We start from the raw sequence: 144,179 nt of genomic DNA on the forward strand, positions 1-144,179 counted from the left end.
CAACATGAACCAGAGACCTACATCATCCTGAGACCAGAAGAACTAGTTGGTGCCCGGCCACAATCGATGACTGCCCTGACAGGGAGCACAACAGAGAACCCCTGAGGGAGCAGGAGATCAGTGGGATGCAGACCCCAAATTCTCATAAAAAGACCATACTTAATGGTCTGACTGAGACTAGAGGAATCCCGGCGGCCATGGTCCCCAAACCTTCTGTTGGCACAGGATGGGAACCATCCCCAAAGACAATTCATCAGACATGAAAGAGACTGGACAGTGGGTGGGAGAGAGATGTTGATGAAGAGTGAGCTAATAATATCAGGTGGACACTTGAGATTGTGTTGGCATCTCCTGTCTGGAGGGGGATGGGAGGATAGAGAGAGTGGGAAGCTGGCAAAACTGTCACGAAAGGAGAGACTGGAAGGGCTGACTCATTAGGGGGAGAGCAAGTGGGAGTATGGAGTAAGATGTATGTAAACTTATACGTGACAGACTGACTTGAATTGTAAACGTTCACTTGAAGCTCAATAAAAGTTAAAAAAAAAAAGTGCCCCCAAGCAGAAAGCCATGATGAATGTGGAACTCACCTTATATGTTTCACTTTTCAGCAATCATAGCCCTATAGTGTTTTTTTTAATAATTTTTATTGTGCTTTAAGTGAAAGTTTACAAATCAAGTCAGTCTGTCACATATGAGCTTATATACACCTTATTACATACTCCCATTTACTCTCCCCCTAATGAGTTAGCCCGCTCCCTTCTTTCAGTCTCTCCTTTCATGACAGTTTTGCGGGTTTCTAACCCTCTCTACCCTCCCATCAGCATCTCTCTCCAACCCATTGTCCAGTCGCTTCCAAGTCTGATGAGCAGTCTTCTGGAATGCTTCCTGTCCTGGGCCAAGAGAAGGTTTGGGGACCATGACTGCTGGGATTCATCTAGTCTCAGTCAGACCATTAAGTCTGGTCTTTTTATGAGAATTTGGGGTCTGCATCCCACTGTTCTCCTGCTCCCTCAGGAGTTCTCTGTTGTGCTCCCTGTCAGGGCAGTCATCGGTTGTGGCTGAGCACCATCTACTTCTTCTGGTCTCAGGATGATGTAAGTCTCTAGTTCATGTGGCCCTTTCTGTCTTGGGCTCATAGTTATCGTGTGACCTTGATGTTCTTCATTTTCCTTTGATCCAGGTGGGTTGAGTCCAAGTGATGCATCTTAGATGGCCGCTTGTTAGCATTTAAGACCCCAGACGCCACATTTCAAAGTGGGATGCAGAATGTTTTCATAATAGAATTATTTTGCCAATTGACTTAGAAGTCCCCTTAAGCCATAGTCCCCAAACCCCCACTCCTGCTCCGCTGACCTTCGAAGCATTCAGTTTATCCCGGAAACTTCTTTGCTTTTGGTCCAGTCCAGTTGAGCTGACCTTCCGTGTACTGAGTATTGTCCTTCCCTTCACCTAAAGTAGTTCTTACCTACTAACTAATGAGTAAATAACCCTCTCCCACCCTCCCTCCCTCCCCTCATAACCACGAAAGTATCTGTTCTTCTCAGTTTATACTATTTCTCAAGATCTTATAATAGTGGTCTTATACAATATTTGTCCTTTTGCCTCTGACTAATTTTACTCAGCATAATGCCTTCCAGGTTCCTCCATGTTATGAAATGTTTCACAGATTCCTCACTGTTCTTTATCGATGCGTAGTATTCCATTGTGTGAATATACCACAATTTATTTAACCTTTCATCCGTTGATGGATGCCTTGGTTGCTTCCAGCTTTTTGCTATTGTAAACAGAGCTGCAATAAACATGGGTGTGCATATATCTGTTTGTGTGAAGGCTCTTATTTCTCTAGGGTATATTCCGAGGAGTGGGATTTCTGGGTTGTATGGTAGTTCTATTTCTAACTGTTTAAGAAAACGCTAGATAGATTTCCAAAGTGGTTGTACCATTTGACATTCCCACCAGCAGTGTATAAGAGTTCCAATCTCTCCGCAGCCTCTCCAACATTTATTATTTTGTGTTTTTTGGATTAATGCCAGCCTTGGTGGAGTGAGATGGAATCTCATCGTAGTTTTAATTTGCATTTCTCTAACGGCTAATGATCGAGAGCATTTTCTCATGTGTCTGTTAGCTGCCTGAATATCTTCTTTAGTGAAGTGCGTGTTCATATCCTTTGCCCACTTTTTGATTGGGTTGTTTGTCTTTTTGTGGTTGAGTTTTAACAGAATCATATAGATCTTAGAGATCAGGCGCTGGTCGGAGATGTCATAGCTGAAAATTCTTTCCCAATCTGTAGGTGGTCTTTTTACTCTTTTGGTGAAGTCTTTTTTTTTTTTTTTTTTAGATGAGCATAGGTGTCTGATTTTTAGGAGCTCCCAGTTATCTGGTTTCTCTTCGTCATTTTTGGTAATGTTTTGTATTCTGTTTATGCCTTGTATTAGGGCTGCTAACGTTGTCCCGATTTTTTCTTCCATGATCTTTATCATTTTAGTCTTTATGTTTTGGTCTTCAATCCACTTGGAGTTAGTTTTTGTGCATGGTGTGAGGTATGGGTCCTGTTTCATTTTTTTGCAAATGGATATCCAGTTATGCCAGCACCATTTGTTAAAAAGACTATCTTTTCCCCCAATTAACTGACACTGGGCCTTTGTCAAATATCAGCAGCTCATATGTGGATGGATTTATATCTGGGTTCTCAATTCTGTTCCATTGGTGTATGTGTCTGTTGTACCAGTACCAGGCTGTTTTGACCACTGTGGCTGTATAATGTGTTCTGAAATCAGGTAGAGTGAGGCCTCCCACTTTCTTCTTCTTTTTCAGTAATGCTTTACTTATCTGGGGCTTCTTTCCCTTCCATATGAAGTTGGTGATTTGTTTCTCCATCAGTTTAAAAAATGTCATTGGAATTTGGATCAGAAGTGCATTGTACGTATAGATGGCTTTTGGTAGGATAGACATTTTTACTATGTTAAGTCTTCCTATCCATGAGCAGGGTATGTTTTTCCACTTATGTAGGTCCTTTTTAGTTTCTTGCACTAGTACTTTGTAGTTTTCTTGTATAGGTCTTTGACATCTTTGGTAAGATTTATTCCTAAGTATTTTATCTTCTTGAGGGCTGCTGTGAATGGTATTGATTTGGTGATTTCCTCTTCAATGTTGATGTTCTTTTTGTTGATGTAGAGGAATCCAAGTGATTTTTGTATGTTTATCTTATAACCTGAGACTCTGCTGAACTCTTCTATTAGTTTCAGTAGTTTTCTGGAGGATTCCTTAGGGTTTTCTGTGTATGAAATCATGTCATCTGCAAATAGAGATAATTTTACTTCTTCCTTGCCTATCCAAATGCCCTTTATTTCTTTGTCTAGCCTATTTGCTCTGGCTAGGACCTCTAGCAAAATGTTGAATAAGAGTGGTGATAAAGGGCATCCTTGTCTGGTTCCCGTTCTTAAGGGAAATGCTTTCAGGCTCTCTCCATTTAGAATGATGTTGGCTGTTGGCTTTGTATAAAAAAATTAAAAAAAAAAAAAATTAGATGCCCTTTATTATGTTGAGGAATTTTCCTTCAATTCCTATTTTGCTGAGAGTTTTTATCATGAATGGGTGTTGGACTTTGTCAAATGAAATGCCTTTTCTGCATAAATTCATAAGATAATGTGGTTTTTGTCTTTTGTTTTATTTATATGGTGAATTACATTAATGGTTTTTCTAATATTAAACCAGCCTTGCATACGTGGTATAAATCCCAGTTGGTCGTGGTAGATTATTTTTTTGATATGTTGTTGAATTCTATTGGCTAGAATTTTGTTGAGGATTTTTGCATCTATGTTCACGAGGGATATAGGTCTGTAATTTTCTTTTTTTGTGGTGTCTTTACCTGGTTTTGGTATCAGGGATATGTGGCTTCATAGAATGAGTTAGGTATTATTTCATAATTTTCTATGCTTTGAAATAGCTTTAGTAGTAGTGGTGTTAACTCTTCTCTGAAAGTTTGGTAGAACTCTGCAGTGAAGCCATCGGGCTGGGGCTTTTTTTTCCTGGGAGTTCTTTGATTACCTTATCAATCTCTTTTTTTGTTATGGGTCTATTTAGTTGTTCTACTTCTGATTGTGTTAGTTTAAGTAGGTAGTGTTTTTCTAGGAATTCATCCATTTCTTCTAGGTTTGCAAATTTGTTAGAGTACAATTTTTCGTAATAATCTGATATGATTCTTTTAATTTCAGTTGGGTCTGTTGTGATGTGGCCCATCTCGTCTCCTATTTGGGTTATTTGTTTCCTTTCCTGTATTTCTTTAGTCAGTCTGGCCAATGGTTTACCAATTTTGTTAATTTTTTCAAAGAACCATCCTTTGGTCTTGTTAATTCTTTCAATTGTTTTTCTGTTCTCTATTTCATTTAGTTCAGCTCTAATTTTTATTATTTGTTTTCTTCTGGTGCCTGATGGATTCTTTTGTTGCTCACTTTCTATTTGTTCAAGTTGTAGGGACAGTTCTCTGATTTTGGCTCTTTCTTCTTTTTGTATGTGTGCATTTATCAATATAAATTGACCTCTGAGCACTGCTTTTGCTGTGTCCCAGAGGTCTTGATAGGAAGTGTTTTCATTCTCGTTGCATTCTATGAATTTCTTTATTCCCTCCTTAATGTCTTCTATAACCCAGTCTTTTTTCAGCAGGGTATTGTTCAGTTTCCAATTATTTGATTTCTTTTCCCTGATTTTTCTGTTATTGATTTCCACTTTTATTGCCTTGTGGTCTGAGAAGATGCTTTGTAATATTTCGAAGTTTTGGATTCTGCAAAGGTTTGTTTTATGACCTAATATGTGATCTATTCTAGAGAATGTTCCATGTGCACTAGAAAAAAAAAGTATACTTTGCAGCTGTTGGGTGGAGTGTTCTGTATAGGTCTATGAGGTCAAGTTGGTTGATTGTAGCAATTAGGTCTTCCGTGTCTCTCTTGAGCTTCTTATTGGAAGTCCTGTCCTTCTCTGAAAGTGGTGTGTTGAAGTCTCCTACTATAATTGTGGAGGTGTCTATCTCACTTTTCAGTTCTGTTAAAGTTTGTTTTATGTATCTTGCAGCCCTGTCATTGGGTGCATAAATATTTAATATGGTTATGTCTTCCTGATCATTTGTCCCTTTAATCATTATGTAGTGTCCTTCTTTATCCTTTGTGGTGGATTTAACTTTGAAGTCTATTTTGTCAGAAATTAATATTGCTACTCCTGCTCCTTTTTGGTTGTTGTTTGCTTGATATATTTTTTTCCATCCTTTGAGTTTTAGTTCGTTTGTGTCTCTAAGTCTAAGGTGTGTCTCTTGTAGGCAGCATATAGACGAATCGTGTTTCTTTATCCAGTCTGAGACTCTCTGTCTCTTTATTGGTACATTTAGTCCATTTACATTCAGTGTAATTATAGATAAGAATGTGTTTAGTGCTGTCATTTTGATGCCTTTTTGTGTGTGTTGTTGACAATTTCATTTTTCCACTTACTTTTTTGTGCTGAGACGTTTTTCTTTGTAAATTTTGTGTTCCTCATTTTCATAGTAGTCGAATTTATGTTTGCTGAGTCGTTATGTTTTTCTTGGTTTTTATTTTGAGTTATGGAATTGTTAGACCTTTTTGTGGTTACCTTAATATTTACACCTATTTTTCTAAGTAAAAACCTAACTCGTATTGTCCTATATCGCCTTGTTTCCCTCTCCATATGGCAGTTCTATGCCTCCTTTATTTAGTCCCCATTTTTGATTATTGTGATCTTTTACATAATGACTTCAATGATTCCCTGTTTTGAGCATTTTTTTTCTTTTCAAAATTAATCTTAATTTGTTTTTGTGATTTCCTTATTTGAGTTGATATCAGGATGTTCTGTTCTGTGACCTTGTGTTGTGTTGTTATCTGATGTTATTGATTTTCTGACCAAACAATTTCCTTTAGTATTTCTTTGTTTTTTGTAGCTTTGGTTTGGTTTTTTCAAATTCTCTAAGCTTGTGTTTATCTCTAAATGTTTTAATTTCACCTTCATATTTGAGAGAGAGTTTTGCTGGATAAATGATCCTTGGCTGGCAGTTTTTTTTTTTTCCTTCAGTGCTCTATATATGTCATCCCATTGCCTCTTGACTTCATGGTTTCTGTTAAGTAGTCTGAACTTATTGATTCTCCTTTGTAAGAGACCTGTCTTTTATCACTGGCTGCTTTTAAAATTTTTCTCTTTATCTTTGGTTTTGGCAAGTTTGATAATAATATGTCTTGGTGATTTTCTTTTTGGATCAATCTTAAATGGGGTTCGATGAGCATCTTGGATAGATATCCTTTTGTCTTTCATGATGTCAGGTAAGTTTTCTGCCAACAGATCTTCAACTATTCTCTCTCTATTTTCTGTTATCCCTCCCTGTTCTGGGACTCCAATCACACACAAGTTAATCTTCTTGATAGAGTCCCATATGATTCTTAGGGTTTCTTCATTTTTTTAAATTCTTTTATCTGATTTTTCTTCAACTATATTGGTGTCAATTGCTTTATCCTCCAACTCCCCCACTCTGCATTCCAAGTGCTCGAGTCTTTTCCTCTGCCTTTCTACTGAGTTGTCTAATTCTGTAATTTTACTGTTAATCTTTTGGATTTCTGAGTGCTGTCTCTCTATGGATTCTTGTAGCTTATTAATTTTTCCACTATTTTCTTGAATAATCTTTTTTATTTCTTCAACTACTTTATCAGTGTGTTCCTTGGCTTTTTTTCTATAGACTGCCTTATTTCATTTTTGAGGTCATCCCTGATGTCTTGAAGCATTCTGTAAATTAGTTTTTTATATTCTGCATCTGGCAATTCCAGGATTGTATCTTCGTTTGGGAAAGATTTTGATTCTTTAATTTGGGGAGTTGTAGAAGCAATCATGGTCTGCTTCTTTTTGTGGTTTGATATCGACTGCTGTCTCCGAGCCATCTATAAGATATTGTAATGATTTATTTTATATTTGCTCACCGAGTCTTATCTTGTTTTGTTTTCTTTCAATATACATAGATGGGCTACTAGATTGTGCTGTCTTGATTGTTGTAGACTTTGAACCACTTATGTCCTCTTACCAGCTGGTTTGGGCTGTTACCAGATATATAAGCCTAAGAGTCCATTCACTATGCTTGAGTAGAATCTGATTTTGGGTCACCAAGTGTGTGGGGTAGACTGTCACCTATTTGCTTAGAGGAGTAGTGGTGATAGTTGTGTGCACCGGATTCTAGTAGCAGCAGGGTTTCACACTCCAGGGGGGGCAGGATGCTGACAGGCTTCCCCGAAGTGCCAGTGAGGTAGGTGTGTCTCTATTCCTAAAGCACTTTGGTGGGTGGGCTCTGCAGCTGTACTTTAGGCACCCAATGCATGTACCCCTACAGATTGGTAGATGTCACTATCCTCAGACCCCTATGGCAGGAGGTTAGGTGGTTTGGGTGGCACTTCAGCCCTCAGGTCTCCGTTATGCGTCAGTGATGGCTCTGTTTAATAGGTAGAGATATCAGACCTGGAAAACTTGTCTTTCCAGTAATCCGCTAAAACAATTACAGTCAGGTCACTATCAGAATTGCCTTTGCATTATAATAGCCACCTTGTTCTCTGTAGGGATGAAAGCCGAAGACTGTGGATCTTGTATGCTTGGCTTGAGCTGGTTCTGTATTTTTAGTTCGATTTCAGGAAGTCAGGGAAGGATTCTTGGTCCCTGGGTTTATTGTAGCTGCTTCTCTCAGGCCAGGAGAATGGGTTGGGAAAAGACAAAACAAACAAACAAAACGCAGAGCACTTCACTCTCTAGCCCAGGAAATTACAATGTTAATGAAGCCTCCTGGGAAGGGGAAGGGAGGGATCAGATAGATAGGAGAGAGTACACCCAGGAATATAGACAAAGTTACTTATCTCGCTTGGTGAGGATTGTTTTATCTGAGATTCCTGAGGGACGGGTAGCCTGTGTGCGTTGGCTGGGTCTAGATTGCCCCCGGAGGTCAGGCCCGCGTCCTGTGTATGTGCTGTCTCCGAAGCCGTGGTCAGTTCCTCCTCTCCCAGTCCAAAGCCCAGTGCCACGGTTCCCCGGCTGGGATGCTGCACTCCCGACTCCAAAACCAGTCACTGCCTCCCGGTGACTTCTCCTCCTGTCAGCTGCATCACTGCGTTGCCTGCGTGCACTGGCTGGGCTTCCCCCGAGGTCATTTCAGGGGGCTAGGGCTGCGTCCCGTAGATGCGCCGTCTCAGGATGCCATGCTCAGCTCCCCTGCGCCCAGTCCAAAACCCGGCGCCAACGTTTTCTGACTGGGACGCTGGCTCCAGGCTCCGAAAACAGTCACTGCTTCCCTGTGGTTGCTCGTTCGTTCTCTCCTTAGCCATGTCAGTGTGCCGCCTGCTTGCACTGGCTGAGTCTCTACAGAGGTTACCCCAGGGGGCTAGGGGTTAGGGCTGTGTCCCGTGCCTCCCCACCTCAGCAAGTCGCTATCAGCTCCGCCACTCGGCACCAGGGAACCACAAGGGCTCAAGGCTGTGGAGCGGGTCACGGGTTCCAGAAACAGTCACTGGTTCAGGGCACAGCTTTTCGCTCACCTGTCACTCAGGTCAACTCTTTAGATCTGTGTTTGATGGTCAGGGTTCGTAGATTGTCATGTATGTGATCGATTCACTTGTTTTTCCGAGTCTTTGTTGCAAGAGGGATCCTAGGTAGCATCTACCTATCAGCCATCTTGGCCCTGTCCCCTCCATAGTGTTTTTTATCCAATGCCTGAAAGCAGTTGCTTCACGTATTTTTTTCCAGGTGTATAGTATTTTGTTGTGAGAGGATAAGTCCAATACGTGTTATTTAATTTTGACCAGAGCTAAAGCCCTCGAGAATATTTTGAGAATATTTTGAGAACAGGGTGTCTAATACACAATTTGAAGTTGTTTGCATTTTTGTGATATAAATTCCTCCTTCTCAACTTCCCACTTCTTCATGAAGTCTATTACAGTTACAGACACCGTACTGAGGTTTTGTGGAAGGGATGGATTGAGGAAAAGACAGCATTTCATGACTCAGTGAGGTATGGAACAGAGCAGCAGATACCTGGGGTAAAGATCTGACCTCAAGAACAAAAGCCCCCTGGACCTTGCTAGAACATTTGGGGAGAATTTCCTAGAAATTTGGACTTCCAGAGGGCAGAGAAGAGGTAGAGTCAACTTACCTTCCCTTGACTCTCAGAAATGAAGAAATCCTGCTGACACCTGTGCTACATTGGCATTTCCTGTATCACCTAACAGGGCCTCCTGCTTAGTAAATGATAAGAAGTTCATTAAACATAATGACTCATCCAATAAAATAATTAAGTTTACGTTCTCACTTCAATGGAGAATAATTTCCTAAGTATTTTTCTAAGTGTTAAGGCTAATATTAAATTCTGATATCAAGCTCTTTTATATCTGACAGTTCTTTCCCTATGCCATGCTTTTTCTTTCTGAAGAAGCTTCTACATGTCAGGTCAGTCTGACTGCCTGGATTTAGGTCATTAAGCAGTCTGGAGCTGCTGCCCCTGACAGGACCAGAGATATCTGAGCCTTCTCTCCCCCTTTCCTTGGACAGGGCAGCTGCTATGAGCCTTTATTTGTAGAAAAGGGACTGAGGGGGCAGGGAGGAGAGAAAGGAAAATGACTGCACAGAATGGAATCTGCAATTTGTCTCCAAGTTTCTGCTGCTCTGAACCAAAGCCTTTTAGTATCTGCCAGTCTGAGGACTGAGCCCTGTGAGAGTGGAACCCGAGGAGTGCCTACCATGGCATTTCCATCTCTGGTCTGAGCATCCACAGGAGCCAGGCTTGGGGAGGGAGAAGAGAGAGGAGAGGCTGGGCTAATCCTGGCATGGGGAGCAGGCCCTGGTACTTCTTGGTCTTCCCCAGTTTCTTTTCATTGGCCTTTCTCAGTGCCTTCTCTCAGCTCCTCTCTCCTTCCCTTTCTAGGAGGTCAGGTGGGGAGGTACACTGTGGCCAGAGGTGGGACCTGTGCAGCAGCCCCAGATTTGGCTAATTTGAAGAGGTAGAGCCAGGCTATGCCACCACCTCCCTGCTGGGACAGGTCTTGGGATAGGGGACAGGACGGAGGAGCCTGTCAACCACTGCCCAGACCAACACAGGGGAGATAGCACAAAGAAAGAGGGAGCCTGGGCTCATAGAAAGGAGATACACATGTGGGAATCTCCTTCCGTGCCTCTTGCCAGTTGTTACCATGGCGATCCTAAAACCAGTGTCTTCACCTCTGAGGAAGCCATTAGAGGAGAAATTAACTGCATATGTGTTTCAATGTTACACATTAGGTTGGTTGTAGGAGAGTTCATAGCTCTCACTGTCAAATCCTACTACTCGGTGGTGTGTTGGAGAGAAGGAAGCAAGAAGTCGGTAGGTCTTCACTAAGTGGCTCTGGGTTGATAGACAGCAAACATGACATCATACAAACAGAGGAAGCTTAAAATGAATAAAAACCACAGACATCTGAACACTGGGGGCTCTTGGCTAAATAATAGTAGAACTTCTCTCTCCTCTTTTTTATTGCTGTGCTTACTCAGCCTGCAAGCCAGGACGGTACAGTGGAAAGAGCGTGAGACTTGAAGCGTGGCCAGTGTGGACTTAATACCTGGCTTAAAAAAACAAAACAAGCAAACAACAACAACAAAATATTCTTGCCCTTGAGTAGATTCTGACTCATAGTGACCCTATATGACAGAGTAGAACTGCCCCATAGGGTTTCCAAGGAGCGGCTGGTGGATTTGAACCACCGACCTTTTGGATAGCAGCCAAGCTCTTAATCACTGTGCTGCCAGGGCTCTGAAACCTGGCTGATAGCTTCTGTTTTGTGAGCATCACTTTGGGCCTGGCATTGGGCTGAGTATATTACAAAGGTAATTCCAGGACGGTGCCAAGTGTGGGGGAAGTGCCTGAAATAGAACTCTCTTCCTATCAGGTACTCACGCAACAGAGTATCCTGCAGGCTGTCAGGCTGAGGTCATCGATCAGAGTTTGCAGGAACCAGGAAATCCTTTGTGATTCCAGCGCATCCACAGGTGTGAGCCCAACTGAATCAGACTCTTGGGGGTGAGAGCCAGCAACAGCATTTTTTCTTTTTCAAAATTGTTTTGGCTCTTCTAGGACTTCTGCATTTCCAAGTAAAATTTAGAATCAGACTGTCATTTTCTGCATAAAGCCTGCTGGGAATTTTGGGATTATATTGAATCTATGTATCACTTTTAGAAGAATAAACTCCTAACTATTGATTCTTCTGGTTCCTGAACAAGATACAGCTGTTTATTTAGATCACTTTTAATTTTTCTCATCAACGTTTTACAGTTTTCAGCCTGGCCTTTCACATTTTTCATTAAATGTATCCCTACGTATCTTATGCATTTTGATAGAGTTTTTCCTTTCATTTTCCAGTGAAAACCTGACTCCATGGCAGCTGTCATGGGTTGAATTGTGTCTCCCCAAAAAATATGTGTCAACTTGGTTAGGCCTTGATTCCCAGTATTCTGTGGTTGTCCTCCATTTTGTGATTGCAGTTTTATGAAAAGATTAGGGATTGTAACACCACCCTTACTCAGGTCATCTCCCTATCCAAGGTAAAGGGAGTTTCCCTGGGGTAGGGCCTGCACCACCTTTTCTCTCTCAAGAGATAAACGGAAACGGAAGCAAGCAGACAGTTGGGGACCTCATACCACCAAGAAAGCAGCACCAGGAGCAGAGCTCGTCCTTTGGACACAGGGTCACTGTACTTGAGAAGCTCTTCAACCAGGTGAAGATTGAGGACAAGGACCTTCCTCCAGAGACAATAGAGAGAAAGCCTTCCCCTGGAGCTGACACCTTGAATTTGGGCTTTTAGCCTACTTTACTGTGAAGAAATAACTTTCTCTTTGTTAAACCCTGGTGGTGTAGTGGTTAAGTGCTACGGCTGCTAACCAAAGGGTCGGCAGTTTAAATCCGCCAGGCGCTCCTTGGGAACTCTATGCGGCAGTTCTACTCTGTCCTATAGGGTCACTATGAGTTGGAATCAACTCGACGGCACTGGGTTTGGGTTGTTAAAGCCATCCACTCGTGGTATTTCTGTTATAGCAGCACTAGATGACAGAGACAGCAGCTAACAGTACAACACAGAAGTATAATTTTTGTCTACAGAACTTGCATCCTGCAACCTTGATAAAACTTATTAATTCTAGTATTTATATTTTCATTTCTCAGAATCTTCTATATTGATAGTCATGTCTGCAGAGACAATTCTTTTCTCCTTCCAGCCTTTTATTTTTGATATTTTGTCATCATAGATATTTTGCATTAATTGTTTTTTTAAACATATATTGTGTTAACATATTGTTGATCTTGACTAATGTTTCTTCGTGCCTCCTTAAATTTTGTGCCCAAGGTGAGTGCCTCGCCCGCCTCACCCTCGTCCTGCCTCTGTCTTTGGGACCTAGCTTGGGGAAGTGATCGGCATTCGAGGTAGGTTTGTTTGGTTTTGATGGAAAAACCCAGAAACCTGCCCTCTCAAGAGTTTACTGAGGGAACAGTGACTAGAAAAATTACACAGGAACTTTAGGGGGCAGTGAATTTATGTTAATGGGGGAGGACCAACTCAGAGGAGGGTGCAATGGTTATACAACTTGAAAAACGCAATCAGTATCACAAAACTGTACACGTAGAAATGGTTAAATTGGTGTCTGTTTTGCTGTATATATTCTTAACAACAAAAATAATGTTATAAAAATAAAAGTTTCCTGAGAGGCCACAGAGAGACTCTTCAAATGGAGAAACATGAAGACTCCAGGCAGCTGACATGGAATGACTGTTCTCATGGCACATGTGCCCAAGATGAGAGAACACAGGAACTGGGGGACCTTGAGGACGGGTAGCAATAGCAGCCAGGTGGAAGAAGACAGAGCCCAAGAAGACAGATCTTAAAAGGGCCAGTGCAGAGGAAGAAGGGACGGCTCGGGCAGGGGCAGAAGTCAAAGACAGGAGGGGGTAAGGGATACATCAGAGGACAAGACAGACTTCCTACATCTGCAGATGCTGAGTCCTAGAAGGGGAGGAGGTCACTGGCCTGGAGGAGCGGATAGGAAAGGCGGCCAGGAGCCTCTGCCACAGGCCTGGTAGCATCGGACCTGGGCCTGGTGGCCGGACAAGGATGTTCACGGGATGTCCTCCAGCTTGGTGACCTGGGAGGGGTGGGGAGCCTGTATTAGTTTCTTGTTGCTCTGTAACAAATTATCGCAACCTTGGTGACTTAAAACGACAGAAAATTATTCTCTCAGTTTTGGAAGCCAAAGCCTGAAATAAGTATCACTGGGCCAAAATCACGGAGCTCTGGTGGCGCAGCGGTTAAGGGCTATGACTGCTAACCAAAAGGTCAGCAGTTTCAATCCACCAATCACTCCCTGGAAATCCTCTGGGGCAGTTCTACTCTGTCCTGTAGGGTTGCTATGAGCTGGAACCGACTTGATGGCATGTAACAAGAGGGGGAGGGGAAGATCATCCCTTGCTTCTTTCAGCTTTTTTCCCTTTTATAGGGATACATGTGCCCATCCAGAAAATCCAGGATCATCTCTATTTTAAGGTCCTTAACTTAATCACATCTGTGAAGACCTTTCTTTCCCAAGTAATACAGCAACAGGTTTTATGTCCAAAATATTATTTCAATTTAAAATCCACATAAAAATCATTGAGATGCATTACACTCTTTTTTTCATACTAATGGGACTTCTAGACCAGCCACATTTCAAGCACTCAGTGGTTACATGTAGCTAATTGCACCTGGCTGAGGCTCATTTTATATATAAACACCAAGTATCACTTGAATTTTCCAAGAAGGCCATCACCGTGAATTGAGAGGTTTGACTGTATTTTATTTTCTCCTGAACTTTAGCAAGAGCTGTTCACTGATTTAGAAAGTCACATCATCCAACAGTGTGGTGTTGGGATCCCCAACAGGACACATAGCTGTATTAGGTCCATTAGGCACTGTCGCTTGCATGGTGATTCTATCTGTGGAGAAGAGCATTGAGCATTTCAATGTCATGTTGTGATATCTTCTAGTTTATGTGTCTTGAGTATCTGTTTTTGAAATACACACTATTCTATAATCCATTATTTTTAGGAGTTGCTGGTGGTGCAAAAGGAGCCCTGCTGGCACAGTGGTTAAAGCGCTGAGCTGCTAAACAGAAGGTTGGCAGTTCGAGCCCACCAGCCGCTCCTCAGGAGAAAGGTGTGGCAGTCTGTTTCCATAAAGATTTACAGCCTTGGAAACCAGATGGTGCAGTTTCACTCTGTCCTGTAGGGTTGCTATGAGTCAGAATCAACTCGATGGCAAAGGGTTTGGTTTTGGTTTTGGGGTGGTGCAAACGGTTAAGTGCTCAACTACCAGCTGAAAGGTTGGTGATCCAAACCCATCCAGAGGCATCTTGGAAGACAGGCCTGGTGATCTGCTTCTGAAAGTTCACAACCTTGAAAACCCAATGGAGCACACTTCTACCCTGCCATACAGGGGGTCACCATGAGCTGGAATTAACTCGACAGCATTTTCCTTCCATTTCTTCTTTATGTCATAGCTTTATATTGATTTTTTAAAACTTATGTGTGTAGGTAGCTTATATTATCTATAAATTTTATAACCAGTTATTATAGAAGGTATTTTAAAATACTATTGTTAATCATAAAAGTACTAACTAGTGATACATAAATATATAAGCAATACTAGTTATAAAGAGGGACACTGTGTCCCACTGATGAGGCAGAGGAAAGCCCCCAAAGGACATTAAATAGGGGCAGGGAACCCTGACTTAAGTCCTAAGTTTCTCCCTTTCTGGAAACAGAATAGAAACCAGAACCTAAGTGATCCAGATGACCCCAATAATTACAGGGCTGGAGAGAAAGGGACAGATAATTTTATTAGTTTTACTTGAAAACCTCACCAAAAAAAGTCTTCTGTAGAAAACTCTAGAATGCCTTCTGATTACAAAGTAAAGCCCTTCCCAGAAAATATTTCCTAATGCGGAAGATGACTTTTTAAATATCGTTTTTTCTTACTAAACCAAATATTTTCTTTAAAATATCAGGACTTATTTTCATCCTCTCATCTTGGAATTCATTTCCTGGTCTTAATATAATTACATCTACCACATCTTATGAGTTTCCTCAGTAGAGAAATCTCATCTAGATTCTTTAAAGTTGAGTGAACCATGAATGGCTTTGTGAAGATCCCAAGCGCGTCATGCAATGAAATCACTTTGTCTCTTGCCATGTAACACGCTTTATAGGAACACGTATTTTATGGTATTGCATTTTTTCTCAATAGCAATAAAAGGAAACTGTGAGTGTGGATGTAGTTAGTAGTAAAGCAAAATGAAAATTTATTTTTGGGTTATTACAAACTTAAATTCAGAAATTCTAAGGCCCTCTGCATTTCTCCTGGCTCCTGTCATTCTCTGGTTTGCTTATCTGTTCTTAAAGCAAGTTGCTCATGAAAACAAGGTTGCTTGACCACAGGGTCTCAGTCCCCAGCACAGCACCTGCCCCCATGGCCAGCGAGTAATACATATTTGGTGATTAAATTGCTGTTTGTACCTGGCCCTTCCTTCTTTATCTGGAGGGAATAATAATGGCTACCAGTTACCCAGCACTTTCCATGGGCCAGGCCCTGTGCCAGGCATTTTAATCCTCAGGATAACCTTTTAAGGTCAGAATTATTGTCCATATTTTACAGATGAGGAAAGACTTATCTTCCTATTCACCACATAAGCAAACCTGGGGGTTTACATGCAATCACTAACTAAATATAGGTTGAACTAAATTAGATTTTAACCTCATCTGTTTTTCAAAACAATGGCCTATTCAGCTGTACTAACCACAGGTTGATGACCTCATTAGCACTTCTTCAGGCCTTGCTTCTCAGTCTCTTTGATCAGCAAACATTTGTGGAGCACCTGCTCTAGAAGGTCTGGAGCTGGGAGTTGTAAAGAAGTCACTCTGTAAAGAAGTTGCTCCAGCTCAGCTAAGTGTGAGGAGGGCCTAGAGGGGTGGGAGGCCTTACTCCCCTGAATTCTTGCTCCGTATCTGAGGGTAAGTCACAGAGCTGGTTAGAAAGCACTGTCCTCCATGACTGAAGCTCACACACAGCAGTGGTCCTCCAACTGGCTGCAGGCTGCCATCACCTGGGAAGCATTAACCACCCACACCCAAGTTCTAGCCCAGCAAGTGTGGAGTACTTGGTCAACTGGTGGCCAGGCTTTTAAAAGCTCCCTCCCCGCTCCCCCCAGCCTCTATGGCTGAGAACGAGGGTTCCCAGTGGCTAAAGGTTTGCAGATGTTTGCCATCGGACAACTGAATGAATCACAAGCAAGCCGGCCTGGAAAAGCATGGCTGTGAAGAGCCTGGGTAAACTACTGGGGCCTGGTTTCTTCCCTCCATGTGGTCAGGGTCTTTTCAGAGAGTAACAGTGGCTTAAGAGCAGGGGCTGCAACACCCACTGCTGGGTAACCTTACTTATCTCTACCCGGGGTTGACGTGAGAATCAGATGAGTAAGGCATGTAAAGATTACAGACAAGAAAACCCTGGGGGGCAGTTCTACACTGTCACATGGGGCCACTAATGAGTCGGAATCAACAGCATCCAACAACACATGATGCCCTCAGAACAGTGCCTGGCATGTGCTAATTGCCAGGTAAGTATGACAAATATGTCTGACAGGCACAGAGATTCCATCTCTCATACCTTTGGATACCCCTCCACTCCCCCCCGCCCCCGCCAAAAGAAAATTGACAGCCTTCCTTATCCACCTTCTCTCCTAGCTCCACAGGCTTCACATGGACACGGATGTTTGTGCCTGGTGCGGAGGGCACCAGCAGTCACGGAGTTAGGTGAGATGGCCGAGGCTAAAACACATGAGGGCCTTCTTGGAGTCGTCCCCAGGACTCTCTGGGTTCAATCGGCTACTCTTCTTCACAGAGCTCGCTGATTTTTCCAGCTTTGTTTTTTACGTATTCTCTGAGTCTTCCGTTTTCTTTTGTTTTAGGTTCAGGTAAATCCCACAATGAACTGTGTATGTTGGTAAAGAGTGAATATCATGTATAACGTAAAAATTATCGAAGCGTATTTTCTGTACATTAAAATTTTTATGGATCCTTGTATTTTTTCTTAATCTGTATCATATGCATATATACATACGTGTGTGCATCTCTGTATATGCCATAGGTGGTCCTAAGGGGTGGTGCAAATGGTTACGCACTCAGCCTCTAACCAAAAGCTTGGTGATTCCAACCCACCCAGAGGTGCCTCAGAAGACAGGCCTGGTGATTTGCTTCCAAAAGGTCACAGCTAGGAAAACCCTATGGTATACAGTTCTACTCTGACACACACGGGGTCGCCATGAGTTGGAATTGACTGGACAGCAACTGGTTTGGTTTTTTTGGTCATAGGATTGCTATGACAAATGGTAGTATGTGCCTAGACCTCAAAATAGGGTCTGATCTAGAATAACAACTAACACGTAGCTCTATCGTTAGACCAAAATCTGTATCTGGTATCTATTAATGCCTCAGCAACTTAAAACTGAGCTCTCCTGAGCAGAAGAAACTTCTGTCTCATACATCTGAAAGGCGAGAGTTTGGCCTCACTTAAAGTGGCACTTCCTAGTAAGTTTCAAGGATAATTTGGCCATCAGCACTAGATAGCAGCACAGCTCCAATAACCTACACTCCCCTGAGCCTGCTGAACCTCTCCTTCCTAAACCGTAGGGAGAGATTTCAGCTGTCATTAACAGAATTTACTTTTGGTATTGACATTTCTCTCAGGTAAAGCTGTTAAGTATTCTTTTAACTGACTTAATACTGAATGGGAGTGAAAATGGCCCATTTTCCCCTTCTACTCTGCACACTCAAGTTTTACTCAGTAGGGTGTGTCCAGGGCTGCCAAGGAGAGCTGGGTAGACATCCTGCCCTGGAACTTGACCAGCTGGGGACCTGGGCAAGGTACTGGACCTCTGAGTCTTCTGGAAGCTGAGTCTTGGTTCAGGGGGTGGTCATGAAGATGAAGTGAGCTATTTACTTGTCCTACGGTCCTTGGGTGACCTGGGATAACAAAGGTAGGGGCCCGTAGGCACTGAGTGGGAATCCCCCCCACCCCCGTGCTAACTCTAGGGTAAAGGCTGAGCTAATGGAACCAAGAAATCCAGCAATATAATGGCTTAAAGACAAGTTAATTTCTCTCTTGTAACCCCAAACAGCACTGGGAGGCGTTCTGCTCACACATTCAGGGATGACCGAGTTTTTCTGCTTTCCCTTCTCTGCCATTCCCAGGATGCCATCCTCCCCAGTGTGGACCATGCTGGGACACAAGCACCCTCGTGTTTGGTTGTGGGAACATGCCCAGCCAACTGTTCAGGGGCCAAGCCCTGTGTGGGCCATGCCCTCCCTGGTTGCATGCTACTGGGAGAATGCAGTCACATGACCAGCAGAACTGCAAAGGATTCTGGGAAATAAGTACCTATCTTGGAGCCCTGGGGCCCACAGAAATACAACTCTACATCTGCAAAAAGAAGGGAAAGTCAGAACAGGGCTTGGGGAGGGCACTGGCCATCAGCTCTAGCCCTTCAATCAGCATGTGGTGGTAATCTTAGCCCGATACTTTTTGGAAGAGCAATGTGGGCTCAGACACAGGAATTATGAGGCTCCAGCAGTGAAAGCAGAAATGGCTTCAAAGTCCACTTCCCCATCATCACCTAGGGATCTTGTTAAAATATAGATTCTGATTCAGTATATCTGGGATAGAAAGGCAAACTCTCAGCAGGGGGTTGAACCAGAATGCCTCAAACCAACAATTTGGCAGGGACTCTTATCTGCAGTTCAGGCCTAATGGACCTGAGGCAGAGGTTAAATAGCTTAACCAAAGACATACGGCTATTAGCAGCGATAGGTTATCCAACAGGCAAGGTAAGCAATACAGGTGATCTGCTCACAGATCATATATAATGACAGCTTCACATTTTTTTCCACATCAAAGGTTCTGCTTCTAGGTATGGCTGGCATCTGTCTGTCTCCCAAACCCACTGAACCGTCCTACACAATCGAAGCCACTTTTCAAAGTTACAGTCCCTGAGTGGGGGGTAGAAGACCCAGTAGGCAAGGTAAGCACAGGTACATGAAACCCACGTGCAATTGTCCACTACGGACTAGTAAGCACAAGTGAGCCCATGCTGACCTTGCTTAACGGATAATCCTCCCCTGATCAGTAGAGGGGCTGCGGCTCAAACCAGGCAGTCTGGATCCAGAAGCCATGCTCTCAGTCACCCGCCATGTACTTAGGTCCCATTTCTGCTGAAATAATTAGAGCTGAGAGCCAAAATGTATTCCTGTTGAAACAGGCATTTCCAAAAAAGGTATTTTCTGATTCAGTTCTCAGACTCTTTCCTTTGCCTCCCTTACCTTTCCTTTCTTCTAGGTCTAACCAACTGGAGAACTTAGTCTGATAACCTTGAGCCTAAGAAGGTGGGACATCCCAGCTCCATCCAACCAAAGCAGTGTCACGACGGTTGAGGTCCGAGATATTCAAACATCTGAGTCTCCCTTAATAATCAGTCATGGAAATGTCACGCCACAAAGGAGAAGGAAATGGCCAAACTGAGGCCCTAATCTGGGCCACTCAGGGTTGGATGAATTGAGAGATAGCTGGGTGGCTGGCAGCTCTGAAGGTAATAATTTTTCTCCTCACAGGAGAACGCTCACGTATTTATCATCATAAAATCAGTTTACTGAAGAAATTGTACAGCAATATAAATCCAAAAATTTTTCTCAAAATTTTCATTTAGTTTTTTTTAATTAAAAATGATTTCTATCCTAGAAATTTCCCAGAAAGTGCTGCCTCTTCATTTTCTGCTACTCTAAATATATAAACAAGGAAGAGTATTGTCATGTGAACACAACAGGAAATTTATAAACCAGTAATGTATTCTTTGGGAGCCAACTATTAAGTGACTCAGTTGATAAGTTTTACCAACTTCACTGGTAAAGCCCTAGAATAAGGCAGGGCCCAAGTCAGGTTTACTTTTCCTCAGCACACATACACCACACTGTTAAGGGGTGGTGGGAAGCACAGCCTGCGAGGCCTTGAGCACAAGTTGGTCTGGCCCAGGCCTACTGAGGAAGAGTGCCAGGGGAAGGCCAGTCGGCATGCAAAGTGGTATTACTTATTTTTGTGGTCTTGTTATTTGTGAACCAGCAGAAGCACGGGCTGGATCTGAAGGAAGAAACGGGTCGCACCAGACTCACCACACGCTAACAACGACATTGAGAGGCTAAGTCAAAATGGCTCCAGGCCCCAAACCCCTGGCTCAAAGCATAGGTGGCCTTAGGCAGGCCTGAGACCAGCCAAGTTCACCAAGTCTCTGGCATTTTCCTGAGATCACCTCATGCAGAGGGCTCCACCTGCTGCACTGGGAGCGGGTTTCCTGCCATTCAGAACTCACACAACAAACACACTATCAGACACGGGACACAACCTCGTGTTTAAGTGTCTTCTGGGAATATGGCAACCTGAGATTTTACACCAGCTCCCAGGACTTCAGAAACGCTCCAGCACCAGCCATCACTACCTAACCCCTAACTCCTGTGACAGCAAGAATGACGTCCGTCCCAGTTCCCTAAAGGCATGATGCCACAGTGGAAAGTATGATAAAAAGGACTACAGAATAGATGAAACACACGCTACGCATGTCCAGTGGCTGCCACTTTGCACTCCTCCCATAGGGTGTCCACAGCTTCATCGGCAGCCAGTCCACTTGGCTGCTCAGCAGTGGCCGTAGGCCCTTTTCTGCCAAGAGTTCCATCAGCAGGTTGTGAAGAAGTCTCCTTTTCACGGTCTCACTTTGCAGCAACACTCCGACTGCTGTCAGAAACAGCTTCATTCTACCTCAGAGGAACAGGTAAGTCAGGAATAACAGGGGAAATGACATTAAGAAACTCCTGTTGCATTTCAAAGAAAAGGTCTGCCCATGGGGCGCCCACTAGAAGCAGAAGGCTCGAGGAAATGAGAGTGAGGTGATTATACTTTGAGGAGTCAGATTCATTTCTGACACAGAATAATCACAAAAACGAGAATGTGCCGCAGCCCGTGGCTTCCTGTAAGTCTGGCAACCAGCTGGATGTCCCCTCGGTTACGCCTGTTTCCCACGCGCCCCTCGTGGGCTACATCCTGCAGAGCTTCAGTGGGAAGTTCTCTGTGATGAGGTGATCGGCGTGAAGCAGCACAACGATGTTGACCTCAAATTCTGAAAAGAGAAGAGAGAGGCTTTCTGTTCACTCGCACCAAACACGAACTAGACTAAAATGAAAAACCCGATGCTGTCAATTCTGACTCATAGCGACACTGGTGGTGCAGTGGTTAAGCACTCAGCTGCCAACTGAAAGTTCGGTGCTTTGAACCAATCAGCCACTCCACGGGAGAAAGATGTGGCAGTCTGCTTCCGTAAAGATTGTCTCTGGGTGCTGTTGAGTTGATTCTGACTCACAGTGATCCTATATGACAGAGGAGAACTGCCCCATAGGGTTTCCTAGGGTGTAATCTTTTTTTTTTTAATCTTTACAGGAGCAGATCGCTGTATCTTTTCTCCCACGGAGCCGCTAGTGGGTTCGAGCCACCGATCTTTTGTTTAGCAGCCTAGTGTTTAACCACTGTGCCACCAGGGCTCCTTCCCATAAAGATTACAGCCTTGGAAACCTTATGGGGCAGTTTTACTCTGTCCTATACGGTTGCTATGAACAAACTCAACTATAGAAGCAGAAAGTTCTAAAAAGTAATCGGTACATCTTGGTGCCCTTGTAGGTTTCCATATTTACCTGTCCCAAGGAAAACCAATGAAGACGACTGTATTGATGTCTGACCATCTTTTGTAAACTTTCTCTAAATATATTTCTAAATCTCATGGAATAGTAAGCCATGAGATTACCAAAACCACTTTCCTTGTCCTTTGTCTTTACTAAACAGAATCTTCTAGAATCCTTTCCATTTCATTTTTACATTTTTTTAATGGACTATCACAGCCTACAAACTGACCTGCAGCTGTCTGTGTACACATCTCACATCCCCAAGGAGAAATGATGGTCAGAAACAGCACACAGTGTACTTGGTGTTCCTCTGGATACTGGCTAATTTATCTGAAACATCTGTTTCGACCCATTTCTCTTCCTTTCAGCAAACAGGATTCCTTCTCCGCCATCTCTTTAGCTACAGTGGGTAAGCCTTGCTGATCACAAGATAAAAGGGTGTGTGAAGAGGGAGCTCCCTGAAGAAGATAAATCCCCCATTTCCTTTTCCAAAGTGAAGGGGGGGTAGAAACAGGTGCTCTGTGTAGGCTGAGAAGCAGCTGGGAAGGGTGAACGCCCAGCAACACATTGCAGAGCTCAGCTGTGAAAGGTGCTTTGGGGCCACCTCATCCAATGCTGACCTTGAGGCTGGAGTCCCGTCTACACCGTCCTGTACGTGATTGTCATACCAGAACAGGCATCAGGTGTGACAGGTGCCCCGAGAGCATCTGTTTGGTTGCTTTCCTGCCTCGGGTAATTACCACAGTACTAGAAGGTTCCTCGGGGCCCTTCTGGGCACCACTCTCTCCCACTGTTCCTCCACTCACCTAGTTGTTCTCCTCAGGAGGGACCAGGATGGCTGGGGCAAAGCAGACAGGGATGCCCATCAGTACAGAGACCCACGTCAGGGGCTGGGGCTGCAAGAAGGCCTCAGGCTTACCAAGCACGTGAAGTCAGCACCAACAAAGGTCAAGTGTCACAGCACATAGACACCGCTCTTAATGCAGGACTCAGTGCTTGCTCCCACCTCCCAACCTGGAGGCACCCTAGTCCCCTGCGAGCCAAGGCCCCTCTCCCCGAGACTCTGAGCCCAGCCTCTCCGGCCATGCCCCACAGCCAGGGCGCCCACACCAGCTCTCCACAGGTGCAGAAGGGGCAGTGCGACACCTGGGCAGGCACCACTGTTCTTCCTCCAGACTCCTGTCCACTGCCAATGGGCACCGCAACTCCAGGGCTGGGGCCGCTCAAACAGCTATTAAATGTCACCGACTTTCCTGGAAAGACACCTGTCATTCCACAAGCCCTGGACCAGACGAAGCCCAACATCAAGCATGGGAACGCATGTGCTGTATTACTGCTACCTGGACGACAGGCTGAGGGCATCACCTATACGGCGGAGTCAGAGGAACTACACTGAACGTTACATGCAGACTAGCACAGTTGTACGTTTTCAGCAAAATGCTGGAAAATCTGATAAAAAATAACATGGAAAAAAAAATGGAGGCGCTTCATTTATAGCATAGCAGGAAAAAATTATTTTTGTACCTTTCTGAAGTATATGTAGGAAAACCAAGTTGAGAGAACACAACCTTTGGAATAACGTGTGCAGGGTGCCACTCAGTATACAAAGGGAAACGCCCACGGTGCTTGCTGAGGTGGGGCGCACCCCCACTGTGACACCCCGGAGACTGGCGAGAGGTGCGGAGCTCTGGATGTGGAAACTGGGCGGTCACGTGAGAGGGAATTCACCCTTCACTCTGTGCCCCTTGCTACCTTTGGGTTTTACGCTGTTGCTGTGTCCCACTGGGAAACCCTGGTGGTGGTTAAGAGCTACGGCTGCTAACCAAGAGGTCAGCAGTTCGAATCTGCCAGGCGCTCCTTGGAAGCTCTATGGGGCAGTTCTACTCTTTCCTATAGGGTCGCTATGAGTCTGAATCAACTCGACAGCAGTGGGTTTGGCTTTAGGTTTTGGTGTGCTGTTGAGTCATTCTGACTCACAGCAACCCTATAGGACAGAGCAGAACTGCCCCATAAGGTTTCCAAGGAGTGCCTGGTGGATATAACTGCCAATCGTTTGGTTAGCAGCCTGAGCTCTTAACCACTTCGCCACCAGGGCTCTTTACGCCACAGGCATATTTTAACCAGTTACCATCCGGTTGGATTCGGACTCATGGCGACCCCAAGTCTGTCAGAGTAGAACTGTGCTCCACGGGGTTTTCAGTGGCTGGTTTTTTGGAAGTAGATCACCAAGCCTTTCTTCTGAGGTGCCTCTAAGTGGATTCAGTGGGTAGAAGTATTCAAAATGAGGAGTAAAAAGATATTAAAATTACCTGGCAACTTTTGGATTAGCAGCTGAGCATGTTAACTGTTTGCACCACCTGGGGACTTTGGGTGTATATTACCTATTCAATAATAACTGTAAACATGCTTTTGTGAGAAAATTCATTGTACCTTAGCCTGGGTCAGGTTTGATTCTCAAGCATCTTTTGGCAAGCGTCGCCGTCCTTGTATGTGTGTTTGGCTGAGTCTCTGTCCCATGCTAGACACGCTCTTGCTACAACTTACCATTTTACAGACAGCATGCGGGGAACTCCACAAATGCTGCCTTGTGCTCTGGCCCGCTGGGCGAGCCCCACGCTAGGACTCATGGTCCACAGCAGCCACAGGAAGGTCAGAGGTCTCCTGGTGACCCGGGAGCAGATCAACACACTCTTGACACTCTTAACCCAGACAACACAAGTTAGCTCTGATGAGATTGTACATCCTTAAATTTTAAATTGCATTATTTAGACTATTTAAAGTAAAACCATGGTGTTATTACAAACACGAAGTTTCTTACCGGACTAACTATGCACGTTAAAAGATTTAGGGGGAACAGGACATTAATAAAAATGTATGGCCTTGGGGAATAAGCTCCCTGTTCACAATAAAACATGTGTAATAACAGAAGGCAGTCCCTGGGTCGTGCGAATGGTTAACATGCTGGCTGCTAACCAAAAGGATGGTGGTTGAGTCCACCCAGAGATGCCTTGGAAGAAAGGCGTCGCGGTCTACTTCTGAAAACTCAGCCACTGAAAACCCTGTGGAGCATGGTTCTGTTCTGAGACACATGTGGTCGCCATGAGTCACAATCTATTAGACATCAACTGGTTTTTTTTAAAAAAAAATAACAGAAGCAAGTTCTAGAAGCCCCGTATCCCATATACTTAGCAATGTACCTCAGGCACGGCTCAGAAGGGCGTCCCCGGAAAGCCTGGGGGACGCTCCTTTTACGATCTTTCCAGTCAGTATACAGAAAATGGTGTCATTTAGGACCAAAGCCACGCACAGTCCCTTCCTGTTGAGTTTTTGTTCTACTTCTGCATAGTGTGGGGTCATTTCTCAGTGGAACTCCATAAACATGATCCTCATTAGGATGGATGTACCATTAAAACATTTTATAAAACTATTCAAAAACACTGAACATGGTTTTAAATGGTGTCATTTAATACGAAATAATGTTATGGGAAAAAAGCAGGATATAAAATGGTGTATCCTGATTCCGACTTTGTGGTTATCATCTATATCTATATATATATACACATACACACACACTTATATCCATGAGAAATGACTAAAAAAAAAAAAAAAAAACCGTTGCCACCGAGTCAATTCCGACTCATAGTGACCCTGAAGGACAGAGTAGAATTGCCCCATAGGATTTCTAAGGAGCACCTGATAGATTCGAACTGTTGACCTTTTGGTTAGTAGCCGCATCTCTTAACCACTACACCACCAGGGTTTCCTGAGAAACAATTAGAGAGCCCTAAAGAGGAGGAGTCCAGAGCTTTCACAAGGATAATCACTCACAGTGGGATTTTCACAAGTTTTATTCTCTGCTCAAATGTCCCCTATCAGGGAGGCCTTCCATCTAATGGCTGCCCTCTGCTCCCTAGCCCCTCACTCACGATAGTTTTCTGCCCCGTCGTCACCGCCATCTGATCTACTCTACAGCTGCGCGTTTACTGGGTCTCCTTGCCTTACTGTGTAAGTTCCACCTGAACGGGGGGGCTTGTTCCAGACTGTCCACCGCCGTACCCTTAGCACTGACACAGTGGCTTCCCCATGAGCTCCGCTGGGCGATTCTGAGCTGGAGCTGTCTCCAGCAAGCCACAGGCCCATCTGTTCCGGGCCCTGGAAGGCCTTCCTGTGACCACATCCTTCACCAGAAGAATCCCAAACGTCCTCCGAAGGGTGGAGAGTGAGCTCAGCTTACCTACTTTGAAGTTGGTGGTCTCCAGTGTAGGGCACGTGAATAGCCTGGGGAAAACCATGTGTATGGGTACAGAGAGGCCCCGGCAAACGTCCCCGTCGGCAATCTGGATGTTCTGAATCTCTGTGGCATCTCGCGCATACCCTTCTGCACACCCTGGAGAAAGAAGAGAACATCACATGGTCAGAAAAGGTCAAACGTCAACACGAGCTGATACAGACCTTCTGTGAGAATCTGCATTGGCATGCACACTCGTGTCTCCAGCATGCTCTACAGGATTCCCGGGAGGCTCCTGCCCGTCTACATTTCACGTTCCACAAACATGTATTTATTGGAGTCAAGAGACACTCTTATTTTTGATGTAACCCATATCATCCTAATTGCTGAACACACAAGGGCCACAGGACAAGCCTGTAGCAGAGTCCGCCTACCACAGGTCTCCATGTCGAGGGGGCGTTACCACAGGTCTCCCTGTCGAGGGGGCCCTACCACAGGTCTCCCTGTCAAGGGGGCCCTACCACAGGTCTCCCTGTCAAGGGGGCCCTACCACAAGTCTCCACACGGACCAGCTGCAGCTCTATGCTCCTGATGGCTGCTTCTGAGTGCTCAACCACCAGTTCTCCTGTCAGTGGCTGTGTGATAACACAGTTAGTTGAGTTGAGATGTCCTCTAATAAGAAATTTGGGCAGCAAGGCTCTCTAAAACAAAATAAAAACAAATACATCAGGAATGGAAGGAGCAAGGAAATATTACTCGACAGTTACCTTGGTACAAATTAAAACATAAAACAGAGTTGGGTAATTGTTATAAAACACTGGAATCCTGTTTTGCAGAATAAGAAAAAAGGGACAATGCTACTTACATCTTCTTTCAACGTGGACATTAACAGACTGAATTATTCAACTCTTATATACACATACCACCACCCATCTTTCAGTCTGTCATACTGGGGTGGCTTGCGTATTGGTATGATACTGGAAACTATGTCACTAGTGTTCCAAATACCAGCAAAATCACACATGGTGGACAGGTTTCAGTGGAGCTTCCAGACTAAGACAGACTAGGGAGAAAGACCTGGCAATCTATTTCCAAAAACTGGCCAACAGAATACTGTCTGATACAGTGCTGAAAGCTGAGCCCTTAGGTTGGAAGGCACTCAAAATACTACAACAATGGACTCCAAGATACCAACAATTGTGAAGACTACGCAGGACTGGGCAACGTTTCTTTCTGTTGAACATGGGGTCACCATGTGCTGGAGCGGACTTGATGGCAACTAACAACAACAACATACATAAGCACCTCACTGGCACCACCAGAATGAACAGCTATCTCACAGGATGGTCCTAACTGCCTCGATTCAGACCTGGAAGACTCCTTACCAAGTGAGAAGATAAAAAATGTCTGAGGCTGGAGGGACCTCAGAGGTCATGGCCCCCGGCCTCTCTGTTAGCCCAAAACTAAAACCATTCCCAAAGCCAACTCTTCAGACAAAGATTAGACTATAAGGCATAAAATGATACTGGTGAGAAGTATGCTTCTTAGCTCAAGGAGACACACGAGACTACGTGGACAGCTCCAGTCTGGAGGCGAGGTAAGAAGGCAGAGGGGAACAGGAGCTGGCTGAATGGACACGGGAAATATGGGCTGCAGAAGAGGAGTGTGCTGTCACATTGTAGGGAGAGCAACGAGGGTCACATAACAGCATGTATATAAGTTTTTGTATGAGAAACTGACTCGAATTGTAAATTTTCACCTAAAGCACAATTAAAAAAAAAAGTCTGAGGAAGTTGCCAAGGGTGTGTGAGGATAACCAGTCACTAAAATAATTTAAGAGATTAAAAAAAAACAAAAAACTTTCTTTTAAATCTCAGTTTTGCAATTATGAAAAGCCAAGAAAAATATTTTATTATAAGGGTATTTACAGGGAACAATTTTCTTGAATGCGTGACTAATGCCTAAGGGCCGTTATTTACTCTGTGGATTTAGGAAACTCGTCAATGGTGATTGACGTTCTTGTGGGAAAAACAGATCTAAAAAGTTAGTGATGATTGTTCTAATAGTCTTCACCTCTGGCTGCTTCCCAGGTACCGAAGATAATTCAGAGTTTAGAACGCCACTGTCCAAGAGAAATATGATGCAAGCCACAAAATGTGACCACATGTAATTTTAAATTTTCTAGTAGCCACATTAAAAAAAACTAAAAAGAAACTTGAAATTAACCAATATATTAAAAACATCATCATTTCCACATGCGATCAATGCAAAAAATTATGGATGATTGTATTTCACATTCTCTTTTTCATCCTAGGAGCCCTGGTGGCACAGTGGTTAAAAGATCGGCTGCTAATCAAGAGGTCAGCAGTTCGAATCCACCAGCCGCTCCCTGGAAATCCTATGGCGCAGTTCTACTCTGTCCTATAGGGTCGCTTGAACTGTTGGATTGAACTGTGTCCCCCCAAAAACGTGTGTATCAATTTGGCTGGGCCATGATTTCCAGCATTGTGTGGTAGTCCTCCATTCTGTGATTGTAATTTTATTAGAGTGGGATTGTAACACCCTTACCAGGTCACATCCCTGATCGAATGTAAAGGGAATTTCCCCAGGGTGTGGCCTACACCACTTCTTCTCTTTCAAAAGATAAAAAGGAAAGGAAGCGAGCAGAGAGTGGGGGACCTCATACCACCAAGAAAGCAGCACCAGGAGCAGAGCATGTCCTTTGGACCCGGGGTCCCTGTACCTGAGAAGTTGCTCGACCAGGGGAAGACTGATGACAAGGAATCTTCCTCCAGAGCCAACAGAGAGAGAAAGGCTTCCCCTGGAGCCGACACCTTGAATTTGGACTTGTAACCTACTCAACTATAAGAAAATAACTTTCTCTTTGTTGAAGCCATCCACTTGTGGTACTTCTGTTATAGCAGCATCAGATGACTAAGGCAGTCAGTACAAGCAGGAATCGGCCTGACGGTAACGGGTTTGGCTTCTTTTTTTCATACTAAGTCTTTGAAATCGGTCATTATTATACACTGATAACACACCTCAATTCAGACTCCCATGTTTTAAGCGTCAACAGTCACATATGGCTGGTGGACCCGCACTGGATGGGCAGGTTTAGAACTGAAGCACACTTGGGGCCACTATGGTACAGAACTCTAAAACAAGTCCTGATTCAAGACTGAGTTTTAAAATCAACCCAAAATAAAATATGTTGCTGTTAGGTGCTGTCGAGTTAATTCCGACTCATGGCAACTCCAAGTGACAGAGTAGAGCTGCCTCACAGGGTTTTCTAGGCTGTAATCTTTAAGGAGGCAGATTGCCAGGTCTTTCTCCCATAGAGCTGCTGAGTGAGTTTGAAATGCCAACCTTCTGGTTAGCAGCCACGTGCTTAACCACTGTGCTAACAGGGCTTTGCTTAGAAAAATCAAAAGCAGTAGCACTTCACTTTAAAACTCTGGAGGAACTGATGAAAAAAGAAAAGCTTTCAATTTTCAGCTCAAAATACTAACTAAACACTCATTTTACCTGATACTAACATCTACAAATAAAAATACATCTAGAGCTAAAAAGGACATCGAATTTGGCAAAGTAGAGGGCCAGTGAAAACGGGGGAAACTCTCAACAAGATGGATTGGCACAGCAGCCAAAAGATGAGCTCAAGCATACCAACGATCATGAAGATGGAGCAGGACTGGGCAATGTTTTTTCTCTTATACGTAAGGTCACTGTGAGCTAGAGCCGACGCAGCAGCAACCAACAACAAACCGAACCCGATCTGCTGCCTTTGAATCCGTTCTGACGCATTCCTGGGAGGGTGGCTGACTTTGAGGTTAGCAGTGGAGCGCTTAACCACTGCATCACCACAGCTCCTTGCAATTAACAACAGCAGCTGCTAAAAACCTATGAGGAATGCCAGCCACAGACTGCCCTAGGGAGGAATTTCTAAGATAAACAGTGGACTGACAAGAAAGCTTAGAAGAGTTTAGGAGACCACAGGCTGAAACAGAGAACTCTGGGAGTGAGCTCTCCCAGAAGAGCCCTGAGAGAACCCTAGGTCACAGGCAGTGGGGGCATGAGAGGGGGACAGCTGGGGGGCAGTCCTGGACAGCTGCAGGGCACTTCATCAAAGGGGGTAAAACCACTGCAGCGTGAGGCCTCTAGAGTTAGCATTAGCCCCGGGCTGGTGCTACAGCTTTTCTCAAGGGGGACCTCCCACCCAGGAGACCCCCAAGGTAGGCTCACAGCAAGGCAGGCCGAGTGTCGCAAGTCATTTAGGGCCACAGTGGAGGACAGCAGGGCTGGTGCCCACAAGACATACTACCTGCACGTCCTACAGTAAAACACGTGGCGAATGTCCTTCCTTTCCCTGCACAGTGCTGAAGGCAAAGGTACCTCCAGTCAGAGTGTGAGTTCATAATCAGAACAGTCTCTCTTTTGGGCTGAGGAGCCGCAGGTAGTCTAGTTAACAATACCATACCAACTAGATCCTCAGCCATAAATATGAATTGACAACCAAGAATCCATAAACATTTGGGGAAAGTAAAGCAAGAAAAAGAAGCACACACTCAACAAACAGAAGAAATGGTTCCTAAGGAAGAGAATCAATAGGAGAAACAGATAAAAGGGCACTGAAGCCGTAAGAAAAAAAGATGCTATCCTGAAAATGCCACAGTACTTAGAAATGAATCGTATTATCGCTGCAGTAAACATCTCAATAGATGGGCTAAATAGTACCTGAAGAGCAACAGTGAGCTGAAAGACTGGACCGAGAGTTTCTCCTTTGATGGTTCTAATAAATAACATTAGAAAGCTTCACAAGGTTGAAGGAAGGTTCAAGCCTTCAAAATGAAAGAGACCACCAAAGGCCAGGTACGCTGACTAAAACAAGATCCACACCTGGGAAGGCCTTGTGAAATTTTAGAACACTAAGCGTGAGGAGACCTTGGAAATTTTCAGGGAGGGGTAAGAGAGGAAAAGAGAAGAAGAAACAGATTAGCTCGCACACATTCGAGAACCAACATCATTAGGTGTTCGAAGACCAGAGAGCTGTTTTTCATAGTTCTGAGGGCAAGTGAAATTAAAGCTAGAATTTTCTACCTAGACAACTAGGATTCAAATATGAGGACAAAGCAAAATATTATTTTGTACCTAAGTTCATGCCCCCCCCACGTTGCCTGTCAGTTTGTCATACTGTGGGGGCTTGGGTGTTGCTGTGATGCTGGAAGCTATGCCACTAGTATTCAGATACCAGCAGGGTCACCCATGGAGGACAGGTTTCAGCTGAGCTTCCAGACTAAGGCAGACTAGGAAGAAGGACCCGGCAGTCTACTTCTGAAAAGCATTAGCCAGTGAGAACCTTATGAATAGCAGCGGAACACTGTCTGATATAGTGCTAGAAGATGAGCCCCCCAGGTTGGAAGGCACTCAAATGATGACTAGGGAGGAGCTGCCTCCTCAGAGTAGAGTCAACCTTAATGATGTGGATGGAGTAAAGCTTTCGGGACCTTCATATGCTGATGTGGCACAACTCAAAATGAAAATAAACAGCTGCAAACATCCATTAATAATCGGAACCTGGAATGTACGAAGTATGAATCTAGGAAAATTGGAAATCATCAAAAATGAAATGGAACGCATAAACATCGATATCCTAGGCATCAGTGAGCTGAAATGGACTGGTATTGGCCATTCTGAATCATATAGTCTACTATGCTGGGAATGACAACTCAGAGAGGAATGGTGTTGCATTTATCGTCAAAAAGAACATTTTAAGATCTATCCTGAAGTACAATGCTGTCAGTCATAGGATAATATCTATACGCCTACAAGGAAGACCAGTTAATACAATTATTATTCAAATTTATGCACCAACCACTAGGGCCAAAGATGAAGAAATAGAAGATTTTTATCAGCTGCTGCAGTCTGAAATTGATGGAACATGCAATCAAGATGCATTGATAATTACTGGTGATTGGAATGCGAAAGTTGGAAACGAAGAAGGATCAGTAGTTGGAAAATATGGCCTTGGTGATAGAGGCAATGCCGGAGATCGAATGATAGAATTTTCCAAGACCAACAACTTCTTCATTGCAAATACCTTCTTTCACCAACATAAACGGCGACTGTACACATGGACCTTGCCAGATGGAACACACAGAAATCAAACTGACTACATCTGTGGAAAAAGACGATGGCAAAGCTCAATATCATCAGTCAGAATAAAGCCAGGGGCCGACTGTGGAACAGACCATCAATTACTCATACGAAAGTTCAAGCTGAAACTGAAGAAAATCAGAACAAGTCTACAAGAGCAAAAATATGACCATGAGTATATTCCACCTGAATTTAGAGACCATCTGAAGAATAGGTTTGACGCATTGAACACTAGTGACCACAGACCAGATGAGTTGTGGAATGACGTCAAGGACATCATCCATGAAGAAAGCAAGAGGTTACTGAAAAGACAGGAAAGAAAGAAAAGACCAAGGTGGATGTCAGAGGAGACTCTGAAACTTGCTCTTGAGCGTCGAGCAGCTAAAGCCAAAGGACGAATTGAAGAAGTAAAAGAACTCAACAGAAGATTTCAAATGGCCTCTCGAGAAGACAAAGTAAAGTATTATAATGACACGTGCAAAGAGCTGGAGATGGAAATCCAAAAGGGAAGAACACGCTCGGCGTTCCTCAAGTTGAAAGAACTGAAGAAAAAATTCAAGCCTCGAGTTGCAATAGTGAAGGATTCCATGGGGAAAATATTAAATGATGCAGGAAGCATCAAAAGAAGATGGAAGGAATACATAGAGTCATTACACCAAAAAGAATTAGTCGGTATTCAACCATTTCAAGAGGTGGCATATGATCAGGAACCGATGGTGCTGAAGGAAGAAGTCCAAGGTGCTCTGAAGGCATTGGCGAAAAACAAGGCTCCAGGAATTGATGGAATATCAATTGAGATGTTTCAAAAAACAGATGCAGCGCTGGAGGCGCTCACTCGTCTATGCCAAGAAATACGGAAGACAGCTTCCTGGCCAACTGATTGGAAGAGATCCATATTTATGCCTATTCGCAAGAAAGGTGATCCAACCGAATGTGGAAATTATAGAACAATACCATTAATATCACACACAAGCAAAATTCTGCTGAAGATCATTCAAGAACGGCTGCAGCAGTACATCGACAAGGAACTGCCAGAAATTCAGGCCTGTTTCAAAAGAGGACGTGGAACCAGGGATATCATTGCTGATGTCAGATGGATCCTGGCTGAAGGCAGAGAATACCAGAAGGTTGTCTACCTGTGTTTTATTGATTATGAAAGGCATTTGACTGTGTAGATCATAACAAACTATGGATAATACTGCGAAGAACAGAAATTCCAGAACACTTAATTGTGCTCATGAGGAACCTTTCATAGATGAAGAAGCAGTTATTCGGACAGAACAAGGGGATACTCATTGGTTCAAAGTCAGGAAAGATGTGTGTCAGGGTTGTATTCTTTCACCATACCTATTTAATCTGTATGCTGAACAAATAATACGAGAAGCTGGACTATATGAAGAACAACGGGGTATCAGGATTGGAGGAAGACTCATTAACAACCTGCGTTATGCAGATGACACAACCTTGCTTGCTGAAAGTGAAGAGGACTTGAAGCACTTACTAATGAAGATCAAAGACCACACAGCCTTCAGTATGGATTACACCTCATCATAAAGAAAAGAAAAATTCTCACAACTGGACCAATGAGAAACATCATGATAAACGGAGAAAAGATTGAAGTTGTCAAGGATTTCGTTTTACTTGGGTCCACAATCAGTGCCCATGGAAGCAGCAGTCATGAAATCAAAAGATGCATTGCATCAGGCAAATCTGTGCAAAGGACCTCTTCAAAGTGTTGAAGAGCAAAAATGTCACCCTGAAGACTAAGGTGTGCCTGACCCAAGCCATGGTATTTTCAATCGCATCATATGCATGTGAAAGCTGGAGAATGAATAAGGAAGGCCGAAGAAGAGTTGATGCCTTTGAATTGTGGTGTTGGCAAAGAATATTGAATATGCCATGGACTTCCAAAAGAACAAACAAATCTGTCTTAGAAGAAGTACCAGAATGCTCCTCAGAAGCAAGGATGGCGAGAGTGCATCTTAATACTTTGGATATGTTGTCAGGAGGGATCAGTCCTTGGAGAAGGACATCATGCTTGGCAGAGTACAGGGTCAGCGGAAGAGAGGAAGACCGTCAACGAGGTGGATTGACACAGTGGCTGCAACAATGAGCTCAAGCATAACAACGATTGTAAGGATGGTGCAGGACCAGGCAGTGTTTCGTTCTGTTGTGCGTAGGGTTGCTATGAGTCGGAACCGACTCGACGGCACCTAACGACAACAACAATAAGTTCATGCCTCACCCTTTCTGAAAAAATGATTCTAGGATGTATTCCAAGAAACAAAATACAGCTTGAAGAAAGAAAACACAAGACGGTTGAAAGAACGGTGACTAAGGAACATGGTTAAACTTCAAAGTTAAGGCTAAATAATGTAGCTGGAACCCTTGAGGCAACTATTAACAAATGAATCCTAAGTTTCACTTCTACTAGGCTGGCTAAGATTTAAAAAAAGGAAAATAACAAGTGTTAGAGGGAAGTAGAGAAACTGGAACCCTTATCCATTACTGGTAGGAATACAAAATGGTACAACCGTTGTTGGAAACAGTCTGGCAGTTTCTGGAAAACTAGAGGTAGATCTGCCATATGACCTAGCAATTCCACTCCTAGGGATCTTAGAAGTGACAAATGGATGAATGGATAAGTAATATGTGGTACATAAATACAATGGAATACTACTTAATGACAAAGAAAAATGAGTTCCCCAAACATCTTACAATGTGGATGAACCTGGAGAACGTTATGTTGAACGAAATAAGTCACACACACAAACAAAAATAAACCATGCATGTTCTCACTTTCATGAAATGACAAGAACAGGTAAATATACAGAAACTAATGCTCATTAATGGTTACCAGGAACTTGGGGGTGGGGGAATAATCCTTAGATAGTAGTCACTTTTTGTTTATAGAAATGAGAAAGGTGGCACTGAAGATGAAGTTTGCACAGCATGACCCATGTAACTGATGTCAATAAGGTGTACAGGAGAGAAAAGGGATGAATGGACAAATGCTAGGTTGTGTATTATTTTGTAATAACAAAAAAAGGTGGGGAGGCTAAAGATGCTGATACAAATTAGACATAACCAATCACCTCATGAGATTAATTTTGTTGGTTTGTGGGCTTAGGGCTGTTGTCTCATGGGACGATCGAGTCAATTGGTACAATATAGTCCTGTTTATTTTTACTTTGTTGTTGTTGAGAATACACACAGCAAACATACACCACCAATTCAACTGTTTCTACACAATCAAGTCAGTGACACTGATTACATTCTTTGAGTTGTGCAGCCATTCTCATCCTCCTTTTCTGAGCTGTTCCTTCCGCATTAACATAAGCTCACTGCCCTCCTAAGGTTCCTATCTAATCTTCAGTTGCTGTTGTCACTTTGATCCTGTATAGATAGTTCTTAAAAGAGCATAATAATGTCCAAGGCAGACATTTTTTACTAGCTGTTGTTAGGTGCTATTAAGTTGGTTCTGATTCACAGCAACCCTATGTACAACAGAACGAAACACTGCCTGGTCCTGCACCATCCTCATAATCAATCGTTGCTACGTTTGAGCCCATTGTTGCAGCCACTGTATCAATCTATCTTGCTGAGGATCTTCCTCTTTTTCGCTGACCCTCTACTTTACCAAGCATGATGTCCTTCTCCAGGGACTGGTCCCTTCTGATAACATGTCCAAAGTAAGTAAGATGAAATTTCACCATTCTCGCTTCTAAGGAACATTCTGGATGTACTCCTTCCAAGACAGATTTGTTCATTCTTTGACAGACCATGGTATATTCAATACTCTTTGCCAACACCATAATTCAAAGGCATCGATTCTTCTTCAGTCTCCTTTTTCATTGCTCAGCTTTTGCATGCCTATAAGACAACTGAAAATACCATGGCTTGGGTCAGGCACACTTTAGTCCTCAAAGTGACATCTTTGCTTTTTAACACTTTAAAGAGAGGTCTTTTGCAGTAGATGTGCCCCGTGGGATAGGTTGTTTTATTCTTGACTATTGCTTCCTTGGGCGTTGATTGTGGAACCGAGTAAAATGAAATCCTTGACAACTTCTATCTTTCATCCATTTATCACGATATTGCTTATTGGTCCAGTTCTGAGGATTTTTGTTTTATGTTGAGGTGTAATCCATACTGAAGGCTGTATGATCCGTATTAGTAAGTGCTTCAAGTCTTCTACACATTCAGCAAGCAAGGTTGTATCATCTGCATACTACATGTTGTTAATGAGTCTTCCTCTAATTCTGATGCTGTGTTCTTCATACAGTCCAGCTTGAATTATCTGCTCATCATATAGACTGAATAAGTAAGGTGAAAGGATACAGCTCTGACATACACCTTTCCTGATTTTAAACTAGCAGTATCCCCCTGTTCTGTTAAAACAACTACCTCCTGCATGAGCACAATTAAGTGTTCTGGAATTCCTATTCTTTGAGATGTTATCTATAGTTAGTTATGATCCACGCAGCTGAATGCCTTTGCATAGTCAATAAAACACAGGTAAACATTTTTCTGGTATTCTCTGCTTTCAGTCAAGATCCCTCTGACATCAGCAATGATATCCCTCATTTCACATCCTCTTCTGAATCTGGCTTGTATTTCTGGCAGCTCCCTGTCGATGTACCGCTGCAATCGTTTTTTAATTATTTTCAGAAAATTTTACTTGTGTATGATATTAATGATATTCAATAATTTCTGCATTCTGATGGAATACCAATTGAGACGTTATGTAAATGAGGCAGGGCTAGGGTGTGTCAGTGAGGATCAAGTTATTTTATTATGTTAACGAGGTAGGATTAGGGTACATATTCAGTCAATCTCTTTTGAGATATAAAAGAGACGAAAAAAGCAGGCAAGTGAAGCAGAGATGGGGAAGACAGATGCCAAGCCACATGAAGATCAACCAGGAGCAGAAGCTCAAAGACACAAGGACCCTCCTCAGAGCCGACAGAAGAAAGCCTTCTCCTAGAGCTGGTGCTCTGATTTTGAGCTTTCAGCCTCCTAAACTGTGAGAAAATAAATTTGTTTGTTAAAGCCATCCACTTGTGGTATTTCTGCTTGGCAATACTAGATACCTAAGAGAATTTGAGATGTTTTCAACAAATGGATGCAACACTGGAAGTGCTCACTTTTCAATGCCAAGAAATTTGGAAGACAGCTACCTGGCCAACCGACGAAGAGATCCATGTTTTTGCCCATTCCAAATAAAGGTGATCTAACAGAAGGCAGAAAATTTTACTAGTTAAGCTAGACTATTGTTTGGTTTTCAGAAGACTTCAGGGAATATCTTTGGTTTAAGGTTTAAAGATTATCCTCGGGCAATAATTTCAGGGTTCACCCAGCCTCCATTGCTACAGCAAGTCTGGAGTCCCTGAGAATTTGAAATTCTGTTCTGCTTCCCCCGCTCCCCCACTTTTGATCTAGATTCTTCCGAGAATATCTGATCTAAATGTTCAGTAATGCTAGCCAAGGTTCAAATTCCTGAGAGAGAAAACCCTGACTGGCCCACAGGGGGTCATGCGCTCTCAAGAAAATGGAGAAGGGAGAGATGTTAAATGGCCTAAAGGAATGGCCCAGCTCTTCCTAAACCTTTCTGAAAGACTCCCTACCACAGAACCCTGCCTCAGTTAGTTATGCCTCCCGAGGGATGAGGTCAATTATTACTCGTCCAATCCTCATTGGTTGTTGTTGGCTGCTACTGAGTTGGTCAACTCATGGTGATCCCATGCACAATGGGATCAGACTGTTGTGCTCCATAGGGTTTTCAATGGCTGATTTTTTTTTTAAGACTCGGGGGGAATGTAGATTGCCAGGCCTTTTTTCTATTCTCACTGGTACTCACCCTTAAGCAGACTCTGATCAATATGGTCCAGAGAGCAAAATGTAGAATTCAAGTAAACAAGAAAAGTTATTCCCAGAAAGAACTCTGGGAATTCACTGCTTTCTTCAAGACAAATAAAAAAAAGAAAAAAATCTGGGGAAAATACATGCCAAATGTATGACCAAGGACACCAGAGCCTAATTTTGAACTGGGCCAAACTGACTTCTCTGTACACATAACTCCACTGCACAATTCAGGCAACTAGCTGTGGCTCTACTGGGGCCCATCATGAGAAGCCAGACAGCCCTTGGCAGACACTGGATACCATATGCTGCTGGCTCTGCCAGGCTTCCATGCCCTTCTATGTCTGCCCCTGCTGGTAGGAATCAACTGCTGGAATCTTTAAAAAGCACTATTCTGACTGTTGTCTGTCAGATATGAACACTGGTGGGAGAAAGTACGAACTAATTATTGGTAAAGGCTGGGAGCAGAACAGGGCCAAGCCCCCACAGTGAATGACTACATCAAATTAGGGCTGTGGCTCCCATAACAGGGTATGTTGGTGCGGGGTGGTCAAGGAATAGAGACTCTGACCATAAACGCAGTAAAATGGGGAGAGGGCAGCAAATGGTAATAAACACATACCTTCCTGGAGAAACTTAAAAAAGCATTTTTCTAAATAGTTGACTTTAAAAAGACATCAGTTACTGTGACAGAAAATCTGGCAATGGATATTGGTGATGGTAACACAACTTGATTAATATAACTGATGCCGCTAAATTGTACGTGTGAAGAACACTAAATTGGCAAATGTTATGCTGTATATATATTTTTTTATAACAATGACAACAAAAAGACATCAAAATGGGAAATACAGACTAATTTGGACAGGGACAAACATCAGGAATTTCCTCCTGCTGATGACTTGATACCCAGGTAAAGAATAACTAAGCAATAGTTTATCAGTGGGATCCAGTTACTCAGAAAATATCCATTGCATGAGAGATAAGAAACACGTTACCTCTTTGACATTCTGCAAGGTTTCCGGGGTGATTGTGAAGTCCACAGGACTTGGAGTCAGTTTCCCCTTCTGAGGCTAAAATGGGAAAGAAAACCAGCATCAGGGGGTTGAAGGCAACGGTCTGCAGGCCACATTCCCCTTTTCCTTTTAAAGAATGAATGGCAGCAGAAAGAACTTGGCACCAGAAGGCAGGCCATCTGGGTTCCAAACAAAGTTCTGCCAAAAACCAATGTTCTTTTTGCCAAATTTTCTCATTCCCCTGTGACTCAGTTTCCTCATATGCAAAAAAAGGGGATAGATGTCTTAGTTTCTAAGGTCCCTTTCAGGTCCAGAATTTGAAAATTTGACCCAAGAAACAGAGCAGTATCACTGGGAAGACATTTATTTTAAACATCTTAGAATAAGAGCTAAGACTTGAGGGTCTATGATGTGTCACGGACTCAGTGCAATGACCCTGTGGGGAACTGTTACTATCACTAGTCCCACTTTACAGATGAGGAAGATGAGGCACAGAGAGGTTAAATGGCTTGCTTAAGTGGTAGAGCTAAGATTCAAACCCAGGTAGGCTGGCTCCAACACCGGCACTGTTAGCCACTGAAATATACAGCTGTCCACCTGGACCAATTATACCTATAAAATTTTAATCATAAATATTACCATAAATAATGAACAATGATCATCCCCAAATTACACAGCTGTAGAATCCATCTATACAGCCAAGCTTCATTAGTGCCTGCCTGACATCTACTCAGGGGCCAGGCCCAAAAGGTCTGTCAGCGCCCACAGCCAGCGAGCTGCAGTGGGGAAACGGCACTAACCAATTCACCAAGCTTACTCATTTACCAGAAACTTATTTTAAGAAATATTCTTCCTGAATATATTCTTGTAATTAATAGGCCCATGAACATATTCCTTAGCAAAGATTTTCTTCCCTGTGGCATTTAAAGTATTTAACTGGCTATAAATGACAGGTCACAGCACAGGTCACAAAGAGCACAATTATTGAAAGCACAGAATCGATAACTTGTCCTGGAGCAGTGGAGAAAGACCTTGAAGCAGCACTGGCCTTTGAAAGGGCTTTAGAATCATTTGTGGGTGGGCTGAGGAAGCCTAGCCCCTCTGAGTCCCTCTAAGCTCAGCAGTGGGCAAGGTGCTGAATTTGGGTTCAGTCTGCTTCAACGACTGAAGGCTGTTCTTCGTAAGAACATAAAAGGGTTTTTTCTAAAGAAAATAATCATATTTTAAACTTATTTGCTTCAATTTGAAGACCCACAATAGAAAAAAAGGATAAAGAGCCCTGGTGACACAGTGCTTGGCTATTAACTGCAAGGTTGGCAGTCTGAACCCACCCAGCAGCTATGCAGGAGAAAAGACCTGGCAAATTGCTTCCCAAAAGATCATGGCCTAGAAAACCCTATGAGGCAGATCTACTCTGTTACATGCATGGGTCGCTATGAGTCAGAATTAACTCGATGGCACCCAACAAGAAAGGACAAAAGGAAAATATCCATCTAAAGCATGTAACAAAAAGGTAAGAAATTTTTTTTTGTCATTTTTTATTGTACTTTAGATGAAGGTTTACAGAGTGAACTAGATTCTCATTAAGAATTAATATACATACTGTTTTGTAACACTGGTTGCCAATCCCATGTGTCAACACTCTACCCTTCTCAACCTGGTGTTCCCTGTTACCAGCTTTCCTGTCCCCTCCTGCCTTCTTGTCTTTGCCCCTGAACCGGTGTGCCCCTTTGGTCTCGTTTTCTTTCATGGGCCTGTCTAATCTTAGGCTGAAGGGTGAACCTCAGGAGTGACTTCCTTACTGAGCTAAAAGGGTATCCAGGGGCCATAATTCTCCGGATTTTGCCAGTCTCTGTCAGATCAGATAAGTCTGGTCTTTTTTTGTGAGTTAGAGTTTTGTTCTAATTTTTCTCCAGCTCTGTCCAGGACCCTCTATTGTGATCCCTGCCTGAGCAGTTGGTGGTGGTAGCCTGGCACCATCTAGTTGTGCTGGACTCAGGAACATAAAGTTGGATCAGTCTGAGTTTATAGATATGGGCCCAGTAAACACAGATTTTTATTTCAATGTTTCAGCTTGAAAGGTTAGGAAAGAATCTAATAGTTCATTTGGTTGGCTTGAAGAAATATGGATTATGCAGTGGGCTACACTAAATCGAGTATAAGTACTAGACCTACTTTGGTATATTGTAGAAGAAGGTATCCAAAGGCTTAGGGAAATTAGCATGATAAACTGGATTTATCAGGTTAGACCCACACAGGGAGTGTCCAGAGAACACACCTTTTACCACAACTGTGAGGAACAAGATTGCGAAGGGAGCCCCAGCATCCTTGAAGACTGTTGTGATTGCTGTATTACGTAAGTCAGATCTGACAGTGGAAACTGCCCTGACTGAATTAACTAGAGTGGGGCTGATTAGACCATGTGGGGATAGGGGCCAAGTGATGGCACTCAGTCAACAAAGACAAGGTGGGGAAGGTTACTGTAATAGACAGCAGAGTCAAAGCCAGTAATCAGAATGGTCTGACTTGTATGGACTTACGGCACTGGCTACTTAGTCATGGTGTTCCTAGGAGTAAAAGAGATGGGAAATTTAGCAAATATTTACTTGATCTGTAGAAGCAGAAGAACTCCAGGTCAAGTGAATGGAAGTCCAACTCGAATTGCCAGAATTGAAAGTCACGGTCCTTCAGTCAATTCCCAGACTTGGAAGAGTTTACAGACCCACAACCTCTTGAATGAAGGGAGGGTCCCCTTGAGGGAGGATCACTACACTGCCAAAAAATTTTACTGTTATTCCTTCTCTCAGCCTTCCCCAAAGGGATCTACAGCCTTTTAAGAGAGCAACTGTTCATTGGGGAAAGAGAAATAACCAGACTTTTGAGTGATTACAGAATACTGGCTCCAAACTGACTAATTCCAGGAGACCAAAATGTCATTGTGACCCACCAGTCAGAGTGGGGGCATACGGAGGTCTGGTTATTAATGGAGTCTCAGCTCAGGTTTGTCTTGCAGTAGCTCCTGCGGGTCCCCGGACCCATCCTGCAGTGATTTCCCTAGTTCCAGAATGCGTAATTGGAATAGATTTACTCAGCAAGTGGCAGAACCCCCACACTGGATTCCTGACAAATGGGATAAGAGCTATTATGTAAGAAAAGCCAAGGGGAAACCATCAGAACTGCCCCTATCTAGAAAAATAGTAAACTGAAAGTAATACCACATTCCTGGAGGGACTGCAGAGATTACTGCCATCATCAAGAGCTTGAAGGACGCAGGGACGGTGATCACTACCCACATCTCCATTCAACATGCCTATCTGGCCTGTGCAAAAAACAGATGGCTCTTGGAGAATGACAGTGGATGATCATAAACTTAACCAAATGTGACTCCTATTGCAGTTGCTATTCCAGATGTGGTTTTATCGCTTGAGCGAATTAATACATCTCCTGGGACCTGGTATGCAGCTACTGATCTGGCCAATGCCTTTTTCTTGATCCTAGTTTTGAAGGATCATCAGAAGCAGTTTGCCTTCAGCTGGCAAGCCCAGCAATAGACCTCAATTGTCCTACTTCAGGGGTGCTTGATGAAGGTAAAGGGAATATGGAATGGGTGGTTGAAGAAAGTAGTTAAATACCAGTTATGACCATGTGATCAGCTGCAGAAACGAGGGCTGTAATTGCTGTGAGGATTTGTTCACTGTATGTGTGCATCAAATATTTTTGTTTCTTCACTTATTTATTTATTTTTTTTCACTTATAAGATGTAAACAGGGCCAGTGTATTTTAGGTTGTATGCATGTTAATTGTACTACCTTAGGTGTTAAGTATGACTTTGTAACTGTATTTATTTAGAGACTGTGTATGGTTTAAGAAGATGTGTACAAGTACCCAGCTAACAAGGGGTGGACTGTAATGGTTAAAGTTGGGTGTCAACTTGGCTAGGCGATGATTTACAGTGGTTTGGCAGTTATATAATGATGTAATCTGGCAGTTATGTAATGTAGTCATCATTCATGATGTGATCAGCCAATCAGTTGTAACGGGAGTTTCCTCAGGGGTATAGCCTGCATCCAATATATATATGGATGTAATGATGAAGCTCGCTGCTTTCTCGCTCTGGATCCTTGTCTGGCTCATCATCATCTGACCTCCAGTTCTTGGAACTTGAGCTAGTGGCCTTCTGTATTGCCTGCTGCTCTAGGGGTTCATTAGCTTCCGCAGCCTGTGAGCCAGTGGCTTGCCATCTGACCTGCAAATCTTGGATTTGTCAGCCCCTGCAGCTACATGAAGAAGCCTCCAGCCTGACACCTGATCCACAGACTTGGGACTTTCTAGCCTCTACAGTTGCATGAGCCTTTTCCTTGAGATAAATCTCACTCTGTGTGTGTATGCTTCACTAGTTTTGCTTTTCTAGTACCTAACCTAAGACAGTTGCCACTGAATTCCGACTCATGGCAACCACACCCATGTGTGCACAGTGGAACTGCTCCATAGGGTTTTCAATTGCTGTGACCTTTCAGAAGCAGATATCCAGGCCTGACTTCTGAGGCATCTCTAGGTGGGTTCAAACTGCCAACATTTTCGCTAGCAGTCGAGTGCTCAACTGTTTGCATAACACCAAAAGACACCCATGGACAAAAGCAATGCAGTAATCACAAATTTCCCACAAAAAATGAACTGTGCCCTGATGGTTTCTCGCTCTCATTTATTGTGGCATGTGGCAAAGACTGTGGGGTGGGAAGGGCTCCTGGGTGCTGGGCTCTACTCAATGCCAGCAACGCTACTCACTATACCAAGTAAGCGAGTCAAGAAGAGCTAGTGGTCCTGCTGCTTGTCTGGCTCTTAGTGGCTTCTTGGCATGCTGTTCCAACCCCAGAGAATCCATACCTTTGGTATACAGGCCTCTTCTAGCTCCTGGGTCCTCAGAAGTGATGTTCCCAGGCAGCCAGGGCTAATGCCTACCACTTGCTCTCAGGCCTACCACTTTGAGGCTCTCCTGATACCTGGGCTCCTCCAGGAACCCAGTGTTTTGCTAAATTCTGTCTGTGAACTGAAGTCCCTGAGTGGTGCCAATGGTTAAATGCACTTGACTGCTAACCAAAGGGTTGGTGGCGGTTTGAGTTCACCCAGAGGCTCCTTAGAACAAAGTCCCAGTGACCCATTTCTGAAAAATCAGCCGTTGAAAACCCTGTGGAGCACAATTCTACTCTGACACATGGGACCACCATGAACTGGAATTGACTCTACAGCAATGAGTGGTGGTGGTCCCTGAACTACTCAAAATCAAACCAAAGCCAGAATGTACCAGACTGCTGAGTCTAGGTAGCTTTTCCAGAAGAGAGCTAGGCTACAGGAGGACCCAGGAAAGAGGGGAAAGGGTGTGAGTGCTATAGCATGGGAAGGGAGGGATGGAGTGGGAAGGGGGGAGGCAGGGCCACCTCTTTGTGATATAGGACTGAGACAACCAAGGGAATCCAATGACATGGGCATGAGTATCCGTCACCATATGTCACACCTTGGGCAGGGCTGACAGTCACTGCTACATTCTCCATGGTCAAGGAGTAAGCTTTATGTGACCTGTGGAGGACTCCTCCAAGAACTCATCTGGAGTCACTGCAACAGTGGTGGAGGGGGAGCCAGCTTACTATGTTTGCACACGGAAGGAATCTCTTAAGAAAATTTTGTACTGTAAAGTATTAGCAGAACAGGAAGGTGCTAGAGGCAATCCCCCACTGCTCTGAGCATCCAGGCACATTCTGCTGGGTATGCCAAGAATGCAAGGTTCTGATCTATCTTTACTCAGGCCATTTCTCAGCTGTATTTGCCAAGAGCAACCTAGAAGGATGAGGTGATGTCTCCCCCTGAGACAAAGAGCAGGCTTGCCCACTGCTTACTATAAAAGCACCAGGTTCCCCAAGCCCAGTGTTCCTTGGCTGCAACAAAATCCTACTATAGGTACAGTATCCATCTGGGCTCATGGTGTCACCTCTGTGGGACCCGGGACCAAGGAACAACACATATGCTGATGCTCATGCTGCCTGATCTATGTGAGAAACATAGTCCTTCATCTCTGACCTGGAAGTCTACCAACATCTATGAACAGTAACAGGCTAACTTACTAGCTTTTTAAAGAGTAGAATTCCAAACTCGACAGAAGATTCCTATTATTAAACCTATGATGGTTAAGACTGTGTATCAACTTGGCTGGGCCATGATTCTTAAGTGCTTTGGCAGTTGTATAATGTGATCACTTCCCTGTTGAAATGTGATACGTGATCACCCCCATGATAGAATCTGCTGAGTGGCACTGGTAGGGGTGGGGCCTGTGGTGGCTCACCACCCCCTCAGCCTTCATCTCTCCACCTTCCACCGCCTACTTCCTTTCTGCTCACCTTGCAAAGATTGTTGGCTTATTCTGGATCCAGCAGCTGTCTCGTCTGAACTCTGGTTGTTGGGACCTAAGCTAGCAGCTTACCTGTCCATCTTGAGATTCGCTGATCTTCACAGCCTGCGAGCAAGAGTCCTGCTCCCCCACCTGCCTATCGTGGGTTCAACAGCCCCTGCAGCTACGTGAATCAGGAGAAACCTTGCGGTCTTGCCTGCCAACTTTGGGGATTCCTTAACTTTCACAGCCCGTGAGTGGGAGGCCTGCTCTCTGACCTGCTCATCTTGGGTTCGCCAGCTTCTGCGGCTCTGATCTCAAGGACTTGGGACATTCCAACCCCTACAATTGTGTGAGCTGTTTCCTTGATATAAATCTATATATATTTATAAACCTTACCGGTTTGCTTCTCTAAAGAACCCAGCCTAAAACAAAGCCCCAGAGCCCCAAGAAAAGCTTACAGCAGAGTGAACGATGAATTCACAGGTCTTGGTCAAGTCCTTGGCCAACAAAGACCGCCTCATGTCACAGCGCAGTGTGTACTGGAGGGAAAGTCAGAAAAGAAAATGCCATTTTAGTGTATTTGCTCCCATCTTAAAATTACATCAAAAAGACAAGTGATTCAACATATTTTAGGGAAACTTTGTCTAACTAATGCATTATATAAAATAAATGTAATTTTTGTTGTTGTTGTTAGCTGCAAGTCAACCCCCAACTCATAGTGACCCCGTGTACAACAGATCAGACTGCTGTGATCTATAGGGTTTCCACTGGTTGATTTTCAGAAGCAGATCACCAGGACTTTCTTCCTAGTCTTAGTCTGGAAGCTCTGCTGAAACCTCTCCAGCATCGTAGCAACACACAAGCCTCCACTGACAGACGGGTGATTGCTGTGCCTGAGGCGCACTGGCGGGGACCAACCCCAGGTCTCCCACACGGAAAGCGAGAATTCTGCCACGGAACCAAAGCTGCCCTCTTATATAAATAAAAGGGGGAGTTAATGCTCAAGATAAAACCATTTTTACCGGAAAAGCCAAACAAAACACTTTGTTTTTCTTCAGCCTATTTCCACAACCATCCTGATTGGATTTTGGACCCATTGGAAAACAGTTACATCGACTTACCTATAATATAGGGAAAGACCAGACTAGTAGGACTGAAGGAGCAACACACTTAGAGGGAGAAACTAATTACATGTCTCACTGTGTGACCCAGACAAGAACCACAACTCTTCTAAGCTTCAGTTTCCCCCCTCTGTGAAATGGATATGTTAACACCTACCTGCAGTGAGAATCAAATGAGATAATGTGTGATGGACACTCAGTACAGGGCCTGACACACAGCCATCAAACCCACTCTGACTCAGGGCAACCCTATGTGTGTCAAAGAAGAAATGTGTTCCACTGGGTTTTGAAATGGCTGATTTTTTGGGAAGCAGATAACCAGGCCTTTCTTCCAATGCACCTCCGGGTGGATTGAACCTCCAACCTTTTGGTAGCAGGGACGACACATGCTGATGTTGTGGTGCCTGCTGTGCACGAGAAACGAAGGCCCTTTTCTCTGACCCAGAAGCCTCATGTTTTCTACTAACATCCATGAACAATAACAGGCTAACTTACTAGCTTGTGAGTAGAGTAAAATCTCAGGCCCGAGCGAAAATTCCTACAATTAGTTGTTTGTACCACCCAGGGGCAGTAAAACAGTAGCTATCTTGTAGTAAGGCCTAGAAACTTCTGGAATAGCATGTAGCACTTTGTAGACCAACACAGGCAAGTTGCTTTCCACCCCTTCATTTACTTGCTTAGCAAGCACCCACTGTGTGTACGCAGCAGTAGGTACCGGGGCCATGCCGAAGGTCACAACCGTACCCTCAAGCAGCTTACAGTTTTCTGAAGAGTATTCACCTTTTAGTAACATGTAGCAATAGTGTTAAAACACTCAGGACTCTCGAGGATTTTAAAATAGTTCCTTATATTTTAACCTTAAGGAGGAATAGAGAAGGTAAAGTCTTTTTAAAATTTTTATTTTGGGAAACTTTAAACATACGAAAGTAAAGAGAAGAGTACTATGGAGCCCTACATATCCATCGACCAACTTCTACAACTGTCAACTCCTGGCTGATCTTTACTTCTACTTCTTCTCAGCCTCCCCTCTCTGCTAACTCACAGGTATATCCTCCATGCAAAATAAAGTGGGAAGAAAAGGAATACGGCATCACATGTGCCTTTAACACACCCAAATTCAACTTCTCTGTCACCCTCCTATTGTTTTTCTAAAAGTCCCTGAGGGAGTACCCTGCCTATTGAGCTTAAAGCTTGGCTTTGAATCGGAAGTGTCCTTCACATCCCTGAACTGAGTGGCTGTTTGGACAATTATCCTGTAACAAAATTCTACAGCAGCAGCACTACCTTAATGCTAGTCTTAAAAAAAAAAAAAAAAAAAACCTATACCCATGTTTAATGAAGTTAATAAAGTTAGCTAATGTTTTCATCATCCAGGAAAAACTTCAGGATTATGTAAAAAAATAATTTTCATAAATGGGGCTATGTGCATAGCTAAATCAAGAAGCTATGTTCTTATGAACAATCTATCTGCATTGAACAAGAAGTTTCTATATATTTAAGTGCTACTGGGGAGATGAAAACATTTTTGTCAAATGTCTGCAAGGATCGATCAATTTATTGATCTATCATACACATCAATAGAATATCCACAGATATCTATAGATACATATATATGCACTTGCCAACAAGATTTCAATCTGTTCTTGCAAGCAGACCAGGTCACCGAGGGCTGGCATGACGTGTACCATCGTTCTCCCGTACAGCCCCACGCTGTCTTCTACAGCCCTGGGGTGCACTCTGATTCTTTTCCCAGTGGGAACTTTCTCTTCCTCATTTTTCAGTCTCGGGGTGTGGGTGGGGCTGACCCCTCCCTACCTGGGTCCAGAGTAGGCAGTGAGCAGGGACTGCTGCTGGGGACTATGGACACAATCCTCTTTCTGCTGAGGTCGCCAACCCCGGTAACTACAGACAGCCAGCACAGCCATTGTAGGAGGAGAGCCTGCCTGAGGCGGGAGCCTTCCAGTGGGGACACCACAGGAGTCAGTCCTGCAATCCAACCTGTCCCAGACGTTTTCCTGGAATTGCTAGTCTGGTGATCCAATATCCCTTTTTTTGGCTTAAGTCAGTTTGAGTTGGATTTCCATAACTTGTAAATCAAAGGGTGCAAATGAAAGGAATAAACTTTTGGTCAGTAAATATGTGTTACGTGTGAAAGCAATAACTAGCAATATAATCTGGTCAATAAGTATCACCAGTGTAGAAATATTAATATAATTTGGTCACTAAATATTTGCTAAGTGTGAAAGCCACAGCTGGTAATAGAAGGCTGTGGGTGATAGTGGGGAGGGGAGAAAGGTGGAGAAAAAGGAAAATGCTGTTATGTTCTAGGAATTGTTCTTTTACCTGCACTCAGAACACCCACTGCCTTGTGAGAATTAATTGAGTTACCTGCACTATCTCAATTAATTCTCACAACATCAGTATAGAATGTTACAGCAACAGGTTTTTTGGATTGAACTGTGTTCCCCAGACAGATATGCTGAAATCCTAAACCCTGTACCTGTGAAAGTGACCTTGTTTGAAAAACAAGGTTTTTCTTTTTCTATCAGTTGGGTCAAGTGAGGTCACACGGGAGCAGGGTAGGTCTTAGCCTCACAGCAGGAGAGACACTATGTGACCATAGAGGCAGATGCGTCTGTGAGCACCAACGGACGCCAGGGGCTACTGGGAGCCCCCAGGAGCCGAGACAGAAGCATGGGACAGTTCCTCCATCATAGCCCGCAGAAGGAATCAACACGGCTGACACCCTGATTTAGACAGTTATCTCCAGAACTGGGAGACAATGAAGTCCTGTTCTTATAAGCCACCTACTTTGTGATACTTTGTGATAGCAGCTGTAAGAGACTATGACATTCAGATCGTTAGGATAATATTAGGACAGTCATCATTAGTTCATCTATTCAACCATTCAGCAACTTTCCACTGCACAATGTCTATGTGCCAGGCACCCTGCTCAGCACATTCTCATTCTCTCATTTAATCCCCCAGAAGGAGAGGTAGGGAAAGCTGATCAGAGCCACAGAGGGAGGACAGAAACTTCCATCTGCCGGTTGCCAAAACTCATGCTCCGAATCCTTACGCTACAGTGAGGCAGAGTGCTAATTCAAGCCCAGACCTGTCTGCCGCAAACCCCTTGCCTTCCCCAAGTACCGAGGAGCGATCTAGGGATGTGAGCTACAGGAGGTCAGGAGGGTCAAGACGACAGACTGGACAGGGCATGGAAAGGGAGGTACGAGATTTGATCTTATCTGACAGCTGAGAAACACAACATCCACATGAATAAAGAGAGTCTCTGACACCTGTCAACTGACTTAAAGCAGACTCCTAAAAAGAGTATCTGTAACTGTGAAAGGGTAACGGTAAACTCTACACATTAATTCTGAATAGACAATTTCACAGACATGTTGGTACTGCTATATTTTGCTTTATAATCTCAAATCCTAAGCAGGGCCACAAGAGTAAAACAATCTTGCCTACAATTTAAAGAATTTTTAAAAGAAAAAGTAGCTGCGCAAAAAAAAAAATAATAATAATTTTTTTTTTTTTTTTTAAGGACAGTGAAAAAACCCTGAGAGATTCTCTTATGTGGTATTTAATAATGAAGAAAAACGACCTAAACATAACTGACAAAAACAACAAGAGCAAAAATAATCAAGCCCTGTGTCTAGGAAATAACAGATAAATGAAACCCTGCAAGTTAGGGACAAATACTGGCTAAATTCTAAATCTTTTACTCTGTCTTCTGATTTTTACTATTTTTACATTATGTTGTTAGCTGCCACTGTTGGCCCCTGCCTTGTTGTGACCCCATGCACAAAGTGGCAAAACACTGCCTGGTCCTACGCCATCCCCATGATCAGTTGTGCATCAGAGAGTGGTGATCCATGGGGTGTGTCTTGTGATCTAATGGTGCTATAAGAGAAATAGCACAGGTGGATCGTTTCAACAAAGGGAAAGTTATTCGCTCACAGTCTAGGAGGCTGAAAGTCCAAATTCAGGGGGTCAGCTCCAGGGTAAGGCTTTCTCTATTGGCTCTGGAGAAAGGTCCTTGTCGTCAGTCTTGCCCTGGACTAGGAGCTTCTACGCGCAGGAACCCCAGGTCCAAAGGAAGCACTCTGCTCCCCGCATGGCTTTCTTGGTGTTATGAGGTCCCCATGCCTCTCTGCTCGCTTCTCTTTTACATCTCAAAAGAGATTGGCTTAAGATTTTACCTAATCTTGTGGAGCTCATCAATATAACTGCCACTAATACATCTCATAACATCATAGTGATAGGATTTACAACACACAGGGAAATCACATCAGATAAAAAAATGGTAGACAATCATACAATACTGGGAATCAGGACTTAGCTAACTTCTCAGATACTTAATCCATGGCAGGGTTTTCACTGGCTGATTCTCAGAATTAGATCACAAGGCCTTTCTTCCTCGTCCATCTTAGTCTGGAAGCTCTGCTGAAGCCTGTTTGGCGTTACAGCAACACCCCGGCCTCCGCTAACAGACAGGTGGTGGCTGTGCATGAGGTACACAGGCTAGGAATCCAACCTGGGTCTCCTCTCCGGAAGGCGAGAGAATTCTACCACTGAAGCACTTTCAATTCCAGAAGTGATATGGGTATAAAAAATACTAAGACAAATTAGAATGAAAAATTTCTTTGTGCCTATGATAATTTGAGGAAGATGGTATCAGGAGTTAACAACGTAACTGTCTACTTCAGAGTAACTGGTTAAGCCATGAGCACCAGGGAGAGGGCCCCGTGGGCTCCTGCGCCGAAGTCTGCCTGCGACCACATGTTGTCACTGTCTCTCTGGGCAGCACTGGCCCTCCCGTGGAACGAGGAGGCTAGAAGAAGACCTGTCTAGAAACTGAATGAACAAAAATAGATACAGCAAAATCTCATAATCCCAGTTTCTCTCAAGACGTATATTTTCTCAAAAGAAGCTATGATGAATTTGAATATGAATTAGGAATCAGATAATATTTGGGAAATTTAAAAATTTTGAATGGTGTGAAAACAGTAACAGCGGTTACACAGAGGAATGTCCCTAGGTTTTAGAGATGCGTATTACTTAGAGATGAGGTATCAAGATTTTGTGACTAACTCTGAAATGATTCAGAAAAAACAAATACAGATGAAACAAATTTGGCAAAATATTAATAAATGCTGAATCTAGGTGACAGGTATAACAGTGATTTAAAAAAAAAACAAAAACTAAACCTGTTGCCATCAAGTCGATTCTCATAGCTCGCCTCTTCATTTTTAGATATTTGTGAGACATCTGGGGAGACATAGAGTCCCCAGTTTCAGTATTCTGGGATTAACCCTTAACTAGTAAAAATCAGATGACAAAAAAGGGAGAAGTAGGGACATTGGTGGTTTAGCAGTAGAATTCTTGCCTTCCATGCAGGAGACCTGGGTTCGATTCCTGGCCGAGACACCTCAAGCGCAGCCACCACCTGTCTGTCAGTAGAGGCTTGTATGTTGCTATGATGCTGAACAGGTTGTAGTGCAGCTTCCAAACTAAGAAAGACTAGGAAGAAAAGCCTGGCAATCTACTTCTGAAAATCAGCCAATGAAAACTGTATGAATCACAACAGTCTGATCCACAACCTTTCATGGGAATGGTGCGAGACTGGGCAGCATTTTCGGTCTGTTGTGCACAGGGTCGCATGAGTTGGGACAGACTTGACTGCAGCTAACAACAGGGGTGAATATTCGATTTACAGAAGAATTCACCATGTTAACTCTCTTACTTCATTTTAAATAGTTTCCAATTTACATACAGCTGTGCAAGAACACAAGTATACAAGTTTTAGATGTACATTTGTATCTCTTTCTTGGCAACATCTGGAGAAAGATGAGGTTTCCAATTTCTTTTTAAACAAGTGCATCTTGTTTTAACAGGTAATGATAAAAACAGGAAAAAATAACAAGAAGTATGACCAGTGAAAACCTGATGTTATTGCAGTAAGTTTCTAATCAACATATCCTTATATTATTAAATAAACAGTATTAAAGAACTACTATGTGGGTAAGTGTCACGGATTGAACTGTGTCCCCCAAAAATGTACGTCAACTTGGCTGGGCCATGATTCCCAGTGTTGTGTGACTGTCCACCATTTTGTCATCTGATGTGATTTTTCTATGTGGTTTAATCCTACCTCAGTGATGTTAATGAAGCAGAATTGGAGGCAGTTATGTTAACGAGGCAGGACTCAATTTACAAGATTAGGCAGTATCTTCAGTCAAACTCTTTTGAGATATAAAAGAGAAAAGTCAGCAGAGGGACAGGGGGATCTCCTACCATCAAAAATGAAGAACCAGAAGGGGAGCATGTCCTTTGGACCTGGGGCCCCTGTACTGAGAAGCTCCTAGACTAGGGGAATATTGATGACGAGGACCTTCCCCCAGAGCCAACAGAGAGAGAAAGCCTTTCCCTGAAGTTGGCACCCTGAATTCGGATTTCTAGCCTCCAAGACTGGGAGAGAATAAATTTCTATTTGTTAAAGCCATCCTCTTGTGGTATTTCTGTTATAGCAGCACTAGGTAACTGAGACAGAGCTTCGTGACGGAGCTCTTAGGCAATTCATAAAACTCACAAACTTTGGTGAAACCTTCACAAGTGTTTTGAGGATTTTTATTTTAAAGGTGCCATATGTCCTCACCAATGCCAAATCACCAACTAAAATCTAATTGCATTTTTTAAATGCCTAACTTTCAGCCTCTTTTGCACATTCATAAAACAAAACAGTTTTGTCTCATCTAGCAAGGGAACTGCTGCAAGACTGGTATCACAAAAGTACCTTTCTTTCCACCGACTAAAGGAAAGGCTCTCTTTCTCTCACTGTGAGTCATGACTCCAAACAGCCCCTGAGACAACAATAGCAACTCTGAAAGACATCCTTAACTAGCAGAGGTAGACGGGAAGTCATAAATTCACTTCCCCTCATTTATAAGGTTCATTCAGTAAAGAATACAAGTCTATGTTAGAGTCATAGCCTTTGGATATTAAACAAAGAGATGTTTATAAGTACGAAAGAGACAAGTAAGTTAGTGCTGGTGCCAGAAAGAAGCTAGGGCATATCTATCACCAAACCGTAAGCGCACCCCGTTACAGTGTCAGCGTGCCCTGAAAGAGCCCAAGAGAAACAAAAGAATTTTAAAATAGTTACGACATGGTTCCTCTACGATTCCTATAAAAAATAATGGTCACATATGGAATTTACTGTGGCACAGGTAAGCACTCAGCTACCAACCAAAAGACTGGAAGTTTGAATCTACCCAGGGGTGCCTCAGAAGAAAGGCCTGACGATCTACTTCTGGAAAATCAGCATTGAAAACCCTATGCAGCACCGTTCTGCTCTGACGCACATGGGGTCGCCATGAGTCAGAACTGACTCGATGGCAACTGGTACAGGTTTTTATGAAACGTATTCTGCAGGGCAAAATGAGCAATCAATACAGAACACACATGAGAGGTCTCAGCAATAAATACAGTATTAAATTCTTGGGTCCACCTATGGACTCTTGATGGAAGACAGGGATGCTTTTCGGGAGAAACGTTAGGAAGCCAACAACGTGGGGTTAGGAAGCTCTCACCTGGATGTTGACAAACACGCCATGGTAAGTCTCATACAGAACTTTGTTACCCTTCACGTGCAGAGGAAATTCAAAAGGAATTTCTGTCTTGCCGCTGGGGAATTTTCCTGGCTTCACCATTTCTATGGTGCTGGTGATAATCTGCACAGGCTGTAAACAAAAACCCATGTAATACACTTTTAGAGGTACTCTCAAACTACAGTTTATTAATAACCTCCTTAAAGACTCAACACTCGAAATCTTGGATGCTATCCACAAGTGTTTTGGGCAACACGGTGGTAGGTCTGGAGATGAACAGAGATCTGGTTCCACTTCCTAAGTCTCTGGCATGATGGTCGGTTACCGTGCCTGGGACACAGTAGGAACTGGACAGATGTTTCCCTCTCTCTTCCCCAAATAACTCATTTAACTGTCACAGTAACTCTCTGTGTTCACCTGGCTAGGCTATGGTGCCTTTGGCCCAATACTAGTCTAGATGTTTCTGTGAAGCAGATACTTGTGATTAACGTTTACAATCAGCTGACCCGATAATGTAGGTGAACCTCACCCAATGAGGTGAAGATCTTAAGAGCAAAAACTGCGGTTTCTGAAGGGAGAAGGATTTTGCCTTAATACTGTAACATAAACATCCTGCTGGAGTTTCTAGTCGGATGCCAGGCCTACAGATTTTGGGCACAAGACTCCTGGAGTTTTCAGCCTGTCACTTGTCCTGTGGATTTTGGCAAAGCAGGTAGAAAAGTTTTTGAAGCTTTGGTTTAGCATCGGTCTGAGAAAGTCTGTACCTTATGAAATAAGTCTCTAAGTGCTAATGGGTTAAAATAAGAAAATTGTGGAAAAACAGGTCAAGGCCCGAAATCTCAATACTGTTAATACTAATATTCACCCTTCTTTCTTCTTAACTCTTTCCCCCTCAAAACTTAAAGAGTTAATATGTCCTTCAGGAAAACAAAGCTCTAAGTACAGATCAAGAGTTTACTTTCGGGAATACGTAGCTCTACCTTAAATGACAAAAAGAAATGAATGGCTACTTGCTCCATTTGGATCTTAACCTTAACGTTAAATCCAAAACCAACAACTTACAACGTTAACCAAATACCATTTCTGCTTTAGGATGTCAAGGACCACCATAAGCCAAAGGCACAAATTCTCTTTATTGGCTAAAATTAATTTATTTATAGTTCTAATCCTATTTATTAAATAGGAACAAATACGATCACACTTTGGATAATAAGATACTTAGAAACAAAATATCTAAATACGTCTTCAATTTGATCATTAATTACTAAAAGTACAACCATCACCACTCTTTGCAGAATAATGAGGTTGTTGGGTGCTGTCCAGTCAGTTCTGACTTATAATGACCCTATGTACGACAGAACGAAATACTACCTGGTCCTACTCCATCCTCATAATTTTCATTATACCCGAGCCCACTGTTGCAGTCAATTTATCAAACCATGCTGTTGAGGGTCTTCCTCTTTTTCTCTGACCTTCTACTTCACCAAGCATGATAGTCCTTCTCCAGGGACTGGTCCCTCCTGATAGCATGTCCGAGGTATGTGAAATGAAGTCTCACCATCCTTGCTTCTAAGGAACATTCTGGCTATACTTTTTCCAAGATAGATTTGTTAATTCTTCCGGCAGTCCATGGTATATTTAACATTCTTCGCCAACACCATAATGCAAAGGCACCAATTCTTCTTCAGTCTTCATTATTCATCGTCCAGGTTTTGCACGTATATAAGACAACTGAAAACACCATGGCTTGGGTCAGGTGGACCTTAGTCCTCAAGTGACATCTTTGCTTTTCAACACTTTTCAACACCAGTGCGATGTGTTGTCTGATTTCTTGACTGCTGCTTCCATGGGTGACTGTGGATCCTAGTAAGATGAAATCCTTGACAACTTCGATATTTTCTCTGTTTATCATTTTGCTGCTTACTGGTCTAGTTGTTAGGGTTTTTGTTTTATGGTGAGGTGTAATCCACACTGAAGGCTGTAGTCTTTGATCTTCATCAGTAAGTGTTTTAAGTCTTCTTTGCTTTCAGCAAGCAAGGTTGTGTCACCTGCATGTTGCAGGTTGTTAAGGAGTCTTCCTCCAATCCTGATGCCCTTTTTCCTCATACAGTCCAGCTTCTTGGGTTATTTGCTTAGCATACAGATTGAGTAAGTATGATCAAAGGATACAACCCTGACATACACCTTTCCTGACTTTAAACCACACAGTATCCCCTTGTTCTGCTCAAACAATTGTCTACATACAGGTCCCTCATGAGCACAATTAAGTGTTCTGGAATTCCCATTCTTCCCAACATTATCCATAATTTGTTATGATCCACACAGTTGAATGCCTTTGCATAGTTAATAAAACACAGATAAACATCCTTCTGGTATTCTCTGCTTTTAGCCAAGATTCATCTGACATCAGCAATGATATCCCTCGTTCCACGTCTTCTTCTGAATTCAGCTTGAATTTCTGGCAGTTCCCTGTTGATGTACTGTTGCAACTGTTTTTGAATGATCTTCAGCAAAATAGATTACATTAATGATAGATTACAACAATAAAGACAGACAGCATATAAAACCACCATAGATGTTTGAATAGCAAATGAAACATCTAAAATCTAAGCATTCTTACCTTAACGGAATTATAAAAAGCTTCAAACACACCCACACTTTTGGCACTGAGCTGGAGATTTACAGTTCCTTCCATTGTCAGAGATACTCCCTGATGCTGGACTGAATCCTTACTAGTTATGGCCACCACACCGGAGAGTATTTCCTAGAAGACAGAAGACAGCCACCAATTAAATTAATGTACCACTTTCATTCACCTCATTTATGAGCAAAAGTAAGTCCACTTAACAATCAATTCGTTCAAAAACTCAGAGTCTCATTGAGTACTAGTAGTTATTACAGAACAGACTCCAGAGCACCAAGATGGAGAAGGCCAGGGGCCCACCGACAACGCAGGGCTGTGCATGCTCACAGGGAAGCATCCCGGAGGAGGGTGCAACAAATCTCATCCTACCTGCCTTTCAGACACATCTTCCTTCATGGACTGGTAGAACCCCAACAAATATTGATTTTAAAAGGGCAAAGAGAAGGGTCTGGGCAAACACAGGTTCTGAACTACCTCACACACGATACAGACAATGACTGCTTCAGAAGAGGCACAACATGACAGAGCTCTTGCCCTTGGGCTCTTTTTCAACTACGCTGACTGAAATGACCACACAACTTAAAATTTCTGAGTGAGGTAACACAGCTGACAGTCAGCCTGGTGTCCCTGTTGCCCAGAAAACCTCAATACTAAACACACGCAGGCAACACTCCACTTTCCCCTAAGCCCTTCCCAGCCCCTCGTGTTCTGGGTCACATCAGGGGTCATTCCAGCCTGGAGTTCCTGGTTCATAAATCACTTAAGGACTTCACAACAGCTCTTCTATTCATTTATCTGCAGATAATGAGCGAGTAACAGAATATGCACATTAACTACATTCTTTACTGCACAGCAGTTTCTTCCTGTCGCCACAGAACATGAGAGTTTCAATTTGTTACGGGGGTTTAAGTGGAAAAGGAAGTTCAGGGGATTAAATAGCATCAACCAAAGCAGAAAGAGAACCCACAATAAACACACAACAATATGTTTCTAACATGACCTTCAGGGATGTAACACAACTCTCGTCATATGTAATATGATGGCAAAAAATGGTTGACGATAAACGAAAACCAAAGCCAACAACAATGGCCTGCAGATCAAAACATAAAAAAAATTCTGTCCCATTAGTATTCAAACTGCTCATCTCTTACTTCCTGTCACCATCCAGTAAAAAAAACAGTCAAGTTCTTAATTATGTGGAATGTTGGGAGCAGAAATAAGTCTACGTCCCCACACGTGCTAAGGAGTCCCCGGGTGGGGCAAATGGTTAATGCGCTTAGCTGCTAACTGAAAGGCTGGAGGTTCGAATCCACCCAGGGGTACCTCAGTAGAACTGTTTTGACAATTCTAAAAAATCAGCCACTGAAAACTCTATGGATCACAGTTCCACTCTACATACATGAAGTCGCCATGAATCAGAATCATCTCGAGCACATGGATTTTAAATGTGCTAAGCATTCTGTCTTTGTTCCCCAGCGCCCACCCCAAAGCACAGAAGTCTCGATTAAAACAAATACAATTGACTCCATTTCAAGCAGAATTCAAGTAGAACTCATTTTGTTCCTAAGAACACATAAACCTCCTAAACAAATTTAAATGAAAATTCCTCTGAAATAATCTATTGTTTTTGTATAATGTAAATAAAATTGAAATCTAATTCGAAAACATTTAAGTTCACTAGTACATTTTTTTTAATGCACTTGACTAGTATTTCCCAACAATAAAATGAGACAAAATAATTTCATGAATGTTATCAATTAAATAATAGTGCTGGAGGATAGCTGGGTTCCTGTTTAATTTTAACACTTTCAGTTAATCTCATGGGCACAGGATCTACACTGACCACTAACTGGTGTATTATAATCATGGCATTTAATAGAAACTCTTCCTTATTTAATCCCTGTGGCATAAGAAAGAAAAAGCAGTGAAGTATCTGGGAAATAAGCAAATATTTTATGTCCCGAAGGACTCTTTTTGTCATTCTTTGATTTGATTAAGAAACAATATAGTAATACAAAATTAATAAGATACTTATAGATAAATTAGGCACACACAGAGACACACACAGAGTTGTATACATACGCAGTTTTATTCAATTTGTCTCGCTTACTTTGGACATGTTATCAGGAGGGACCAGTTCCTGGAGAAGGACATCATGCTTGAAAAAGTACAGGGTCAGTGAAAAAGAGGAAGGCCCTCAACAAGATGGACTGACACACTGGCTTCAACAACGGGCTCAAACGTACCAACAATTGTGAGGATGGTACAGAACCGAGCAACATTCTGTTTTGTTATACATGAGGTCACTATGAGTTGGAGCCGCCCTGACAGCACCCAACAACAAAATTCAATTCCTACCAATATAAGGAGGATACAGATTAGAACAAGTGTCGCCCGAGAAGTCAAGGATTTTAGAAACCGAAGATGTTTCAGCAAAGAGTTAAGACCCAAGGCAGTGAAAAAGTAAAAAAATTCTGATAAAGGAGGGCAGAATACAGTTGAAGAACAGAAATTAAGGAAAACCCAAGACCTTGCTGGAAATTTTCCCCTCAGACTTTTGTCTTGAATCTCAACAAGGAGCAAATAAGGTTTATGACTCTGGATGGTGCCAACTCCCCCCACCCCACAACCCATGTAGCAAAAAGGGGTTTGTCATCTCAGGATGGCCTTCAGGATGGCAACGGACTCAGAAACAATCTACAAAAAATCATACGCACGTAAGCTATTGTTTTAAGGAGAGGAGCCAAAGCTTTTGTCATATCATCAAGGAGGGCCTTGACCTGAAAAAGATTCAGACACAGATAAGAGATGTAGACCCCTCACTTGTATGCAAGTAGAAGACACAGGGGTGATGGGCCCCAACACTTCAGATGGCAGATCTCGCCCTCTCATGGGTTTGCAATTGCGCTATTCAACAAAGTCAGCAGCAAAGACCCCTCAGATCCCACCAGCATCACGGAAATCTTCCCTCTGAGTGAATGAGGTGATGTGTTCACAGCAACCGTACTACACAGAGCCTGCTATATGCAAGTTCAAGCCCCTGCCCTGGGGGAGCTAAGTCTAAGAAAAAGGCCCAACATAGCTCATCTACAACCACAACCCAAGAGAGAAGACTAGAAACAAAGAAAGAAAGAAGCCACCGGTCACACTTTGGTCTTCTCAGTCATGCCTGCTTTCCCAGCGGAAACCACTACCACACTTGTCCACCAGTACCTGTTGCCTTCAAGTTGATTCTGACTTGTGGCAACCTCATGTGTGTCAGAGCAGAACTGTGCGCCATACAGTTTTCAACAGCTGATTTTTCAGAAGTAGATTGTCGGATCTTTCTTCTGAAGTGCCTCTGGGTAGACTTGAACCTCCAACTTTTTGGTTAGCAGACGAGTGTGTTCACCATTTGCACCACCCAGGGACTTTCACATTTGTCCAAAGGGTGATAAAAAAAGACTACATTTCCCAACCTGGTCTTCTCAAAACGTAAAAGGCCACTATGAAACCCATACTTTATCTCTCTCTCTTTTAAAAATTTTACTATGGTAAAATATATATACGTTTCCACTGTAACTACTTGTAAGTGTACAATTCCGTGGCATTAATTCGATCCACAATCTTGTGCAACTATCACCACCATTTGTTTCCAAAGCTTTTTCATCACCCCAAACAGAAACTCTGTGCCCATTAAGCAGTTTCTCTCCATTCTCCCCTTTTCTCAGCCCCTGGTAACCTCTAATCTACATTCTGTCTCTCTGCATTTGCCTACTCTAGGTTTTTTTCTCTTTTTTTGTTCTCTGGAATAAAATACCAAAACCACAATTGGGATTCTGGGTTTGAAGACGATGGCGTCAAGTCAGCATTCCGCCTCTGCTTCCTGGAAATCATCCCAAAGGGCAAGGAACGAAACCACCGACTTCATTTTTGGTGAAGCAAGGAGACAGTGAATACCACGAGAGAGGTCGAAGAGCTGCCAAAAGAAGCGACGACCCAACAGGGGTGCCTGCAGCAAAAAACTGGAAGAAGGCCACATGGCTGTGGAGTTCAGAAAGGGCGAGCAAAAAGCTTCTGGAAGGTGTGGTACACGGGGGCTGCTGCACTGGCTGGCCACTGAAGCTCTGCTGGAGCTGGTCAGGTTCTAAGGAACAGAGGAGGCGAATGAGGGAGGGCACAAATATGCTGTTTGGAGGAAGCAGTCCTTTTGGGCAGTGGAGGCAATGGGCTCCTCTGCACTGTGAAAATCAATGCAGCTCGACAGCTGAAGAGACATTCAAGAAACTCACACAGAAAACCTCAGGCCATTAGAAAACTCTCGGCCAGCCTGATTTAGGAATAAACTCATCACCTGTAAGAACGAGACCTTACATAGAACAAGCAGAGGAACATATGACAGCAGAGGAGATTAAAAAATTAAAGAGAAAGAAAAGAAAAACCCAAATGGCAGGTGGTGGATACACAAAAGATCAAGTCACTCTTCAACTTGAAAGAACCCCACCCCGCTCTCCATCTCATTCAGGGTAAAAGCCCAGGTCATTACGGTGGCCTACAAAAGGGGGTCTGCTCCCTCCCTTAACCTGTCTCCCCTCACTCACTGGGCTCCCACCTCACTGGCCTCCTTGCTGTTCCTTTAACAGGCTGGCACATTCCAGCCGCAGGGCATTTGCACCTGCGCCTCTCTCTGCCTGGAAGCTCTTCCCTCACACAGCCACAAGCCTGGCTCCCTCATCTCCATCAGGTCATTGCTCACACAACACCATTCTGTGAGGACTTCCCTGACCACCCTATTTAAAACTACAGTCGCCCCTCCCAACACACACTCATTCTTCCCCTCCTTTACTTTTCCTCTGTAGCACTAATCACCCTCTAAAATACTACACATCTACGTATTTGTTTTACTGATTGTCTATCCCCCACCCACTGGGATGTAAACTTCACTTGGGTAGAGTGACTGACAACAGTAAGCACTCAGTGAGTTATTTACTGAATGAATAAATGATCATTCACCAGAAAAAACGGTGCCACCAAGCAGATGAAAATTGTGACCCATAAATTTTTTAAATGTAATGAAACAATTGCCTCTATAAAGGGCAAACACAACAGAAGCCTATAAGAGCTCAGGGATGAAATGGTGAGGCAACAGAAGGCAGAAAAACATAAGAAGAGCTCAGAAAAGAAGTGAAAGAAAAAAAAATTTCAGGAAAAGAGGTGAATTTGGAAAGGGCACAAAATACCTCCAGGACAGAAGTGAGAAAATTCAAACAAAGTAGAGAATTCAAAAAAGAATTGAAAAGAATCACAGAGAAAAGGATAAGTATGAAGGCCAAGTGAGGAATATCCAACACAGGCACAATGTAGTTCCCAAAGAAGAAAACTGAAATAGCGTAACAGAACAAATACTTACTGATATAATTCAACACTAGTGAAAGGGCAAATAAAGTAACAACAGTCAACGAGAGGACAGACTCCAGTAAAATTATTTTACTTCAAAAATAAAAGAATCCTTCAGGCAGTTAGGCGAAAAAAATAAGTCACTTATAAGAGGGAAAAATCGGATTTCTCCACAGCCAAATATAATCCAAAGTGACACCAGGGCAATAACCACAAAAATGTTCAAGAAAACGTGTGACCCTAGAATCTCATACACATCCAAATAGTCATTCAAATATTAAAGAAGCAAACAGCTTAAAACATGTTAAAAAAAAAAAAAACACCAAGGACGCTATGTAAAATTCCTTCTTCAGGAATTTACTAGATAGTCATCTTTAATCATCCAGGAGATGGCTAGAAAAACTATGTTAAAAGAGCCACTTATGAGGGTTGCATCTATTTAACTATAAAGATAAGACTAAAAGACATGTGCTGATTGTGGTGAAAACAGAATGCAAAGTATTAAGTCCCGACAGCACGGAAATTATTTAAAAAACATCAGGTGGGCGTGCAGGGATCAGCGGCGGCTCAGTGGCAGAATTCTTTCCTTCCATGCAGGAGACCAGGGTTCAATTCCGAGCCGATGCGTCTAAAGCACAACCACCACCCATCTGTCACCGGAGGTTTGTGTGTTGCTACGATGCCGAACGGCATTCAGTGGAGCTTCCAGACCAAGACAGACTAGGAAGAAAGGCCTGGTGATCTGCTTCTGAAAATCAGTCAGTTAAAACCCTACGGATCATGAAGGTGTGATTCCATTACGCATGGGGTCACCGTGACTCAGGAGGTGAACTGGTAGCCATTAACAACAACAAAGTTGGGGGAGCGGAAGCACAAGAACATGGGAGGTAGTATCGTCTACACAGTTTCCTTATCTTTGACAAGTGGAGTTCAAAAGGTATCATGGAAACTGTGCTTTCCAATAAGGTAGCCACTAAACATATGTGGCTATTTAAATTTAAATTTATAATAGTTAATACTGAATAAAACTTAAAATTCAGGTCCTTAGTTACACTAATCACATTTCAAATACTTAGTACCCACATTACGGCTAGTGGCTATCATACTGGATAGTGCAGATAAACAACATTCCCATCATCACATCGTCAATAGAAAGTTATACTGGCAAGTGCTGACTTACAGTTAAAAAATCAGATAATATAGTACCAATAAACTTAACAAAGGTAAATGCCAAAAAAGATATTTATAAATTACTAAGATCAGGTGGTAGAAGAAGGGGAGAAGGAAAGGAAAAATACACTAATTTCATCATTGTTCATTAAAAAAGTATAGTAGGGAATTAATCAATAACATCTAAAACAGATATAAATCATACAAACAACATAAACAAGGAAAATAAACTGCAGGGTGAAAAATATTTTTAAAACTCAACAAAGCAGCAATGAAGAATTAATGCCAAACATATGTCATATCAATAAATGGGTGAAAGTAATGCCTATTAAAAGCAGACATTCAGATTGCATCACAAAGCAAAACCCAATCTTTTACTGCATGAAAGAGGGGCACCTAAAAACGGCAGGTGTGGAGGGGGGGCAGATTTGGAAAGGTTGAAGAAGAAAGGATAAGCAATGAATATGAAGCAAATGCAAAGAAATAAATCATAGACTGTAATCTTAATATCAGACAAGGTTGAATTCAAAGAATGAAGTGTTAAACAAGACAAAGAAGGGTACTTTACAATTCTAAAGGGTGTAACACAGTGAAGACATGAGGTATTATAATCCATGAATCAAATAACATAGCATCAACCCTCAAAAACAAAAATTACAGGGAGTTCAAGGAAAAACGGAGTAAAACACCTCAGTTATATAAAAAAAAAATTTTTTTTGAGACGTTAATTCAATTCTCTCTGATCATGCAGATAAAGTAGACAAAAAGGAAGAAAGACACAGAAGACTTAAATTACTGTCAGTAAGGATAACTAATTGGCATATACTGAACCCTACACTCTGAAAACTGAAAATACACTCTTTCCAATGTCCATGGCATATTCACAAAAATTGACTATATTAACCCACAAAGAAAACTAGTAAGTTCAAAAGCTATTTCTTTAGGAAAAAAAGAAGAGGAAAGCAAATTACTAACTAGATCTTCTAGATCAAGAGAAAAAAGAGAGGAAAAATCCCCAAAATAAGGGGGAAATAACCAGAGACAGTTAAAAGAATAATAAGAGAATATATTGTTCAACTGTTTATAAGTAAATTTGAAAAACTGATAAAGCAGATTATTTTTCTAGGAAAACATAATTTAACCCAAGGTACTCCAAAGGAGATATAAAATCTAAGCAAATCAACCACCAAAGAAGAAATGGAAAAGTTATAAATAAGGCCTCCAAAAAAGCACCGGGCCAAGAGTTTCACAAGTGATCATTCCCAAATGTGTAAAGAACAGAAAATTCCAATATTAAGCTATTCCAGGATGTACAAAAAGAAGGAACATTTTTTATAAAGCAACCTTGATACCAAAGTCAGACAAAAACTGCACACACACACACACAAGCAAAATAAACTATAAAGTATATGAGACCAAATGGGTAACACCTGCCCAAAAGCAGAGACAAAAAGGCAGGAAGGGACAGGAAACCTGGACGAGTGGACACAGAGAAGGGGAAGGAGGGGGGAACGACACTGCTAACACACTGCAGGGGATTGCAGCCAATAACCCAAAACAATTTGTGTATACGTTAATTGAGAAACTAATCTGCACTGTAAACTTTTACCTAAAATGTAGTAAAATTAAAAAATAAATACAGAAAGCTTATAGATCATTCTCACTTACAAATACCAATGCAAAGGTGCTAAATATTATGAAATACAACCCGATAATGACTTAAAGAAATTTTATACCATAAACAAGTAGGATTTAGCCAGGTATATAAAGATAGTTTAATACTGAATAAAATTATTAACATTACTATATACTCATTCACTATATTACAACTCACTACATTAACAGTTCTCAAGAGAAAAACAATATAATCATCTCCATAGATGCTGAAAGGTACGTGATAAATACCTTTAATGGATAAATTTAATATTCATTCCTGATAACATTCTTAGTAAAATAAAAATAGATATTACCTTAACACAACAAAATATATCTTACTTAAAAGTCAGTATCAAGCTTAATGGAAAAATGGGATACAGTACATTCCATTTAAATCAGGAATAAAACAAGATGTCCACTATCACCATTACTGTACTGTAAAAACCAGACGCATTGCCGTCGAGCCGATTTCAACTCAAATCAACCCTATGGGACAGAGTAGAACTGCCCCGTAGGGTTTCCAAGGAGGGGCTACTGGATTTGAACTGATGACCTTTTGGTTAGCAGCCTGAGCTCTTAACCACTGTGCCACCAGGGCTCCCACTATACTGTAAGAACTAGTTAATTCAATGAAACTAGAGAAAAAAATAAGTATAAAATAAGTATGAAAATTGGAAAAGAGGAGGTAAAATGATAATTATGTGCAGATGACTATGACTGCACATTAGAAAAAAAAATCCAAGACAATCCTCTGAAAAACTATCAAGAAAATTCCAGAAAGGGAGGTAGCAGTGTCAAAATTAATATACAGAAATCAACAGGTGTCATGTATAAAACAACAATCAGTGAGAAGATACACTGGAAGAAAAGACTCTATTTACAAGAGCAACTAAGCTAAAATACTTCTAAATCAATTTAACAGTAAAGGTCTAAAGCTCCAATTTGTAGAAAACCTGAAACATGCCTGAAGGGTACAAAAGAAAACGTGAACAAACGGAAAACCATACCATGTGTTTGGGTAGGAAGATTTAATATCCTCAGTATTTATCTACTTTCCCTGACGTAGGGAAACGTTTCTTTTTTTTGGGGGGGTGTGGTGGGGGTGGGACAGGCTGGACAAGCTGATTCTAAAGTTCATATGGAATAATAAATACGCAATTCCAAAAAGAATAGAAATGAGGGGCAACTAGCCCTATGGGAAATTATAATGTTACCATAATTTACAAAGTGTGGCACAGGTGAAACGTACGGGCTGAAATATCAACAGAAGAGAATGGAAAGTAAAGGAGACCCAAACAGTATGGAAATTTAATATATGATAAAGGTGGCATTTTAAATCCATAGAGAAAAGATAGAATATACTCAATAAATGACACTGGGACACCTGGTTAGATGACTGGAAAAAAATTAAGTTGGAGCCATACCATAAATTTCTGTATGTGAAAAATTCTAAATCAATCAAAAATTTAAATGTAAAACCTAGAATACTAAAAGTTTTAAAAGAAACAAGAGAATGATTTTTATCATTTCAGAGTCGGGAAAGTCTAAGAACGACTCAAAACTCTGAATAAATACGACTAAATATAAAGAATTTCTGTTTGATGAAAATGATTTAGGGGAGTATATGCAACTTAAAATAACAGGCAAAGGGCTGACTCCCCAAACATTTTAAGAACTCCCTAAAAAAAATCAATGGAAAACACAACAGAAAAATTAAAAAATGGGCAAATGATACGAACAAAGAGTTTACAAAGGGAAAATACAAACTGTTCCTAAACCTAAGAAAAAATGCTAAGTATCAAGATAATTTAATTTAAAAAATAATTAAAACTACCCTACGAGTGACTTTCCACCTACCAGCTTAACAAAGTCAGAAAGTTTGACCACAGTGCTGGTAAGGATGGGGAGAGTGGCAGGTGCTCTTATGCACTGCTGGGGAGAGTCTAAAATACTACAAACTCCTAAGGGCCGTTTGGTAATACCAAAAACACTTTACCAGCTCAGGTACTCGGCAATCCCACTTGGAGGAATTTTCCTCAGATATGTTTGTACATGTGAAATGACTTATGAACAGTCATTCCCTGCAACATCATTTGTAATAAAAAAAGATTGTAAACAACCTAAGTTTCAACAATAGGAAGCTGGTGACTTTTTTTAAACAATATTTCTGGGAGATCATTCATATTCGTACATAAAGAGACTACGTGTTTTGTTTTCGTTTTTTAAGGTTGCGTATCGCACCACTTGTGGAAGAGGGGTAGAAAAAGAACAGTTGTACATATTTATTTGTATCTGCACAAAATATCTTTGAAAGGAATCACAATAAATTGGACAGGTTGGCTACAGAGGTAGGGGTAGATGGGATCCACATTAAACTATTAAGTGTTGAACCATGTGAACTGATTACCTACTAAGATAAAAAATCAATTTTCTTTTTTTATGTATTGTATTGTACTTTAGATGAAGGTTTACAGAACAAACTAGTTTCTCATGGAACAATTAGTACACATATTGTTCTCTGACATTGGTTACCAACCCCACGACATGTCAACACTCTAGTCTTCTCCACCCTGGGTTCTCTATTGCTAGCTTTCCTGTCCCCTCTCCTGCCTTCTAATCCTTGCCCCTGGCCTGGTGTGCCCCTTTAGTCTTGTTTTGTTTTATGGGCCTGTCTAATCTTTGGCTGAAGGGTGAACCTCAGGGGTGACTTCATTACTGAGCTAAAAGGGTATCTGGGGGCCACACTCTCAGGAGTTCTCCAGTCTCTGTCAGACCAGAGTCTGGTCTTTTCTGTGTGTATGAGTTAGAATTTTGTTCAACATTTTTCTCCAGCTCTGTCCAGGACCCTCTATTGTGATCCCAGTCAGAGCAGTTGGTGGTGGTAGCTGGGCACCATCTAGTTGTGCTGGACTCAGTCTGGTGGAGGCTGTGGTAGCTGTGGTCCATTTGTCCTTTGGACTAATCTTTCCCTTGTATCTTTGATTTTCTTCATTTTCCCTTGTTCCAGATGGAGTGAGACCAGTGAAGTATCTTAGATGCTCGTTCACAAGTTTTTAAGGTCCCAGACACTACTTACCAAAGCAGAATGTAGAACATTTTCTTTATAAACTGTTATGCCAGTTGAGCTAGATGTTCCCCAAGACCATGGTCCCCACAGTCCTCAGCCCAGTAATTTCGGTCCCTCAGGGAGTTTGGATGTGTCTATGGAGCTTCCATGACGTTGCTTCGGACAAGTTGGGCTGGCTTCCCCAGTATTGTGTACTGTCTTACTCTTCACCAAAGTTACCACTTAACTATTGTCTATTTAGTGCTTTTCCATCCCCACTCCTCCCGTCTCGTAGCCTTCAAAGATTGTTTTTTTGTGTGTGTGTAAACCCTTTCATGACTTTTTATAGTGGTGGTCTCATACAGTATTTGTCCTTTTGTGATTAACTTATTTCACTCAGCATAATGCCCTCCAGATTCATCCATGTTGTGTGATGCTGCCCAGATTCATCATTGTTCTTTATCACTGTGTAGTACTCCACCGTGTGTATGTAGCATAGTTTGTTTATCCGTTCATCTGTGGATGGATATCTAGGTTGTTTCCATTTTTTTGCTACTGTGAACAATGCTGCAATGAACACGGGTGTGCATATGTCTATTCGTATGACAGCTCTTATTTCTCTAGGATATATTCCTAGGAGTGGGATTGTTGGATCATGTGGTATTTCTATTTCTAGCTTTTTAAGGAAGTACCACATCGTTTTCCAAAATGGTTGTACCCTTTCGCATTTTCACCAGCAGTGCATAAGAGTTCCAACCTCCCCACAGCCTCTCCAACATTTGTTATTTTCTGTTTTTTTTTATTCATGCCAGTAATGCCAGGGTTAAGATGGTATCTTATTGTGGTTTTGATTTGCCATTTGTCTAATGGCTAGAGATCGTGAGCATTTCCTCATGTGTCCGTAGGCCGCTTGAATGTCTTCTTTGGTGAAGTGTCTGTTCATTTCCTTTGCCCATTAAAAAATCAATTTTTAAATAAGATGAAATCTCAGAATGGATAGTCTCTAGACATAAATGCACAAGGTTCTAATCTCCTCATGTTTTGGTAATTCAAGGGCATAGTTACCTTCCTAAAGATTTCATGCTAAAAAATCACTTATTTTTGGAGCGTCCCTTACTTTTCACTTGAATGCAACTGCCAGAGAAGTAAAAGCCTTTTAGTTAAATGCCTCAGCCTTTTTCTCTCCATTATCCTTCCTCTGATGGGGTGGCACCATGATAGGCCATGGCAGGCCATAAATGTTCCCAAGAGTCCTCTGTGTACTTCAACAAGTCCATCCTTCCTAAAATTTCAGTAATACCCTTAAAGCCTTGGATTCTCACATCACATTTGGTCTAGAGATCTTGTACACCACCAGTGAGTTGCCCTTCTATCTACCAGCAGGGAATCACATGCACTAAGTCGTTAATTAACGAGAAAAAAAAATCATAAAGTCACTGAGTTGGGTAGAAAACAAGAGTCTAGACAAGTAACTGCTTGCTGAAACACCCTTTCTTACTAGCACTCAGAGACCCATTTTGGTTGGAAAATGGAAATCAGAAACATTAAGGAGAATTCAACTTCTTAGGTATCTGTATCTCCAGTATTCTGTATAACAAAACTGTTTCCCATCTTGCTTGGAAAACAGAATAAACAATCACTAGATTTCTCCACCTAGTAAATAATGGTCAACATTATGTGGTGTTTACCGAAGCTCCAGAAAGGAAAATTTTGAAGGGGATATGTCATCTCCCATCTATCATTAAAACTGAGATAATGCTCCTAGCAATTCCATTCCTAAATTTTACCCAAGTGAAATGGAAGTGCACGTCCACACAAAAACCTATACATCACTGTTTTCAGCAGCTTCATTCCTAATCACCTAATGTCCTTCAATGACAGAACGGCAAAACAAACTGTGGTACATCCGTACCAGAGGAGACTCAGCAATAAAGAGGAACTACTGATACACACGACTTGGATGAATCTCAAATGCATCGTGCTAAGTGAAAAAGCCAGATTCAAAGGCTACATGTTGTAAAATAATATTTATGACATCTCCGAAAAGGCAAACTACAGGGACTGAAAACAGATTAGCGCTTGGAAGGGGCACAAGAGAAGGAGGGGTTGAGCACAAAGGTGTCCGAGGCAATTCTGGGGGGTGAGGGAGACATTCTGTATCTTGACTGTGACGATTACAGTCTCAAAGACCTCTATGCTGGAAAGTATGATTCTTGTACGCTGTTATACCTCAACTTAAAAAAATGCTAAGATAATCGACTATAAACAGAAATAGTTATTCTAGTTTCTTGACAATCACATCATATTCTAAAAGTGAGTAATATTTACACAAAAAACTACAAAAATCAGTCAGTTCACTAACAATGGAACTATAACAAAATACTAAGGTTATCAATTAGCATGGCTTGTATATACTTACTGCCAAAATACCAGAAATATCTTCATTCATTCAATAAACAGTTTTGGCATGCCTGTCATGTGTCAGACTAGGTACAGGGTAGTGAGCAAGACAGACAATATACGTCCACACTCAGGAGGGTTACACTCTACTATCACGTTCTAATGCAGTATCAATATGACGGAAGAGCAGGTTTCTTCTAAGGAATGCAGAACTCCAAAGGCCATAACAACTTTAACTGAGAGAAAGAATGGTTCAATGGTATGAAAGTAAATGCCACACATGTATGTTTTTAAAGTCACAGTCACCAATTCAAGAATCTAGAATTCAAATGAGTATCAACCCATGGTCATCTTTAAAAAAAAAAAAAAACTGCCAAATACGAAAATGAATGTGGTTCAGTGGTAAATGTGGCCAAAGGATGAGAAACTGTTGTTTTCCTACCAGCTAAGAAGAGTTTCCTGACAGCAGGGGTGGGTTCAGTGGTAGAATTCTTGCTTTTCATGTGGGAGACCCAGGTTTGACTCCTGCCAAATGAACCTCAAGGACAGTAACCACCTATCTGTCAGTGGGGCTTGAGTGTTGCTGGGTTGCTATGATGCTGAGCTGGTTTTCTCAGAATTTCTAGACTCAGACAGACTAGGAAGAAAGGCCTGGTGATCCATCTCTGAAAATCAACCAATGAAAACTTATGAATTACAATGGTCCAATTCCATTGTGCGTGGGATTGCCATGAATCAGGGCTAACTCAACTGAAGCTAACAACAAAGTTTAGTGAAGTCCTTGGGTGGTCCAAACAAAGTACTCAGCTGCTAACCAAAAGGCTGGAGGTTTAAGTCCACCCACGGGCTCCTCAGAAGAAAGGCCTGGTGATCTACTTCTGAAAAATCAGCCACTGAAAACCCTGTGGATCGCAGTTCTACTGTCACACACGTGCAGTCACCGGCAACTGGTTTTTAAGAGTTTGCTACTTCAAAAACTCAAAATAGACAGCAGGAGCAGCAAGGTAAAGTGAGGAGGCTGCTTCTAGGCAGAGGCCACACTACGAGCAAAAGATGCAGGATGGTCCATTTGGGTAATGACAGTAATTCGGGGCTGAGGGGGAATCTGTAATATGGGTATGGGTTGGGGGGTTGGCAGGGGAGGGAGAATAGGAAGGTGGTGAGAAACCATTTCAGCTCCATTTAGGGGCAGGACAGGAGTCAGAGATGCCAGCAAGGAGGCCTCTGACATGATCCAGAGGAAGAACGGCAAAGGTCTGAAGGATGGAGGAGAAAAGGGGACAGAATGGAAAAATAATAAGGCTGTGCCAAACCTTAAGTTACTGTCACAATCAACTGTAGCCACCTCTGTAAGAACACTTGCCATGGAGTCAATTCCAACTCATGGAGACCCCACATGTGTTAGAGTAAAATGGTGTCCCATAGGGTTTTCAACAGCTGATTTTTCGGAAGTAGATTGCCAGACCTTTCTTCCAAGGCACCTGTGGGTAGACTTGAACTGCCAAACTTTTGGTCAGCAGCTAAGTGCTCACTTGTGTGTACTGCTCAGGGACTCCAACAACCTTTATATTGTTGCCAGGTGCTGTCAAGTCGATTCCAACTCACAGTGACTCCATGTGACGGAACAGAACTGCCCCATAGGGTCTTTTAGGCTGTAATCTTTACAGGAGCAGATTGCCAGGTCTTTCTCCAACAGAGATGCTGGGTGGGCTCAAACTGCCAACCTTTTGATTAGCAGCTGAGCGCTTAACCATTGCACCATCAACCCAAAAAATCAAACCTGTTACCACTGAGTCAATCCTGACTCACAGTGACTTTACAGGACAGAGCAGAACTGCCCCACAGGGTTTTCAAGGCTTTCATCTTTACGGAAGCAGACTGCCACATCTTTCTCCTACAGAGTAGCTGGTGGGTTCAACCTGTCAACCTTTCAGTTAGCAGCTGAGTTCTTAACCACTGCACTACCAGAACTCCTTAAACACTCTACAAGAGTGCGCACTGTGAGATCTGAATGAAGGGGAAACGATGGAAACTGTGTTTAGACAAAATGGGAAAGGGCGAATCCTCTACGAACCAGGAAAGGCTTGAAGAAGGAAGGAGTCGTGCAGGAACCTGCTCTGTTTCTCAGTGGCAATACTACAGCCAATCCAAGGCTGGAAGAAGGCAGGGCGCTGCAGCACAGCTCAGAGGTCAGAACAGGGAAGACGGATTTGGCACCAACACGAAGGAAACACTCTTGGGGATGCTGCTGGAGAACGAATGTGGTGACGATTTTGCTCCTTAACCCCTTGCCGAAGATCTCCATGCCTTCTGTAGGAACAACGAACCTCAGAGACTTGGGATCCAGACAGAGCTTAGCCACCACTAAAAAAAACTCATCACTAGCCACGTGATAATGGCGAGCCCCAAACCTTCACAGGAGTTGGGGCCAGACGACCCCTCCAAAGACCTTTCCAACTCTAAAATTCAAATCCTCAACCTGCAGTCAATCTATGCCAAAACCACCCCAAAACTTACTGGGCAAAAACAACCATTCCATTGTTTTGTGGATCTGAAATTTTGTGGTTCAGAAACTCAGGAAGGGCTGGTTGGGCAGTACCATCTCTGATTCGCATAGCATCAGCTGGGGTGGCTGGGACTGGCAGATCCACTTCCAAGATGGCTTCCTCATTCACATGTCTGGCCCTTCAATGCTCGTTGGCCTCTCTCCACAAGGATCTCATGGCCCTTGGCCTCCCTCTAAATGTGGCACCTTGTGCTCCTTGGTCTCTCTTGCCACATGGATCTTAGTCTGTGGCCTCTCTCTCTACATAGAAACTCAACAGGTCTTCAAAAAATAAATTTATAAGCATCATTATCTCCCTAACTTCCTGCTCAATGACTTTTCTCTCAACTGGACTGGTTGAACCTTGAATCGCCTTCTTCTAAGGGATAAAAAAAAAAGAAATGAAAATCACTGTGACATTAAAATTTGTAGCTCAAAATAAACTTTTCCTCGAAGTGCCTTCTGGTGTATAAAATACGCATAGCAGATCATCAGCTACCTCGCACTCTAGTTTCTGACTTGGTGGCCACCCCAATTGAAGATGCAATATCATCTTTTTCACACAACCAGTAGAGTTGTCAACTAAACCTACAAAAGACTCTCCATATGAGGGTTGGGGTGATGTATGCAGAGCTAATTTACCCTCCCCCCTAGAGCTGACTTCCTTACCCTGCCTCAAAGAGTACACAGATGAAAAGGAAGAGGAAAAGTGGCCTCACTTCCTAACCTCTAAAAACAGGAGAACAATGGTACTAAAGTCAAAAAATTGTTGTGAACATTAAATTAGATCATCAGTGCAGAACGCTTATGGTGGTGTTTGGTATTGAGTAAAAGCTCAATAAATGAAAACCAATAATGGGCACCAACTGGAGAGAAGAGGAATGAGATACTGAAGCCTATAGCAGGCAAGGATTATCGGAGTCCCCCTTTCAAAAGAGCCTCCCTTGAAATCTTATCAATTAAAATCAATTTCCTTAACCAGATCTTCTCTCAAAAGACCAACTATCTCAAGGGGAAGTTGCAGCTAAGCGCCAGTTGTTTACTTCTTCATGCCAGTAATTTAAAAGACATAATCCGAAAGAATGAATCCCATCATCAGCAAGTTTAGATCAGTAGCTCTTCGGGGGTTTCCAGTAAGCCCAGACAAAGAGGAGGACACTGAACAGAGACAAAGGACCGTGGCACACTCACAACTGAAGGACAAGGAGAGGAAGGATGGCTTAGGGTCCAGTTCAAACATGGTCCTGTGTTGTTTGTTGGCTCTTTTATAGCATAGTGGTGGACGTCAAAGCCAAGGCCCACCCTGTAGGTCCAGTGCCCTTGTAACCAAGAGAAGGGATATGTAAGAGAACCTCATGAGGTGCATGAGTCAATGTGACAACGGATTGGTGTCTGGGACAGGCTTTTCCTGTGTGAGGACCCTGAAATTGGGAAAGGCCTTGGAGAACACCCCCTCAGTGTATGGGTGAGGACACCAAGACACGACAGGCTAAATTTAATTAAACAACCAGAGATTTTACTTTAAATGTGGTACAGGTGTAAATACCAAGTAAAAAGGGCCAATGAAAAGCAAGGCTATCATCAAATGGTGATACCTGGAATTTCTGGTTTTGAAACTTTTCTGAGAGCCAGGAAAAGAACTTGAGCCACTGAGTTAAAGTTTAGAAAGAAAGGAGCAAAAAGACTGTGAATACTATTCATAAAAAGTAGAAATTAATAAAAGTTAAACAGGCACCCTTCACACAGGAGTTTTAAATTCTAATCTTGGTGTGTCATGTGGTTTCAAGGGTTAGATACTACATATTAGCAGGATTATGAGCTAATAATTATTTGATTTCAGAGTTCAAAAACATTAAAACTCACAAAAGGTTTGGAACTTTGACAATGGTTTGGAACTACTGGCATAAAGTAAGCATAAAGACTCCAGACTATAAACCACTATAAACCAAATGTTTAGGAGGGCGCCAATTACAGAGGAGTCTGGGAGCTGGCATAATCACATGTCTGAGTAATGACAAGGGAATATAGGGAGCTGACCGAAGAAAACGCTTTGTATAGCAAGCCTGAAGTTACATACAGGCATACCCACTACCCACTGCCGTCGAGTTGATTCTGACTCATGGCAACCTTACAGGACAGAGTAGAACTGCTCAGAGGGTTTCCAAGGAGTGGCTGATGGATTCAAACTGCTGAACTCTTGGCCAGCAGCCAAGCTCTTAACCACTGCACCACTGGGCATACCTCAGAGATACTGTGGGTTTGGTCCAGACCACTGCAATAAAGTGAATACTGCAGTAAAGCAAGTCACGCATTTTTTGGTTTCCCAGTGCATATAAAAGTTATGTTTCTACCATACAGTAGTCTGTTAAGTGTGCAATAGCGTTACGTCTAAAAAAACAATGTACACACCTTAACTAAAAAATACTTTATTGCTAAAATATGTTAACCATCATCTGAGCTTTCAGCTAGTTGTCATCTTTTTGCCAGCAAAGTGTCATGCCTGAAGGCTGGGGTGGCTGTGGCAATTTCTTAAAATAAGGCAACGATGAAGTTTGCCACATTGATTGGCTCTTTCTTTCACAAAAGATTTCTCTGTAGCATGCGATGTCGTTTGATAGCATTTTACACACAGTGCAGCTTCTCAAGCCCTGCCGCTGCTTTATCAACTAAGCTTATGTAATATTCTAAATCCTTTGTTGTCATTTCAACAATGCTCACAGCGTCTTCACCAGGAGCAGATTCCATCTCAAGAAACCACTTTCTTTGCTCATCCATAAGAAGCAACTCCTCATCCACTACAGTTTTATCATGAGATTGGCAGCAATTCAGTCACATCTTCAGGCTCCACTTCTAATTCTAGTTCTCTTGCTATTTCTACCATATCTGCAGTTACATCTTGAACCCCTCAAAATCATCTGTGAGGGCTGGACTCAATTTCTTCCAAACTCCTGTTAATGTTGATATTTTGACCTCTTCCCGTGAATCACGAATGTTCTTAATGGCATCGAGAAAGGTGAATCCTTTCCAGAAGGTTTTCAATTTACTTTGCCCAGATCCATCAGAGGAATCACCATCTATGGCAGCTATAGCCTTGTAAAATGTATTTCTTAAATAATAAGACTTGAAAGTCAAAATTACTCATTGATCCATGGGCTGCAGAATGGATGTAGCGTTAGCAGGCATGAAAACAACATTAATCTCCCTGTACATCTCCATCAGAGCTCTCGGGTGACCACCTGCACTGCCAATGTGCAGTCATATTCTGAAAAGAATATTTTTTTTCTGAGCAGTAGGTCTCAACAGTGGGCTTAAAATATTCAGTAAACCATGTAAACAGATGTGCTGTCATGTAGGTTTTGTTCTATTTACACAGCACAGGCAAAGTACATTTAGCATAATCCTTAAAGGTTCTAGGATTTTTGGAATGGTAAATGAGCACTGACTTCAATTTAAAGTCACCAGCTGCATTAGCCCCCTAACACAAGAGTCATCCTGTCCTTTGAAGCTTCGAAGCCAGGCATTGACTTCTCTCTAGCTATGAAAGTCCTAGATGGCATCTTCTTCCAATGCAAGGCTGTTCCGTCTACATGGAAGATCTGTGGTTTAGTGTAGCCGCCTTCATCAGTATCTCAGCTAGATCTTCTGGAGAACCTGCCGCAGCCTCTAGATCAGCACTTGGTGCTGCACCTTGCACTTGTGTGTTATGAAAATGGTTTCTTTCTCTAAACCTCATCAACCAACCTCTGCTAACTTCAAATTTTTCTTCTGCAGCTTCCTCACCTCTCTCAGCCTTCACAGAAATGAAGAAAGTTAGGGCCTTGCTCTGGATTAGGCTTTGACTTAGGGGAATGTTGTGGCTGGTTTGATCTTCTATCCAAACCACTAAAACTTTCTTCATATTAGCAACAAGGCTGTTTCACTTTCTCATCATTCGTGTGTTCACTGGAGCAGCACTTCTCATTTCCTTCAAGAACTTTTCCTTCACACTCACAATTTGGCTGTTTGGCACAAGACACCTGGCTTTCAGCCAGTCTTGGCTTTCGACACACCTTCCTCACTAGCTTAATCGTTTCTGCTTTTGATTTAAAGTGAGAGATGGGCGACTCTTTCACTTCAACACTTAGAGGCCATTGTTGGGTTATTAACTGACCTAATTTCAATACTGTCATGTCTCAGGGAATAGGGCGGCTTGAGGACAAGGAAGAAACGAGGAACGGACAGTCAGAGCAATCGGAACACACACAAGATTTATTTCTCGATTGAGTTCGCTGTCTTATACGGGCGTCGTTCACAGCACCCCGAAACAATTACAACAGTAATATTAAAGGTCACTGATCACAGATCACCATAACATATATAATGAAAAGAGTTTGAAATATTGCAAGAATTACCAAACCCTGACACAGACACATGAAGTGAGTACATGCTACTGGAAAAATGGCTCAGATAAACTTACTCAACACAGGGTTGCCACAAACCTTCAATTTGTGAAAACGCACTATCTGTGAAGCACAATAAAGCGGAACACAATAAAATGAGATATGCCTGTAATGAACAACACGAACAGCCATGGAATTGAAATCCTGGTCAGGATCAAATCATGTATGAGTGATAGGCAATCTTGTATCATCCAAATCCAAGCTGAGTAGAGAATGCAGGTGAAGTTCAGGAACAGAGGAAAAGAGAGGAAGCCAGCAGCAAATAAGGCTAATAACCCCTAAAGGGCTGTGGGCATAAAGCAAGAGCTCAGAAAATGAGGACTGGAAGGCAGATCACACCTTATACAAAGTGGTTCAAGGGTTCTCTCTCCCTGCCTTAGGTTAATCCACGCAAGTCTGATCCCTGGTCAGATCCCCTATGGTAACTGTAAGAACCCACTGTGGAGAGCTTGGGAATGTAATGTGGATAATTCTGGGGAATGTTTAAGGGGTGGGGGAAGAGGAGACGCAGAAGAATTTTACTTTTCATTCGAAATTATTTTGTATTACTTTAATTTTCTAAGCCAGAAAATTATGTATTTAATATACTTAAAATTTACAAAACTAGTTTAAATCATGTGTTCTGGGTATTTCATGTATAACGTGGGAAAGTAATAAAGTTTGAATACATTAGAAGAAAGAAGAGTGTAAGGAAATAGAGTTTGCATAAAGTACGGGCAGGATCACAAACCGGTGTAAACTTTGAGAAGGGTGATGCATCAATGCTCACACATCATTGGTAAGATACACACCAGAAGTTAGCGTTTTACATTTTCTTGAATATTTATTCAGTCTCATAAAAGAAATATTTTTACTTTTTGGCCTAAAGATTTTTGGACATTGTAAAATTGAACACTCGTCAGTATTTAAATGCCTACTGCTATCCGACAGCACTGGGTTTTTGTTTTTGTTTTTGTTTTTTAATTATATTTCTACACAATTTCCTAACATTTAAGCATTGCATTTAAAAAAGACTGGATGGCCTACATGTCCCTCAGGCAGCCTTCCATAAAAATACCACTGCTTGTAAAGTTCTGGGTAAGAACTGGACAATAGACTCAGTGGCGATATTCTCTAACAGGAACCTGAAGTCCAGATGTTCTATGATGAGGAACAAACCTAATGCTTTATCAAAATTGTCGCTGTTAGCTGCCACGGAGTTGGCTCCCAACTCACGGTGACCCCATGTCACAAGTGAACAATACACTGCCTGATCCTGTGCCATCCCCATGATTAAGTTGTGGATTGGACTGTTGTGACTCACAGGGTTTTCACTGGCTGATTTGCAGAAGTAAATCGCTAGCCCTTTCTTCCTACTCTTAGTCTAGAAGCTCTACTGAAACCTGTTCAGCGCCATAACCAAAAACCAAAAATTCCATTGCTGTAGTCGATTCCAACTCACAGTGATCCTGCAGGACAGAGTAGACTGCCCTACAGGGTTTCCAAGGAGCGGCTGGTGGATTCGAACTACCGACCTTTTGATTAGCGCCAAGCTCTTAACCACTGGGTCACTAGGGCTCCTTCAGCATCATCAATAAAAAGAACCAAACCCATGGCCCTCGAGTCAATTCCACCTCATAGTGACTGTACCGGACAAGGTAGAACTGCCCAGTTTCCAAGGAGTAGCTTGGTGGATTCAAACTGCTAACCTTTTGGTTAGCAGCCATACTTCTTAACCACTATGCCACGCATCATAAAAAAATAGCAACATGCAAATCTCCACTTACAGATTGGTGGTAACCACATGTGAGGTGCACTGACCGAGAATTGAACCCAGGTAGCCTACTTGGAAGGCAAGAATTCTACCACTAAACTCCCATAGTTCTCATAACAAAATTAAGAGCTCTAACTGAGGAGACTGCCCCATCACCTACACAGAGGTGGACCAAGTGGTTGCCTATGATAGACCCAAACCTCTGGCTGCAAAGTTTTGAGTCTACTCTAGCACAAGAATGAATGGAAGCTGAAAACTCATACAACTTCTACTTTTAAGCAATGAAGCTTCCTGATAAAGCCTCCAAGAAAATGTAGTTGTAAACTGTACTCTTAAGCAACTGAATGATTTAATCAGCGAAACTGAATGTTTGGATTTAAGTCAACAACTGTTGGGGAATACGCATCAAAGATGATGATCTGGGTTTTGTACATGTGTGTGTGCTTTAGGTGAAAGTTTACAGTGCAAATTAGCTTCTCAATCAAAATTTTTACACAAATTGTTTTGTGACATTGGTTGCAACTGATTTGGGTTTTACAGTAATTATCTTACAATCCTGACAATACAAAGTGTCTTAGGCTGGGTTCTCTAGAGAAGAAAAACAAGTAAACCTTATAAATACACATAGGGAGAGAGATTTATACCAAGGAAATGGCTTGCACAGTTGTAGAGGCTGCAACGTCCCAAGTCCACAGTCAGAAGAGAGGCTTCTCCTGATTCACACAGTCGCGGGGGCTGGTGAACCCAAGATTGGCAGGTTAGAGAGCAGGGCTCTTGCTCACAGGCTGTGAAGACAGATGAACCCCAAGACCGGCAGGCAAGGCTAGGTAAGCTGGTACCTCAAGTCCCAAGAACCGGGGGTCAGACAAACGGGAGCCAGCTACAGGGTCCAGAACGAAAAAAAGCCCTCAAGCCCCACCAGAACATCCACCCACACTTGATGCAGGCCACACGCCCAAGGAAACTCCCCTTCAACCGACTGGCTACTCCCAGCAGATCTCATTATGGGGGTGATGACATAGCAAATCTCAACAGGGGAGTGACCACAACATCTCACGACTGCCAAAACACTGAGAATCACGGCCCATCACACAAAGGAAGGGCCAACTTTTGGTGGATGTCTTTCCTGGTACATGAGAGTAAAAGTAAAAATAAGAATATTATCATGGGGGGAGGAGCAGTGAAGATTAATGGACAAGTGATCCAACTTTGTATACCACTAGAGATTGGCCCAAAGGCTCAGAGGACAGCCGGTGTAACCTTTCCAGAGTTACTCAGAGGCCAAGTTCTATCCGAGCACCAGTAACCTGGGTCAGTATAGCTTAATCAAGTAGAGGTTCCTATCAACAGAGTCAAAGGTTACAAGTTAGAGGAGTACAATGGGGAATGCATTGCAAATGTGGTGCACGGAACTGCTTTTAATATGGTTTTTCTAGCCATGGTCTTGTAACCCACAAAATGATTGAGTGGGACTATGCAAATAAGGTGCCTGTGGCCCACCAAGGAACTGGTCAGTTTTGCCATGCTGGTAGGTTTAAAAAAAGCCAATCCCAGAGAGCAAGTGGGGACCTCACTACCATCAAGAGACAAGAGTTGAGCAACTCCTCTGGACCACGTTGAGCGCTGAGAACCTCCTAGACCCAGAAGACAGAGCTGTAACATGTGGAAACCGATGAGAAGGCTAGAGGTGGCAACAAGCACAGCAGAGTCCAGCGACAGCGGAACCAGGAGACCAGTCAACCTTCAGGTTAGCAGCCAATCACAAACTGCTTGCGCCACTCAGAGATAGGAGGTTAAAAATTCCTGTTGTTGTTGTTAGTTGCCATGGAGTCAACTCCTTTTGGAAGCAGATCATCAGGCCTGTCTTCCAAGGCACCTGTGAGTGAGTTTGAACCACCAAACTTTCAGCTAGTGGTTGAGTGCTTAACTGTTTGCGCCAGTACATTTGAAATGAAAATGGAAACCTGGCTTCAAAGTAAAACTTTTCCACAATCTATCTGTGCTAAGAGGTAAGATCTTGACAAGCAAGGGCAGGGCAGAGGAATGGAGAATAAGGGAGCGGAGGAGTAGAGAGCAGAATGGAGGAGAATGAGGGGGCAGAGGAATGAGGATGTGGGGGCAGAGGAGCAGAGGAAAGCAGAATGGAGAAAAAGGAGGCAGAGGAGTAGAGGAGAGCAGAATGGAGGGGAGAATGAGGGGGCAGAGGAATAGAGAAGGACAGAATGGAGGAGGATGTGGGGGCAGAGAAGCAGAGGAAAGCAGAATTGAGAAAAAGGAGGCAGAGGAGTAGAGGACAGCAGAATGGAGCAAAGTGAGGAGGCAGAGTAGAGGCGAGAAGAATGAGAGGGGCAGAGAAGTAGAGGAGAGGAGAATGAGGAAGCAGATGAGTAGAGGAGAGCAGAATGGGGAATGAGGGGGCAGAGGAGTAGAGGAGAGGAGAATGAGGGGGCAGAGGACAGGAGAGCTGAATGGAGAAGAATGAGGGGGCAGAGGAGAATGAGGAGGAGGCAGAGGAGCAGAGTTGAATGGAGGAGAATGAGGGGGCAGAGGAGAGCTGAATAGAGGGGAATGAGGGGGCAGAGAAGCAGAGGAGAGCAGAATGAAGGAGAATGAGGGGGCAGAGGAGTAGAGGAGAGGAGAATGAGGGGGCAGAGGACAGGAGAGCTGAATGGAGGAGAATGAGGAGGCAGAGAAGAGTAGAATGAGGAGGCAGAGGGGAGGAGAGCTGAAGAGAGGGGAATGATGGGGCAGGGGAGTAGAGGAGAGGAGAATGAGGAGGTAGAGGACAGGAGAGCTGAATGGAGGAGAATGAGGGGGAGAGGAGAATGAGGAGGAGGCAGAGGAGCAGAGTTGAATGGAGGAGAATGAGGGGGCAGAGGAGAGCTGAATAGAGGGGAATGAGGGGGCAGAGGAGTAGAGGAGAGCAGAATGGAGAATGAGGAAGCAGATAAGTAGAGGAGAGCAGAATGGAGAATGAGGGGGCAGAGAAGAGTAGAATGAGGAGGCAGAGGAGAGGAGAGCTGAGTAGAGGAGAGGACAATGAGGTACAGGAGCAGAGGAATGCAGAATGGAGGAGAATGGGGGGCAGAGGAGTAGAGAAGAATGGGGGAGAATGAGGGAACAGAGGAGCACAGAAGAGCAGAATGGAAAATGAGGAGGCAGAGGAGTAGAGAAGAACGGAGGAGAATGAGGGAGCAGTGAGTGACATGAGTACAAGGGAGGCCACAGACAGGACAGTGAGGAGAAAGCTGCATCCTGGGTCAGCTCAGCCCAAGAGAAGGAATACAAAGACGTGGAGGAAAGTGGGAGTTGGAGGGCGCCTGTTTTAGGAAGGTGCACGAGGACAGAACGGGCAGTGTCTTAGTCATCTAGTGCTGTTATAACAGAAATACCAAAAGTGCATGGCTTTAACCAAGAGAAATTTATTTCTTCACAGTAAAGTAGGCTAGAAGTCCAAATTCAGGGCGTCCGCTCTAGCGGAAGGCTTTCTGTGGGCCTTCTCATCAATCTTCCCCAGGACTAGGAGCTTCTGCATGCAGGGACCCCGGGTGCTCTGCTCCGGGCACTGCTTTCTTGGTGGTATGATGTCCTACCTCTCTGCTTGCTTCCCTTTCCTTTTTCTCTTTTTTTTTGTTTGTTTTTTTATTGTGCTTTAAGTGAAAGTTTACAAATCAAGTCAGTCTCTCATACAAAAACTTAAATACACCTTACTATGTATTCCTAGTTGCTCTCCCTGTAATGAGACAGCACACTCCTTCTCTCCACTCTCTATTTTCATGTCCATTCAGCCAGCTTCTGACCCCCTCTGCCTTCTCACCTTGCCTCCAGACAGGAGCTGCCTGCATAGTCTCATGTGTCTACTTGAGCCAAGAAGCTAACTCCTCACCAGTATCATTTTCTATCTTATAGCCCAGTCCAATCCCTGTCTGAAGAGTTGGCTTCGGGAATGGTTCCTGTCTTGGGCTAACAGAAGGTCTGGGGCCCATGGCCTTCAAGGGTCCTTCTAGTCTCAGTCAGAACATTGTCCGGTCTTTTTACGAAAATTTGAGGTTTGCATCTCACTGTTCTCCTGCTCCCTCAAGGATCCTCTTTTGTGTTCCCTGTCACGGCAGTCATCGGTTGTAGCTGAGCACCATATAGCTCTTCTGGTCTCAGGCTGATGGAATCTCTGGTTCATGTGGCCCTTTCTGTCTCTTGGGCTCATGTTTATCTTGTGTCTTCGGTGTTCTTCATTCTCCTTTGTTCCAGGTGGGTTGAGACCAATTGGTGCATTTTAGATGGCCTCTTGCTAGCCTTTAAGACCCCAGAAGCCGCTCACCAAAGTGGGATGCAGAATGTTTTCTTAATATATTTTGTTATGCCAACTGACCTAGATGTCCCCTGAAACCATGGTCCCCAGACCCCCGGCCCTGCTGCTCTGGCCTTCAAAGCCTTTGGTTGTATTCAGGAAACTTCTTTGCTTTTGGTTTATTCCAGTTGTGCTGACGTCTCCTGTATTGTGTGCTGTCTTTCCCTTTGCCTAAAATAGCTCTTGTCTACCTAATTAGTGAATGTCCCCTCCCTCCCTCCCCACCCTTGTAACCATCAAAGAATATTTTCTTCTGTATTTAAAATATTTCTTGAGTTCTTATAATAATAGTGGTCTCATACTATATTTGTCCTTTTGCAACTAATTTCACTCAGCATAACGCTTTCCAGATTCCTCCATGTTATGTCTCACAGATTCATCATTGTTCTTTATCACTGTGTAGTATTGCATTGTGTAAATATACCATTCATCCATTGATGGGCACCTTGGTTGCTTCTATCTTTTTACTATTGTAAACAGTGCTGCAATGAACATGGGTATGCATATATCTGTTCACATGAAGGCTCTTATTTCTTTAGGATATATTCCACGGAGTGGGACTGCTGGATTGTATTGTAGTTCTATTTCTAGCTTTTCAAGGAAGTGCCAAGTAGATTTCCAAAGTGGTTTTTACCATTTTACATTTCCAGCAGCAATGTATAAGTGTTCCAGTCTCTCCACAACCTCTTGAACATTTATTGTGTTTTTTGGATTAATGCCAGACTTGTTGGAGTGAGATGGTATCTCATTGTAGTTTTGATTTGCAATTCTCTAATGGCTAATGATCGTGAGCATTTCCTCAGATTATCTGTTAGCTGCCTGAATGTCTTCTTTGGTGAAGTGTCTGTTCATATCCTTTCCCCATTTTTTAATTGTGTTATTTGTCTTTTTGTTGTTGAGTGTTTGGAGTATCATGTCGATTTTAGAGATGAGAAACTGATCGGATTTCTTGTAGCCAAAATTTTTTCCCCGTCTGTAGGTAATCTTTTTACTCTTTCGGTGAAGTCTTTGGATGAGCATAAGTGTTTGATTTTTAGAAGCTCCCAGTTACCTAGTTCCTCTTCTGGTGCTTATGCATTGTTAGTAATGTTTTGTATACTGTTTATGCCTTGTACCAGGGCTCCCAGTGTTATCCCTATTTTTTCTTCCATGATATTTATTGTTTTAGACTATATATTTAGATTTTGATCTATCTGAGTTAGTTTTTGTGCACGGAGTGAGGTATGGGTCTTGTTTCAGTTTCTCTGCAGATGGATATCCAGTTATGCCAGCACCATTTGTTAAAGAGACTGTCTTTTCCCCATTTAACTGACTTTGGGCGTTGTCAATTATCAGCTGCTCATACGTGGGTGGATTTGTCTGGATTCTCAATTCTGTTCCATCGGTCTGTATATCTGTTGTTGTACCAGTATCAGGGTTCTAACTACTGTGGCGGTATAATACCTTCTAAAATCAGATAGTGTGAGGCCTCTCACTTTGTTCCTTCTTATCTCTTGAAAGATAAAAGGTGGTGCAGGCCACACCCCAGGGAAACTCCCTTTATACTGGATCAGGGATGATACCTGGGTAAGGGTGTTACAATGCCACCCTAGCCCTTTTTAACATAAAATTATAATCACAAAATGGAAGACACCCACACAACACTAGGAATCATGGCCTAACCAAGATGACACATTCTTCTGGGGGCCACAATCCAATCCATGACAGGTAGGTAAGGGAGGCAGCAGCCATTAGCTTCCTGGAACAAGTAGAGGACTTGGCCATCAGTAAGTAAAGTCAGGAGGGAATGCTGAAGGTCAATGCCAGTGGGCTCTGCTGACTCAGTATGGGGGCCTTTATGGGGAAGGAGTCAAAGGGTGGGGGGGGTGGGAATCACAGGACGAAAAGAGGTGCGTCTCCCCGACCTGCCCGTGCTGCAGCAGACTGCTGTCTGGAACAGCACCAAAGGCACTGGGTGGGAGGTGGAGCCTAATAAGCTCAGGGCCTGGGAGAGGGCATGGCTGGCAACAAGGGCAGAACCCAGGATGACGCAAGGTCTTGAGGGCTGGATTGGGGTCTGGGCTTTAGGAGGAAAGCAGAGGAAACCCAAGGATACTGGCTGAGTAAGGTCTGCTGGGGCGGGGCGAGGGGGCACAGGTGTGCATGAGGCACTGAGACTGGGCTGCCAGCAGAGTCTAGAAGCAGACACACCCACAGTGGTCCAACAGGCTTTACTACTGCTGAGGTCAGCACATCTGCTGCAACAAATATCAAATGAAGAATTGCACAGGTAAGTTTGCTGTATCCCCGTTTTTAACAGGCTCCTTTAAGTTTGAAAATACCACTCATGCATCGTGTAAGGTTTACTCTATGATTTAGGACAAGCTTCTTCAGAAAACCCACTGCTGTTGAGTCAATTCCAACTCATGGCGACCTCATGTGTTACAGAATAGAACTGCTCCATAAGGTTTTCTTGGTTGAAATTTTTACTAAAGCAGATCGCTAGGTCTTTCTGCCGAGGTACTTGCTGGGTGGGTTTGAACTGTCAACCTTTAAATTAGCAGTCGAGCGCAAACCATTTACGCCACCAAGGACCTCAGCCCTTTCAGTAGGAGACTATTAGTGAGAAAAGGAGACCCACTTAAAGTAAACATGACTGAGTATCCTAAAAGTTCATTCCTCCCACAAAATTATCTCGAGATCCCTCCTAACTCTAAGATCTATATTTTTATACTCTGAGTACTAGCAAAAGCATTTGCAATCATGGATCATTCATTTACCTAGAATTCAGTAGTACAAAGTAGAATAGTTAGGCTTTCTTCCCCCATACCATTCTAGCTTTGCAGTTTTTCTTCATAATAAACTGTTACGTACAGGATTGTTCCTCTTTAAATTTTTTTTTAAACTTGCACGTGAAATAAGACAAAACGCAAATACAGAGGTTCTTGCAGTAACAGTAATCAGCCCACCGTGCGTAAATTCCATATTATTGTAAGCTGGGCTTGCTGGGTAAAGTATCTTATGTTCTTCACAACCATACTATTTAACAGTGCCGTTTTCATGAGTACATGTGCCAGGACTAAAGAATGCAAAACATCCTGGATTTATAAAACAAATGAATTACGAAAAGATTTACTGCACGGCTCTTTTCACCAATAAATTTGTCTCATGTAAAGAAGACATAATTTATAACACATTTGACTTGAACTTTTCAATCAAAAACACATCTACTGCACCAAGCAAACAAGTATTCAGCAATACTAAAACCACTCAGCTTTCAGCACTAAGATGCTGTAATCTCTTTAGGGTCCACTTGATCACCGACCCTCCTCCTCCCAGCCAACAGTGGAGGCATCTGACAATCGGTAAAGGGTCTGGCACATGCCGATTATGCAATGTGTAGAGTACACTAAAAGCATAGTGAACACGGTGGCAGAGAAGGAGCACTTCTGAGCATGAACAGACACCATGGAGTATGGGGAAAGTGTAACGATACCACCACCTCATGTACAGGTTTTGGCAGAGCTTCCAGACTAAGACACACTAGGAAGAAAGACCTGGTGATCTGTTTCCAAAAATCAGCCCTGAAAATCCTATGGAGCACAACAGCCCGATCTGCAAACCATCACAGGGTGGTGTAGGACAGGGCAGTGTTTCATTCTGTTGTGCATGGGGTCACCACAAGTCAAGGGCTGACTCAACAGCAGCTAACAACCACAAGCACCATTTGAGCACCTACTACAGGTCAGAGCCCATAAAAATGTCTTAAAACATCATCTAATTCTCCCCGCAAAACCTTTGAGTAGGAATCATCTCCTTTCTACAGATGAAAATTAGAACCCTAAAAAGGCACGGAGTACTGGACTTGGGAATAGAATGATCTCAATTTAAACATTTGCTCTCATCGACGCCCTGAGCATGTCACTGAATTCTCAGAGCCTCTGTGTTCACAACCATATGATGGGGGAAATGCCACCTCCTTGCAGAATTTATGAGGATTGAAGCACTCTGTGAGCCGGAAAAGGCTACACAAATATACGCTATTATAGAACAATATTAGTTAAGCATTGTCATGGATTGAATTTTGTCCCCCCAAAACATGTCAACTTGGCTAGATCATGATTCCCAGTACTGTGTGATTGTCTACCATTTTGTCATCTGATGAGATTTTCCTATGTGTTGTAAATCCTATCACTATGACATTAATGAGATAGATTAACAGCAGTTATATTGATGAGATCTACAAGACCAGAAAGTGTCTTAAGCCAATCTCTTTTGAGATATAAAAGAGAGTAGGCAACAGAGAGACAGGGGGACCTCATACCACCAAGAAAGCAGTACTGGGAGCAGAGCATGACCTTTAGACCTGGGGTTCCTGCTTGGAGAAGCTCCTAGTCCAGGAGAAGATTGATGACCAGGACCTTCTTCCAGAGTCCACAGAGAAAGAAAGCCTTTCCCTGGAGCTGATGCCTTGAATTTGGACTTCTAGCCTACCAGGCTATGAGAGAATAATCTTCTGTTTGTTGAAGCCATCCACCTGTGGTATTTCTGTTATAGCAGCACTAGATGACCAAGACAAGCGTTCTCAGGGGAAATTAAAACTTTCACTGGAAATAAGGAATTAGGAAATTTTGATCATATTTCTGCATTGTCGCATACCATAACATGGGTCTCTGGAAACAAGTCAAGTTTTCAGATTTATTGAGGACTCATGGAGAGAAGGTGGCATGGTGGCAATGCTTCAAGCTCTGAGGAAGGGTCTATGCTCACTCTTGAGCCACGTGAACTGGGATGAAGATAATGGGAGGGTCAAACTCTGGCAAATTCTGTAGTAGACTATTTCCTATTCCTGAACTGAAGAGAAAATAATCATATTTGTAGGAATTCTGAATTATCTATTCCCACGCTTATTTGAACCATTCTCCTAAAATGACTGCACTACAGCAAACACAAGTAATGGAGAGTTCGGTGTTGTAGCTTTGGGGCTATGTCAAAATAAGAATAAACCTTACCAACAACATCTGCTTAGAATTTATATCTAAAATATCATTTGTAATTACAAAGTAAACCTATAATAGGCCTGTAAGGCCAGTTTCCCATTTCCGATCAATGCATTTATGTTAGTCTTATGGAATTTTGTTTCAATGTTTTAAGGCTTCAACTGTCATTTAATAAACAGTTTTTGAGCATCTTCTAAGAGGCAAGGGCTGGCGGGCCTAGCAATACAAATCAAGACAAAACAAAGCACTTTAGTTAGGTGGCCTCATAAAACAAAATCACTGCAACAAAAGGTAATCAGTGCAATCACAGAAGTATTCCCAAAATGCGTTTGTAACTTACTACAGGTGATTGTGAGTTACTGAAAACTCGTCTGAGTTGTTCTTTTTCTGACATTTGACCAGATAACGTTCCTCTGTTGTTGTCCGGTGCCATCGAATGGATTCCCACTCACAGCGAACCCATGTGACACAGTAGAACTGCCTCAGAGTTTCCTTTGCTGTTATCTTTAAAGCAGCAGATTGTCATGTCTTTTTCCTGGGGAGCTGCTGGGTGGGTTCAAACTGCCAACCTTTCAGTTAGCAGCTGAGCGCTTAACCACTGCACAACCAGGGCTCCTTAACATTCCACTACCCCATCAGAACCTCATTTTGTTATTAAAACTGTTCTTCTTAAAAGGAATTTTCTAAAATTTAAGTAATATTAAAATGAGGAATTATTGTAAGCTTATAAAATGAAATTTTAAAGTGGAAGAGTTGACACTGTAACAGAAATTAAAATGCATACTTCTAAGTAACGCATATGGCAAAGGAAAAAATCATAATGAAAATTAAAAAATGATTAAGTGGTACAATAATGAAAATACTACAAATCAAACCATGTGGGGTACAATTTTGGGATGTGGCCAAAAAGAAAACCAAACCTATTGTCCTCGAGTGGATTCCGACTCATAGTGACCCTACAGAACAACGTTTTTAGTTAGCAGCCGAGCTCTTAACCACTTCACCACCAAGGCAGTGGAGCATTATTTTTGGATATTTCCATATCCCCACAGAGAATGGGATTACTACACTATAAAGCCTCATTGGAAACCCTGGTGGGGTGGTAGTTAAGAGCTATGGCCGCTAACCAAAAGGTCGGCAGTTTGAATCCACCAGGCGCTCCCTGGAAACCCTATGTGGCAGTTCTGTCCTACAGGGTCGCTATGAGTCGGAATCGACTCGATGGCAATGGTTTTGGTTTGTTTTTTTTTGAGCAGTGTCTTCTGTGGCAGGGTGCGTTTGCTTTTTCTAAACTTTATCTCCTCTCCAACTCATTCTCATCTCACTTTCCTGGCCCCTACCCCTCTCCGGCAGGACCTGGTGGGATTACAAGGGTGACTGCTTTATAATTATATAATAAATAACAAAAACGTTGTTTGAAAACAAATTTGTGGGTTGCATGTAGCACTTAGTGCAAAACATCAGCATTTTTAAAAGATGGCTAAAATTTAATGAGCCAAACAGCCAGCTTATGAAGTTAAAAGAGTGTGCAGAATAAACCCAGAGAAACAGAAGAAGTATTTTAGAAAGATCATACAGCTAAGTGGCTTTAAAAGAAAAAAAAAGGCTGTCAAACGAGATGAACCTGAGTGTCCAAAAGTTTGGCAAAAAGAATAAATCTTTTACTTAACTTGGCTTGTTTCACAAATGTGTGTAAGCTCTTGCTTCACTTGGCTCACGTTACCTAGTCCTTGACTGAAACAAATAATGCAAAGAGGGGAATGAGGCCCTGGTCTCACACAAAGGATCATTCAAGCATCGGCACTTCAGGGAGGCTCCCTAAGTGCCCCTTGTACCCTTGCCGATGAAATGACTGACCTACTTTGGGCTCCCTTACATCATCCCAGTTGCCACTGGTTGGATTCTGAATCATGGTGACCCCATGTTTTACAGAGTAGAACTGCTCCATAGGGTTCTCAAGGCCGTGTGATCTTTTGAAGCAGATTGCCAGGCCTTTCTTTGGAGGCACCTCTGAGTGAGTTTGAACCCTCAACCTGTTGGCTAGTAGTCGAGCACTTAACAGACTGTGCCACCCAAGGTCTTACACCACAGACTCCTATTTGGGTACTTTACTGTCTCTAGTGCTACTTATTTACCCACATCTCTCTCTACTGACCTGTACACTTCTAGAGATGGACAGACACTGATTGAATGAATTTGTTTGGGTTAAATAACCACCTAAAAAAGAATGAGATTGATGAAGATGCACTGAAAGGTGTCCAAGATACATTACTGAACAAAAAAAGTAAGCGGTGTGTGTGTGTGTGTGTGTGTGTGTGTGTGTGTTGGGGCGGGGGAGGCATGCACTTATTATTCATAGAAGATCTCTGAAGAGCACACAAAGCACCAGTAGATACCTCCAGGCACAGGGAAGGGAGTAAGAAGATCAAAGAAGAGCTGGGCTTTTTACTCTGCATCCTCTGCACAGTAATTTCTAACATGGCATACATTACTTTTATAATAAAAAAGAAGATTCAACTGTGATTGTTTTCCCTTTAAATCATTTTTCCAAATTAGCATTTTATTCTAGGAAAAAAGTCCAAATGTCAATTTTACATCTACATATTAGTTAGGTTCTCTAACTTCTCTGAGTCCACAGAATTGAAGTCATTTTCACATATAGTGAAATCTGGGAGAGCTGGAACTCAGCAGACTGACTGCCCGGTTTCCCCAGGTCTTGCAAGCTGTCCGCCTTTGATGGGGTGTAGTCTTACCACTCTTCTATCACTCGTTTTAGAGGAAAATATTTGAGTGTTCCTTCCCTGACAAGTTTCTGCCTTACATAGGTTCTGGGTTTCACAGGTTTTACTGTACCTCCACAACTGAAATATCGAAAAGCCCAATAATAGAATGAACACACGTTCAGGGTAGAAGTCATCAGTCTTTAATTGAAATATTACAGTGTTATTTACAGTACTCCAAAGAAATTAGTAACCACCATTTCTACATACATTACAAATTCCTCCATTTTGCACAAAACAGTCACTCCTAGGGAGGCAGAATATTAGTGTTGGGTGGACAAGCTTTGAAATCACAGACCTGCCCTGGAATCCAGGCTCTGTTATTAGCGGTAATCGAGAACCTCTCCAGGCCTCAGTTTCCGCATCAGTAAAACGGAAGTCATGCTGTCTGGCGGTCAAACCCTACACCAGTGTGCTGCTGATGGAATATAAAACAGCTTTATGTGGTTAGGTGGACGAACATTGCTTTACTGCAATGACAATTATTTACTACCTCAAGTCCGGAATATTATTGCTTGAGATCATGCCAAAGTAGAAGGCAGCCACATCAAGCCATCTATGACAATTACAGGCCTTGTGCTCTCTCCATCCAAACCTGTCACTGTCTAGTCAATTCCAACTCAGCAATCCTGCATGACAGAGTAGAATGGCCCCATAGTTTCCAAGGAGTGTCTGGTGAATTCAAACTACTGACCTTTTGGTTAGCAGCCGAGCTCTTAACTGTGCCACCAGGGCTCTACTTTGTTCATGGGTGAGTCAAATCTTTAACTTGTTATGTCATTAGCTCCTACGTGCAGCTGGAGTTGGGGGTGGCAAAGAGGCCACCCATTGTCCCACAGCCATGGTGTAAATTAGACTTGAGATAGACTGTCCACAGGCAGTGAGATCTCTTCAAGCCCCCAAATGGTGAGGGTCTTGCTACTCAGAACTTAGTACTGGCCACCTACTCAACCTGTCTTGAATCAAAGATCAGAGCCCAACACAGGAGTCACAGGCATATGTTCCTCTATACATTTTTGTAAATTGATTTACGTTTTATACATTGTTGTTGTTAGCTGCCATCAAGTCAGTCACCAACTCATGGTGACTCCCCTGCACAATGGAATGGAACATGGCCTGGTCCTGTGCCATTCCCAAGATGGTGGGGGATCAGAGTGTTGTGATTCATATGGTTTTCACTGCCTGATTTTTCAGAAGTACTTTGCCAGCCCTTTCTCTCTAGTCCATCTTAGTCTGGAAGCGCCGCTGAAACCTGTTTGGCATCATAGCAACAGGCAAGGCACCACTTCACCATCTATTTGGGAGAAGCTATACTTTTTTTTTTTATACTATAGAGAGAGAGAGAAACCCTGGTGACATAGTGGTCAAGAGCCACGGACACTAACCAAAATGTCAGCAGTTCAAATCCACCAGGCACTCCCTAGAAACTCTATGGGGCAGTACTACTCTGTCCTATGTGGTCGCAGAGTCGGAATCGACTCAATGGCAAAAGTTCTAAGAATACAAACCAGTGAAGAAACTGAAACGTTACTGGTGGCACTGTAAAGTGATGCAGCAGCTTGGAATACAGTCCAGCAGTTCTTCAAAAGGTTAAACAGAGTTGCCGTAAGACTCAGCAACTCCACTTCTAGGCATATACCCATGTACCTGTGTGTTTTACTCACACAAAAATCCGTTAATACATCAACATTTATAGCAGAATCATTCATAATAGCCAAAAAGTAGAAACGACCCAAATGTCCATCAATGGATGAATGGATAAACAAAACCTGGTCTATCCAGAGAGAATATTATTCAGCTACAAAAAGCAATGAGGAACTAATGGGTGTGCCAACATGAATGAACTGTGAAAACATTACGCTAAGTGAAAGCAGCAGACACAAAGGGCCACATTTTGTATGATTCCACGTATGTGAAATGTCCAGAACAGACAAAACCAGAGACAGAAAGTAGTTTAGCAGTTGTCAGGAGCTGGGGAGTGGGGGCGGGGGTATAGAACGGGGAGTAACTGCTAACGTGTAGGGAGTTTCTTCGTGTTGTGATGAAAATGTTCTGGAATTAGGTAGTGGTGATGGTTACACAACACTGGAATATACCAAAAAACAGACTTCTACACTTTCAAAGGGTGAATTTTACATGGGGGTGACCACTGGAGTCTGTGTAAATATCCTGTTTTTCCAATAGTCTTTCAGCCCAAGGTTTTAGCATCTGTTCATGGCTACCGCCCGGTATTCGATCCCTTTTGAGCCTGCTCTGCATTCATGTGACCAACCATTGCTAACAATTTTTTCCAAGAAGTGTTAGAGCTAGCTGTAATTTCAACCCTGGCTGCAGATTAGAATCACCAATATCTCTGGGTGTGGGACCCGTCCAATGATATTTAAAAATTCCCTGGGTGATTCATTTCATGTAGAGGGAGGGTTGAGATCCCCCCAATTAGAGGAACCTTAGGGTATCGTCATTTTGCAAATAAGGAAACTGAGGCCGGAGGAGGTTGAAACTAGCACAAAACTTAGTAAAAGCACAGTTAAGGTTTTATTTTTTTAGACTTTCATTTTAATACGCCATTTCTTCTCTATGTTATTCAAAGAATAAAACCAGAAAAATGAGGAACTTGTGTATGGTGTAAGCGGTGACCACGACCTGATGCGCAAATTTCTGTTTTTAAGGTTAATTCTGCCGCTTGTTCACTGCTCCTTTACAGTCACTTTAGGAAGGACGGAAAGGGGTACTTGTTCATCGAGCCCTCAGGGATCCCTGAAAACTCCAGTCTAGGGCCCGAGGCCTTAGGATGTTCACGGGACCAGACGATCAGAGATGCACTGCCGGCGCCTGCCCGCTCGCCCCTGCACGCCCTGCAGACTAGGTGGCGCCTCCGCCGGGGTGCCCCCCGCAGGGCAGCCGGACGCGCGGGGGGACGCACCTGGAGGTGCATGCCAAACCCGCCCAGGGTCACCCAGAAGTGCGCGGGGCGTTGGACACCACGCAACCTGATGGCCCGCCCATCCCACTTACCCCGGCGTGATAAACCTTGTTTGCTCTTTTAATTTTGATGTCCAAGGAGGTCCCCATCGCTGATTCTCCGCAGTGGGCGCCACTTCCTGTCACACGTGACCCGATGGGAAGGAACGCCGCCCGCCCCCCTGCGGAATCCCCCGTCCCACCCCGCAGCCCGCAACTACGTCACGTGACCTCGCACGTTACGCCGGATCGACTCCCCCCTTTCAGGTGGCCAGGATGCCCTACGCCTTCCTCCTTCCGGCGCAGGGGCGGGCCTTAGCGCGGACAGAGGGGTAGTCACTCTTCGCCACGCCCCCATCCGGTGGGGGGCGGGACCAGGTCCACCCCACCCCTTTCGTAAAGGACAGTGTCACGCCGGAAATAGTCTCCTCCCGGCTTAGGAGAGGGAGGGGGAAGTTCTCGGCTCTCCCGGCATGCCCCACGGCAGAAGGGAGGCCTCGAGGCCGTTTCACCGGCGCAGCCAGCGTAGAAAAAGCGAGGCTCCCGTCAGGCTGTGCGGTGCAGCGAAGAGACGCGCTACTGAGTTAGCTTTAAGGCGGTTACAACGCCGAGCCTTGCGTCCCAGGCTGGGACAGTGTGAGCAGAGTGGCCACCTGAATGCGCCCCCTGCTCTCTCCCTAGGGTTCTGAGGCGTCGGCATTTCCTCTGGCTCTGCCTCGGCGCCGCTCCCTGCCCTTCTCGCGGGAGCGGTTGCGGTCTCCCGCCGGACGCGGCGTCGCACTCCCGTCCCACAATGCACTGATTGGCGAGGGCTCGGCTGTCCCGCCTCCGGCCCGTCGGCCGGGGGCCCAGGTCTGGGGAAGCGCCGGGTGACCTAGCAAGGTTCCGCGGAGCCGCGGGGAGTTGTGGGTATTCCCCAGGCGCGCATACCGAGCGCGTGTTAAATATTCATGTCTGTGCGCTCCAGACTGGTTGGAAAAGGAAAAGATAAACTCAAAGCTGAAGAGGACCTACCTTCCTCTCCCTATTATTCCCCGCAACAACTGAATAAGTAGATGCAGGATATGTATTCGCTTCTTTGAGGAACTGCCTGATCCAGTGAAGAAGCGCTTTTATTTAAAGCCTTACATTCTGATACTTATTTTTTATGGTGCATTACTTTTAGGGTTATGTCAGAAATTTTCTGTAAAATGATTTTTACAGAAATGAATTAGTATTACAAAAACCTCCCTTTTGAGAATTTAAACGTTTTTTGTTTGGTTTTTTTTTTTTTTTTAAAAAAAAAAAGAGTGATGGTGCTATAGCTACAATTATTTTGAAGGTTGACAAATATGGTATTTCCTTAATATTCAGGTCGCGGTTTGCAGCTACTCGAACTCAGCAATTCAGAAACAATTTGTTAGGGACTTAATCATCACTGTCTAGTCTGTTTGCAATTCAAGAAGTAGATCCCTCTCTACTAGGCTCACCCATCATTTTCAACTGGTTAAAAATCAGCCTCATACACAATGCAAGGAAACAGGAAGAGAAAGAATACCCTCATTCTAGACTTGTTTGCTTCATCAATTCTGCTTTATACTGTACAACAGAACATTCACTGTTCCTCGAGCACAAGTGTACCATATTTTCCTCATCTTTGTCAGTCGTACTTGGTCTCTAGAGAATGTTGGTGTAGTGCAAAGAGCTTTGGTTCCGGCGATTGTCAGTGTAATCAGCTTACTGAGCCCTTTCAGTGGGATGGCTTTCAAACATAAAACAGGTCCATCTGTCTCCACTAGCTGCTCTTTTGAGTATTTTCCATCCCTTAACCACACTTAATGTGATGCCATAGCATGTTGGTCAATTTCTGTTATTAAAAATTAGACCGTGTTCTCTCAACCAGGTGGAACAGAGGAGAATGAAGAACACCAAAGACATGAGGTAAATATGAGCCCCAGAGACAGAAAGGGCCCCATAAACCAGAGGCTCCATCAGCCTGAGACCCGAAGAACTAGATGGTGCCCAGCTACCGCTGATGACTGCCATGACAGGAAACACAACAGAGAATCCCTGATGGAGCAGGAGAATAGTGAGATGCAGATCTTAAATTCTCATAAAAAGACCAGGCTTAATGGTCTGACTGAGACTGGCGGGACCCTGATGGTCATGGTCCCCGGACCCTTTGATAGCCCAAGATTGGAACCATTTCCGAAACCAGCTCTACAGACAGGGATTGGCCCAGACTACGAGATAGACAATGATGCTGGTAAGGAGTGAACGTTGTGGCTCAAGTAGACACATGAGACTATGCAGGTGACTCCTGTCTGGTGGTGAGATGAGAAGGAAGAGGGGGACAGGAGCAGTTGAATGGATTCTGGAAATACAGGGTGGAGAGGAGGAATGTGCTATCTCATTAAGGGGAGAGCAGCTGGGAGTGCACGGCGTGGTGTGTATGGCTTTTTGTATGAGACTGACTTGATTTGTAAACTTTCACCTAAAGCACAGTAATAAAAAAAAATCAGGCCATGTCCAAATGTCAGTCTCCCGAGATTCTTGGTGATAGGTCGTAGGTAAAGCTTCATGGCAAGTCGTGGTTCTGGCCCTTAGGCACTTACTTCGAGTCCTTTCTCTAGGCCTGGTTTGTCCTGTGTATTGAGGCAAGAAGAAGAGCAGGAATGTGCTAAGTGTCTCCGAACTGGTCACTGTTGGAGTTCTGTCGTAGTTGATCCCTGCTTCTCTTTGGGGATAACTGGCCTTTGTTTGAAACTCCTATGAAAATAGGACACATAACATTCCTTGGGAGATCTGTCTGGAGTTTGATGTTTTGCATCACCCCACTGCCAGCACCCAGCAGTACACCCAGCCTCTTAAGTGAGGTTCTAGCAAGACAAAGCAAGCCACTTATCTTCCACAGCATCCACTTGATCCATGAGAAATACATCCTTGCCACACAGAAGAGCTGGACTAGAGGCTGCCCCATGGCCACTCCTATCCTGCCATTGTACTTCAATTTTCTTGTTCCCTCTTGAAATACAGACAGGGATAAATGAAAAAAGGAGGGTAAGAATGGTTGCACAACTTGAGGAGTATAATCAATGTCACTGACTTGTACATGTAGAAACTATTGAATTGGTGTCTGTTTTGCTGTGTATATTCTTAACAACAACATCAAAATAAATAAAAACAAAAAAGACTGGACAAAGGACTGTCTATCAAATGTGAAAATCGGCGGTGGTACAGTGTTTTCATGAAAAGAAATTTCAAGGAAAGCAAGAGGGGATAATTTTATCAACCGATAGTGAAGCCATGATATGGAAACCATATATGAATAATATGGCAACAAGATATACAAAAAAAAACGTTCAGACTTATTGAAAAATGGGCAGATGCAGTTAGTGGAAGATTTTAACACAACAGAGTCTTTCAGAGATTGAATGGATATTTAAAAAAGGACATAGAGGATATTAACAAAATAAGACATAGTAGCAGTACCATTTATCATTTTGGTTGGACCTACAATCAGTGCCCATGGAGGCAGTAGTCAAGAATTGAACACCATATTGCACTGGGGAAATTTGCTGCAAAAGACCTCTTTAAAGTGTTAAAAAGCAAAGATGTCACTTTTAGGACTAAGGTGTGCCTGATCGAAGCCATGGTATTTTCAATTGCCTCATATGCATGTGAAAGCTGGAAAATGGAAGAAGAATTGATGCCTTTGAATTACAGTGTTTGTGAAGAGTATTGAATATACCATGGACTGCCAAAAGAATGAAAAAATCTGTCTTGGAAGAAGTACAGCCAGAATGCTCCTTGGAAGCGAGAATGGTGAGACCATGTCTCATGTACTTTGGGCATGTTATCAGGACAGACCAGTATCTGGAGAAGGACATCATGCTTGGTAAAGTAGAGTGTCATTGAAAAAGAGGAAGACCTTCAGTGAAATGGATTGACACAGTGGCTGCAACAATGGGTTCAAGCATAGCAACAATTGTGAGCATGGTGCAGGACAGGGCAGTGTTTCAGTCTATTGTACTTAGGATTACTATGAGTAGGAACCAATTCGATGGCACCTAACAACAACCAGTACCAGTTGCCGTTGAGTCGATTCCAATTCATGGTGACCCCATGTGTGTCATAGTAGAACTGAACTCCATAGGGTTTTCAATGACTGCTTTTTCAAAAGCAGATCACCAAGCCTTTCTTCTTAGGCACCTCTGGCTAGGTTTGAACTGCCAACCTTTTGGTTATTCATAATTTCTTATGATCCACATAGTTGAATGCCTTTGCATAGTCAATAAAACATAGGCAAACATCTTTCTTGTATTCTGTGCTTTAAGCCAAGATCCATCTGACATCAGCAATGATATCCCTCATTCCACATCCTCTTCTGAATCCAGCTTGAATTTCTGGCAGTTCCCAGTTGGTGTACTGCTGCAACCATTTTTGAATGATTTTCAGCAAAATTTTACTTGAATGTAATATTAGCAATATTGTTTGCTAATTTCTGGAGTCTCTTGGATCACATTTCTTTGGAATAGGCACAAATACGGATCTTTTCCAGTCAGTTGGCCAGGTAGCTGTCTTCCACATTTCTTGGCATAGGCGAGTGAATGCTTCCAGGTTTTGCATGCATTTGTTGAAACATCTCAGTTGGCATTCTGTCAATTCCTGGAGCCTTGTTTTTCACCAAGGCCTTCAGTGCAGCTTGGACTTCTTCCTTTAATAGCATTGGTTCTCTCTCTCTCTTTTTTTTTTGAATAATTTTTATTGTGCTTTAAGTGAAAGTTTACAAATCAAGTCTGTCTGTCACGCATAACCTTATATACATCTTACTCCATACTCCCACTTACTCTCCCCCAAATGAGTCAGCCCGCACCCTCCTTCCAGTCTCTCTTCGTGATAATTTTGCCAGTTTCTAACCCTCTCTACCCTCGTATCTCCTCTTCAGACAGGAGATGCCAACACAGTCTCAAGTGTCCACCTGATCCAAGTAGCTCACTCTTCGTCAGCATCTCTCTCCAACCCATTGTCCAGTCCCTTCCATGTCTGATGAGTTGTCTTCTGGAATGGTTCCTGTCCTGGGCAAACAGAAGGTTTGGGGACCATGACCACCTGGATTCTTCTAGTCTCAGTCAGACCATTAAGTCTGGTCTTTTTATGAGAATTTGGGGTCTCCATCCCACTGATGTCCTGCTCCCTCAGGGGTTCTCTGTTGTGCTCCCTGTAAGGGCAGTCATCGGTTGGGCCAGGCACCATCTAGTTCTTCTGGTCTCAGGATGATGTAAGTCTCTGGTTCATGTGGCCCTTTCTGTCTCTTGGGCTCATAGTTATCGTGTGACCTTGGTGTTTGTTCTTCATTATCCTTTGCTCCAGGTGGGTTGAGACCAATTGATGCATCTTAGATGGCCGCTTGTTAGCATTTAAGACCCCAGACGCCACATTTCAAAGTGGGATGCAGAATGTTTTCATAAGAGAATTATTTTGCCAATTGACTTTAGAAGTCCCCTTAAGCCATAGTCCCCAAACCCCCGCCCTTGCTCCACTGACCTTTGAAGCATTCAGTTTATCCCAGAAACTTCTTTGCTTTTGGTCCGGTCCAGTTGAGCTGACCTTCCGTGTATTGAGTATTGTCCTTCTGTTCACCTAAAGTAGTTCTTATCTACTAACTAATCAGTAAATAACCTTCTCCCACCCTCCCTCCCTCCCCTCCTCGTAACCACAAAAGTATGTGTTCTTCTCAGTTTCTACTATTTCTCAAGATCTTATAATAGTGGTCTTATACAGTATTTGTCCTTTTGCCTCTAATTTCACTCAGCATAATGCCTTCCAGGTTCCTCCATGTTATGAAATGTTTCACAGATTTGTCACTGTTCTTTATCAATGCGTAGTATTCCATTGTGTGAATATACCACAATTTATTTAACCATTCATCCGTTGATGGACACCTTGGTTGCTTCCAGCTTTTTGCTATTGTAAACAGAGCTGCAATAAACATGGGTGTGCATATATCTGTTCGTATGAAGGTTCTTATTTCTCTAGGGTATATTCCAAGGAGTGGGATTCCTGGGTTGTATGGTAGTTCTATTTCTAACTTTTTAAGAAAACACCAGATAGATTTCCAAAGTGGTTGTACCATTTGACATTCCCACCAGCAGTGTATAAGAGCTCCAGTCTCTCTGCAGCCTCTCCAACATTTATTATTTTGTGTTTTTTGGATTAATGCCAGCCTTGGTGGAGTGAGATGGAATCTCATTGTAGTTTTAATTTGCATTTCTCTAATGGCTAATGATCGAGAGCATTTTCTCATGTATCTGTTAGCTGCCTGAATATCTTCTTTAGTGAAGTGTGTGTTCATATCCTTTGCCCACTTTTGATTGGGTTGTTTGTCTTTTTGTGGTTGAGTTTTAACAGAATCATATAGATCTTAGAGATCAGGTGCTGGTCAGAGATGTCATAGCTGAAAATTCTTTCCCAATCTGTAGGTGGTCTTTTTACTCTTTTGGTGAAGTCTTTAGATGAGCATAGGTGTTTGATTTTTAGGAGCTCCCAGTTATCGGGTTTCTCTTCTTCATTTTTGGTAATGTTTTGTATTCTGTTTATGCCTTGTATTAGGGCTTCTAACATTGTCCCTATTTTTTCTTCCATGATCTTTATCATTTTAGTCTTTATGTTTAGGTCTTTGATCCACCTGGAGTTAGTTTTTGTGCATGGTGTGAGGTATGGGTCCTGTTTCATTTTTTTGCATTTTGTATCCAGTTATGCCAGCACCATTTGTTAAAAAGACTATCTTTTCCCCAATTAACTGACACTGGGCCTTTGTCAAATATCAGCTGCTCATACGTGGATGGATTTATATCTGGGTTCTCAATTCTGTTCCATTGGTCTAGGTGCCTGTTGTTGTACCAGTACCAGGCTGTTTTGACTACTGTGGCTGTATAATAGCTTCTGAAATCAGGTAGAATAAGGCCTCCCACTTGCTTCTTCTTTTTCAGTAATGCTTTACTTATCCGGGGCTTCTTTCCCTTCCATATGAAGTTGGTGATTTGTTTCTCCATCACATTAAAAAATGTCATTGGATTTTGGATCGGAAGTGCATTGTATGTATAGATGGCTTTTGGTAGAATAGACATTTTCACCATGTTAAGTCTTCCTATCCATGAGCAAGGTATGTTTTTCCACTTGTATAGATCCTTTTTAGTTTCTTGCACTAGTACTTTGTAGTTTTGTTTGTATAGGTCTTTTACATCTTTGGTAAGATTTATTTCTAGGTATTTTATCTTCTTGGCGGCTACTGTGAATGGTATTGATTTGGTTATTTCCTCTTCGATGTTCTTTTTTGTTGATGTAGAGGAATCCAGGTGATTTTTGTATGTTTATCTTATAACCTGAGACTCTGTCAAACTGTTCTATTAGTTTCAGTAGTTTTCTGGAGGATTCCTTAGGGTTTTCTGTGTATAAGATCATGTCATCTGCAAACAGATAATTTTACTTCCTCCTTGCCAATCCGGATGCCCTTTATTTCTTTGTCTAGCCTAATTACTCTGGCTAGGACCTCTAGCACGATGTTGAATAAGAGCGGTGATAAAGGGCATCCTTGTCTGGTTCCCGTTCTCAAAGGAAATGCTTTCAGGTTCTCTCCATTTAGAATGATGTTGGCTGTTGGCTTTGTATAAAAAAATAGATGCCCTTTATTATGTTGAGGAATTTTCCTTCAATTCCTATTTTGCTGAGAGTTTTTATCATGAATGGGTGTTGGGCTTTGTCAAATGCCTTTTCTGCATCAATTGATAAGATCTTGTGGTTTTTGTCTTTTGTTGTATTTATATGGTGGATTACATTAATGGTTTTTCTAATATTAAACCAACCTTACATACCTGGTATAAATCCCACTTGGTCATGGTGGATTATTTTCTTGATATGTTGTTGAATTCTATTGGCTACAATTTTGTTGAGGATTTTTGCATTTATGTTCATGAGGGATATAGGTCTGTAATTTTCTTTTTTTGTGTGATGTCTTTACCTGGTTTTGGTATCAGGGATATGGTGGCTTCATAGAATGTTAGGTAGTATTTCATCATTTTCTATGCTTTGAAATAGCTTTAGTAGTAGTGGTGTTAACTCTTCTCTGAAAGTTTGGTAGAACTCTGCAGTAAGGCCGTCCGGGCCAGGGCTTTTTTTTTGTTGGGAGTTTTTTGATTTCCATATCAATCTCTTTTTTTTGTTATGAGTCTATTAAGTTGTTCTACTTCTGATTGTGTTAGTTTAGGTAGGTAGTGTTTTTCTAGGAATGCATCCATTTCTTCTAGGTTTGCAAATTTGTTAGAGTACAATTTTTCATAATAATCTGATATGATTCTTTTAATTTCAGTTGGGTCTGTTGTGATGTGGCCCATCTCGTTTCTTATTCAGGTTATTTGTTTCCTGTTTTTCTTTAGTCAGTCTGGCCAATGGTTTATCAATTTTGTTAATTTTTTCAAAGAACCAGCTTTTGGCTTTGTTAATTCTTTCAATTGTTTTTCTGTTCTCTAATTCATTTAGTTCAGCTCTAATTTTTATTATTTGTTTTCTTCTGGTGCCTGATGGATTCTTTTGTTGCTCACTTTCTATTTGTTCAAGTTGTAGGGGCAGTTCTCTGATTTTGGCTCTTTCTTCTTTTTGTGTGTGCACATTTATTGATATAAATTGACCTCTGAGCACTGCTTTTGCTGTGTCCCAGAGGTTTTGATAGGAAGTGTTTTCATTCTCGTTGCATTCTATGAATTTCTTTATTCCCTCCTTAATGTCTTCTATAACCCAGTCTTTTTTCAGCAGGGTATTGTTCAGTTTCCAATTATTTGATTTCTTTTCCCTGATTTTTCTGTTATTGATTTCCACTTTTATTGCCTTGTGGTCTGAGAAGATGCTTTGTAATATTTCGATGTTTTAGATTCTGCAAAGGCTTGTTTTATGACCTAATATGTGGTCTATTCTAGAGAATGTTCCATGTGCGCTAGAAAAAAAAGTATACTTTGCAGCTGTTGGGTGGAGTGTTCTGTATAAGTCTATGAGGTCAAGTTGGTTGATTGTAGCAATTAGGTCTTCCGTGTCTCTCTTGAGCTTCTTACTGGAAGTCCTGTCCTTCTCTGAAAGTGGTGTGTTGAAGTCTCCTACTATAATTGTGGAGGTGTCTATCTCACTTTTCAGTTCTGTTAAAGTTTGTTTTATGTATCTTGCAGCCCTGTCACTGGGTGCATAAATATTTAATATGGTTATATCTTCCTGGTCAATTGTCCCTTTAATCATTATGTAGTGTCCTTCTTTATCCTTTGTGGTGGATTTAACTTTGAAGTCTATTTTGTCAGAAATTAATACTGCTACTCCTGATCCTTTTTGATTGTTGTTTGCTTGATATATTTTTTTCCATCCTTTGAGTTTTAGTTTGTGTCTCGAAGTCTAAGGTGTGTCTCTTGTAGGCAGCATATAGACAGATCTTGTTTCTTTAATCAGTCTGAGACTCTCTGTCTCTTTATTGGTGCATTTAGTCCATTTACATTCAGCGTAATTATAGATAAGTATGTGTTTTTTTTTTTTTGTGCTGTCATTTTGATGCCTTTTTATGTGTGTTGTTGACAATTTCATTTTTCTACTTACTTTTTTGTGCTGAGATGTTTTTCTTTGTAAATTGTGAGATCCTCATTTTCATAGTATTTGACTTTATGTTTGCTGAGTCGTTATGTTTTTCTTGGTTTTTATTTTGAGTTATGGAGTTGTTATACCTTTTTGTGGTTACCTTAATATTTACCCCTATTTTTCTAAGTAAAAACCTAACTTGTATTGTCCTATATCGCCTTGTTTCCCTCTCCATATGGCAGTTCTATGCCACCTGTATTTAGTCCCTCTTTTTGATTATTGTGATCTTTTACATATTGACTTCAATGATTCCCTGTTTTGAGCGTTTTTTTTTTTAAATGAATCTTAATTTGTTTTTGTGATTTCCCTATTTGAGTTGATATCAGGATGTTCTGTTCTGTGACCTTGTGTTGTGCTGCTATCTGATATTATTGGTTTTCTGACCAAACAATTTCCTTTAGTATTTCTTGTAGCTTTGGTTTGGTTTTTGCAAATTCTCTAAGCTTCTGTTTATCTGTAAGTGTTTTAATTTCGCCTTAATATTTTAGAGAAAGTTTTGCTGGATATATGATCCTTGGCTGGCAGTTTTTCTCCTTCAGTGCTCTATGTATGTCATCCCATTGCCTTCTTGACTGCATGGTTTCTGCTGAGTAGTCTGAACTTATTCTTATTGATTCTCCTTTGTAGGAGACCTTTCTTTTACCCCTGGCTGCTTTTAAAATTTTCTCTTTATCTTTGGTTTTGGCAAGTTTGATAATAATATGTCTTGGTGATTTTCTTTTTGGATCAATCTTAAATGGGGTTCGATGAGCATCTTGGATAGATATCCTTTCGTCTTTCATGATGTCAGGGAAGCTTTCTGCCAACAGATCTTCAACTATTCTCTCTCTATTTTCTGTTATCCATCCCTGTTCTGGGACTTCAATCACACGCAAGTTATTCTTCTTAATAGAGTCCCGCATGATTCTTAGGGTTTCTTCATTTTTTTTAGTTCTTTTATCTGATTTTTTTCAGCTATATTGGTGTCAATTCCCTTGTCCTCCACATCCCCCAGCCTGCATTCCAATTGCTCGAGTCTGCTCCTCTGACTTCCTATTGAGTTTCTAATTCTGTAATTTTACTGTTAATCTTTTGGATTTCTGAATGCTGTCTCTCTATGGATTCTTGCAACTTATTAATTTTTGCACTATTTTCTCAAATAATCTTTTTTAGTTCTTCAACTGCTTTATCACTGTGTTCCTTGGCTTTTTCTGTAGATTGTCTTATTTCATTTTTGAGGTCATCCCTGATGTCTTGAAGCATTCTGTAAATTAGTTTTTTATATTCTGCATCTGGCAATTCCAGGATTGTATCTTCGTTTGGGAAAGATTTTGATTCTTTAGTTTGGGGAGTTGTAGAAGCAATCATGGTCTGCTTCTTTATGTGGTTTGATATCAACTGCTGTCTCCGAGCCATCTCTAAGATATTGCAGTGATTTATTCTATATTTGCTCACTGAGTCTTATCTTGTTTTGTTTTCTTTCAATATACATAGATGGGCTACTAGATTGCGCTGTCTTGATTGTTGTAGCCCTTGAATCACTTATGTCCTATTACCAGCTGGTCTGGGCTGTTACCAGATATATAAGCCTAAGAGTCCATTCACTATTCTTGAGTAGAATCTGATTTTGGGTCATCAAGTGTGTTGTGCAGACTGTCACCTATCCACCTAGAGAAGTAGTGGTGATAGTTGTGTGCACCGGATTCTAGTAGCAGCAGGGTTTCACACTCCAGTGGGGGCAGGATGCTGACAGGCTTCCCCCAAGTGCCAGTGAGGTAGATGTGTCTCTATTCCTAAAGCACTTTGGTGGGTGGGCTCTGCAGCTGTACCTTGGGCCCCCAATGCAAGTACCTCTACAGATTGGTAGGTGTCACCCTCCTTAGACCCCTAAGGCAGGAGGCTAGGTGGTCTGGGGGGAGCTTCAGCCCTCAGTTCCCTGTTGTGTGTCAGTGAGGGCTTTGTTGAATATGCAGAGATATCAGACCTGGGAAACTTGTCTTTCCAGTAATCCGCTAAAACAACTACAGTCAGATACCTAACAGAATTGCCTTTGCATTATAATAGCCACCTTGTTCCCTGTAGGGATGAAAGCCCAAGACTGTGGATCACATATGTTTGGCTGGAGCTGGTTCTGTGTTTTTAATCCAGTTAGGGAAGGATTTTTGGTCCCTCGGTTTTTTGTATCTGCTTCTCTCAGGCCAGGAGAATGGGTTAGGAAAAGACCAAAAAAAAAAAAGAAAGAAAGAAAAACACAGCGTACTTCACTCTCTGGCTCAGGAAATTCCAACGTTAATGAAGCCACCTGGGAAGGGGAGAGGAGGGGAGGTTTCGGATAAATAGGAGAGAGTAGCACCCCGGAATATAGACAAAGTTACTTATCTTGCTTGGGATGACTGTTTTATCTGAGATTCCTGAGGGGTGTGTTGACTGTGTGCGCTGGCTGGGTAGAGACTGGCCCTGAGGGTCAGGCCCACGTCCTGTGCTTGTGCTGTCTCAGAAGCCTTGGTCAGGTCCTCCGCTCCCAGTCCAAAGCCCAGTGCCAACGTTCCCCGGCTGGGACGCCACACTCCAGGCTCCAAAACCAGTCACTGCCTCCCGGTGACTTCTCCTCCTGTCAGCCGCGTCGCTGCACTGCCTGCATGCACTGGCTGGGCTTCCCCCAAGGTCACTTCTGGGAGCTAGGGCTGCGTCCCGTGTTTGCGCCATCTCAGGAAACCGTGCTCAGCTCCCCTGCACACAGTCCAAAGCCCGGCTCCAAGGTTTCCTGACTGGGACGCTGGCTCCAGGCTCTGAAAACAGTCGCTGCTTCCATATGGTTGTTCATTCTCAGTCTCTGTCACTCAGGTCAACTCTTTAGATCTGTGTTTGACGGTCAGGGTTTGTAGATTGTCATGTATGTGATCGATTCACTTGTTTTTCTGAGTCTTTGTTGCAAGAGGGATCCGAGGTAGCTTCTACCTAGTCAGCCATCTTGGCCCCGCCTCAGCATTGGTTCTTGATCGTATGCTACCTCCAGAAATGGTTGAACGTCAACCAATTCCTTTTGGTACAGTGACTCTGTGTATTCCTTCCATCTTCTTTTGATGCTTCCTGCATTATTCAATGTTTGCCCATAGAATCCTTCAATATTGCAACTCGAGGCTTGAATTTTTTCTTTCATTCTTTAAGCTTGAGAAATGCTGAGCCTGTTCTTCCCTTTTGGTTTTCTAACTCCAGGTCTTTGCACATTTCATTATAATACTTTGTTTTTTTGAGCCACCCTTTGAAATCTTCTGTTCAGCTTTTTACTTCATCATTTCTTCCTTTTGTTTTAGCTACTGGATGTTCAAGAGCAAGTTTCAGAGTCTCTTCTGGCATTCATTTTGGTCTTTTCTTTCTTTACTGTCCTTTTAATGATGTCCTGGATGTCATCCCACAACTCATCTGGTCTTCGGTCATAAGTGTTCAACGCATCAAATCTGTTCTTGAGATTGTCCCTAATTCAGGTGGAATACACTCAAGGTCATACCTTGACTCTCATGGACTTTTTTAAATTGTCTTCAGCTTCAACTTGAACTTGCATTGGAGCAGCTGATGGTTAAGTTCTATAGCCGGCCCCGTCCTTGTTCTGACTGATATATGGAGCTTCTCAGTTGTCTTTTTCCACAGGTGTAGTCGATTTGATTCCTGTGTATGCCATCCAGTCAGGTCCACATGTATAGTCCTTGATTATGTTGTTGAAAAAAGGTTATTTGCAATGAATAAGTTGTTGGTTTTGCAAAATTCTATCATGTGATCTCCAGCATTGTTTCTGTCATCAAGGCCATATTTTCCAACCACTGATCCTTGTTTCCAGCTTTCTTATTCCGATCACTAATCAATGCATCTTTATTGCATGATTGACCAATTTCAGGCTGCAAAAGTTGGTAAAAATCTTCAGTTTCTTTATCTTTGGTATTAGTGGTTGGTGTGTAAATTTGACTAATAGATGGAGTAACTGGTCTTCCTTGTAGAAATTGAATATTACCCCATCACTGACAGTGTGTTACTTCAGGATAGATCTTGAAATGTTTTTTTTGATGATGAATGCTACGCTGTTCCTGTTCAATTTGTCATTCCTGGCAGAGTAGACCATATGATTGTCTGATTCAAAATGGCCAATGTCATTCCACTTCAGCTTACTAATGCCTATGATACTGATCTTTATGGGTTCCATTTCATTTTTGATGACTTATAATTTTCCTAAATTCATACTTTGTACATCCCATGTTCCGATTACTAATGGATGTTTGCAGCTATTTCTTCTCATTTTGAGTCATGCCACATCAGCAAATGAAGGTCCTGAAAGCTTGACTCCATCCACATCATTAAGGTTAACTCTACTTTGAGGGGAAACCCTGGTGGCATAGTGGTTAAGAGCTACAGCAGCCAGCCAAGAAGTTGGCAGTTCAAATCCAGCAGGCAACCCTTGAAAACCCTGTTGGGCAGTTCTACTCTGTCCTATAGGGTTGCTATGAGTTGGAATCAACTCAACAGCAACAGGTTTGATTTTTGGTTTTTCTACTTTGAGGAGGCAGCTCTTCCCCAGTCATATTTTGAGTGCCTTCCAACCTGAGGGTTCACCTTCCAGCATATATCAGTGTTCTGCTGGTATTCATAAGGTTTTCACTGGCCAATCTTTTTTGGAAGTAGACCACCAGGTCCTTCCTGAGACAGGAAGCCTCAGAGTTCAACACTTCAAGGAGGCGCCTGTTCTGGCTTATCCTTCTACACTGAGCAAAATAGGCTACATATTCTTCTGAAATTGTCCTTGACAAGACAGCTATAGAATGGACCAAGAACTGTCCTTGACAAGACAACCACAGAACAGTCATAGTGGGCCCCAACTTGTCTTAGCAGGCTTTCTATGCTATCTCCACACTGTAAGTGACCTATTAGCTCATTAAGTGCAAAATGCATATAAGCACCCCACCAGAGAATTGACCTTTGTCTAAAGAAAATGGATAATCACCCCCAACCCCTGAGCATGTGCTTGAAGGTCAAGCCTGAATATTCCTGATTAATTTGCACTTCCTTGTGTGCTCTCTGTAAAAGCCCACCTCCCGAAGCTGCCTATGAGCAGTCTTGGAGGCAGCCGCCCTGATTGCTCCTTTCCTTGTACAACGAAATAAAGGCATCTTTCTGATCTCCCACTTTGGCCTCTTTTTTATTGGCTGTAACGAGTCATGCCGAGCAAAACCTGGGGTTTTCACCAGGCAACATTCCTAACCTATCTTAGTCTGGAAGCTCAGCTGAAACGTGTCCAGCATGGGTGCCCCTGATGGTATTTGAAATACCGGTGTCATAGCTTCCAGCATCACAACAACACGCAAGGCACCACAATACTACACGTTGACAGACGAGTGGTGGTGTACCTGTTAATTCCCTAATAAGCCTCATAATCATGAGTATTGTCTGTGAGTTCTTTGTGGCCATTGCAAAGAATTATAGAACCCAGCAGAGAAGGAGAGAGTGCCGTGGGAAGGACAGCTAGTGTCAGAATTGGTAAAAAGGTTGAAGGGTGACTTCCACCTCATAGGAATTAGCCGAGGCCTGATGATCTTGATTCTCCTCCTGCTTTGTGAAGTTGGAGGAGGCCGTTTTTACAATTAGCTAAAGTATTTTTTATTCCTTGTAATTCCTAGTAAGTACTCTCCAACTTTCCATCCTGTTTATACCGTGAATCATAAAATGTGGGACAAAGAGCATTTTTCTCAAAGATATAAAATTTGCCCGGCCTAGGAGGAGAGGTACAAAAAGAGACTACAGCAAAGAGTTTAGATCTTAGGGTGGGTCTGGCTACCTTCCCCACTTGGAGTCAACATCCCAGCTGGGGATATTGGGCCTGGCTATAGAGAACATGGTAGAAAACTCAAAGAGACAGAGTGAAGGACTAAAGGATTAGAAAAACCTGTGGGCTGAGTCAACACGGGGGAGAGCCCAAGCTCGCTGTAGCAATCCAGCATGTTGTTGCCTGTGCAAAGAGGCTGGGCTGCAAATTACTCCAGCTAGAACATTGGCAGACACTGAAGATACATGCATTTTTGAACCAGATGCTTCTCTCTTTCCCAGTCCTGGGTAAATACATCACCAAACCAAAACCAAACCCATAGCCATTGAGTCAAGTCCGACTTACAGGGACCCTATAGGGTAAAATAGAACTGCCCCACAGAGTTTCCAGGGAGCACCTGGTGGATTTGAACTGCTGACCTTTGGTTAGCAGCCGTAGCACTTAACCACTATACCACCAGGGTTTCCAAATATATCACAGAAGGAGAAAAGGAGAATGGGAATGTGGAAAGAGAATTCTAAAACACTATGAACTGAGTTCCAGATGAATAGTAATATTGATTCTTTCTTTCTGCCATTGGCAGAAATGGTTGCTTGAGAGCTAAACTGGGTTAATTTATAGAGAAACAAAGATTGTTACTTTTTTGGCCATTTGTGCATTGTGCCTGTAAATTTTAAAATAGACCCATATACAAAAATCAATAGACATTTCTATTTAACAGCAATAACCAGTTTGAAAATGGGGATTGTATTCTCAATAGCTGTAAATATATAAAATCTTGGAGTAATTTGAACATGGTATATGTTTGAGTTACATAAATATAAAGCTAGAAGGCGGAATTACGAAATATAAAATATATATAAAAAAGAAGTTTGCATTATTTCTGAATAAGAAATTTAAATATTTTTAAATGTCTAGGATATAAAATTTTTTAGGTTTAATGAAGTCCCCTCAATATCCTAATACAATTTTTAATGAGGAAATTTGATAAAAAATATTTTAGAACTTATCTGAAAAAATAGTGGACTCTTAAAAAGTTATATATCATTGTTAAACATTATAGAGGAAAGAACCATAATAGGTGCAAAATATAGGAAAATCACAATAGGTAAAATAGAATCATTCTGGCATAAGGTCAGCTGGGAAGAATAGATAGCTTAGAACATATCCCAACATATTAATATATAAGATTTTAATATACAATAAAAGAGGCATCACAAATCTACAAGGAACAAGGATTATTCAATAAGTTATGTTAGAACACATGGCTTAATATTTAGAAGAAATGTTCATTTAGATTTTGGTATCACACCATAAATCCAAAGCAGGAAAGAAAAGAGAAAACTAGTTGGATTAAAGAGTTAATAATAATATAAATAATAAAAAAAAATAGGCAAAACTTAATATGAAATGGGCAAAACCTAAATGAGAAAAACTTCCAGAGTCTCACAAAAGATGTAACAGGAGGTTTGAACTAGTGAAAAAATATACCGTGCTCTTGGATAGTGTTATGAATTGAATTGTGCCTCCCAAAAAGATATGTTGAAGTTCTAACCCCTGGTACCCATGAGTGTGACCTTGTTTGAAACTAGGATCTTTGAAGATGTTGTCGGTTAACATGAGGCCATGCTGGAGCAGGGTGAATCCTAATCCAGTATGAACACCGTCCTTATAAAAGAACAGAAGAGACACAGAGGAAGGCTGCCATGTGAAGACAGTGGCTGAGTTTGGAGCGATGCACCTACAAGCCAAGGAACACCAAAGATCACTGGCTTTCCCTAGAAGCCAGGACAGGGACATGGAACAGATTCTCCCTCAAAACCCTCAGGAGGAATCAATATGTCAGTACCCTGAATGTGGAATTCTTGCTTCCAGAACTATGAAACAATGAATTTCTGTTCTCATGAGCTAGCCAGTTTGTGGTACTTTGTTATGGCAGTAATACCATAACTGTGAAAGTAATACCAACAGGAAGGTTGGACATCATAAAACTGTCAGTTCTCTACTTAATTTAGAAATTTAAAGCAATACCAATAAAAGTACCATCTTCTTCATTCCCAGAGCTAAGCAGGCTGATTTTAAAGTTTATTTGGAGTAATAAATAACCAAGAATAGCCAGGAAAAAAAAATCCCAACAAAAGAAGAACAAGTAGGTCGGGGAGGAGCATGGGCCCCATCATATAGATGTTAGCTTTAACCAATAGGGCGAGCTTTAGCCAATAGGATGTGGTGGAAATCCAGGGACTAGGTCTGGCAGCTTTTGCTCTTGCCTTTTGAAAGGTCTGAGTACCATGTAAGAAGTCCAGTGGCCCTGGTGAAGAGACTGCTGAGGGGCCACAAGGAGCGGGAGAGGCCCTGGACAAGATGAACAGAAAGAAAGGCCCAGCCATCCTAGCAATCCCGCTGAGGCCAGCCTTGCTGCCCTCTCATCAATGCACACAAGTCGTGAATGAAGCCACCTTGGATGTTGCATCCCCACTGCTATCTGACAGCAGCCACTTGAATGACACCAGAGAGACCAATAGAAGAACCACTCAGCTAGGCCTTGGTCATCCTGCAGAATTGTGAAAAATAATAAAATGACTATTGTCTTAAAACACCAAGTTTTCAAAGGTTTGGGAGGCAGCAGTGGATAACCAAATCAAATGAATATTGTAGTTGTTATTTTTGAGTACCGTCAAGTTGATTCCGACTCATAGTGACCCCATGTGACATCCCTAAGGAGAAAAGACAGAACTGGGTGGGACAGGGATAGAAGTTAGAGTTCTCTGAATGTAGCATGTTATAAAATTTTGACTTTGGAACTGCATAAAAAGTTTTAGCTAATTAAAAACCAATTTTAATTAAACCACACAACAAAACTGGAAAATACTATTGAATTTTTAAAACTTCAGTGGGGATGGGATGGAGGTGGAAAGACTTTCTAACCAGAGACTGATAGAAAAATATCACAAAGGAAAAGAAGAGTAGATCTTTTTTACTCTTTTTTTTTATTATTATTGTGGTAAGATACATATAACATAAAATTTGCCATTTTAGCTATTTTTTTAAAAAAATTGTCTTATTGTGGTAATAAGATACAACAGGGCATTTGCCAATTCAACATTTTTATATATGTTCAATGCAGTGATGTTGGTTACATTCATAACATTGAAGAACCATCACCACTAACCATTTCCAAATTATTCCACCACCATTAACAGAAACTCAGTACCCCCTAAGCTAAAACTCCCTTTTTCCCCTGCCTCCCACCCCAGCTAACCACTAATAAACTTTGGTCTCTATACACTTGCCTATTTTATATAAGTGGGATCATATAGTATTTGTCCTTTTGTGACTGACATTTCATTCAGCATAATGTTTTCAAGGTTCATCCACGTTGTAGCATGTGTCAGGACTTCATTTATCTTTATGACTGAATAATATTCCATTGTATGTATACACCACATTCAGTTTATCCATTTATCTGTTGATAGACGTTTAAGTTGTTTCCAGCTTTTGGCTACTGTGAATTATGCTGCAATGAACACTGGCATACAGGCTTCTGTTTGAGTTTCTGCTTTCAATTCTTCTGGGTGTGTACCTAGGATTGGAATTGCTAGGTCATATGCTAATTTTGTTTAACTTTTTGAAGACCATCCAACCGTCAAATTGTTTCCCACAGCAGTTGTACCATTTTACATCCTCACCAGCAATAGAAGAAGAGGACTCCAATTTCCTCACTTGCTCATCAACAGTTGTTATTTTCCAGTTTTTTTTTTTTTTTAATGATCACCATCTTGGTGGGCATGAAGTAGTATTTCACTGTGGTTTTGGTTTGCATTTCCATATGGCTAATGATGTTGGGGTGGAAACCCTGGTGGTGTAGTGGTTAGGTGCTATGGCTGTTAACCAAAGGGCCGGCAGTTCAAATCTGCCAGCCGCTCCTTGGAAACTCTATGGTGCAGTTCTACTCTGTCCTGTAGGGTCGCTATGAGTCGTAATCGACTTGATGGCACTGGGTTTGGTTTTTTTAAATGATGTTGGGCATCTTTTCATGTGCTTATTGACCATTTGTATATCTTCTTTGGAGAAATGCCTATTCAAGTCCTTTGCCCATTTTTTAACTGGGTTGTTTGTCTTATTGCTTTTGAATTATAGGAATTCTTTAAACTCTTATCAGATGTATGCTTTCCAAATATTTCTCCCATTCTGTAGTTTATCTTTTATCTATCTTGATAGTGTCCTTTGATAAACAAAAGTTTTTAATTTTGATGAAGTAACTTTTATCTATTTTGTCTTTTGTTGCTCATGCTTTTGGTGTCATATCTAAGACTCCCTTGCCAAAAATAACGTCCTGAACCTTTACCCTTATGTTTTCTTCTAAGAATTTTATAGTTTTAGCTCTTATATGGGCTGGTGATCCATTCCAAGTTAATTTTCATGTATGGTGTGAGGTATGGGTCCAGTATCACTCTTCTGCATGTGGCTATCTGGTTGTCACAGCAGCGTTTGTCAAAAACTCTATTCTCTTCCCATTGAAAGAACTTGGCACCATTCCTGAAAATCAATTGACCAAAAATACATGGGTTTATTTCTGAACTCTTCATTTTGTTCCATTATTTACGTCTATTCTGAAATCAGTACCACACTGTTTTGGTTACTGTAGCTTTGTAGTAAGTTTTGAAATTGGGAAATGTGAGTCCTCCTACTTTGTTCTTCTTTTCCAACATTGTTGTTTCTATTCAGGGCCCCTTTCAATTCCATATGAATTTGAGGATTGGCTTTTCCATTTAGGCAAAAAACGAATTTTGACATGGATTGCATTGAATCTATAGGTCATTTTGGATAGTGTTTACATGTTAACAATTTTAAATATTCCATTTGATGAACACAAGATGTCTTTCCATTTTTTTAGGTCTCCTTTAATTTCTTTCAGCAATGCTTTATAGTTTTCAGTATACAAGTCTTTCATCTCCCTGGTTAAATTTATTCCTAGGTCTTCTATTCTTACGGATGCTATTGTAAATGGAATTATTTTCTTAACTTCCCTTTAAGCCTCTTCATTGCTGGTGTACTGATTTTTGCATGTTGATCTTGTACCTTGCAACTTTACTCAATTCATTTATTAGCTCTAGTAGCTTTCTTGTCGATTCTTTGAGGTTTTCTATGTATAGAATCATGCCATCAGCAAATAGAGATATCTTTATATCTTCCTTTCCAGTTTGGATGTTTTTTCTTTCTTTTTCTTGCCTGGCTAGAATTTTCGGTACAATATTGAATAGCAATGATGAAAACAAGCATCCTTGTCTTGTTCCTGATATTAGGCAGAAAACTTTCAGTCTTTCATCATTGACTATGATGTTAGCTGTGAATATTTATAAATGCCCTTTATCATGCTGAGGAATTTCCCTCTTAGTTGGATGAATGTTTTTGTCATGAAAGGGTGTTGGATTTTGTCAAATGTCTTTTTTGCATCAATTGAGATAATCATGTGGTTCTTTTTCTTTGTTGTATTATGCAGTGTACTACTGTATTTTTACGCAAATAATGCACACCTTTTTGTTTGCTGACTGTGCCCTCCCCCTGCGAGGTATTTTCGTAAGTGAAGCTATGCCAAATTTATTTTACATGTTGCTGTAAAAAAAATTAGCATAATGAGCCTACAAAAATATCTTGTGGGGGTGAGGAGGGGAGGGCATAGTTGGCAAACAGGCATAGAAGGCACACATTATTTGCATAAAATATGGTACATTGATTTATTTTGTTTGCTAAACCTCCCTTGCATTCTTGGGATAAATCTCACTTAGTTATCCTGTATAATCCTTTTAGTATGTTGTTGGTTTCAGTTTGCTAGTATTTTGTTGAGGAACTTTTTCATCTATATTCATGAAGGATATTGGTCTGTAGTTTTCTTGTCGTGTCTTTATCTGGCTTAGATATCAGGGAAATACTTACCGCATTGAATAAGTTAGAAAGCCTTTCCTCCATTTTTTTTGGAAGAGTTTGAGAAAGGTTGGTGTTAATTCTTATTTAAATGTTTGGTAGAATTCAGCAATAAAGCCATTCAGTCCATGGACTTTTCTTTGTTGGGAGATTTTAAATTACTGACTCAGTCTCTTCATTTATTATAAATCTACTGAGATTTTCTATTTCTTTTTTGAATTTGTACTTCTAGAAATTTGTCCATTTCATCAACATTATCTAATTTGTTGCCATACAGTTTTCATAATACTCACTTATAACCTTTTTATTTCTGTATAACCCACCCAGTGCCAATTTCTGTATAGTTGGTAGTAATGTCTCTACATTCATTTCTGGTATTAGTTATTTTTATCTTCTCATTTTTCTTTGTCAGTCTAGCTTAAAGTTTGTCAATTTTATTGATCTCGTCAAAGAACCAACTTTTGATTTTGCTGTTTCTCTCTATTGTTTTACTATTCTCTATTTCATTTACCTCTGCTCTAATACTTATTATTTCCTTCCTTTTGTTAACTTTAGGGTTAGCTTGCTCTTTTTCTAGTTCCCCAAAGCATAAAGTCAGGTTATGGATTCGAGATCTTTCTTCTGTTTTAATATAGGTATTTAGAGCAATAAAATTCCCCCTAAGCACCTCCTTCATTGCCTAAGTTTTGGTATGGTGTGCTAGATTTTAATGCATATAATTTTTTACTATATGAAAAAGGGAAAATCATAACAAAAAGGAAAGAACATAATGGGAAACATGTGACAAATGTAACAGTTAATAATCTTAATATCTTGATTATAGGGGATGTGTTAGTTTCCTATTATCACAAACTAAGCAACTTAAAACTATACCCACTTACTAGCTAACAGTCCTGTCAGTCAGCTGTCTAGGACTGCTTAGGGTTGCCAACTCATGGCAACCCCATGTACAACAGAAGGAAATGTGGACCAGTCACATGCCACTTTATGATTGTTGGTATGTTCAAGTCCATTGTTGTGGCTGTTGTGTCAATCCATTGCATTGAGGGTTTCCACCATTTTTGCAGACCCTTTTTACCAACCATCATGTCTTTTTCTAGTTGACTGTTTTTTTTCTGATGAAAAAGTGAGCGAGTCAAAGACTCACCATCTCTACTTCTAAGGAATATTCTGGTTGTATTTCTTTTAAAACTGATTTATTCATCCTTCTGGCAGTCCACAGTAAATTCAGTACTTTTCAGCAATGCCACAATTCAAATGCATCAATTCTTTTTCTCTGTCTTCCTTTTTCATTATTCGCCTTTCATATGCATATGAGACAATTGAAAAGATCTTGGCTTGGGTTTCAAGTACACCTTAGTCATCAAAGCGACATATTTGCATTTTAAAACTTCAGAGAAGTCTTTTGCAGCAGATTTGTCCAATGCAATACATTGTTTGATTTCTTGACTGATGCTTCCATGGACATCAATTGTTGATCGAAGTAGAATAAAATCACTGACAACTTCAATTTTTTCTCCATTTAACATGTTGTATATCAGTCGAGTTGTAAGGATTTTCCTTTTTTTTTTTTTAACTTTCAAGTGTAATCCATACTGAAGGCTGTAGTCTTGGACCTTCATCAGTAAGTGCTTCAAGTCATCTTCATTTTTAGCAAGCAAGTTTGTGTTGTAAGCATATTGCAGGTTGTTAAAGAGTCTTCCTTCAATCTTGATGCCACATTATTTTCCCAGTTTCACAGATTATTTGTTCAGCATACAGGCTGAAAAAGTAAGGTGAAAGAATACAACCCTGCCACACACATTAGGGAAATGCAAATTAAAATCGCAATGAGATATTATACATCCACTAGGATGGCTAAAATTAAAAAGTCTGACGATCTTAAGTATAGGTAAGGATATGGAACAATTGGGACTCTCATACATTGCTGGTAACCCAAAAAACAAAACCCAGTGCCGTCAAGTCGATTCCGACTCATAACAACCCTATTGCTGGTGGTAATGTAAAATGCAAGAGCCATTTTGGAAAATAGTTTGGCAGTTTCTTATAATATTAAATATACACTTACCATACAATTTAGCCACGTAACTCCTAGGTATTTAACCAAGAAAATGAAAAATACATGTCCATACAAAGGCTTGTACTTGAATGTTCATAGCAGCATTATTCAAAATGGAACTATGAACAACTCAAATGTTCATCAGCTGGTGAATAGATAAACAAATCATTGTCTTCTGTACAATGGAAAATTACTTTTCAATAAAAAGGAATGAGCTACTGATACACTCAACAACATGGATGAATCTCAAAACATTGTGCTGAGGAAAAGAAGCCAGGCTTAAAAGAGTATTCCATTTATAGAAAATATTCCATTTATAGAAAACTCTGAGCAGGCAAAACTAATCAATCGCTATATAGAAAGGATCCACGGATGCCTAAAGGGTGGTTGGGGAGCTGATTGCAAAGGTTCAGGAGGGTACCTTACAGGGTGATAGAAATAGTCTATGTCTTGATTGGACTGGTAGCTACACAGATATGTCCATATCTTAAAACTCATCAAAATGTACATGCAAAGCAGGCATGTTTCATTTTATGTAAATTGTACCTCAATGCGTTGACTTAAAAAGCTAAATACTATGGTTATGAAGACCATATTCTAATTAGAAAATAGTAATTTTAAAAACTAATTTAAAAAAGGATAGAATACAGCATTATATCTGTAATATGGTTGCAGTTGCTATTAGGTGCCATCAAGTCGATTTTCCACTCCTACTGATTCTATGTGACAGAGTAGAACTGCCCCCATAGGATTTTCTTGGCTGTAATCTTTATGGGAGCAAATTGCCAAGTCTTTCTCTTGGAGAGCCGCTGGGGAGTTTGAACCAGCAACCTTTCAGTTAGCAGCTGAGCTCTTAACCGTTGTACCTTTATAAAATGGTTACAACTGTGAAAAACAGACAAACAACAGCAACAAAAGCATACAATGGAAGTCTCTAGCAGAAGGTTTATAGAACAAACTAGTTTCTCATCAAACAGTTACTACACACAATGTTGTAGGACATTGGTTAACAACCCCACAAAATGTCAACACTCTCCCTTCTCAACCTTGGGTTCCCTATTACCAGCTTTCCTATTCCCTCCTGCTTTCCAGTCCTTGCCCCGGGGCTGATGTGCCCCTTTAGTCTTGTTTTGCTCCATGGGCCCGTTCAATCTTTGTTTGAAGGGTGAACCTCAGGAGTGACCTCATTACTCAACTAAAAGGGTGTCCAGGGGCCATACTCTCAGGGTTTCTCCAGTCTCTGTCAGGCGAGCAAGTCTGAGCTTTCTTTTGAGTTAGAATTTTGTTCTCCATTTTTCTCCAGCTCTGTCTGGGACCCTGTATTGTGATCCCTGTCAGAGCAGTCAGTGGTGGTAGCTGGGCACCATCTAATTGTACTAGACTCAGTCTGTTGGAGGTCTTGGTAGATGTAGTCCATTAGTCCTTTGGACTAATCTTTCCCTCATATCTTTAGTTTTCTTCATTCTTCCTTGCTCCTGAAGGGTGAGACCAGTGGAGTATCCTAGATGGCCGCTCACAGGCTTTTAAGACCCCAGACACTACTCAACAAAGTAGAATGTAGAACATTTTCTTTATAAACTGTTTTATGCCAATTGAGCTAGATGTTCCCCGAGACCATGGTTCCCACAGCCCTCAGCTCAGCAATTGGGCCCTCAGGGAGTTTGGATGTGTCTATAGAGCTACCAAGACCTTGCCTTGTACAGATTGTGCAGGCTTTCCCCGTGTTGTGTACTGTCTTACCCTTCACCAAAGTTACCGCTTACCTATTGCCTATTAAGTGTTTTTCCATCCCCACCCCTCCCCTCCCTTGTGACCATCAAAGTTTGTTTCTTTTTGTATATAAACCTTTTCATGAGTTTTTATAGTAGTGGTCTCACACCACCGATTGACTTACTTCACTCAGCGTAATGCCCTCCAGATTCATCCACGTTATGACGCACTTCACAGATTCATCATTGTTCTTTATGTTTGCGTAGTACTCCATTGTGTGTATGTACCATAGTTTGTTTATCCATTCTTCTGTTGATGGGCACCTAGGTTGTTTCCATCTTTTTGCTTTTGTGAACAATGCTGCAGTGAACATGGGCGTCCATATGTCTATTTGTGTGACAACTCTTATTTCTCTAGGATATATTCCTGGGAGTGGGATTGCTGGGTCGTATGTATTTCTATTTCTAGCTTTCTAGGGAAGCACCATATCATTTTCCAAAATGGTCGTATCATTCTGCAGTCCCACCAGCAGTGCGTAAGAGTTCTGACCTCCCCGCAGCCTCTCCAACATTTGTTATTTCCTGTCTTATTGATTCATGCCAGTAATGCTGGGGTGAGAAGGTATCTCACTGTGGTTTTGATTTGCATTTCTCTAATGGCTAGAGATCATGAGCATTTCCTCGTGTGTCTGTTGGCTGCTTGAATGTCTTCTTTGGTGAAGTGTCTGTTCATTTCCTTTGCCCATTTTTTAATTGGATTATTTGTCTTTTTGTTGTAGAGCTGTTGGATTTTCTTGTAGATTTTAGAGATTAGACCTTTGTCTGATCTGTAATAACCAAAAATTTTTTCCAAGTCTGTAGGTTCTCTTGTTACTCTTTTGGTGAAGTCTTTTGATGAGCATAAGTGCTAAATTTTTAGAAGATCCCAGTTATCTAGCTTATCCTCTAGAGCTTGCATATTGTTGGTTGTGGTTTGTATCCTGTTAATGCCATGTATTAGGGCCTCTAGGATTGTTCTTATTTTTTTCTTTTATGAACTTCATCGTTTTTGGCTTTATATTTAAGTCTGATTCAGTTTGAGTTAGTTTTTGTATATGGCATGAGGAATGGGTCCTGTTTCATTTTTTTGCAGATGGACATCCAGTTTTGCCAGCACCGTTTGTTAAAAAGACTGTCTTTTCCCCATTTGATGGACTTTGGGCCCTTGTTGAAGACCAGGTGACCATAGGTGGATGGATTTACATCTGGGTTCTCCATTCTGTTCCATAGGTCAATTTATCTATCATTGTACCAGAATCAGGCTGTTTGGACAACTGTAGCTGTACAGTAGGTTCTGAAGTCAGGTAATGTGAGTCCTCCTACTTTATTCTTCTTCTTCAATAGTACTTTACTTATCTGAGGCTTCTTCCCTTTCCATATAAAGTTAAGGATAAGTTTTTCCATCTCTTTAAAGAATGTTGTCAGTATTTGTGTGATCCATAAAGTTTTCATTGGCTAATTTTCAGAAGTAGATTGCCAGGTCTTTCTTCTTAGTTTCTCTTAGCCTGGAAGCTCTGCTGAAACCTGTCTACCCTGGGTGACCCTGCTGGTATTTGAAATACCGGTGGCATAGCTTCCAGCATCATAGCAACACATAAGCCACCACAGTATAACAAACTGACAGACAAGTGGTGGCTGAAAAGAATAGGACAACTCTTTTTTGTTGTTTTAAATCCTCATGGGGGAAATCAGTACAATTAACTTGATTTCCTCCCATTGCTCTTGAATGACTAAGTACATGTCAGAGGGTGAAGCTACCCATGACTGAAACCTGATGGCTGCCAGATCCCTGCTCTGGCTCCAGGTCACCTGGAGCGACAGCAGAGCATCTGGACCACATGGGTCATGTAGGAAGAAGAGGTGGATTCCCACTGGGTTGCCCAAGGAACTTGTGCGGAGAACAGCCTTCATCTCCTTATCAGCCTCTCTTGGCCGGCTGCCTGAGCTCATCTGTTTTGGTTGCACCAATCTATTTTTTTGATCACTCCCAATTGCTCGCTAGCCTGGTCTTCTCTTTTCTTTCAGAGACTACTGGATTTTCCTGGAATTCTGGGGAGGTCAGTTAGCAAGGAGGTGACAGGTGCTACCACAGCCCCCATAAGGAAGTTCCACATCTTGGTTCATATCTACCCTGGCTCACCCTCCCTGACCCTGACTCAGTGGGCCAAGGTGCTGCCTCTTAGAGGCCGGTTGTCCAAACTCTGTGTCATTTAGTTCAATTCTGTCAGCATAGAATTTTGCCTTCCATGCCAGAGATGCAGGTTCCATCCCTGACCAATGCCCCACATGTGCAGAGCCACCACCCACCTGTCAGTGGAGGCTTATGTTTTGCTTTGATACTCAACTGATTTCAGTGAACTATCCAGACTAAGGTGGACTAGGGAAAAAGGCCTGGCAATCTGCTTTCAAAAATCAGCCAGTGAAAACCCTTTGAGCCCTATGGATCACAATGGTCCAATCCACAGTCAGTGATGGGGATGGTGTGGGTCTGGACAGTGTTTTGTCCTGTTGTCACCATGAGTTGGGGGCTGACTGAACGGCAGCTAACATCAACAACATGGTCCCATGAGTTGATTTTCTACATCATCATGGAGCTGTTCTTGGTTTACCTGGGTAGTTTCTTATTAACGCTAAACTCAGAGTAAAATATTTTATTAGTTAAAAAAGAAATCATAAGGATAAGCACAAAGTGGCACCTATGAGGTGGAGATGTCCCAACTTTTCCAAACTGCTGTCCCACTCCATCATCTCTAACATCAGCTCCTCCCCTCCCCTCAGCACTTTCCCTCTAATTTTTGAGTTTGGTAATTTTTTGCAAAGGCCACACAGAGCTCTTAGACCATAATCACAGTTATGAGGTTTAGAAGGGAAGTAATAGGTTACAACTCGGGACCAAGATCAGGAAGCATGTAGGCAAAGTTTCCCTTCCTCAGTGCAGGACAGCTCTCTCAGCATCTCGTGGCCATGCAGGGGTTCTCTCTTGGCCCTTGGCCCTTGGCCCCTGCCCTACTTGGGAAAGTGTTACAAGGCTCTTTAGCTCCGAAGGTAAGTGTCTAGAGGCACCACAGTCCATCAGGAAGCCTCCTGCCCGAAGGCACTCAGCTCTCTCACTCCATTGGTTGACATGCCCTCTGTAGCCACCTTGAGCAGGTCTCCTGGTTCTGCTACAGCCATTTCTCTTCCACTCTTGCCACTGCTTTTCGACATCTCTGGTGTTACAGCTGTCTGTTTCCTGGGTCTAGGAAGTTCTCAGCACAGGGATCCTGGGTCCAAAAGACCTGCTCCGCTCATGGCTCATTCCTTCTTGATAGTAACAAGGCCCCATCTTTCCACCTCTGGGATGGCTCATTTTAAGCCTAGTGGGATGGCAAAACTGACCAATTCCTTTGTTTGGGCTCCATACATCTTCTTTGTATGGTCCCACCCCCACAAGTGTGCCATGAACCTTATTTGCATTATTAGCACGCTGTCCAGTCCCCTTGGTGGGCCACGAGAACCTTATTTGCATAGCCCCATGCAATCATTTTGTGAGAGTTACAAGACTATACATAGCTAAAAGAGCCATTATTATTATTTTTTTAAATGTACTTTAGATGAAGGTTTACAGAACAAACTAGCTTTTCCTTAACAATTAGTAGACATATTGTTTTGTGACATTGGTTACCAACCTCACGACAGACACGTCAACACTTTCCCTTCTCAACCTTGGGTTTCCTATTACCAGCTTTCCTGTCCCCTCCTGCCTTCTAGTCCTTGCCACTAGGCTGGTGTACCCCTTTAGTCTCATTTTGTTTTATGGGCCTGTCTAATCTTTGGCTGAAGGGTGAACCTCAGGAGTGACTTCATCACTCATCTAAAAGTATGTCCGTGTTCCGTACTCTCGGGGTTTCTCCAATCTCTGTCAGGCCAGCAAGTCTGATCTTTTTTTGTGAATTAGAATTTTATTCTACATTTTTCTCCAGCTCTGTCCAGGGCCCCCTATTGTGATCCCTGTCAGTGGTAGCCAGGCACCATCTAGCTGTGTGCTGGACTCAGTCTGGTGGAGGCTGTGGTAGTTGCAGTCCATTAGTCCTTTGGACTAATCTTTCCCTTGTGTTTTTTTTTTCCTTCTTCTTCTTTCTCCCTTGTTCCAGATGAGGTGAGACCACTTGAATATCTTAGATGGCTGCTCACAAGCTTTTAAGACCCCAGGAGCTACTCACCAAAGTAGAACGTAAAGCATTTTCTTTACAAACTGTGTTACAGCAATTGGGCTAGATGTTCCACGAGACCGTGGTCCCCACAGCCCTCAGCCCAGTAATCCGGTCCCTCAGGGAGTTTGGATGTGTCTATGGAGCTTCCATGACCTTGTAAAAGGGCCATTATTAAGTAACTCACTGCACCACAGATAGTCTCTGGTAAATATATATTTAAATTGAAAAAAAGTAAAGGTCTGAAATAAAGGAAACGCTAGATAACTCTACATAGCTCCACTTTTAAAATTCCAGTTTTAAAGTTATCAATACATATTATCATAGCAGTAGCACAAAGGGCCAAGGGTGTTACTTTTAGGAATATTCTTGGTCTGCAGGTCTAGGAATATCTGTTAAACCCAACAGGCATGTTTACTATGATCCATAGGGTTTTCATTGGCTGGTTTTTCAGAAGTTGATTACCAGGCCTTTCTTCCTAGTCTGTCTTAGTTTGGAAGCTTTGTTGAAACCTGCTCAGCATCAGAGCAGCAGGCAAGCTTCCATTGACAGGTGGGAAATGGCTACACATGAGGTGCATTGGCTGGTAATCAGAACTGAGTCTCAGAAATTATGATAGCACTTTGCGGGTAGGCAACCAATGTCACAAAATAATATGTGTATTAATGGTTTAATGAGAAACTAATTTGCTCTGTAAACTTTTACCTAAAGCACAATTTTAAAAACATTGTGATGGGGCATTTGTTATATAATTTACAGGATTTTTTTTTTGCTTATTCATTTGGTCAGGTTACTGGGTACCTACAAGACCTTGGCTACCACCTATATCATAGGTCAGTTCGTCATGCTGTGGGGGCTTACGTGTTGCTATGACACTGGAAACTATGCCACTGGTATTTCAAATACCAGTAGGGTCACCCATAGTGGATAGGTTTCAGCGGAGCTTCTAGACTAAAACAGACTAGAAAGAGAGGCCTGGTGATTTACTTCCAAAAATTAGCCAACGAAACCCAGATGGGTCACAGAACATTGTTTGAGACTTAGACTCGCTCCCTTTGGGTGCAAGTGAGAGGAGTTCTAACTCTAAGTCAGGGATCGGAGTCCCATGCCTCACCCAAATCTCCATCCCTATTGAGTGTGTGCATGTGGCCTTCATGAAATGTATGGTCAGCTCAGGAAAGAGACCCCACTTTCTGGTTCTCCAGGCTCTGGAGCCTTGCTTTCATTCTGAGATACCCCCTCCAGCCGCCACACCCCTAAGTAAAGGCTGCAGTTATCCATTCTCTGGTCATCAGTAGCTCTGGCCTTATGATGAAAAAATCCCTCTGTTTACTTCTGGAGCCATCAAACTTCCATTGCGTGTTCTTCCCTGGACGGTATTTATGCAAATGTCTCTAATGTTTTATTTCCTTTTTTTTTTAAAGGAAACAACTTTGGTCTGGGTGCTGTACAAAGGATGCACGTTGCATTATCCCAATGATTGACACGAGACTAGTAGCAATTAGATAAAACGGTCTGCCTTCTAGAACTCAGCAGTCTTCTATGTGAGTTAACTTTATTCGCCACCTGAAATGTACATATAATCTTAGGAATGCAAGTCAGGAATTCTGGCGGGTCTACTAGATGTCCCCCAGTATATGTTCTCCCCTTCCTCTGTAGTAATACAAATCCCAGTTTTTAAAAAATTGTGGCAAAATACATATGACATAAGTTTTGCCATTTTAACCATGGTAAGTGTATGATTCAGTGGCATTAATTACATCCACCATGTATGGTCAACACAGGAAAGAGTCCCCACTTTCTAGTTCTCCGGGCCCTGGAGCCTTGCTTTCACTCTGAGATACCCCCCTCCAGCCACCACACCCCTGTCTGGAAAGAGTTTGAATGATCCATTCACTGATAATCAATAGCTCATTCTGTAAGCTCTGCCTACATTTATTCGAGACAGAAGTCAACTTCATTCAAGACAGAAGTCAACTTCTATCTTGCTGTGGTAGACAGAATATAAGGTCCACATTGTAATCCCTGGAACCTATGACGATGTTACTTTACATGGCAAGAGGAATTTGCAGACATTAAGTTAAGGATCTTGAGATGGAGAGAGTATCCTGCATTACCCAGGTGGGCCCAGTGTCATCACAAAGGTCCTTATAAGAGGGAGGCAGAAGAGTTACAGACAGAAGAAGGAGATGTGGTGACAAAGCAGAGGCTGGAGTGATAGATTTTGAATTTGGAGGAAGCCAAAGAACACAGGCAGCCTTTAGAAGATGGAAAAGACAGATTCTCCGCTGGCGTCTCTAGAAGGAACTTGGCCCTATCAATGACTTCGTTTTAGCCCTGTAAGACTCATTTCAGACTTCTGGCCTCCAGAACTGTAAGAGAATAAATTTGTGTTGTTTAAGCCACTCAGTTTGTGGTAATGTGTCACTGCAGCAATAGGAAACTAACATACTGGCTTGTTGTTGTTGTCAGCTGCTACTGAGTAGGCCCCTGTCTCATGGTGACGCCATGCACAACAAAACAAAATGCTACCTGATCCTGTGCGGCCCCGTGATTGGTAGTGGATCAGACCATTGTGATCCATAGAATTTTCATTGGCTAATTCTCAGAAATAAATCACCAGGCCTTTTTTCCTAGCCTATTGTAAGCTGCTTAGCATCGTAGCAACATACAGATCTCCACTGACTGGTGGGTGGTAGCTAGGAATGAGATGCACTGGGCGGGAACGGAACTCCAGTCTCCCACATGGAAGATGAGAATTTTACCACTGAACTACCACTGCCCCCAATAGTCTTCCTTAAGTTACTGCTATTTTGTGGTTTCTGACACTTGCAGCTGAGCCCAGTCCCGACAAACACAGAGTTTGGTATCTGGAAGCGGGGATATATATGTGGCAGAAATTAACTTCTGGCATTGAGGATGGCAAGGACTCAGGGCATATTCAGCTGTTTCCTGCCACTTCTTGCAAAGTCCAAGAGAGAGGTGAACCCAGGGAAAGCCAGCCGGTCTGTGAATAGGGCTCTGCCAAGGAGGCCCTGTTGGCCTGCAGTTTACAGATAAACTAATAATTTGGGGCTTTGCTGGATTGAAAAACCCAACTGCTTCTATACCCCCAAGCAATTGTAAGTGGTGGAGCTACAAAGACAATTTAGGTAGGAGGTTTACTGTATCCCAAAGGTTTATAAAGGTCTTTATATTTCAAATTATCTGCCAGACAATGGGAGACAGTCCAGTGGCAAACGTCAGTTTAAGGGCATTATCTGCCCAACCAAGCCCATCATTTCACATGGCCTCAAGGTAGTGAAGAGATCATTAAACTGAAGAGGAGGAGATGGGGGAGTGTAGAGTCCAGTAACTAAAAGACCAGAGTCTTTAGACCTAAAAACAACGTCTAGGCTAGGACTTTGTCTCTGGTTACTTGTAAATGGAATAGGGTTACCAGACAAAACACAGACACCCAGTTACATTTGAATTTCAGATCAATGATGAATACTTTTTTAGTATTAAAATATTTGGGACATACTTATACTAAGAAAGTATTCATTGTTCATCTGAAATTCAAATTTAACTGGGTGTCCTATATTTTCATTTACTAAATTAAGCAACTCTAAAATGGAACAGACCAGAAACAAATATATCAAAAGACTACAAAGTTTTTGAGGACATCATGTTGTTAAAGAAACCACAAACTGGCCTGCAAATAAAGGTAGATGAATAATACCTAAAGCAACTCCCACAACCTCAGCTCTGCTCAGCCCCCGAGGAGGGCATATCCTTTAATGCTCACTTCTGATGGGGCTTTGGAAGACTGTGCTGCAGTGAATTACTTAATATGGCCCTTTTAGCCATGTATGGTCTTACAGCTATCATATAACAATTGGGTTAGACTGTGAAAATAAGGTGCTCATGGCCCACAAAGGGGATTGAATAGCTTGCAAAAAATGCAAATAAGGTACATGGGGCCCTTTGAATGGGGTTAAACTAAAAAAAAAACTCAAACGCATTGCTGTCGAGTCGATTCCGGCCCATATAGTGACCCTAGAGGACAGAGTAGAATTGCCCCATAGGGTTTCCAAGGAGCAACTGGTGGATTTGAACTGCTGACCTTTTGGTTAACAACTATGTCACTTAACCACTGTGCCACCAGGACCCCTGTGGGGGAGGTGGGACCATGCAATTAAGGTATATGAAGCCCTAACCAGGAGATTGGTTAGTTTTGCCATCCCACTAGGCTTAAAAAGACAGCTAGTCCCAGAGCAAAGAGGGGACCTCATTACCATTAAGAAAGAAAAGCTGGGAGTGGAGCGCGTCCTTTGGAGCTGGGGTCCCTATGTTGAGAACCTCCTAGACCCAGGAGAGAGAGAGCTGTAATACAGGAGACAGCAGGAGATGGCGAGAAGCAGTAACAGAGAAACAGTGGGACCAAAACCAGGAAACCAGGGTGAGATGGCTCAATAGGCTTCCCAGCCCATACGGCAAGGCAGCTATGTTGGGCTTGCTGACCCACAGAGTGAGAGAGCTGAGAGCCTTTAGGCAGGAAGCTTCCTAGCAGAGTGGGGTATCTCTGGCACTTATTGGTGGAGCTAAAGAGCTTTGTTGACACTTGCCCAAGCAAGGCAGAGGCCAAGCCAAGGGCCAAGGGCCAAGAGGTCAAGGGCCAGTGAGAAGTCTACCTGTAGGCACAGCTGAGAAGAAACTGTCCAAACTGAAGAACTAACTGTATCCTGAGTCATGCCTGATCCTGCACTGAAACCTGTTTCTTTCCTAATAAGCAGTATGTGAGTATGGTCTGTGACTTCTGTGTGACCGCTGCAATGAATTATCAAACCCAGCAAAGAAGTAGAGAGTGCCATGGGAGGGGTGGCTGGTGTCAGGATTGATTAAAAAAAGGAGGACAGGGGAGGTAGGTCTGATCTCCACCTCACAGGGAGTTAGACAAGGAAGTCCGACACCACTGCCCACCGTTTTCACGAAGATAGAAGACAAGGAAGATCCTTCCCGAGGGCAGAGCCAGGGAATAATGGACAAGAGACTTTGTCCCAGAACCAAAGGTAGTCAAATGGGCTGACCCAGGAATTTAGTCTACTGCCAGGGGAGGGAACCCTCTCTGTTCCTGTAGGATTTGTCTCATTCCTATTTCCGCAGGATTTGAAAATTGCTCTGGGCCAGGGACTAACGGGTATTTCCCCTTATACCTATCTTAGGATTCTCTAGAGAAACAGAACCAGTGATAAATATATATACATACACACACACACACAAACATACACACGTATATTTATTTATATACACACATGCTGTTGTTAGTTGCTGTCGTGTTGGCTCTGACTCATAGTGATTTGTACAACAGAATGAGATGTTCCCCAGTCCCACACCATCTTCACAATCATGGTATTTTTGAGCCCATCTTTGCAGCTATTGTGTCAGTCCATTACATCGAGGGTTTCCCTCTTTTTCGCTGACTCTCTACATAGCAGACATAATGCCCTTTTCAAGTGTTGGTCTTCACAATGCCATGTCCAAAGTAAGTGAGACTAAGTCTCTCCATTCTCTACTTCCTCTAAGACTGATTTGTTTGTTCTTCTGGGAGTGCATAGTATATTTAACATGCCTCGCCAACGCCAAATTCAAATGGGTCAATTCTTCAGTCTTCCTTTTCCATTGTCCAGCTTTCGCGGGCATATGAGGCAATTAAAAACACCGTGGCTTGGGTCAGGCACACCTTAGTCCTTAAAGTGACATCTTTCCTTTTAAACACTTTGAAGAGGTCTTTTGCAACGAATTTGCCCAACGCAATATGTCGTCTGATTTCTTGACAAATGTTCCCATGGGTATTGATTGAGGATTGAAATAGAATGAAATCCTTGACAACTTCAATTTCTTCACCATTTATTATGATGTTGTTTATCAGCCCAATTGCAAAGATCTTGATTTCGTATGTTCAGGTGCGATCCATACTGAAGGCTATAGTCTTTAACCTTCATCAATAAATGCTTCGAGTTGTCTTCATTTTTGGCAAGCGAGGTTGTGTCCTCTGCATATCACAGGTTGTTAATGAGTCTTCCTCCAATTCCGATGCTGCGTTCTTTTTCATATAGCCCAGCTTCTCAGATTATTTGCTCAGCATAAAGGTTGATTAAGTAAGGAGAAAGGATATATCTTTTCCAATTTTAAGCTACGCAGTATCCCCTCGAGCTCTTCTTATGACTGTCTCTTATGTAGCAGGATCTCTTGTGGCAGCATGGCGGTGTGTCATGAATGAGCTCCAAGTGTATTCAGATAGTCATAGCCTCATTTTTAGAGCAGCCAGCTAAGTCCTAGAGCAGCACAGAGTCTCTGGCCATAAGCAGCCCTGTCCATTTACTCCAGTCTTCTGTTAAAAGGGTGATTGGGATAATGTTGCTGTGGCAGGGCAATGGATTTCTTTTTTTTTTATATGGCCTTTCTGGCCATCACCTTGTAACTCCCACAAAATGGGACTATGCAGATAAGGTGTGTAAAACACTTGGCAGGACTGGCTGGGATGTGCAAATAAATGCCTGCAGTCCACTAAGAGGATTGGTCGATTTTGCCATCCTGCTAGGCTTAAAAAGAGCCAATCCCGGAGGTGCACTGAGAACCTCCTAGATGCAGGAGACAGAGACCTGTAACACTGGAGATAGCAACAGCATGACCAAGGCCTGGCAGCAGAGGCCTGGCAGCAGGCACAGCTGAGAAGAAGCTGTCCTGGTCAAAAGACTATACCCTGAGTTGTTCCTGGTACTTCTGAGTTGATCATGATTTTGTATTGTAACCCATTGCTTCCTTAATAAGCCCCATAATCATGAGTGTGGTCTGTGAGTTCCGTGTGGCCATTGCAACGAATTATCGAAGCCAGCAGAGAGGTAGAGAGTGCCTCACGGTGGGGTAGAAAGGGCGGGTAGAGGATGGCTGGTGTCAAAATTAGTAAAAAGTTTGAGGAGTGGAGGTATGTTTGACCTCTACCTCATAAGGATCAGCTTTGGGCTGATGCCAGCCTTGATTACCCTCACCCCCCTGAAGTTATAGGAGGTCTGACACCACCCTTTTTACAGTTGTTGTTAGCTGCTGTCGAGTAGGCTCCTGACTCATGGTGACTCCATGAACAATGGAATGAACTGCTGCCTGATCCTGCACCATCCTATGATCAGTTGTACATCAGATGTTTGTGATCCATAGGGTTTTCATTCACTGATTTTCAGAAGTAGATCGCCAGGCCTTTCTTCATCATCTGTTTTAGTCTGGAAGCTCTGCTGAAACCTGTTCAGCATCATAGCAACACACAAGCCTCCACGAATAGAACCCTAATTTTTAACTGAGCGCATAACACCCAGAATCAAGACTATACTTCTGCATGTATCTAGCCATGACCATCTGACCAAATTCTGGTCAATAGGATGTAAGTAGAGTTGTACTTACCACTTCTGGGAAGCGTCCTTAAACGTAGGGGCTTGTTTTCCTCCCTCTTCTTCGTTCTTGCTCCTTAGATTGGACTTGAGCAGCCTTATTGGCTCATAAGGTGAAGCTTCATGTTGAGAATGGTGAAGCAAGAAGGTAGGAGTCTGGGCTCCTGAAGCTTGAGGTGCCCTTCATACCAGCACTAGGTTGTTTAGAGAAAACACTTGTATCATGTTGAAGCCACTGTTACTTTTTTCTGTCATTTGCAGCCAAACCTTATTTCAACATTTGCTTGAAATTTAATTTCTATTGCTTACATCTAGATTTGCAAGACTCTTTGCTCATAGTTCACTAGATTCTATCTTTTTTTTTTTTTGGACATTAGATGAAGGTTTACAGAACAAACTAGCTTCTCATTAAACGGTACACATATTGTTTTATGACACTGGTCAACAACCCCACGACATGTCCACACTCTCCCTTCTCAACCTTGGGTTTCCTGTTACCAGCTTTTCTGTCCCCTCATGCCTTCTAGTCCTTGCCCCTGGATTGGTGTACCACTTTAGTCTTTTTTTTTTTTTAATGGGCCTGTCTAACCTTTGGCTGAAGGGTGAACCTCAGGAGTGACTTCATTACTGAGCTGAAAGTCTGTCCTGGGGCGATATTCTCAGGGTTTCCCCAGTCTCTGTCAGGCCAGTAAGCCTGGTCTTTCTTTTTGAGTTAGAATTTTGTTCTACATTTTTCTCTAGCTCTTTCCGGGACCCTCTATTTTGATCCGTATCAGAGCAATCAGTGGTGGTAGCCGGGCATAGACTCTATCTTTAATCCAACTCGCCCTCATGCTATCAGATTCGTCCTGGTGATTACCACTCTGAAATAACTGTTTCCTCTCAGGAACAGTGACCTTTATTCCCAAGCTCTTTATCACATCCAGACATGTCATTTTCCATTTACAGCAGAGGCATGAGGACAGGAAGGGACTGTTTTCTGATTAAATAGTCATCACACCTCCCAAGGCTAACCAACTAAAGAGTTGACTGTGCTTGATATTTAAACTTTATCAACTTCATATCCAAACTTTCAGTTCACTTTTTCTTCCCTCCCTTCCTTCCTTCCTTCCATTGTGGTAAAAATATATATATAACACAGTGTTTCCCAATTCAACAGTTTTTATATGTACAATTCAGTGACATTGAATTTCATAACATGAATTTCATCATGTTATGAAACCATCATCATTATCCTTTTCCAAAATACAGGTCAGTTTTCTTTATATACCTTTTATAAATTGAAGAATAGTTTTTCAATCAGAATGGTATTTCCAGACTTTACCAAGAACTGATATTTGAATTTTATCCACAATTAACCAAAATATACTGGTGGTTTCCCATCCAGTTTGCCATCATGTACACAGAAAGCAGGGTAAATATGGAACCTTGGCCTTTTATATTTATGTTTTCAGTGTTTTGTCATCCTTCTTCATAAACACCTTATTGCAGCTTTTCCAAATGTCCCTAAGAAAGTAATCATTAAAACATTAGGAATGAACCAACACTACTAAAGACAGGGATTTCCTTCCTTTGGTTAAGAACAGCAAGACTTTGGGACATTGACAATATGTCATCTCTGTCACCTTCTTCACGGTTTAACAGTCTTGGAATTGGAATTTGGAAAAGTGTGGATGAAATGATAACAGAAACCAAAAACCTCATTTCCAATTTGCTGACCTTAGTGACTGGATTGCCAGGCCTTTCTTCCTAGTCTTTGTCTTAAACCTGTCTACCATGGGTGACTCACCGGTATTTGAAATACTGGTGGCATATCATGGCAACAAGCAAGCCACCACAGTCCAGCAAACTGACAGACAGTGGTAGAATAAAGGCCTGACTACCTACTTCCAAAAATTAGCAAATGAAAACCCTGTGAGTCACAGAGTATTGTCAGAGACTTGCTTACTTTGGATGCGTCACTAGAGGAGGACACCATGTTTCATAAAGTCGAGAGCCAGAGAAAGCAAGGGAAACCCTCAGTGAGATGGATTGATAAAGTGACCACAACAGTGGCCTCAAACATATCAATGATCATGAAGATGGCACAGAACCAGGCAACATATTTTTTCTGTTATACATGAAGCCACCATGAGTCAGAGCTTACTCAATAGCAACTAACAACAACGACTTGCTTTTCTTACTTTCGTGGCAGAAAGTGATACACATACACACAAACTGAAGAAGCATGAAAGTTAATATTCTCATTACATGTAGTTAAAGAAAATCTACATTTAAAAATTCAATGTGTAAAAACTTCAAACTCGTTCGTTTCTTCATTACGAACCCAAGGAAAAAAACATTTATATCACCTGAAGAACAGAAAAGTCATAAAGCCTTAGAAGGGTAGTTGTTGTTGTTGTTGTTAGTTGCTGTCAAGTTGGCTATGACTCATGGTGAACTTACACACAACAGAATAAAACAGTGCCTGGCCCTGTGTCATCTTCAAGATCATTGGTATGTTTGAGTTCATTGCTGCGGCTACTGTGTCAATCCATCTCATTAGGGTTTCCTTTGTTTTCGCTGATCCTCTGCTTTACCAAATATGATGTCCTTTTCTAGCAACTGGTCTTTCCTGATGATGTGTCCAAAGGAAGTAAAATGAAGTTTCACCATCTTTGCTTCTAAGGAACATTCTGGTTGTATATCTTCTAAGCCTGATTTGTTCCTTCTTCTGGCAGTCCATGGTATATCCAGTATTCTTTGCCAACACCACAATTTAAATGCATCGATTCTTCTTTGTCTTTCTTTTTCATTGTCCAGCTTTTGCATGCATATGAGGCGATTAAAAACACTGTGACAGTTAAGATTGTGCATCAACTTGGCTGGACCGTGATTCTCAGTGGTTTGGCAGTTATGATGTAGTCTGGCAGTTGTATAATGATGTAATCACTTCCATGATGAGATCTGATATAAAGCGATCACCTCCATAATGAATCTGCTGCGAGTAGCCAACCAGTTGAAAGGAATTTTCCTTGGGAGCATGGCCTGCATGCAATATAGGTGGACTTTTTAGCAAGGCTCTCAGGCTTTTCCTCATTCTGGATCCTGCAGCTGGCTCTTGTTCATCTGACCTCTGGTTGTTGGGACTTGAGCTAGTAGTTTACCTGCTGATCATGCGATTTGTTGGCCTCCGCAGCCTGTGAGCCAGAGGCCTATTGTCCGACCTGCCTATCTTGGATTCATCAGCCCCTGCAGCTATGTGATTCAGGAGAAGCCTCCAGCCTGACCCATGGACCTGGGACTTTCCAGCCTCTACATCAGCTCCAGCCTGAGCCATTTCCTTGATATAAATCTCTCCCTCTCTCTCTCTTTATATAGACACTTCACTGGTTTTGCTTCTCTAGAGAACCCAACCCAAGACAAATACCATGGCTTGGGTCTGGCATACCTTAGTCATCAAAGTGACATCTTTGCTTTTTAAAACTTTTTTTCCAAATGTTCCTACCAATTATATATATATATATATATAATTGGTAGGAACATTCGGAAAAAAATATTATATATATATGTATATATATATATAAAATACATATATATATATATATACACATAACTGGGTATATATAATTATACTTTAGATGAAGGTTTACACATCAAATTAATTTCTCACTAGTTAATACACGTATTTTTTTGCGACATTGGTTGCCACCCCGGTGACATGTCAACACTCTCCCCATCTTGACCTTGGGTTCCCCATTACCAGGTTTCCTGTCCTCTCCTGGCTTCTTGTCCTTGCCCCTGGGCTGGTGTGCCCATTTAGTCTCATTTTGTATTATGGGTCTGTCTGATCTTTGGCTGAAGGATAAACCTCAGGAATGACTTCATTACTGAGCTATAAGGGTGTCTGGGGGCTTTTAAAAACTTTAAAGTAGTCTTTGGCAGCAGATTCGTCCAATGCCATACGTCATTTGATTTCTTTACTGATGCTTCCATGGACCTAGAAGGGTTACCTAACAGTACTTATTCGTCAAGAAGCTCTTGCCAGGGATTTGTGTCCTTTGTGAAAGGGCACCATGGAACTTTCTAGCTGAAAGGAACCTAAGGACTTACTGACACATGTGTCCTCCTTTTCCAGATGAAACAACTTCAGCCCAGGGAGGTTAAAGAAGTTACTAAAGGTCACTCAGCTCACGAGCGGAAAGCCAGATGCAGCGCCCAGGCTGCTCTGGTTCCTGGGTCAAGGTTCTTTCTGAACACCCCATGTCCTCCCCGTGGTGGTTACACAAGTTTCAGGTCGCCGATGTAAAGATGAAGGATCTTTGCATCAGCTGCACAAGCGCTTAGACGCACACTCAGGAAACAATTGGATCTAGCTAAGTCACTTTCTTCTGACTGGAAAGAAACATATCCCGATAAGCAAAAGATGTGTATCTCTAGAATAACGCAGAAAGCATTTTCTGCCAGACAATACCAAGCTTGACCAACCAACTAAAGAACGTTTGGGTTTTCAAAGTTCATGAGCAATAAACACATCAAAGGAATAACACCAACATCATATCTTCTCTTCTAGGTTGCAAATTCCTTGAAAATGAAAATTATGATCTTATTCAGCACCTAGCACATAGTTGGTGCCGAATTTCTCTCTCTCTTTTTAATGAATGAAGCATACGAGCCATTGTTTTATCCCCTGGCACTGTACCCCTTTCAAAAGGAGCACTTAACAAGCATATGTCCACTTTTCTGTACCGTCAGAGACTTTATTTAATCCCACTGATAAAAATAAAGAACTCCAGGGCCCATTGACCTAAATCCTCCAGACCACTAGATGCTTTTGCCTCTTTGGGGCCACTCAGCTGTGCAGCCGGAAATGGATCACACTGAGCATTGCTACAGCCCTTCTGCAAATACCCCTGGAATGTGTGTTATGTTGGAAAGTGTTTGGAGAATGCCTCAGAAGCTGAGGAAAGTATTTCCAATGCAATAGACACACAAAGATATTTGAACTAGAGCATATGAGCTCTAAAATAGATACATGGCACACATTCACAGAATAGCAAACTTTCACCAGATTTAGGAGAAGCAGCCAGCCCAGGACTCTGAATCCAAGAATTAAGGTAACCGTAAAACATGCACCACAGTTGGTTATGTTTGGAATAGATGGCTTAGTTTTACATGCATCTTCTTACAGTAAAATACATATAAAATTCTGAGGGAACTCAGAGAGAGTTGCCATCAAGTAGACTCCAACTCATGACTACTTTATGTACAACAGACCAAAACTTTGCCCAGTCCTGTGTCATCCTTATGACTGCTGGCATGTTTGAGTCCATTGTTGTGGCTATTGTACCAATCCATCTCACCTAGGGTCTTCCTTACCTTTGCTGGCCCTCTACTTCACCAACTATGATATCCTCCTTCAGAGTTTGATCCCTCCTGCTGATGTGTCCAAAGCAAGTGAGTTGGGTAATGTTCTGTTGTGATCTGTAAGGTTTTCATTGGCTGATGTTCAGAGGTAGATTGCCAGGCCTTTCTTCCTAGTCTGTCTTAGCCTGGAAGCTCCACTGAAACCTGTCTGCCAAGGGTGACCCTGCTGATATTTGAAGTACCAGTGACATAGTTTCCAGCATAATAGCAGCATGCAAGCCACTACAGTATGACAAACTGACAGACAAATGGTGGGATTAAACTCATGGGCCTGTTAGAATTATTAACTGATTAAATGGCACCAGTATGTTTCAGAAAAAAAATTATATAATCAATCGTATCTTTAAAAAATGTGTAATAATTTGTCACCGAAAAATAGGTATCATTAATTAAAATCTAGAAGCTCAAGCTGAGTGTTTGAACAAAATAGTTATATCAGGAAAACTATCTTTTCATCTTCTCTGCCAATCTCCACGGTCAAAATAATGTCCTGCTCTCCTCTCAATTGGCAACATAGAAACTTGCTTAGTTTTGGAATTTCAAATCAGAGAAAGGGCTCCAACCATACCAACATGAAAACATTGTGTTTCATTTCAAGAGAGGAAATCAAAAAATCTAAAGGTTTCACATAATGAAATACTCCAAAAAACAAAGCCAAACCCACAGCTGTCCAGGCAATTCCTACTCATAAGGACCCTATAGGACAGAGGAGAACCGCCCCATAGAGTTTCCAAGAAGCACCTGGCGAATTTGAACTGCTGACCTTTTGGTTAGCAGCCGTAGCACTTGACCACTACGCCACCAGGGTTTCCACACTATGCAGCAGTAAAAAGGAATGAACTATGTATCTACGCTGCAGCATGAAACTCAGAAACATTGCACTAAATGAAAGAAGTCAGACACCAAAGAGTACATGTTGTATGATTCCATCTACAGGAAATTTCTAGAAAAGACAAAATTACAGGGTTGGAAAGCAGAACAGTGATTGCCTGGGGCTGTGAGTGTGAACGGGAGTGACTGCAAATGAACACCAGGGGTCTTTGGCTGATGGACGTGTTCTAAAATTGGATTGTGGCAATGAGTCCTGTTCCAGTTGCCATCAAGCTGATTTTGATTCATGGCAACCCCATGTGTGTCAGAGTAGAACTGTGCGCCATAGAGTTTTCAATGGCTGATTTTTGGAAATAAATCACGAGGCCTTTCTTCTGAGGTACCTCTGGGTGGACTTGAACCTTCAACTTTTCACTTAGCAGCTGATCACGTTAACCGTTTGTACCACAGGGACTCCTGCCAATGATTCACAACTGCATAAATTTACTAAAACTTATTAAATTGTACCATTACAATGAGTAAAATGTATGGTATGTAATTGTATCTCAATAATGCTGTTTTTTTTTTTTTTTTTAAAGAAATGAAATTATTCTTTCAGGACCACCCAAGGCTGCTTTGCACGAATGGGTTGCCTCATCTGTAATATTCATGGGTGCCATTATACTTCCCAAATGGGGGACACTCCTCTGAGCGGTATGCTGCTGAGGTACAAATCTGGAGACTGTTATATCAAACCAGGCTTGGCGAAGTTTCAAGAGTTAGTACTTAACCATTTCTAAACATAGCAATTATATGATTATGTAAGGTGTTAGTCAATTCACAGTACCAACGTGTAGCCCAAGAATATTAGTACAATACATTAAATTGAGGGAAACAAACCCTTCCCCCAACTTGTGGAGAGGCGGTGTGACTGGGAGATCTTCGCAAGCTTTTCTTGAACCAGACAGCTGTTTGGGACAGCTCCCAAGGAGGAGGAAAGGTATTTAGGGTGTAGATTTAAATGCTTTTGCTAGCAACTGCGGTATGCTGGCTCCACACATCTCTATCACACAGAAATGTGGGGAAATTATGTTGGGAAAAGTCATCTTGTTCAAGGGTAAAAGAATAAATATAATATTCTGGGGTCAACTTGTTTCTTATGTCTGTCCACAGCAAGTGGTTCGCAGACTTGAGTGTGCATCACATCACCTGACTTGTGAAAAAGGTAGCTCCCCAGGCCATGTCCCAATGCCTTGGAATCAGAATCTCAGAACAGGAGACACTGTCTGAACCTTTAACAAGCGCCTGAAGTAATTCTTATGCTGACTACCCTCAAAACACAATTTAAGGAACACTGGCCTCCAGGAACATGGGGCGCACGCTCAAGGGGAAATGAGGGCAGCTTACTGGACTTTGCTGCTTACACACTGCCACTGAATGTAGATTTCATTCCTTCCAGATCTCTAACTGTGCCTCAAATCCACACCTCACACGGTGCCTTCACCTTTACCTGCCACATATGCTTGCTTTCAGTAGGGGAGTCACACCTGTGGTGGACTAGAGACAAATAGTTTTTGGGCCATCTGGGGACAAGACTGCACTAAAGGCAGGTTAAGCCTTTGCCCCCTGATCCGTAGGGTGGTTTTCACTTTGGGATGGCAGGAAAGGGACCTGAGGGGAAGTCTTACTCCTAAACTTTGCTTGGGGTGAGGGGAGGGACAGATAGCACAGAGTTGGTTAAGTTTGAAAACCCAGCTCAAAATTCTGCCTTGTGAGGAGAGGAATGCCCTCCTCCCTGTGAGACCTTTTCACAGGTAGCGACCCACTAATGATTATTGAGATGTTTGCCAAACAGATGCAGCACTGGAAGTGCTCACTCTTGTAGGCCAAGAAATTTGGAAGACAGCTACTTGGCCAAATGACTGGAAGAGATCCATATTTATGCCTATTCCCAAGAAAGGTGATCCAACCAAATGAGGAAAATGTCAAATGATATTACTAATATCACACGCAAGTAAAATTTTGCTGAAGATCGTTCAAAAACAGCTGCAGCAGTATATCAACAGGGAACTGCCAGAAATTCAAGCCGGATTCCGAAGAGGCGGTGGAACCAGGGATATCACTGCTGATGTCAGATGGGTTCTGACTAAAAGCGGAGACTACTTGAAGGATGTCTACCTGTGTTTTATTGACTATGCAAAGGCATTCGACTGTGTGGATCATAACAAATCATGGATAACACTGAAAAGAACGGAAATTCCAGAGCACTTAATTGTGCCCACGAGGAACTTGTACATATAGACCAAGAGGCAGTTGTTTGAACAGAACAAGGGGATACTGTGTGGTTTAAAGTCATAAAAGGTGTGCATCAGGGTTGTATCCTTTCACCATACCTATTCAGTCTGTATGCTGAGCAAGGAATCTGAGAAGCTGGACTATATGAAGAAGAACGGGGCATCAGGATTGGAGGAAGACTCATTAACAACCTGCGTTACGCAGATGACACAACCTCGCTTGCTGAAAGTGAAGAGGACTTGAAAAAAAAAATCACTAATGAAGATCAAAGACCACACAGCCTTCAGTATGGATTACACCTCAACATAAAGAAAACAAAAATCCTCACAATTGGACCAATAAGCAACATCATGATAAACGGAGAAAAGATTGATGTTTTCAAGGATTTCATTTTAGTTGGATCCACAATCAACACCCATGGAAGCAGCAGTCAAGAAATCAAAAGACTCATTACATTGGGCAAATCTGCTGCAAAAGACCTCTTTAAAGTGTTGAAAAGCAAAGATGTCACCTTGAAGACTAATATGCATGTCAAAGCTAGATGATGAATAAGGAACACCAAAGAAGAACTGATGCCTTTGAATTGTGGTGCTGACAAAGAGTATTGAATACACCATGGACTGCCAAAAGAACGAACAAATCTGTCTTGGAAGAGGTACAGCCAGACTGCTCCGTGGAAGCAAAGATGGTGAGAGTATGTCTCACATACTTTGGACATGTTGTCAGGAGGGATCAATTCCTGAAGAAGGACATCGTGCTTGGTAAAGTAGAGGGTCAGTGAAAACGAAGAAGACCCTCAATGAGGTGGATTGAGACAGTGGCTGCAACAACGAGCTTAAGCGCAACAAGGATTGTGAGGACTGTGCAGGGTCGGGCAGTGTTTCATTCTATTGTACATAGGGTCGCTATAAGTTGGAGTTGACCCAACAGCCACTGACAACAACTGACTTTCGGAGTCTCTGGATAGTGCAAATGGTTACTGTACTTGGCTGCATTAACCAAAAAAGGTTGGAGGTTCAAGACCGGTAGAAATGCCCCAGAAGAAAGGCCTGGCGATTTACTTCCAAAAGATCACAGCCAAAAACACCCTCTGGAGGACCATTCTACTCCGACACATGTGGGGGTCACCATGAGTTAAAGACGACTCAACAGTAGCTAGTGGTGGTGGTGGGTTGACTTCTTCGTGCTCGACATGCCTCTGCTTTCAGCCCTCCTTGGTGACAGCCCTGTCCCTGCACAGTGGTCCTTTGCTTTCTCTGGGAGATTTTACCCACCCAACCAGCCCACATGGATAAGCTCTCGATAGCTGTATATGAAGACTGTGATCCCAACCTTCAGCTGGATCAGTTGTGGACACTTCAGCCAAACTGGTCCAAATCTGAGCCCCTTTTCCTGGAGGCTTGCCATCTCAGCTGAGATATTGCCATCTCAGCTGAGATATTCCCATCTCAGTGTGGGCTGGTGTCCTCTACAGAGAAGTAGGAAACAATCAGGGGCTACAGCATGACTGTTTCCTACTTTGAGGAACAAGTAGCGCAGGACTGTAGCTGAGAGAGAGAAGCAGAGATGAGCAATGGCGAGGGTCCTCCTAGGGTGACTGCATTTCTCAGTTCAGTCCCTTCTGAGGCCCAGCTGAGCTCCTGAGCTGCCGTTCCACGAGGCACTCCAGTATTATTGTCATCAGGGGTCCTTTCGTTGTTGTTTCACCCCGTTCTGACTTGCCATCGCAGTCCTCACTAATACAGGTATGATCACATTTCCCATTGCCCATTTATGCTCTTATTTTAACTCCCACCCCTTCTTTCTGCAGACAGAATGGTAGACCACGTCGTCTTCCTTATTCTGCAAAACGAAAACCTGTCTTCAGAAACGGTTTTCATTCGGAATACTGACTAGATTTTCTAATATTAAGAAGTTATTATTAATTTTTAGTTACAAAAATGGAAATAAACCAAAAAAAAAATTGCCGTTGAGTCAATTCTGACTCATAGCAACCCTATAGGACAGAGTAGAACTGCCCCATACGGTTTCCAAGGAGTGCCTGGTGGATTTGAACCACCAGCATTTGGTTAGCAGCCGTAGCTCTTAACCACTATGCTACCAGGGTTTCCATAAACAGGATTTTTAAAGAGTCCTAGCTTTTAGATTTACGTATTGACATATTCACACCCGAAATGATATGATGTCTGGGGTTTGCTTCAGATCAATGCCGGAGGACAGAAAGTGGGTGGAGGTGTGGATAAAACAAGACTGATCCGGAGCTGATCATTGTTGCATCTGCATGGTTGGGGTTCATGATACGACTCTGTTGACTTTTATATATGTTAAACAATTGCCATAGTAAGTTTTAAAAATACTGATTATGAAGTAATAGGAAACAACCATCATTCAAAAGTAAGAAAAACTTCTTTAATTTTAGAGATCTAAAAGTGTGAGTCCAAGTCTCCCCCAACCCCGCAAAAAAAAAAGCCATCTTGGCATTGACTCTGACTCTGACTCGAGGCAACACCATGTGTGTCAGGGCAGAACTGTGCTACCTAGGGCCTTCAGTGGCCGATTGTTCAGAAGTAGATCGCCAGGACTTTTGTTCTGAGGCACCTCTAGGTGGACTCAAACCTCCAACCTTTCAATTAGCGGCCAAGTGCAATAACCATTTGCACCAGCCAGGGGTGAGTCCAAGGGTGGTTGCCCCTACTGGGATTGAAATTTGCACTGTCTGTGACTAATGTGTGAATAAAAATATAGGTTTGTGTCATCCCCTCTCTTGAATAACAATAGTAATTTGGGGTTTCTGTTCATTCCATCTCTGATAATGGAATCCAAAATAAAATATTCTAAGATTTATAGCTTTCCTTTAAATAAATTTTAAAAACGAGCAACACTTAACTCTATACTTTGTAGTTTTTATTTTATTAAAAATTATTTGGTAGATTTAAGAGTAAGAAACTTGCCTCAAAGTAGAACATTTCCTAATAGGTTGGAAGCATCTGTGTCAGAAAAATCAAGCATCTTGGGACTTCTCCAAAAGCTATAAACAGCTCGATGCATGCGTGCATACCTTCTTATTTAGAGGAATGAGTAGGAGGTAGGAGGTGGTGGATGTCTGTTGAATTTTCAGGAGCATCTGGATTCATTTCTTATATATTCATTGCAGTCAAGAGTGACCTGGTGCCCTTTGCTTTGGGTGTGGATTTGGGGCCAAGTATTGTAAGTTTTCCCTTTAAGTCGAAATTAGCTGTTTCACCCCCATGCCGTAGGAGGACCCAAGGGAGCCATCTACTCTCCCTATGACCTCGGAGAGCAGGAATCACTCCTGTAATGTCTGAATCTCCATCCTTTTCATTTTAGTGTGTGCCTTTGCTCCACTGGCCACATCTGCCCTCCTTTTCCCATTCACATCACAGTTTCTCAGGTTGAGGCTCTTGATTTCTTTGATTGGACTTCGCAGTGTTTTTCTCTTGACTGGTCTTCCTACCACAGCCTTTTACTCTTATAATGCTGTGTATTCAAAGCAGTGCATCCTACTGCCTAAATTATGGCTCAGTGGTTCCAAGGACTATCTGATAGAAATGGCAGTTTATTGTAAGGAGACTGCTATGGATTGAATTGTGTTCCCCAGAAAATATATGTTGAAGTCCTAATCCCCTGTACCTGCGAAGTGACCTTGTTTGGAAATAGGATCTTTGAAGATGTTATCAATTAAGTTAACATCAGGTCATCCTGGAATAGTGTGGGTCCTAATCCAGTCTGAGCGGAGTCCTTGTACAAGAGTAGAGACACACAGAGGGCAGAACACAAAGGCATGAGATTGGAGTGATGCATCTGTAAGTCAGGGAATGCCAAGGATTGCCGAGAACCACCACAGTTAGGAAGAGACAGGGAAGAATCTTCCTCTGGACCCTTCAGAGAGAGCATGGTCCTGCCAACACCTTCATTTCAGACTTCAGGCCTCCAGATCTGTGAGAGAATAAACTGTTGCTGTTTTAAGCCACTCAGTGGTGATATTTTGTTACAGCAGCCACAGGACACTAATACAGACACTTTTCATCAAGATGCATTGAGACCAAAAACAACTTCATTTCTCCATTCAGGGGCCTGATGACCGCCACCTCCCCTCCATCCCATTGCATCTCCAGGAGTTCATGCATTCATTGAATGAGATAAAGGTTTAGAATTACAAGGATAGTGTTTAAAAAAAATTTTTTTTAATGAAATACATACATCACAAAGAAAAAATAAAGCAAATAATATGTCTGAGTCAATGGACCACTTAATAGTCAGCATCATTTTTTTATTTATTTCCTCTACCAAGGGAATAATGATAATAAGGAGTAAAATCTATATCAGGCTTCCCATCACTGCATTCCCAAATTCAGCTAAAAGTTAGTTAAATTGCACGTTTCAGACCTTAAAATAATATTTATTTAAATATTTTGAAGAAAAAGACACAGCCTTTCAAACCACACTTTGTATCTCTATGTCGTTGTTGTTAGGTGCCCTTGAGTCAGCTCCACTTCAGAGTGACTCTATGTACAGCAGAACAAAATGTTGCCAGGTCCTCTGCCAGCCTCATGAT

At 42.3% G+C, this 144,179-nt stretch overlaps 1 protein-coding gene across 1 annotated transcript; it reads right to left on the minus strand.

Moving 5' to 3' along the window:
- Window positions 1-16,802: 16,802 nt before the first annotated feature.
- Window positions 16,803-94,512, minus strand: VPS26C (VPS26 endosomal protein sorting factor C). The gene is made up of 8 exons (XM_049874838.1): window positions 94,365-94,512; window positions 56,834-56,977; window positions 54,196-54,345; window positions 45,932-46,012; window positions 39,074-39,148; window positions 26,614-26,764; window positions 26,070-26,222; window positions 16,803-21,279 (listed from the first exon to the last, which is right to left on the minus strand). The coding sequence occupies exons 1-8, from the start codon at window positions 94,419-94,421 to the stop codon at window positions 21,197-21,199; spliced, it is 894 nt and encodes a 297-aa protein (XP_049730795.1). The 5' UTR covers window positions 94,422-94,512; the 3' UTR covers window positions 16,803-21,196.
- Between the last annotated feature and the right edge of the window lie 49,667 nt (window positions 94,513-144,179).

This window comes from Elephas maximus, chromosome 2 (assembly GCF_024166365.1).
Source record: "Elephas maximus indicus isolate mEleMax1 chromosome 2, mEleMax1 primary haplotype, whole genome shotgun sequence".
Taxonomy (NCBI): domain Eukaryota; kingdom Metazoa; phylum Chordata; class Mammalia; order Proboscidea; family Elephantidae; genus Elephas; species Elephas maximus.

Coding starts and splice junctions, on each gene's coding strand:
- VPS26C (XM_049874838.1), bottom strand. CDS start 94,421: ATGGGGACCTCCTTGGACATCAAAATTAAAAGAGCAAACAAGGTTTAT. Junction 54,346..56,833: donor CTTTTTATAATTCCGTTAAG/GTAAGAATGCTT, acceptor TTTTGTTTACAG/CCTGTGCAGATTATCACCAG. Junction 26,223..26,613: donor GGTCCGTGTGGAGACTTGTG/GTAGGGCCCCCT, acceptor TTCTTTCTCCAG/GGTGTGCAGAAGGGTATGCG.